We start from the raw sequence: 124,971 nt of genomic DNA, 5'->3' as shown, positions 1-124,971 counted from the left end.
TGATGAGTGAGAAATGAGAAGTCAGAAGTGAAATATAAAAAGTTATAAGTGAGAAGTAAGAAGTGAAAAATGAGATGTGAGAAATGAAATGTGCGAAGTGCGAGGTCAGAAATTCAGAGTGAGGAGTGTAAAGTGAGAAGTGAGTAGTGGGAAAAGGGAGATGAGACGCCAAATGTGTGAAGAGAGAAGTAAGAAGTAAGTAGTGAGAAGTGAAGTGAGAAATTAAGAGTGAGAAGTAAGTTATGAGAAGGGAGTAATAAGAAATGAGAAACAAGAAGTGAGAAACGATATTCTTTCTTTTTCCTCCTTTCTTTTTTTCTCTTCCTTTTTCTGTCTCCTTCTCCTGTCTTATATCTCTCCACTCACTTCTCACTACTTAACATCTCGCTTCTCACTCATAACTATCCTCTCTCCTTCTCACTCCTTGCTTCTGTTTTTCTCACTACTCACATCCTTTTTCTTACTTCGCAACTATCACAACTCACTTCTCACCACTTTCTTCTCACTTCTCATTTCTCACTTTCCACTACTCACATGTTACTGCACACATCTCACTACTCAATACTCACTTCCGTTTCTCAGTACTCACTTCTCACTACTCTGTACTCATTTAAAAAAATCTCATTTCTCACTTCTCAGTTCTGGCTGTTCAACATTCACTTCGAACATCTCTCTTCTCACTTCACTTAATAAGGAAACCAATTTTAACTGTTCGGTTTAACGGCATTCGGCCAAATATAAATGTGTTCCCTATCTCGATACCTCCCTAACTCGATGGTCCCTTCAATATCGAGTAAGGGAGAGTTCACTGTATCTATCAGCTAGTCAGTGTGCCGAATATATTTAATCTTTTATCGTTTATGAAGCTTTCATATAGTCATAAAATAGCTCTGTTTGAATTAGCAACAAAGCTTATCGGTTAAGAGCTCATGTATGTAATTGAGTTGCTTGTTAGCAACTTCCCAAATTACGGTGAGTAGCATTCACAATGAAAACGTTTTTGCTGTTGTTATAGCACTATCAATATAGCGTAATGGCGCTATAAATGAACTAACGAAGCTTTTAGCGAAGACGGCTAATAACAAGACACACAGCTCCCTCTCTTTTTCAGTCTACACTTTCGAAGCGCCCTCATCGGGTCACGGAAACACTACGATGAAGTGTTTGTGTGTGTGTTTGAATTTGTTTCGACAGCGCGAGGACTAGAGAGCTTGCTAACGGCTAATCATCTTTCTCTTTCCAGCAGGATAGGGGTGCTTCACATTATTTTCACTAATAATAGTGCTAGTTGTCGTCTGATTGTTTTTCAATTTCAAACAGGAAACGTTTCCCGATGAAAACAAATCCTATCCTGCTGGAAAGAGAAAGATGATTAGCCGTTAGCAAGCTCTCTAGTCCTCGCGCTGTCGAAACAAATTCAAACACAAACACAAACACTTCATCGTAGTGTTTCCGTGACCCGATGAGGGCGCTTCGAAAGTGTAGACTGAAAAAGAGAGGGAGCTGTGTGTCTTGTTATTAGCCGTCTTCGCTTTTAGGCAACTTCTGCATCTTTGAAGATTACACAACGTTTAAGTAAACCTTATACTGCTTCTTTTAATAGCTTATCAGTATGGAACGTCAAAACCGCTATGTTTACATTTGATTTTTGTTGCCGGAGCTGTGTATGAACTATTGATTTCTGTAATGCAGCTACAAAGATATTCACCTGCTCTTATAGCAACTGACAAAGCGCTGTCATTAAGAAAACAAGTCATTTAGAAGCGATATTTCTGTTGACGGCTACTGTTAAACGATTAGCAGCAGAGTAGCATCTATAGAGTAGAGTGGGGCAAGAGTACGCACTTAGTTTTAAATCGATCATGTGGCCCTTATGAAGCAAGCTTTTGCATAACAAATCAATGTCGATGATTCATATACTCTTCATATATGTTCCCCAGCGGAAAAAATATTAAAATTATTGAGATTAGTTTTAGTGGAACCCTTTTTGCAAGACAAGTGAAAAACGCACTCTTACCCCACCGGTGGGGTAAGAGTGCGCATCGGGTGGGGTAAGAGTACGCATTTATCCAATCATGTGCTTTAAGTATATATTAACACAAATAAGAGTAAATAACATCTAATTGATGTTTAATGAACATATATTAGGGAATGTTTAAAGATTACGTAACTCTTAAAGGGGGAGGGGGTCCTACAAATGTGCACTTTCATACGAAAAACCTTTGTTTTTTTATATACAGAAAACTGTTCAGGTAAAAATATATCATGTTTCGCGTGGCGTGAACAAAAGAATTTTCCCTAATGAAAGTCCACCAATCACGTAACGTAAAATTTGACTATATCATCACCCCTCTTCCCTATCTTACACTTTTTGTATGAATCCTCTAAAAATTATATGGATCGTCATACATCTCACAACTCCTCCCAGCAAAGTGTTGCGTAATTTATGAATGTTACTTTTGATTAAATGAAATTATCATTTAGATGAAACTGTGTTTTCGTACTATATTTAGGTGTACAGCCTAGGTGTACAGGTGTACAGTCCTAATACAATTTCATTATTTCGCTTCGGTACTTTGTTCGCTAAGTAGTTTCTAACACCAAATTATTAGTTGAAATCTCTAAAACTTGTGATTATTTTCGATTTCTGTCCCTTTTTTCTTAGTTGTGGATCTTTACGCTTTGAAAGTAGTCTTATTTCGGCCGGAGATACGGGTTTGACATCATAACTTGAAGATTCACATGCGTACTCTTGCCCCACCCGTTCCTGCGTACTTTTACCCCACAGTCCCAAAATTTATTCAAGTAATGATTTTGACTTCTTGGAAAACCAACCGAATTGGTGTTCTGCACTATAAAGTACTCTATACAATAGGTTATCGAAATGGTATAATGTTCACTTGATTGAACGTATATATGGCAATGAAATACTAGTTGCGAAAACACAATTATTTTTAGCAAAATGACCAAAAAATTATCTAACTCCATATCTTTATATATTCCATATATTATCGCTTACAATTACACATAATAATAGTTGGGCAGAATACCTGTCAAACTGATGCAGTGCTGCTAGTTTATCTTTTTTTATTGCTTAAAAAAATCGAAAACGTACTCTTACCCCACGCGCACTCTTGCCCCACTCTACTCTACAGATCGAGAAAATGTTGCTTAAAAACAATTTCAGCGATTGATGCATGCTGATAGATGTTTGAATAATGGTTGAAATAATGCTGAAAGCAGCATGTAGGCTTCTTTCTAACGTTTATACAGCATGAATCTGAAAATAGCGTTAGTAAAACAACCTTTAGGGTATGCGAAGAAGCACATCCATATTTTTTTTTTGTTATTTACATATGTCAAAGTGACGGTGATGACAGAGCAGCGGCCATTGAATCAGGAGATCAGGAGTTCGAATCCAGGTAGCAACAAAATTGATATTTGAGTTTTCACAAAAAAAAAACATTGAATAAACTCCGAGATTTACTCTCCTCTCAAATAATATTTAATCAAATTGAATTCAGTGGCTGTATAAAACTTATTTAACAGATTCAAAAAATCTGAATAAGCCCCATTGAAGCGAATTATATTACTATGTATTTGGGTAATAAGTAGTCGAGTTGAAGTTTAAGGGATTATTTGCGGAGGCTTTTCTTTTATTCAGCATTGGCTGCTTTTATTCAAATATTATACAGCCAAAGGCTAGAAGTTGAAGCTTTTACCACCAAAATTGTTAGTTGGGTCTTCCTCAACTTCTATCTATTCTGATTGAGCTTTTATGTTGCATAAAGAAGAAGAAGCAGAAAGATGATAATCGGAAAAATCTCCACGGGAAAGCATACGAAGAAGAAATTTTTAAAAGTCTTCTCAAAAATTCTAAAAGCAATTAATTAAAAACAGTAAGCAGTACTTGGTTAGACTTTTCTTCTACAATATAATAATCAACCAAGTCCTGAACGACGTATCTGCATTGCTAATCATCCCAGCAGGTCTATTGAGCCGACAGAATTTCATTCATTATGTGTACTAGCTACTACACTGCCCATGATTTCATAGTTGACGTAACAACCAATGCACTTGCGCACGTATTTCGAATAATTTAGGGACAAACATCGCACATCTAAAACGTTAGAACCCGTAAGCATTTAGATTAGGTATGGAACAAGCAAAGTATCGATGTTGCAGCAGTCGAATTACTTTAGTAAACGCATAGTAAATCAAACTCGCTGAAATTTCGAATGGTTGATACGTCAACTATGAAATTATGGGCAGTACAGACCATTAAAGTTCTCCAAAACACCCCGAAGTTCAAAAGATGCGATCTACCCGATCAACCAAGTCCTGAACGATGTATCCGTTTAGCGCTAAACATTACAGCAGGTTCATTGAGCCAATACGATTTCATTCATTATTTTCACAAGCTACAATATGGCCTCCATGATTCGATGTTCTACGACTCGATATCGACTCGTGGAAGCAAATGATCACGCAGAGAAATGTTTTTTAAACTCAATGATATTATGTATAAAAACAACACTAATAATTATTGTTCCCCGGCTAATAATTTTATTTGTTGAATTCAACAAAAAATCAGATTTGATTAGACGAAAAATATTGTTGTTTCTACAATGTTCCAAAACAGCAAACAAAATAAAAATTGTTGAATTTACAATATATTTTTTTGTTTGTACAAAAAATATTTTTAAACCAAAAAGAAATTTTTTTGCTTTCAATATTTTTTTTCTTAAATTAAACAAATATAAAAAATGTAATCAAAAATTTATTTTAAATGTTATAGGGAAAAAGATGGCTTTGGCAGGTTTTGTTCTATTATTGTCAGGGGGCTTTTTGTCGACCAAATTTTATGAAATTTGGCCACAATATTCTTTGATGTATTTTGATGTCGGCACGGCAAATGCTGGGTAAAGCGTACCATTGGTACTTCGCGTACCTGAAGGAATAAAATAGACCCCATCTCGCGGTCCTTAGCCTCTTACCCAGCAACTCCTATCTCTACCTCCTCGTGGTGCTAGCCGGGATACGAGCAACATTAGGGAAGAACGGATAATCAACCCGGTGGGAACTATGGTCGTATGCTGACAGGGAAGGAGTTTGCTCCTTCCGGAGGTGCAAATCTTATTGAGCGTCTGTTCTCCATGTCAGGATCGGCTCACAACAGCGTCTGTTCCCCATGTTAGGGGCGGCTGATCATCGTCCGAGTGCCAGCGAGGGACTCTAAGTGAAACTGTGCACCATGGTCCACCGGAAATAAGGAGGAATGGTCCTCCGGAAATTTAGGGGTTTGGTGTCAGGCCCTGCAAGCCAGCCTTTAAAAATCATAAGCAACGAACAATCAACAAGAGAGTACGGACCGGAACCATCGGCGAAGACCACTGCGACGAAAAGGGACTAGCGATTGGAAACTCGGTTCGTGGAACTGCAAATCTCTCAACTTCATCGGGAGCACACGCATACTCGCCGATGTGCTCAAGGACCGTGGATTCGGCATCGTAGCGCTGCAGGAGGTTTGTTGGAAGGGATCAATGGTGCGAACGTTTAGAGGTAATCATACCATCTACCAGAGCTGCGGCAACACACACGAGCTGGGAACAGCTTTCATAGTGATTGGCGATATGCAAAGGCGTGTGATCGGGTGGTGGCCGATCAATGACAGAATGTGCAGGTTAAGGATCAAAGGCCGGTTCTTCAACTTCAGCATAATCAACGTCCATAGCCCACACTCCGGAAGCACTGATGATGATAAGGACGCATTCTACGCGCAGCTGGAACGTGAGTACGACAGCTGCCCAAGCCACGACGTCAAAATCATCATAGGAGATTTGAACGCTCAGGTTGGCCAAGAGGAGGAGTTTAGACCGACTATTGGAAAGTTCAGCGCTCACCGGCTGACGAACGAAAACGGCCTACGACTAATTGATTTCGCCGCCTCCAAGAATATGGCCATTCGCAGCACCTACTTCCAACACAGCCTCCCGTATCGGTACACCTGGAGATCGCCACTGCAGACAGAATCACAAATCGACCACGTTCTGATTGATGGACGGCACTTCTCCGACATTATCGACGTCAGGACATATCGTGGCGCTAACATCGACTCTGACCACTATCTGGTGATGGTTAAACTGCGCTCAAAACTATCCGTCATCAACAATGTTCGGTACCGACGACCGCCGCGGTACGACCTAGAGCGACTGAAGCAACCTGATGTCGCCACTGCATACGCGCAGCATCTCGAGGCAGCGTTGCCGGAAGAGGGTGAGCTCGATGGGGCCCCTCTTGAGGACTGCTGGAATACAGTCAAAGCAGCCATTAACGACGCAGCGGAGAACAACGTCGGGTATATGGGTCAAAGTCGACGGAACGATTGGTTCGACGAAGAGTGCAGACAGATTCTGGAGGAGAAGGACGCAGCGCGGGCGGTCGCGCTGCAGCAAGGTACCCGGCAGAACGTGGAACGTTATAGACGGAAGCGGAGACAGCAGACCCGCCTTTTTCAGGAGAAGAAACGCCGCCTGGAAGAAGCGGAGTGCGAGGAGATGGAACAGCTGTGCCGTTCTCAAGATACACGCAAGTTCTATCAGAAGCTCAACGCATCCCGCAAAGGCTTCGTGCCGCGAGCCGAAATGTGCCGGGATAAGGATGGGAGCATCTTGACGGACGAACGTGTGGTGATCGAAAGGTGGAAGCAGCACTACGAGGAACATCTGAATGGCGCTGAGAGTACAGGCAATGAAAGTCAAGGCAGCGGAGGAGATGACTACGTCAGTTCAGCGGACGATGAAAGCCAACCAGCCCCCACCTTGAGGGAAGTTAAGGATGCCATCCAACAGCTAAAGACCAATAAAGCAGCTGGTAAGGATGGTATCGGAGCTGAGCTCATCAAGATGGGCCCGGAAAAGCTGGCCACTTGCCTGCACAAACTGATAGTCAGAATCTGGGAAAACGAACAGCTACCGGAGGAGTGGAAGGAAGGGGTTATATGCCCCATCTACAAGAAAGGCGACAAACTGGAGTGTGAGAACTTTCGAGCGATCACCATCCTTAATGCCGCCTACAAAGTGATATCCCAGATCATCTTCCGTCGTCTGTCACCATTTGTGAACGAGTTCGTGGGAAGTTATCAAGCCGGCTTCGTTGACGGCCGCTCGACAACGGACCAGATCTTTACTGTACGGCAAATCCTTCAAAAATGCCGTGAATACCAGGTCCCAACGCACCATCTGTTCGTTGATTTCAAGGCGGCATACGACAGTGTAGACCGCGTAGAGCTATGGAAAATTATGGACGAGAACAGCTTCCCTGGGAAGCTTACCAGACTGATCAAAGCAACGGTGGATGGTGTGCAAAACTGTGTGAAGATCTCGGGCGAACACTCCAGTTCGTTCGAATCGCGCCGGGGACTAAGACAAGGTGATGGACTTTCGTGCCTGTTGTTCAACATTGCGCTAGAAGGTGTCATGCGGAGAGCCGGGTGTAACAGCCGGGGTACGATTTTCAACAGATCCAGTCAATTTATTTGCTTCGCGGATGACATGGACATTGTCGGCCGAACATTTGCAAAGGTGGCCGAACTGTACACCCGCCTGAAACGTGAAGCAACAAAAGTTGGACTGGTGGTGAATGCGTTAAAGACAAAGTACATGCTTGTGGGTGGAACCGAGCGCGACAGGGTCCGCCTGGGAAGCAGTGTTACGATAGACGGGGATACCTTCGAGGTGGTCGAGGAATTCGTCTACCTCGGATCCTTGCTAACGGCTGACAACAACGTTAGTCGTGAAATACGAAGGCGCATCATCTGTGGAAGTCGGGCCTACTACGGGCTCCAGAAGAAACTGCGGTCGAAAAAGATTCGCCACCGCACCAAATGTATCATGTACAAGACGTTAATAAGACCGGTAGTCCTCTACGGACATGAAACATGGACAATGCTCGAGGAGGACTTGCAAGCACTCGGAGTATTCGAGAGACGGGTGCTTAGGACCATCTTTGGCGGTGTACAAGAAGACGGTGTGTGGCGGCGAATAATGAACCATGAGCTCGCCCAGCTCTACGGCGAACCCAGTATCCAGAAGGTAGCTAAAGCCGGAAGGGTACGATGGGCAGGGCATGTTGCAAGAATGCCGGACAGCAACCCTGCAAAGATGGTGTTCGCTTCCGATCCGGCAGGTACGAGACGACGTGGAGCGCAGCGAGCGAGATGGGCAGACCAGGTGCAGAACGACTTGGCGAGCGTGGGGCGTATTCGAGGATGGATAGATGCGGCCTCGAACCGTGTATTGTGGCGTCAAATTGTTGATTCAGTGTTATCTGTATAGATGTAGACTAAATAAATGAAATGAATGAATTCTTTGATGTGCAAAGAATGTTTAGGCCAAATTTGAGCATAAACAGTCATAAAAAAACCCCCTGACAATAATAGAACAAAACCTGCCAAAGCCGTCATTCCCCCTATAAAATTTCTTGTGATTATCAATTATTTTATTTTTGGTTAGGCTTCGTGTGGAAAATAATTATATTTGTATTATTTTCAAATATTTACTCCACAAACTAGTTTATAATATACTGTATTAATTTATACTGGATTGCAGTAGAAACCACAATGAAATTTTTTGAATTAAATATATTTCAGTTTTGATTTTAAAAATAAAATATTTGAGTTTAAAAAATATTTCAATAATTTTTTTTTTAGTTCAAATAGGTAAATTTTCTCTGCGTGATACCAAACTAAAAATATTTCCTCGGTTATTCTGATAATTCTTTCGAACAACTTTCCAAGGAACTTTTATTCCATATCTCGATGTATGCTAACAAACCATGATAACAAATTTATCAAACTTGTATACAAGTGCGAGAAAACAAAATCGGATAGGCAATCCCCACACAGAAGTGTTGATTTTCGCTCATTTTGTGTGGCGGACCGCACAGCTTGTTGAACAAAAACGCATGATCAGAACCAGCGCTCCCCACGTTTGGAGCTTTTTAAAAGAAATTTTTATGATGTATAGCCTCCCGAATCAGTTCTTTATCATGGCGACTTGCGGAAAAAAAAGTCTCTCACGGTATGCTACATATCGTATATGTATACAGAGACGATAAGTGAGAGACTTTGTAATTCTCTTTTGGATTCAAACCATTACCTTGAAGATCACGTATTCACGAAAATTGGGTTTGCATGATGCGTATATACCTATTGAACAGGATTGGGGGTATACCGACGATGAGGACATTGCAAAAGCCTTGATTGATCTTATAGATACCGTGGGCTGAACTCCAGAACATTTTGGAGTACCTTGAGTATCCCGTATTCAAAAATTGGATTTGCATCTTGCGTATATCCCTATTGGGCCGGATTGGTATGCCGACGATGAGGACATTGTCAAAGCCTCGATTTATCTGGTAGATTCTGTGGACTGCGCTCCAGAACGTTTTGAAGTACCCTGAGCAACTCGTATTCAATTAAAAAGAGTTTGCATGATGCGTATATAGGGCCATCCTTAGCCATGCGGTAAGACGCGCAGTTACAAAGCAAGACCATGCTGAGGGTGGCTGGGTTCGATTCCCGGTGCCGGTCTAGGTAATTTTCGGATTGGAAATTGTCTCGACTTCTCTGGGCATAAAAAGTATCATCGTGTTAGCCTCATGATATACGAATGCAAAAATGGTAACCTGGCTTGAATAATTTCTCGCCTTACTTTTCAAAAGGAACTAATCAACATATTTTTTCATGAGTTAATTTGAATACAGCAATCAATAGCTTTCATATTCGTCTGTTGATTGTAATATTCAAATTAAAACATGAAAAAAAAGTTACTTAGGTCTTTTGAAAAGTTAAGCGAGATTTTTGATTTGAAAAATGTGTTGGATGTAACCACTGTCTCTTCGATGGGACTCGAACTCACGACCCTCAGTACGCTAGACTGGTGCTAGACTGCTTAACCAATTAAGCTACGAAGGACCTCCGTCGGCCTTGAATGAGCCCTAGATTCCCGAGAACTGTGATACGGTCAAGGAATGTAAAATAACAACATCGCCAATGACAACGACATTATCCTCTCTTGTAAATGTTGGGACAAACTCAACTCGCAATAAGCGTTTGTCCCAAACTGCAACAGAATAGGACAATTATCGCCTGCCACGCATTTTGAGAAGTAGTCGGCTTCCGATGATGTTTTTGGTTAAATTAGTATCAGTTATCATAGATTAGACATAAACTTAACCATCTGTTGACATGATTTGCGTTTTACTTCTGAAATAAACAAGTTATCGCAGTTTGAAAAGTTTACAACAATTACCTCTCCATGTTTGTTGCAAATAAAATGGAACGCAACAATGTCTTTATCCTCTGCAGATGGGGACAAAGAGTTATCGCTATTCTCTTTTGTCGCTTGTTTTTCGCATTTTTCAGCGACAATTACATTCCTTGGTTACGGTTCATTTTATCTTACAATACTTGTACGTGACAAATGTTTGAGTGGATTTGTGAATGTTCCATTCCTGAATGTTCTGTGTTTTAGCCTGAAGATAGGCAATTGAAATTATAAACAGAGAAATAACGCAAAAAATGACATTTTGGAAACCCCCCCCCCCTTCCCTCTTTGTCACACTTTTTGTATGAAGTATTTGAAATTGTTGTATTTATCGTCACACTTCACCCAACCCCCTTCCCCCTAAGCGTTACGTTCCCGTGGACGTTCCCTTGGATGGACCAAATTATTATAAGGAAACCTATTTTATTTAAACCTATTTTTTATAAGGAAACCTATTTAAGGAAACCATATTTCGCAATGGGCAACACATTGGAAAAAATAATTAAGTTACAAGATAAATATTGTCGCTTCGGTTCCCTTTGTTCTGCTGTCTGAAACATGTGTGGTACCGAACTGTCAAATCGTATGTATTTTTCCTTCATTGACATTTAGCTGCACCCAAATATCCTCGCCCAGCAAAAGATGTTCCGTACAGCGACGAAAGCGACAATCATCTTGTAACTAAATATATCTTTTCATTGGACGTTTCTCTTGGGGCATCGAGAGAGATCGTCAGTCATTTTTATTTGTTGAATGTGTTTATTGTTTATTTTTTATGTTTGTAAAATAATTTTATGTAATAACTGCATGATCTGGCTAGGATCCGACGTATTACACGCGTCAATACCGAAGCCGAAGCTCCATCACTGCTAAACATAGGCGTACGGATTCAAACAACCATCCAAAGCATGAAATCCAAAGCATTAAAGCCCCAGGGGTCCATCACATATCAGCCGAGATTCTCAAAGCTGATTCCATGACATCCGCTTAACTACTGCATCGTTTATTTCGTAATATCTGGGTTGCCGCAACTTTCCCGTTCGACTGGATGCAAGTTATCTTAGTAAGGGTACCCAAAAAGGGTGACCTGACTGTATGCGATAACTGGCGAGGCATTATGTTGCTGTGTACTGTTCTCAAAGTTCTATGCAAAGTGATCCTAGCCCGGATTCAGGAGAAGATCGATGCGACTCTCCGGCGGCAGCAGGCTGGATTCCGTGCCGGAAGATCCTGTGTGGACCATATTGTCACGCTCCGTATCATTCTGGAGCAGGTCAACGAATTCCAAGAGTCTCTTTACTTGGTATTCATTGACTACGATAAAGCTTTCGACCGTCTCAATCACGAGAATATGTGGGGCGCCCTGAGACACAAGGGGGTTCCTGAGAAAATCATCGGCCTCATCGAGGCACAGTACGAGGCCTTCTCGTGTAGAGTGCTGCACAATGGGGTCTTGTCCGACCCTATCCGGGTCGTAACTGGTGTGAGGCAAGGATGTATTCTATCACCGTTACTGTTTCTCATCGTAATCGATGAGATTCTGGTAGATGCGATTGACCGTGAACCAAACCGCGGGCTGTTATGGCAGCCTATAACCATGGAGCACCTAAACGACTTGGAATTGGCTGATGACGTTGCACTCCTCGCGCAACGGCGCTCTGACATGCAGAGTAAGCTCAACGACCTTGCCGAGCGCTCCTCCTCGGCAGGTTTAGTCATCAACTTCAACAAAATCAAATCGTTGGGTGTAAACACGATGACTCCTTCCAGTTTCACAGTAGCCGGGCAACCAGTGGAGAATGTTGAAAGCTTGCAATATCTTGGTAGCTAAATGGCGTCAGACGGCGGTACCAAGATCGACATAGGCGCACGGATCTTTGCGAGGTGCTGCCTTTGCGAGTTTAAGAAATACCTGGAAAAACAGGCAGATAAGTGAACGCACCACAATACGAATTTTCAACCGTGAAATCTGTGCTGTTATACGCTAGCGAAACATTGTGTGTATCAGTGGAGAACACTCAACGGCTGCAGGTGTTCATCAACAGATGCATGCGGTATATAATTCGAGCCTGCTGGCCTCACAACTGGATCTCAAACAACGAGCTTCATCGTCGTTGTCACCAGAGATCGATAGCAACAGAAATTCGGGATCGAAAGTATGGCTGGGTCGGCCACACTCTACGTAGGGGCGAAAACGAAATCTGTAAACAAGCATTTGACTGGAACCCAGCGGGACATCGCAGCAGAGGCAGACCCAGAGGCTCTTGGCGGCGAAGCTCCATTAAAAAAAAAGTCGACTGAAATCTAACCTGGCAACATTTTTTAAACTGCGTCGTTGTTACGATGTCCCAATTTTCGATGCCATTGATGTTGACAGTCTGCGCAATGATCCTTTTCATTTACTTTCAGTGCTTCATTTACCGTATTCAACTCGTATAATCCACGAACTAGAATAGCAGAGGCCGCTACTTGCTTTCCCTTCATGATCTTGCAACCGCTAGCGTCGAAGGCAACAGTTGCTCCCTTTGCAACAAGCTTTCGAACCGATATCAGGCTTTCTTCTAGATCCGGGACAAACAGTGTTTCAGAAAGAGTGATGTTGTTCTTGTTACCTGCCGAGTCATAGCACATAACGCTACAGGTTCCTCTACCTTTCGCCTTCGTTGTCTTACCATCTGCCAAAATGATGTATTCAGAAGAGAATTCCACCAGGTCAGTGAAGTAGCTGCTATCTCCATACATATGCGAGGTTTCGCCTGAATCAACAATCCACTTCCCCGAAGACTTTCCGGAATCGAACATCATGAAAGCAAAATCAGTGCTCTCACGTACAGTTTTTGCTCTTGAAAAATTCTTCCGTCCTTTGCGATCATCTTTCGTTGTATCTGTTTCAGGACTGTTCATCATCTTGCGGCATTCCCGCTGCTTATGTCCAGGTATTTGGCAATAATAGCAAATTAAACTTCTCTTACTCGCGCCTGCCTTGAGAACAGTTTCGTCGCTGAAACTTCCTTGCTTCGTGACTTCTCGCTTAACTTTTCAAAAGGACCTAAGTAACATTTTTTTCATGAATTAATTTGAGTACTGCAATCAAAAGCTTTCATGTTTTTCTGTTGATTGCGCTATTCAAATTAATTCATGAAAAAAATGTTACTTAGGTCCTTTTGAAAAGTTAAGCGAGACTTCATCGATTAGTTTCATTTTGACCAGTTCCAAGGTAAGTTCCTTATCTGCACGTCCTTCGAGAGTTGTTGTTAATGTGTTGAATGACTACGGAAGACTGCTTAAAACTAACGCAACTTGTAATTCCTTGCAGAGTTTAGGTCCAGCTAGAGATAGTCGGGCAGCAGGGACTATGTCCAAGGGCTTGACGATCCCTCCCCAGGCCATCTGCGAGTTGTGAGGCTTGCCTAGGATGTGGTGGGGTTTGACAGTGGGCCCTGTTAAACCTCTATAAAAAGCTGCATGTATCCGCAAGTAGGCTCCACCAAAGCGACCGTGTGCCGCTCAAAGCGCACAAGCCCAAGTCCTGGTGTTAGGTGGGACGCTAAACAGCCCTGACACGACGGCCCTCCGACGAGACAGGAGGTTTGCGCAGGCCCAATAAGCCGCCTAGAAAACCAATCATTACGAACAATATAAGAGATAATGCGACTCGATATAATCGGCAAAGACCTAGGCGACGAATACAGGATCACGATTGGAAGCTTGGAACATGGAATTGCAAGTCGCTAGGTTTCGCAGGTTGCGACAGGGTGATCTACGATGAATTACATCCCCTCAACTTCGACGTCGTGGCGCTGCAGGAGATTTGCTGGACAGGACAGAAAGTGTGGAAAAGCGGGCATCGAGCGGCTACCTTCTACCAAAGCTGTGGCACCACCAACGAGCTGGGAACCGGCTTCATAGTGCTGGGTAAGATGCGCCAACGCGTGATTGGGTGGCAGCCAATCAACGCAAGGATGTGCAAGCTGAGGATTAAAGGCCGTTTCTTCAACTATAGCATCATCAACGTGCACTGCCCACACGAAGGGAGACCCGACGACGAGAAAGAAGCGTTCTACGCACAGCTGGAGCAGACATACGATGGATGCCCACTGCGGGACGTTAAAATCGTCATCGGTGACATGAACGCACAGGTAGGAAGGAGGAAATGTATAGACCGGTCATCGGACCGGATAGTCTGCACACCGTATCGAATGACAACGGCCAACGATGCATAAACTTCGCAGCCTCCCGCGGAATGGTAGTCCGAAGCACCTTCTTTCCCCGCAAAAATATCCACAAGGCCACATGGAGATCACCTAACCAAGAAACGGAAAACCAAATCGACCACGTTCTAATCGACGGTAAATTCTTCTCCGACATCACGAACGTCCGCACTTACCGCAGTGCGAATATTGAATCCGACCACTACCTCGTTGCAGTATGCCTGCGCTCAAAACTCTCGACGGTGTACAACACGCGTCGAAGTCGGACGCCGCGGCTTAACATTGGGCGGCTACAAGTCGGTAGACTAGCCCAAGAATACGCGCAGCAGCTGGAAGTGGCACTTCCAACGGAAGAGCAGCTAGGCGCAGCATCTCTTGAAGATGGCTGGAGAGATATTCGATCCGCCATTGGTAGCACCGCAACCGCTGCACTTGGCACGGTGCCCCCGGATCAGAGAAACGACTGGTATGACGGCGAATGTGAGCAGTTAGTGGAAGAGAAGAATGCAGCATGGGCGAGATTGCTGCAACACCGCACGAGGGCGAACAAGGCACGATATAAACAGGGGCGGAACAGACAAAACTCGATTTTCCGGAGGAAAAAGCGCCAGCAGGAAGATCGAGACCGTGAAGAAACGGAGCAACTGTGCCGCGCTAATAACACACGAAAGTTCTATGAGAAGTTAAACCGTTCACGTAAGGGCCACGTGCCACAGCCCGATATGTGTAAGGACATAAACGGGAACCTTCTTACGAACGAGCGTGAGGTGATCCAAAGGTGGCGGCAGCACTACGAAGAACACCTGAATGGCGATGTGGCAGACGAAGATGGCGGTATGGTGATGGACCTGGGAGAACGCGCGCAGGACATAATTCTACCGGCTCCGGATCTCCAGGAAATCCAGGAGGAGATTGGCCGGCTCAAGAACAACAAAGCCACGGGGGTTGACCAACTACCAGGAGAGCTATTTAAACACGGTGGTGAGGCACTGGCTAGAGCGCTGCACTGGGTCACTACCAAGATTTGGGAGGAGGAAGTTTTGCCGCAGGAGTGGATGGAAGGTGTCGTGTGTCCCATCTACAAAAAGGGCGATAAGCTGGATTGTAGCAACTACCGCGCAATCACATTGCTGAACGCCGCCTACAAGGTACTCTCCCAAATTTTATGCCGTCGACTAGCACCAACTGCAAGGGAGTTCGTGGGGCAGTACCAGGCGGGCTTTATGGGCGAACGCTCCACCACGGACCAGGTGTTTGCCATTCGCCAAGTACTGCAGAAATGCCGCGAATACAACGTGCCCACACATCATCTATTCATCGACTTCAAAGCCGCATATGATACAATCGATCGGGACCAGCTATGGCAGCTAATGCACGAACACGGTTTTCCGGATAAACTGACACGGTTGATCAAAGCGACGATGGATCGGGTGATGTGCGTAGTTCGAGTTTCAGGGGCATTCTCGAGTCCCTTCGAAACCCGCAGAGGGTTACGGCAAGGTGATGGTCTTTCGTGTTTGCTATTCAACATCGCTTTGGAAGGTGTAATACGAAGAGCAGGGATTAACACGAGTGGTACAATTTTCAATAAGTCCGTCCAGCTATTTGGTTTCGCCGACGACATAGATATTATGGCACGTAACTTTGAGAAGATGGAGGAAGCCTACATCAGACTGAAGAGGGAAGCTAAGCGGATCGGACTAGTCATCAACACGTCGAAGACGAAGTACATGATAGGAAGAGGTTCAAGAGAAGACAATGTGAGCCACCCACCGCGAGTTTGCATCGGTGGTGACGAAATCGAGGTGGTAGAAGAATTTGTGTACTTGGGCTCACTGGTGACTGCCGAAAATGACACCAGCAGAGAAATTCGGAGACGCATAGTGGCTGGAAATCGTACGTACTTTGGACTCCGCAAGACGCTCCGATCGAATAGAGTTCGCCGCCGTACCAAACTGACAATCTACAAAACGCTGATTAGACCGGTAGTCCTCTACGGACACGAGACCTGGACGATGCTCGTGGAGGACCAACGCGCACTTGGAGTTTTTGAAAGGAAAGTGCTGCGTACCATCTATGGTGGGGTGCAGATGGCGGACGGTACGTGGAGGAGGCGAATGAACCACGAATTGCATCAGCTGTTGGGAGAACCATCCATCGTTCACACCGCGAAAATCGGAAGACTGCGATGGGCCGGGCACGTAGCCAGAATGTCGGACAGTAACCCGGTGAAAATGGTTCTCGACAACGATCCGACGGGCACAAGAAGGCGAGGTGCACAGCGGGCAAGGTGGATCGATCAGGTGGAAGATGACTTGCGGACCCTCCGTAGACTGCGTGGTTGGATGGACCGAGCCGAATGGAGAAAACTCTTATATACCGCACAGGCCACTTCGGCCTTAGTCTGAATAAATAATAATAATAGAGATAGTCGTTCGAATGCTTCTTCCATTTCAGTGACATGCCGCTCCATATTGTCGCCTTCGGAGTACCGTTTCAATATGAGATTTCTCAGGTACGAAACTTTCGAAGTAAGGGTCGGGTGTAAGGGTGCATGTCGTTTGCTTATTGAGTCCGTGTTGGGTACTCTCCATCAGCAACCCGATCGTCGCATGCGCCCGTTGATCGCCTTGGTCCCAACTGGCTACATCTCCTTCCGCGGTACACTCTAAAAAAATAAATACCAAATAGAATAAATGTTACGCTAAACCTATATTCGCCTGGTTGACCCCACATTTGATTAAGTGGCAACTATCCAGTTTTCCGCGAGCGGTAATGGCCGCCAGCTTTCCAGCGGGTTAGTCTCTGATTTGACGTTTCTGGAGGTCAACTGCACCCACCGTTCGAGAACTTTGATCAATGTGGTACATAAGAAAGACTTAATCAGAACCTTCTTAAATTCCACATTGGTCAAGCGGTGGGTGCAGTTGACCTCCACAAATGTCAAATCAGAGACTAACCCGCAGGCAAGCTGGCGGCCATTACCGCTCGCGGAAAACTGGATACCAGCTTAGTATAACTTTGGTTTATTTGGCTTTAGATTAGGTTGGCTTTATAATGGATAGTTTATTTTTTCAGCGGATTATTTTGGTCGTAGGTGGATTCTGCTTTAGTGTTTATAACTTCTCATAGTTGATGATTAAAAAAAATAATGACAGTATATTTACTACAGAAAACGTTTTAATTTCTTGGAGAATTGTAATTATACAAATGCACTGCTGTTTTGTTATTGATGCCAAATGGTTGATGATTAACAATGTCGAACACAAAATCTGTCTTCATATGCTTTATATCGAAAACCTAAAATTTGTTCAGGATGTGTTTTTCTGCATCTCGAAGCCTGCATATATCTTCGGAAAGGAAGTCTTCTTTGATCAGGAATAGATATTGTCGCATACAACATGGAAGCGGCTATCATCGCTAACGGCACTGGTACTTGGCCTGTAGGCTTACCAGGATGCGTGTGACGTCGACGCACTTGAAGGTACTGCAGAAGTTTCACTCAGCTGATAGACATACTTAGCTTTTTGATGGTAAATTTTTCAAAGTTAAAGATCCTAAAATAAGGAGCGATTGAACAATTTATTTAGTTTCTACTTCATGTATCACAAACTTACATCTTCTAAATATTCCTCAATGATGTTCGAATCTTTAAGACCCCCACTTGATTTAAAGCAGCCAGCAGCCTTCTTAGCTGCCATTGCTGCCTTTTCTCTCAACTCAACTCAATGGCTGTTGAGTTCCTCGTCGAGCTATATCCAGAATTACGAGGTAGCGAGGACGTGTGTGGTCGGTCTCCTTCCCACTGAGGAGATGCTAGGTGATAGGTTTCGTTTCTCGATCGAACTTGCCAGACTCACAATGAGCTGCCCGGAATTTTTGTTCACTTGATCTAAAATTCGACAGATCTCCGAGCATCGTAAACTTTCTGTGCATTAGCACCAAAACTTTTCTTTCACTGACAGAGTGGAAAAAAATACAACCCAAAAATCGACTGCAAATTTTCCTAAAAGACTGCGAATATTTGGTGACAAGTGCTTGACTTAAAGAATGGTTGCTCAATTAATCAATAAAAATATATTATTGAAATATGCCGAGATGGTTTAAATTGAAAACGTCAATAGTATACTTCTGAATACTACACTGAGAGCAGCTTCGCAGTTGAAATTACTATATTGTAGGGTTAAATTAAAAACACAACGCCACTAGATTTGTGCAGACTATATGTTGCGTTTGTACCAAACTTAATAAGCGTTTACTTTTACCATGGCCTAAACGCAAAATAGAGCAGTCAAAATTATCACGTTTATGTTTGTTTTAACTACAATCCAGTAATAAAATTTACTATGCGGCGCTTTTAAAATAAAAATGAATTTGCTGTCAATTTACCTAATTGGGAATAGTATTTTGAAAATTCAATAAAAAATGGAGCTCATTTATTTTTTTTTGTTTATTTTTCTAAACATTTAGATTATTACATATATGTTGTACATAATTGATTTGATAGAAATCGAAATGAAAATTATGCGAAATGTTCCGGTTAAAAATAACAGGATAAACCCGATAAAATCATGCATTATCCATCCGCAACATCTTGACGGGAATGATCAACATCCAGCGAGAACTTTATCTGAGCCAGCATCGCGACAGAAATCAACACAGGATCTAAAAAAACCTGGTACTTGATGCTAGTAATGCTCGACAGCCACAGCTACAAGTAAAATCTTCTCTCTCAACGCCCGCGCCATCATAGATTTCAGAAATTTCGAAGAACGACCCAACTCAGCATCGGTTTCACGCAACTGAAAAAAAAGAACCAATATCACGGATTGTCCAACCCTTATTTATACCGAACTAACCCGTTCTCTCACTCGCTGAATGGTCTCCCGCTGTTCGCCCACATCCTGCTGTACCTAGCTTGCAATCTGTTCCGTCTCCAGCATCACCCGGTATCTATCTCTCAGGTAGTTACCCGTCCGCTCCAACCGTTTGCTATTGTCCAGCAGCCGACGCTTCTGATCCTGCTGAATACCAATCTCATCGTACTCGTCCACCGAATCATAGCCGGCCACTCCCTTCGGTCGATCCGTTTTTGCATTGGAAATTCCTGCTGCAGTCTCTTCCACTCCACCTGATTCAAGCGGGACGTGTATCCCGGTCGATTTGCATGTGGGACATCATGAATTCGGGAGTTTTATCGGGAACGGGGCACTCTGCATCGCCAAGCAATATGTAAGATTATAACATCTTCTGGCTGTAATAAAGGGTGTGATTTAGAAAAGTGTTTTTTTGTATCTTAGAATTACAATAGTCTATATATGAAAAATACTTACTTTAGATCCAGATTCTTCTGTTTATTACGGGTTTATCAACTTCATGGAAACAAACTCACTCAATTCTTGACAACAAATGTGTCGCTTCTCAATATGGCGGCTTTAATGTTGCGTTGTGAATATTTTCTTCACCATGGATAGTTATTGATTTAACTATGCGCATGGTTATATCACAGACAAACAGACATAACACTCGTAAAATTATCATCGTTCACTGATTTACTGGTCAATTTAAATAATCATTAGTTGGCCAATCGATCACTCGTGGCGCGCGCATCGGATTTGCTCGAGTTTGACGTTTGCTCACTAACGCCATCTGGTGCGTGATTTGCCCAACTTAGTGAAAACAACAGATGTCGTTAGTGTGTGGACGACGATGAATTTGATTAGTGAATGTTCAATGTGTTATGTCTGTTTGTCTGTGGTTATATCAAGCACAATGAAGTTATATCAATAATGTATATATTTTTTTCAACTTATTCTTAAAATAGTAATGAGAAAAATGATTTCACGGTAATAATTACTGCAACGTTTATTTCAGTGTAGAGTCGTTTAACCATCGTTTATTGCTCAAAAGTTTAAGTTTTAATCTAAATTTGTTTAACTTTATTTCTGAGTGTAGGTCTTCTACCAGTAACAAACTTCCATAAATCCTCGAAAATTAGAAGTAATTCCATGCTGAACTTCCAGGAATTATAGATTGTTCCATTGAGCTTTTGAATTCCTATAACTTCTCCATCTTGCGTGTGATGTGAAATTTTTTCGCCTTTGTTGACTCGTCACTAGGGCACCACTCATGGGCCCATAACCTCTCGATGTCATCATCATCAATAGACATAGCCCGCTGTCATCATTTAAACGCAGTATAAAAAAATATAGCCCAGGACATCCTGGCTACGATCTGGCGACAGGCTAAACAATAGGATGTCAGTAGCTTGGTAAAATCAGATGATTTCAAATCTCAGATTTCAAACATCTCGTGAAAAGGCCGATACTCGACCCCTGATTGTCTATCGCTTGACCCCTCGGTCTTTTGCTTTGCAACCGTTGCAACCTAATATTTATGTTGCAATGCGTGAAATATTTCTATTACAATCGTACGCAACATCTTTCGTTTAAAGAAACAACATTTTTATGTCATTCATGTGATAAGAAATTTTAAGTGATTCAGTCAAAATTAATAAATAGGTGGGTGCTGCTGTTTATTTTTTACTTGCGTATTAATATTCATTAATTTCATTGATGTTGTTAATTGTTAGATACCGATACTTCCCGTAACATTCGTGATATGTTCCGGATTCAAAATAGAGGCCATCGCGATTCTTGAGGATGCACTGCTACAACATTCCCACAATCGACCCGGACCTCCGTCACGAGGAAACCATCCTGCAGGCTATCAATGTGTTCGAATTCCTCAACGAGGTAATAGACGACGTTTTCGGGAAGGTTAATCGCAGAATCGATTCCAATCGAGAGCGCCTGCAGCGACTGGATGCACGCATAGAGAAAGTGAATGGACAAGTGGCCAAACTGAGGGAGACGAAGGAAGCTATTGTGATTTACTCACCGTGTCGTTATCCGGGGGCAGATTTAGATACTACAGTACTGCCGACGTTCAACAGTACAAATGGAATCAGTATGCGAGAAGGGGAAGCCGGGGACTTGCGAGAAAAGTGCTACGTACCAAGTCACTCTTATCAGGAGAAAATTCAGTTCTACCATGTTAAGAGCTCGGTGGAAAGGCATCGGATTTATTCCTTCGAGGAACCGAGTGGGGCACCAGGACAGAAGGAAGTTCAGTTTTTGGACTCAATTCTACTGTTCAATAGAAAGGAGTATGCCGTGGACTACAAAGGAGCAGAGGGAAAGGCTAGATCAGGGAAGAAAACTCCTGGGCGGATTAGGGAGGAACGGATTCTTTCGTCATCATCACCAATCATTCGTAATCGCTCGAAGAAAAAAGGGCAGGAAATTTTCTACACTCCTGTTTTGAACGAAGCTCCTAAAATTGATGTCCCTGTTGATCTACCGGATTTACCTGGAATTGTGAGCAATATTCAGTATGCAGGAAACAATACGCTGATTGCTCCATCACTGCAACTAGCCGCCATAGCCGACCAACTTCCAGAATTGGGCGAACTCTCTGCAATGGAAGCGAAAGAGATTGTTTCAGTTGCCGAGCACGTGCCACCACCTGTTCCTTCAATTCCATCTGTTCCGGTAAATTTCAGTTCTGCACCCGTTACTTCTGTGGTGAATCCCCCACCTCCGCCTCCGCCGCCTCCACCTCCTCCTCCGGCAGAAGTTTTAGTCAGCAAAAAAGCGGATGAAAGCGATGGCAAACCGGCGAAGAAGGAACCACCACCACCAGCCGGTAATGCTCATTTTAATCTTATGGAAGCTATACGTAAGGCAGGTGGTGTGCAAAAAGCTAATTTACGACACAGTGAAATTAAGGAAAAGAGAACAGATTCGGTAAGATATCAAATTGAATTAAAAACGAGTTAATTAGTTCTTAGATGCTTATTTGTTATTTCAGACAAGACCTTCCAAAGCAAACCCGCAGAACTTTATCGACGATCTTCACAGCAAACTGCAAATGAGACGAAAGGGGATTTCCGGCGCTCGAGAAAATCAAGAACCAGGAAACGTTATCGATCGCCTGTCGGCGCTCATTCCACCACCACCGCCTAAAATGGATGCAAGTGCAAGCGAGAGCAACGACGAGGATTGGGACTAAATCTCACAGATTACAAAAAAAACAACAGGATTTATAAATTTGTTAAACACATTTCTTTTTATCGTTATTTTTCATACACACATTTCGGAAAATGATAGAATTAAATACTATTTTTAGTAGTAAAAGTAAATGAGTCGATGAATGACTTCACACACTGTCCGTCCGAACATTCTGCTATCTTCTTAGATAGGCTTGATCTTGAAGTGCAAACCGATCAGCGAGAATACCAAACATTTCAGATCCTGTACCAAATAGTAGAAGCAACGGAGACCTTCCGGATCTTTTGACTGGTTGACGTCTACCAGTGAACCCGTCTTGGAGGTAGTAAAGGAAATATGCTCGTCGCCAATGACAATTTCCAGCTCCTGAAACGGATTTAAATTAGAAAACAGAATGCTATTTCACACGGAACTAATAATTTAATGTCCTTATCAGTATAGTTTTGTAATTATTAAAATACCACCCCATTTGACTGAAATATAAACAATCTACATAACCCTTCACAAACCTGTCTTCCGACGCGATCCGGCGGCGGCCACAGCGAGTCATCTTCCTGCATGATTTCCGAGTCCACTATGATACGCTTCAGCTCTTCCATCACCGACTGGTGCACATAGGCCTCCTTCCGGATCATGGTGTCGTTTTTGTAGTTGGAGTTGTTGGCGTACCGCAGTTTGCCGTCCGGACGAAACTCGAACTCGAGGAATTCGTGCCCGAATTTGCCCTTGTGACCGACGTAGTACCGCAGGTAGAAATCTTCGGTGCTGGATGCCATTACGGTACGTCCTGCAATGGTTATCTGTAGCAAATAGTGTTAAACCCGGAACAAACGACGGAGAAAGCGGTCCAATTTTTTTTTGGAAACACGGCGTTTGCTGATGATGCCGAACCGAGATGCAAAAACTTTCTAATGTCAAAGTTTGACACTTCGTGTGACAGATAGCGATGTTTTTTTTTATTGTTGCGCGACATTTTTACTCGGTGTGTTAAGGCTGGTAAGCACCTTATCGGAAAGCAACAATAAATAAATACATCGCCGTGAAACTCGCCGAATACTTTGGAGATTATTCATTGGGAACACATTGGCATCTCTTTCATTCCACCCTGGGATGGTGCGAATAGAATCGATTTGGTTGTCAAACTGAAGCCAAACTATTCTATTGTGCCGGAGCCAAACATTGAAGATTGTTGTTATGTTCGTTTCAGATCTTATATTGAGAAGTATTGTTAATATTTTAGAAAAAAATAAATATAAACTTAGTTTGATTTTTATATTCTTTGTAATAAATATTTTCATATTATATTTCTAGTGGAAAATTAGTAGGAATATTCAATTTTATTGGCATATCGGTCTCGATGCTGCTCGTATAGAGGAAGGGAGCAGCGTGTGTGTGAAAGCAGATGGGAAAGAAACGGAGTCCGAATGTTATCGCTAGGCAGCGACAAGTGTGAAAATGGTTTGAAAGGTGTTGAAGTATGCGAGGGCCATTTGAGAATAATTAAATTATCGAAGCGTCCGTCTTTGTCGTACATCCTTTCTGGGGATGGCTCGGGCAGTGAATGAAAGTCACTGTTACCGAGACTGGCAAAAACAAAAGCAACGAAACGCATATTTATTATTATTATTATTATTATTATAGAGTTTTGGCACTTTCTCAGCAAGCGTGCTGGGAATTTTCACCTACCCCGGGCAATCTGAATGCCTAAGGGGATTAGGCTCTGTGGATCTCATTCGCCGGTTGACTTAAAATCCTATAATAAACGTTTGCACCGGATGTATTAGTTATGGTGGTTCAGGAATCTTACGATCCTGCAAGTTCCGAGAACCACTGTCTTTTTGATGCGATGGAGGTTATGAGATAGTTCCAGCTCTCCTAAGGATCTCAGAAGATATTTCGGGACGATTCCGGTTGCTGAGATAACAACCGGAATTATACACACGTCCTCCAGGTGCCACATCTGCTTCAACTCCTCCGCCAAGTCGTGGTACTTCGTTATCTTGTTGGAGAATGTTGTTTGGACATTATGGTCTAGCGGTACAGTAATGTCGATGAGGGTTACCCGCTTCATCCTTTTGACGTAGACCACAATATCGGGCCGATTGGCACGAATGAGGACATCCGTTATGATCTCGCGATCCCAGTACAGCTTCACGAAACTATTTTCCAGAACCGGGACAGGCACATATTTGTAGTAGGCGACAAACTGGTTAACCAAGTTGTGCTTCAAAGCAAGCTGTTGGTGCACAATCTTGACGACCGAGATATGCTGAATCAGCTAAGGCTGAACACCCGGACACGATATGTTCGATCGTCTCTCCTACTGAATTGCACTTCCTGCAGCGGTCCTCCACGTTTTCGTGCAATATATAGTGCCGATAGTTCTTCGTCGCAATTACCCGGTCCTGGATGGCTACCATGAATCCTTCTGTTTCCGAGAAGAGTTCACCCCGCACCAGCCACGTATTCGACGCCGCTTTGTCGATATATTCCAGCTCCAGTTGATGGGGGTGCGTCCCATGCAACTCCTTCTGCTTCCACGATGCGATCATCTCGTCGACAGATTTGATGTCGCAATTCAGCTGATAGTCCTCCTGCGCCAGATGCAGGGCACTGAATCCGTGGTCAGCTTCACACACAGCGCGATAGATTTCGTGGCGGTTCTGGCTTTCCACGAAGTATCTTCGCAACTGTTGGATCTGGGAAACATATAGTGTTTGTAAATCGGTGACGCCTCTTCCTCCTACTGTACGTGGCAGGGTGACTCTCTCAATGGACGATTTTGGATGGCGCATGCGATGCTTAGTGAACGCCACTCGTACTGCTCGTTCTAACGCCTCCAAGTCAGTCTTGGTCCACTTCACCACCCCGAAACTGTATGTCAACAAGGGCACAGCAAACGTGTTTATCGCCTTCTCCTTGTTGCCGGCCGACAAGAGGCTCTTCAAAATACCGTTGACACGATGCAAGAACTTTTCCTGCAGCTCTTTCTTGATCGTCGTATGGCGAATTCCTTCCAGTTGCAGGAAACCTAGGAACTTGTACGTTTCGCCTTCAACCATGTTTCGAATCTCCTCCTGTTCGTTGTCGCGGAAACTGTCGGCATCCACCAGGTGACCCCGGTGTAGATGAATGGATCGACATTTATGGATACCAAACTCCATCCGGATGTCGTTGCTGAATAAGGTTACAGGCCGCAGAAATTGGTGCAGCTTCTCCACAGATTCCGCAAACAGCTTCAAGTCGTCCATAAAGAAGGTGTGGGTAATGTTTGTACTCCTTTCCCCACTCTTCAAATGATAGCCATAGTTGTGTTGGTTGAGTGCTCTGCTAAGAGGGTTCATGGCAAGGCAAAACCATAGAGGACTAAAGGTATCGCCTTGGAATATGCCCCTCTTGATGCTGAGAGTCCTGGACCGTAACACCTTTTCTCCATCGGTAATGTGTAGGGATGTGCTCCACATCCCCATAGCGTGCTGCATTAGCCTGATGACGTTATCGTCTATCTTATACAACTGCAGTACCTTAAGAAGGTACGAGTGAGGTACTGAGTCGTATGCCTTTTTATAGTCGATATACGTCATGCTCAGGTTTCCTTGCTTGTGGGTGGCCTGCACAACAACGACTGCATCAATGATGACCTGATCCTTGCAGCCTCGTGTGTTGCGTTGACAACCTTTTTGTTCCTCGGTCATCAGGTTGTTGACGTCGCAATGGTTCTGCACCCTCCTCGCTACTACCGATGACAGCACTTTGTACAGACTCGAAAGGCACGTTATTGGTCTGTACTTGGCTGGGTTCAAAGTGTTCTGATCCTTCGGCAGGAGATAAGTGACACCCTTAGTGATGAATTCCGGTAGCTGCCCGGGGTTATTTAGTACCGTGTTGAAGCATTCCGCCATCCGCCCGTGGACCGTTTTGAGTTTTTATACCAGAAATTATGCACAAAATCGGGTCCTGGTGCAGCCCAATTCCTGGTATACCGGGTAGCCTCACGTATGTCTTGGGCGGTCACGTTGATAGCGGTCATGTCTCCAATTCCACCACAATATTGCTCTTCTTCTTCCATCCACACCCCATCGCCGTTGTGTATGACGGGGTTATTATAATTATTATAGAGTTTTGGCACTTCCTCAGCAAGCGTGCTGGGAATTTTCACCTACCTCGGGCAATCTGAATGCCAAAGGGGATTAGGCTCTGTGGATCTCATTCGCCGGTTGACTTAAAATCCTATAATAAACGTTTGCACCGGATGTATTAGTTATGGTGGTTCAGGAATCTTCTTACGATGCTGCAAGTTCCAAGAACCACTGTCTTTTGGATGCTATGGAGGTTATGAGATAGTTCCAGCTCTCCTAAGGATCTCAGAAGAGATTTCGGGACGATTCAGGTTGCTGAGATATCAACCGGAATTATACGCAAGTCCTCCAGGTGCCACATCTGCTTCAACTCCTCCGCCAAGTCATGGTACTTCGTTATCTTGTTGGAGAATGTTGTTTGGACATTATGGTCTAGCGGTACAGCAATGTCGATGAGGGTTACCCGCTTCATCCTTTTGTCGTAGACCACAATATCGGGCCGATTGGCACGAATGAGGACATCCGTTATGATCTCGCGATCCCAGTACAGCTTCACGAAACTATTTTCCAGAACCGGGACAGGCACATATTTGTAGTAGGCGACAAACTGGTTAACCAAGTTGTGCTTTAAAGCAAGCTGTTGATGCACAATCTTGGCTACTTCGTTATGACGACCGAGATAGGCTGAATCAGCTAAGGCTGAACACCCGGACACGATAAGTTCGATCGTCTTTCATACTGAATTGCACTTTCTGCAGCGGTCCTCCACGTTTTCGTGCAATATATAATGCCGATAGTTCTTTGTCGCAATTACCCGGTCCATTATTATTATTCCCGCATTTTATTATTATTTATTATTCCCGTTATTATTATTATTATTATTATTTTGAGTTGTTTGAACTCCATTTTGGGTAGATGAGTTTAACCGTGAATATGTCATTAGTACAGTCGGGATTCGCTGGTTGGAATTTTAGTACTTAGGTCACTTTTTAGTTGGGCCTCCGCTGGTTGGGTCATGACCAAATTAAAAAGCAACCGTACGTCAAAATATAATGTTAAAGGCTGCCTTACACCTCGGGAAAATTTTCCGCCGGATTTTGATACCCGTGCATTTTAAATGGGGCCGGGATTTTGATTTTCCGTGCCCAAATCCCGAAAACATCGCATATGCAATAATGCATGGGGAAAAAATCCGCGGACCAATTCCCGAGGTGTAAGGTGGCCTTAAAGGTAGCCTCACACCTCGGGAATTTGGTCCGCGGAATTTTTCCCCATGCAATTTTGCATATGCGATGTTTTCGGGATTTGGACACGGAAAATCAAAATCCCGGCCCCCTTTAAAATGCACAGGGACAAAAATCCGGCGGAAAATTTTCCCGAGGTGTAAGGTGGCCTTAGAGCAAGATTACCGGTGGTGAGTTTAGGCCGTTTGGCAGCGCAGTATCATTACTTGACACTTTACCGGTCGCTTCTAAACGCGCTGCTATAACAGTAGCGCGACTGACAGGTGACCAAATTTGGTAGCGCGATGAGAGCGCTGCTATTTTATGAACTGTCAACTGTCAAACGTCACCGATACGGAATACAGCAACCAAATTGAGAGCCGAAAATAGTGACCGATACGGAAACGAGTGACGAAACTGAAATGAAAGCGCTGCGCGGGTGATTAAAATGCTCGCGACCGATAATGATGCTCTTAACAAGGAAAACGGGATTGCGCGTCACTGGACATCATTTGTGATGTTCAAGTCGAAATACACGTGTTTAAATGTCTGTAAGTTGACCCAACTAAAAAACCGAATTTGGTGAAGGTCGTGGCCCAACCAGCGAATCGCGACTGTAGTGCGCATCATGCACGCATGAATGCACTATCATGCGCACTAATATAAAAAAAGAACAAATATTTAGATCCGAAAGCTTGCGCTTCGCGGGACGGCATCATTCAAACACTTTCGTCGGGAACCTTCCTCCAAGTGATTATATTTTAACAGAGGAAAAAACTGAATGCCCGTAAGTTTTCCATTCATTGATTCGCGGAGTTTTGTTTGAAATTTTATTTAATTTCCTTAATTTCACACGGATAAAAATAAAAAAGCTAATTTAATTACATTCTAATCTAAAAGCATATTCGGTCCATCCACTCATTGCAATGCTTATTTCGACAATAAGTTGTGAATGATTTTTTTAAAATTTAATCATTTGGAAGGAATATATTAAGTTTAATTTAACGAAGGTTAAATGCGATATATTCAGCCTAAATGTTAGTTTTTCAAAACAAATTGGAAAAAGTTTGACATTTGAGTTTTTAAAAAGAATAATTTCGGGATTAATATTGATTTTTTCAGAACTTTCATCTTTATTTATAAATTTCCGGATCGAAGTGGAGATCGCCTTCCTGGCGAAACGGTTTTCGCTGGTGCATTGTCCAAAACCTGAGCTACGCATGGTAAACGGACGAAGTTAATTGAAGAGATTATTAGTTTTTAGGGAAGAATTTGTAGAAGAAAAATATTACCTTTGCTCCCATTTGCGTGGCGTAATAGAAGCATGTCCCAGCGTTTGTGTCCTTCTTAAGCGGGTGGCCTTCGCTTGTTGTAACATATGGTTGTTTTCTACAATTACATCTCGATAAAACGCTTAGACGGAACCTTTTTAATCAGCTTGAACCAGTGTCCACAATAACAACGCTTAGTGCAGCCACATCCCTGAATGTAGGTCTGATCCTTCTCACAGACACTTTCTTACTGTCGGGATAGACGGGACTCGAAAGCCGAAGGAATCATGTTGGGGCCCTCCTTGGTTCCCGGGTCAGTCGTTCCCGGGTAGTCGTCAAACAGAAAAACGCAGAACTTTTTTTTCTGTTGTTGATACCTCGATCTCTAAACGGATTATGTTGAAAACTAATAGGAATAAATTGCTTTAAAAAACCTTTACAATCGTGCGGTGCTAAGTCTTTGAAACTAATAAATATGGTTTCCAAGTTCGATGTTTAATATTGGTAGCCGAAAAATCAAATTGAGAAATAAATTTCAGATAAGCAAAGCAATGCATACAATATAGCTTAACTTATAATTAAATAAAATGATTAAGGGTCTGTCTCATTTGGAGAATTAAACTGAAATTAAACTTAAAAGTGACATTTCAATAATTATCAAATAACCCTGCTGCCCTAAGGGTCTGTCTCATTTGGAGAATTAAACTTAAAAGTGACAGTTCGAAAATTAGTAAATAACCCGGTCATAAGAATGGCTGGTGCTACCCAGGAATTCCAATAAGACATCGATGCAAAATGATTCGATATCTGTCAAAAGTAATCTTGCTCTGCGAGCAGGGTTATTTGATAATTATTGAAATGTCACTTTTAAGTTTAATTCCAGTTTAATTCTCCAAATGAGACAGACCATAAAAGTTAAAAAAGCTCAAAAAGGTTTGAATAATAAGCTAATACGCTTTTTCAATTTTATCTGTGCACATGTTTCATATATTGTTCAATGCAACAAGTAAAAAACATTGCCGCTTGTCAAAACGCCCCAATAAATTAACGGCATTCGATAGTTGGGATGAGGCCGTGCCCCAATTAGCGAACGAACTGAGTGCATGAACTGGACCAAAGAATTTCCCTGATATTAGTCCAAATATAGGCAAATATTAGGCCAAAATAAAAAAAACACCATTTTCGGTTTTTGGTTTAATTATTTTCAAATTATACATGGGTTCTTAGTGAAAATCTGGGTGCTGCGGATAGAGCTGCTTTTCTGCGTTCAAGCGAGTAGAGGGATATTTTGAAATCACTCCCATAAACAAAATTATTTTGCAGTTACTTGGCTGTCAAACATTTCCCGCTCTTCGAATTTCTCTTTCCACGCTGCATGAGGGCGCACAAATGCACTAGACTCTACATGACTTAACGATTATTTACACAGAGAAAAAAATAATTGTGTTTCTGAAAATATCATACTGTTATTTTGAAAATATAGCAATTTTTGTTAATTTAAATAATGAAACACTTAATGTGAAAGAAAAACTTTCAGTTTAAGGAATGATTTCTGAATAAAAAAATGTAATTTCAACAGTTGAAATTTTTCTTTTGAGAGATTGAAAGATTTCAAACGAGCTTGCTGATTTCTAAAAATTTGGCAGCGCTGTCTATAAAAATATCTGGCAACTGACCTCACTTGAGGATTAACTGTCATTAAATATTTTTTGTATTGCTGACGGCGAAAAAATAGAGCTACTGAAAAAACGGAGAAAACTGAGGAAATTGAAGCACATTAAAGGTAAGAATGGAATTTAATGTACCTAACTAGAATCCGAAGTCAATTTCGTGTTATAAATTTGCAGATGCTTATCGAAACTAATCACAGAGCTCGGATTATAACTAATCGGATGCACGGGGAATTAATCTATTGCTTGCCACCAACAAAATCGTTCGGCAGCAGGTAGCAAACTATATTTGTTAATAATAGTCAGAATAATAATCATCCGTCTCATCCTCACCAGGCCACATCAGAATTAAGTCACCCCTCTGCCGACGTACATTCATCTCGTATTGAATGACCTTTGAGGATCGATAGCTGTCGGACGAACTCGTCTACGCTGGCCCTGGTACTCTGTATAGACCATTAACCCTCCGTGTTACAGCTTCCTCTATGTACCGCATAGTACACGGCGAATCTATTTCCATTTACAGCAAACTTGTGGAAGTTTCGGCTAATGCCAGAGCACCATCAATCGAAGTAATAAACGCTTTCGACCGAGGCGAACCTGTATCGTCTACAATATGCGTGAAAAATGACCAACAATTTTAGATAATGCAAATCCAAACCACGAAAGTAAATAAATAAAATTAAAACAGAATAGTTAACTTGAAATATATGTAATGTTTTATTTTGACATACTCCACTTAAGTTGAAAGTGCACACATTTTGTTATTTTGAATGGTACACTAGGTAATTCAAATGTGAAATACACATTTAGCTTTGAGAGAATAATGTTACTTTGAAAAGTCACCACTTGTAAAAGTTCCTACTGAAGTGACATTTTTGCAATTGTAGATTTAACAGTCTTATACTTTCTACTGAAAATCACTAACTGGTTTTCTTAATTTTACCAACGTTTCTCTTAATTTTACCAACGATTTTTTTTTGTGTGTACATACATTCATGCTGAAATCAGCTGCTGAACCTCAAAAAATTTCGTAACGAGTGCTTTTTAGTAGTTGCATTCCTACTAATTTTCCACTCGAAATATAACGTGAGAATATTTGTTACAAAGAATACAAAACTCAAACAAAGTTTATTTTTATTTTTTCTCCAAATAATAACAATACTTCTCAATATTAAATCAGAAACGAACATAACCACAATCTTCAATGTTTGGCTCCGGCACAATAGAAATTTTTGGCTTCAGTTTGACAACCAAATCGATTCTATCCGCACCACCCAGGTGAAAATTAAAGAAAATTAAAGATCGATTGAGCGAGTAAAAATTTGTGATCCGATCAACAATTCGGCGAGCTCTGAGGAATAACTCCCCATCATCAAAACATCAAAAATATCAAACTTTGACCGATCGGGCCAATAACATCGCATTGGTCGATCACCGTTATTGTCCAGTCTAGCATATCATCGCACGTCATTGAAGGTCGCCATTTTAATAAAAAATCGTGCAACTAGAACCCGTCGTTCGCTACGGTTTCGTGCGTAAATTCCCGTAATATTGTACAATTTCCTTCGGATCCCGGTCGAGATTGCGCGGTCAAGTATTCGCGCATCCGTCGCTGTAAGTGAAGATTGTTCTCGGGGACCGCGTTGAGAATAAAATCGTAACGAGTAGAAACAAGGTTCAGAAGGAAGTTCAGTAGCAGCGCTTTGCACACCAGTTCAAATAAGACGGAAAAGCTTCTTCAGATTTCCGTCCAATTCGGAAGCAACAAGTGGATTTCAGGTGCTAGACGCGATTGGAAAAGTGGTGGGAAGTGTAGAAATTTGGTTGATGCAGATTCACAGATTTGAGAAGTGCGCGAAAAATCAGTTTTTGGTTCACAGTGAGCCCGGAATGCGCAAAATAGTGCCATTATTTTGAAAAGTGCTACTGGTTTTGACACTTACAAAGCGAACACCAACACTGGCGCGAGGATCACCACCACACGGCAGCACGCGAGCGAAACCTGTTTTGTGTTGATGCTGTCTCGACGACGGGGCTACGTGCTGGTTTCGTCCTCGATATTGACTCTTTTGCTGGCGCAGCATAAAGGTGTAGAAGCAGCCGGGAGTAGCAGAAGCATAGGTGCCCGCGCGGCCGTACGCAGACACGCACAGCGACCCGCGTGTGCACATTACTGAGCCGACGTCGCGGCGCGGAGCAGCGCTCTTCTTTCATCTTTACTCGATCGCTGCGGATTTTGGATTGGATTATGATCAACATCGTCGTGGTCGCCTAATTGAGTCTTCACTTTGATCATCTCTATACGGAGCCATCCTGCATTCAACGGTTTACGGTGGGATTAAGACGAATACGGATTGCGTTGTTGAATGAAATTTATTTTGACGGTAAGTATTTCGTTTTTTGCCTTTCATTTAAGTTTTTGTTTTATGAAACTAGTCGGTTTTTATGAATGAACGCAGTAGTTACCCTTAACTTCTTCCATAATACTTTTCAAATCAATGTTTTTTTTTTCGGAACCATTCGGGCAGCACAACGGGTGCAGAATCTGAGCCCGATTAATTGCTTCCTCGTTTTCTGCATCGTGTTTAAAGTTGGTATTAGTACAGGGCGGACTCGATTATCCGGAAGCTCGAATAACTGGATGCTTATCCGGAGAAAATGGCTCGATTATTCGGGGAAAATGGTTAGATTGTCCGGAGTCTAATTTTCACCCAGCTTAGGTACAAAGAAAAAAGTATTAGACAACAATACAAAATCAGGGCAAACGCAGCCATAAGGTATCCAATATGTGCCAGATTAATATTTAAAAGAGGTCAAAAAACGTATCTGTCAAAGGCACAAAAAAGTAGAGGAATTAAATGGAATAGTACAAACTCGTCTTATGACGAGTGAATACATTCCACTAAAAGCTTAAAATCTAGTCAACATTTGAAAAGGGCGTAACAGCCAAAATTTATTCCTTCTGATTCTTCGTCAACATATATAGCTATACTGCCGTTCTACGCATAATTGTCCCATGTACTTAGGAAATCCCAGCAAACATGGGACAAATATGCGTATGACGGCAGTATATACATAGACGAAGAATCAGAAGGAATAAATTTTGGCTGTTACGCCCGTTTCAAATGTTGGTCTAGAAATAATTTTCGTATCAGATTAATCCACCTAATGGTGATAGTGCCTTTTTTGTTATTCTAAGGGCCTATTTCTTCACCTTCGCTTAAGGTGAATCGCGTTGGAGTCCAATTAAAATTCTACATAGCGCTTTGAAGGGCACATAACTCGAAAAGTAAACGACAGACATAAACGGAAAGTAGTTTTTCACCTTTGCTCACTTGCAGCATACACGAAAAATGGTTTCCAGATGTGCTAACCGCCTAAATATTCACATTTGTGCGAGCAAAAACGCGAGGTGAGGGATAGCACGGCCATTGTGGCTGCCATTTTTGGACGCCGCCGTAACTCACCTTAACTCTTAAGCGGTGCTTACCCATACGTTTAAACCTGGTTTAAAGCTTAAGCGAAGGTAAAGAAATTGGCCATAAGGCAACCAAAGGGGGCCCTCCTTAGCCGTGCGGTAAAACGCGCGACTGCAAAGCAAGACCATGCTGAGGGTGGCTGGGCTCGATTCCCGCTCCGGTTTAGGTAATTTTCGGATTGGGCATAAAAGTATCATGTGGTATCATCGTGTTAGCCTCATGATATACGAATGCAAAAATGGTAACTTGACTTAGAAACCTCGCAGTTAATAACTGTGGAAGTGCTTAATGAACACTAAGCTGCGAGGCGGCTCTGTTTCAGTGGGGGATGAAATGCCAATAAGAAAAAGAAGGTAACCAAAATCAACCACATTTATAAAAATGACCAATTCAAAAGTTTCATTTCAAAGCACCGATATTTTAGAAGCATTTGTAAGTACATTCTGAGTACGGCATTGATATTGTGACTCATACCACCAGATGGTCCTCTGGAATATTTATATAAAAAAATTCCCAACGGTGGGCCTTGTATGCATTACAATTGGTAACTTACAACACCAGCTTCATAATCCTAGTAGGACTCAGAATGTAGGACAATATCCCGGCAATAATGGTTCTCGATAGCAATCCGACGGGAACAAGAAGACGAAGTGCACATTGGACAAGGGAGATCGATCAGTGGAAGACGATTTGTTTTTTTTGCCTTAAATTTTTGAATAAAGGGGAAGAAATCCCTTTGAGTGAATTCTTATTAATTCTTTCTCACTTGCCTTACAAAACCTCTTTATCTAAAAAAACCTGTGAAAGTGTGTTTGTAAATACCAGCCGATGATTGATACAACGACTCAAACTGATAGCGTATAACTATTGCATTGCGTCCAAGTGTAGTAACGCTCGGCTTGGTCCCGCACACTCCAAGGATTCCGATGAGAATCCTTTAGTGATTCCGGCGGGAGTCTCCAGACATTGAACGGGAATTCTTCAAGCATACCGAAGGGAACCTCCAGGAATTATGAAGGCAATCCACCATGGATTCCGGCAGAAATGTTCCAGGTATTCCGAAGGGAATGTTCCAAGCATTCCAAATCTTCCCGGAATATCGACGGGAATCCTCCAGGGATTCCGGCAGAAATGTTTCAGGGATTCCAAAGAGAATCTTCTAGAGATTCCGAATAAAATTCACCAGGAATTCCGACGGAAATGTTCCAGGGATTTCGTAGGAAATGTTCCAGGGATGTAGAAACAAGTCGTCGAAGGATTCTTAAGCAATCTTCAAATTAATTCTCCGGGGATTCCGTGAAGAATCCTCCAGTGATTCCGAAGGGGATCCTCCAGGGATTTCGAAGCAAATCGTCGAATAATTCGGAAGCAATTCATCGAGGGACTTCGAAGTAAATCGTCAGAGGGATTCCGAAGCAAATCATTGAGGGTCGGTCGACGGTCGTAAAATCTGTTTCATATTTCATTTACTTTTGCACGTTTTTAGTGCCATGCATACTCCCTAAAGTCTATATGACTACATCGTTTTATAGTTCTTGTAGGCCACTCCAAAACAAACTATAAAACCTGGCGAATTGGACTCAAACTCAATCGACTCAACTGTGATGAATTGAGATGGTGTCTGTATTGTTACAACAGTCACAAAAATCGCGGTTCCTTCAAATATTGTCGCGAAAATCGCGGATTCATATTTGCACTCCCTCGAAAATCGCGTTCATCGAATTTTTATTGGATATATTTAAAGTGTTGATGTTTTTCGACGTAGGGCTCACGTCTCTCTTTACTATACCGGGTGTCGTTTCAAAATATGTATCCAAATCGACCGCGTTACGCTGTCTTGAAAGATTTAAAACGTTAATAGCGTTCGTCACATTGGGACTGATACCAGTTAAGTTTCAATTATGGTTCTGGCAGCGCGCGTTAATGAACTTTGCTTTGGTTATTGCTATATTTTGGATGCGAGGGCTGGCAGTCGAGACATTCTACTCTCTTAGTAAGGGCGGGTGACACCGACCTGAAACGGCGAGTGGGCTAATGGCTAGGCTGTCTTCCGTCCGTTAAATCCGTGGCGGGCCTGTCACCCAGTTTTTCCAACTGGGATGAAGTAGGCTCAGATGATAATTCCTGACTAGCGCTTATCTGGCTCTGAAAGCGCAAGTGTCATCCCTCGCATGGCCTCTCTACTACCAAGCTTAGATAACCATAGGATCACAAAGCCGACTACTTCAGTGGGATTCGACGACAGCTGCAAGGGGGACCCAATTGCTGCGAAGTCTTATTACTACAAAAAAAAAACAAATGAAGCGCCCGACAATAAGGGCCATGAGAAGCGATAAAGAACTCGCTGACATGGGTGAGGATGTCAACTGCAAACCCAAACGGATGGAGCACTTCGAGCGGCTATTATAGCCGGCTATTATAGCCTATAATAGGTGATGGTAATGATCAGCTGTGTCATGTTATGACGGCCTGTATGGCAAAGGATATGTGGGATGCTTTGAAAAGCTATCACGAAAGGGACTCGCTGACGAACAAGATTTTCATACTGCGTTAGCTATTCTCGCTGCAGTTGGAGGAAGAAGGAGATATGGCACTAAGTGCTCCAGTGAATGTGCCCGAACTTTTTTTTTTACAGTTGACTGGTAAAAAAATGAATCTAAAACAGCTGCTGGGAAAATTAATGTTTCAGATTCATGTTCAAACTGACAGCCCAGGTTGGTACTCGAATTCTGATGGCTTTTCCGCAAACGTAAACTTGTTGTGTAGGGGTTATCACGCCTCTCTAGAGAGTATGAGTTTGAGGGTTCGAGTCCCTCCAAGACACGTGGATTTTTTTACGCAAATTTCATATCAATTTGTCCATTTCGAAACATGTGCTGTGCATATGCACAGCCAAGATTTTTAACAAAAAAAAAAATACTATTGAGTATTTGTTAATAATTTTATGGTCTCATTGGATTTGCTTTAACCCTTTCAGGCCCAAACTTTTCTAAGAGCGGTATTAATCAGTAAATTTGATAGATACAGGTCGGACTCGATTATCCGGAGTATTTTTTTTTTTCACTCCGGATAATCGAATCATCGATAATCGTAGTATATGGACAGCTCCTAAGAGGAATAAGAGGAAGATTTTTTCTGGTAGCTGGCAGGAGTCGCCGTGATCACAATAGTTTGGTTTTGCTGATTTTGAAATTAAACCTAAACTCTGTTTACCTAAATGGAACGTGCATAAATTACATAAGTGTGACAATCCATACCCAATTTTAAAATGATTGATATAAAAAGTGTGACGGGTGGGATGGAGGAAGGGGGTTTGCGTTACGAAATTGATGGATATTCTGCAAGATAAATTCCTTTAGATAACCTCCAATTGTAAACGTAGACGTATCACAACGTCTCTGCCCCTTTTTTTGTTATGATCGAAGAAGCCTTATGCTTCTCGTCTATCGTCGTTATTTATCAATTGAGAGCGAATTCTGCAATCCTTGTTATGGAACCAAACACATCGTTCTTTGGTTGCGAGGTTACCGCTTCTGTCGAATGAGCAACTGCTTCATCAGTTTTGGAACCACATTGGATTGATATAAATAGGAAATTTGAAAAAATGTCACAAATGCAACAGCTTTATTGACAATCGATCCAGCAATTGCATGGAACAATGGTAAACTTCTTGAAGCAACATGCACTAGAGAAAACATTAATTGATTCATGGAATTAAGATTAATTACATAGAACACCCCTACTTTAGTCCATCCCATTTCAGCTACGTTCATGTTTCTTAAAATAAGAGATAATGCGACTCGATATAATCGGCAAAGACCTAGGCGACGAATAAAGGTAAAGGGCGATAAGCTGGTTTGTAGCAACTACCGCGCAATCACATTGCTGAACGCCGCCTACAAGGTACTCTCCCAAATTGTATGCCGTCGACTAGCACCAATTGCAAGGGAGTTCGTGGGGCAGTACCAGGCGGGTTTTATGGGCGAACGCTCAACCACGGACCAGGTGTTCGCCATTCGCCAAGTACTGCAGGAGTGCCGCGAATACAACGTGCCCACACATCATCTATTCATCGACTTCAAAGCCGCATATGATACAATCGATCGGGACCAGCTATGGCAGCTAATGCACGAAAACGGATTTCCGGATAAACTGACACGGTTGATCAAAGCGACGATGGATCGGGTGATGTGCGTAGTTCGAGTTTCAGGGGCATTCTCGAGTCCATTCGAAACCCGCAGAGGGTTACGGCAAGGTGATGGTCTTTCGTGTCTGCTATTCAACATCGCTTTGGAAGGGGTAATACGAAGAGCAGGGATTAACACGAGTGGAACAATTTTCAATAAGTCCGTCCAGCTATTTGGCTTCGCCGACGACATAGATATTATGGCACGTAACTTTGAGAAGATGGAGGAAGCCTACATCAGACTGAGGAGGGAAGCCAAGCGGATCGGACTAGTCATCAACACGTCGAAGACGAAGTACATGATAGGAAGAGGTTCAAGAGAAGACAATGTGAGCCACCCACCGCGAGTTGGCATCGGTGGTGATGAAATCGAGGTGGTAGAAGAATTTGTGTACTTGGGCTCACTGGTGACTGCCGAAAATGATACCAGCAGAGAAATTCGGAGGCGTATAGTGGCTGGAAATCGTGCATACTTTGGACTCCGCAAGACGCTTCGATCGAATAGAGTTCGCCGCCGTACCAAACTGACCATCTACAAAACGCTCATTAGACCGGTAGTCCTCTACGGACACGAGACCTGGACGATGCTCGTGGAGGACCAACGCGCACTCGGAGTATTCGAAAGGAAAGTGCTGCGTACCATCTATGGTGGGGTGCAGATGGCGGACGGTACATGGAGGAGGAGAATGAACCACGAGTTGCATCAGCTGTTGGGAGAACCATCCATCGTTCACACCGCGAAAATCGGACGACTGCGGTGGGCCGGGCACGTAGCCAGAATGTCGGACAATAACCCGGTGAAAATGGTTCTTGACAACGATCCGACGGGCACAAGAAGGCGAGGTGCGCAGCGGGCAAGGTGGATCGATCAGGTGGAAGATGACTTGCGGACCCTCCGTAGACTGCGTGGCTGGCGACGTGTTGCCATGGACCGAGCCGAATGGAGAAGACTCTTACATACCGCACAGGCCCCTTCGGCCTTAGTCTGAACTCTGAATAAATAAATAAATAAAATGTTTCTTCAAATAATCATATTTTGTATGAATATAACTGTTATATATTCATTTGAATTCATGAATTTGATATACAAGCCTATAGTCAAATTTCAATATACAAATCAATCATTTTTTCAACCCTCCTTCAACAACCTAGATACGTCCCATATTATTATTATCCCATAAAAAATCATATTGTATATTATAACATTGAAATAAAAAATATACAGGGTCCGGCTATTGAAGTGCATCATTACAATAAACAGATAAATTGTGTACTACCCTTGGTAGAGGCATCCATCAATTCAGCTGTTCTTGGTCGACGGTACAGCAGCAGTGCCTTTCTCTGCTTTGTTCTCTCCGAGGCAGCCAAGTTGGTTGCGACGAGACGGACGCAATGAGAAAACAGAACTGTGCAATAAAAATCCTATTCGACTAAATGCTGATGTCATATTAAAAAATTGGAGACAGTACTCGTCGATAGAAAATCCTTCCGCACGCGATGGCATATGAGCAAATCAAACCACCTTTTTTTTGCCAGTGGAGATATATCAGCTTCCACACTGATATTCTTCCCTCCCCCTTCATACGGGAGCTTGGCAGAAGGAAGGTCGTGTGATATGTGCCATCACAAATATTGCCCTCCGCTCGCATTCAAAATCGACTTATATAAAACATTCTTCATGCCTGCCGTATCCTAAAGGAACTATCAAATCTCTACTTTCGCCTATAATGCTATCATGAACATGTACGTCTAAGTTTGAAAGATGATATTAGCATTTCCATATCATTGTCAGATAAATTGATCAAAACAAAAGTATTTCATTTAAATTTTATTCGATTTCACAAGAAAACATATCACTTTTTGAAAGTTTACGAATAAAGTTCATCTTTTTTGTCCCTGAGCTGAACCACGTGTCGCAGACGATTGAGGAACGTATCGCACGAATCCCGCAGCTGCTCTAGCATTATTTTACCAGAGATCACCAGATGTCGCCAAAAACATGATGTTTTAGAGCAGCCACGGCCTCCATCATACTCCTGACAGTGAAATTCATAGAGTTTATGTCCGTCCAACTCGCTGGCCGCTCTTAGCTCGAAATGACCCCTGAAAACCTCTTAGTTGGGTTTTCTTCTCTTTTTGAGCCGGCGTCTAATCTTGTCATAAGACCCAACCCCTGGTATCAAAATAACGACGTGCCCACGGTTCGACGATGTTTTGTAGAACTGATTCCCACTACGTATTTTGTATTATATTACTGTTACTCACTTATGTAGCAGTTCAATTGCCGGACCAAGTAAATAAAAAAAAAGAAGAATAAAAAATACTCCGTATAATCGAGATGTATTCATAACATATTCCTGAAGATCAAGAGACATGGTCAGACGGTTGTGGGTTATCCTGGTCACCCAAATCGTCGTTGATCTACAACCACAGCAGTAGATAACCGTAAGCGTTTATATATAACACGACTATGGCGCTGTCACTGTTAAAGCTGTTAAAGATCTGAAAAACAATAAGGCTGCGGGGAAGGACCAGCTCCCGGCGGAACTTCTCAAACATGGCAGTGAGCAGCTTTATGAAGTTCTGCACCATATTATGTCGATAATATGGGAAGACGTGGAAATGCCTGCTAGCTGGTTGGACGGCCTCATTTGCCCTCTCTTTAAGAAAAGGCACATACTGGAGTGCGCCAATTACCGAGGAATAACCCTCCTTAATTCGGTATACAAAATTATGTCCCGTATTCTGTTCAAAAGATTGAGACCGATTGAAGAGTCCTTCGTCGGTGAATACCAGGTAGGTTTTCGTGAGTGCCGATCAACGACGGATCAAATGTTTGCCCTGAAACAAATCCTTGATAAATTCCGGGAGTACAACTTGCAGACACATCATCAGTTTATTGATTTCAAGGCGAGGTGAAAAGGCGTATTGCAACTGCAAATAGGGCTTATTACGGACTTCGTAATCAGCTTAAGTCCCGTAGTCTGCAAACGAAAACAATACTCGCGCTGTATACTATTCTGATTCGTCCGGTGGCATTATAGGGCCATGAAACATGGAGTTCATAGCCCTTACTCTTCTCAATTAATAATTATTCTATTTACAATTTATATAATATTCTGGACTGGACAGATGTCGAGAAGTTTCCCGTCTATCAGCATGGAAACTTGCTCATAAAAAATTTCATAAATTTGTGTGGACCATTGACATTTGACTTACCCCCTCCCTAACTAAATGTATTGGATTTCTCGAAAAAAAAAACCTTTTAAAATGAATTTCTTAAATTAATGATTTCGTGTGTGTTACTTCTACGTGAAGTTAAACGATTTACAATGATATGGAAATGCTAATATCATCTTCCAAACTTGGACGTACATGTTCATGATAGCATTAGAGGCGAAAGTATAGAATTGATAGTTCCGTTAGGATACGGCAGGCATGAAGAATGTTTTTATAGAAGTCGATTTGAAAGCGAGCGGAGGGCAATATTTGTGATGGCACATATCACACGACCTTCCTTCTGCCAAGCTCCCGTATGAAGGGGGAGGGAAGAATATCAGTGTGGAAGCTGATATATCTCCACTGGGAAAAGGAAGGACTTGCTCATATGCCATCGCGTGCGGAAGGATTTGCTATCGACGAGTACTGTCTCCAAATTTCTAATATGACATCAGCATTTAGTCGAATAGGATTTTTATTGAACAGTTCTGTTTTCTCATTGCGTCCGTCTCGTCGCAACCAACTTGGCTGCCTCGAAGAGAACAAAGCAGAGAAAGGCACTGCTGCTGTACCGTCGACCAATAACAGCTGAATTGATGGATGCCCCCACCAAGGGTAGTACACTAAATTAATGATTTCGTGTGTGTTACTTCTACGTGAAGTTAAACGATTTACAATGAAATGGAAATGCTAATATCATCTTCCCAACTTGGACGTACATGTACGAACATGTACGTCCAAGTTTGGAAGATGATATTAGCATTTCCACCCCTACAAAATAATGCGTGTATGATGCATGACAAAAATCAGAAGTGTTATGTACAAGACACAACCGCCCAACGTAAACTACATACGTAAGGCAGTTTTGTTCATTGAGGATTGTAGTGCCATCATGCATGAATATTTTTAGAAAATTCATTTGATTACTTATGGCACTGGTTTCGAACAAAACTAGCGTATCTTAAGATATGAAAAGTGTTGGATACGACAATTGTTTAAAAAATTTACTATGAAAACCCAAATTTAGTCCTCAGTGGTAATGATGCCTTTCTTGGATCCGAGTTGCCTACATTTGGGTTTTGAAGCATTTGATGAAATATTTCAATAGAAGAAGCCCTAGGGAAGCATTCTCTTTTCCGTTTGCAACATTTATTATTCAGAAACATTCCAATCATAGGCATATCTTGTTTTTCGTGCATCATTAGAAATCATAAAATGTCAATCATGTACCAAAACCCAATAAATTTGGTTGTGGTGCGCGCGAGTAGTAAACGTTGCGGACAGGAAAAGATAGTGTGTGTGTTGTTACATTCTAACTCCTACTGTCAGACAGTGTTGGTAAAATCTCAAAATTTCAAATCTCATTGGCGATTCCAACCATGCGTGAGTCAAATCCCATCAGAATTATGACCGAGAGATTTGCTCATGATTTGAATCGCAATTTGCATCATTGCATGATATTTACGTGTTCTTCATTGTTGAATGCATTGAATTAACTATTTTTCGTCTAAAACAATGGCTAATAATTATATATAATCAAAACATACGTCTCGATTGCGTTTTGACGCTTTTTAGAACGAAATCATTTTTCGGTGAGTGGGCGAAGCGATGCGATTCTGGCCGAGTAACTCAAGCGAGATGCTTCCCCTACAGAATCGCAGGCGAGTTAGCTCGTGCATGAAACCTCGATGTTTCAGATTTGAGTATGATTCTACCAACACTGAGTGTCATTATGGATAAAATATTCGTGCAAATATTTTATTAATATCATTGCAAGACTTTTGAATCAGGGAGCAAGAAGGTGATAGCTCTATTGTATCTCATATAGCCTGTTTCAAGAACGTATGCGTTCCAAAGCTTTTGTCGTGTACAATAAGTACCGCATTATTGCACCCACGTATTATAAAAATATCTTAAGTGCATTCACACTTCCTGAATCAAAGTTAAATCCTTCTGATTCAGGCGCGCATTTAATTGGACAAAATATTATTAGGCCGATATAAATATTTTTTTAAATATGTCTCACCCACATTGTTATTTTGCTCAAAAATAACAACTTGAGGGGCAACAAAAAAAATTTCCGGTAAATTTTGAGAACTTTCAAAACATTCTTTAACAAATCCGAGGAGTTTTTTTTTATTTTTTTTTTCATTTTAATATTTATTTTTTACTAGCAGACCCGTCGAACTTTGGTTCGCCTAAAATTGATTTATTCTCTGATTAATTCTCGAGTTATGCAGAAATTTTTGGTTCATTTGTATGGGAGCCCCCCTTTCCAGGAGGGGGAGGCGTTGCAAACCACCACAGAAACATGTCTTCTCTTCCAAAACCTCCACACGCCAGATTTGTTTCCATTTGCTTGATCTCGAGTTATGATGAAATTGGTGTTTCATTTGTATATGAGCCAGGTTTCAAAGAGGAGAGGGGTCTCTAACCATCTTAAGAACCTTCCCCGGCCCCAAAAACCTCTGCATTCAAATTTTCATGCCGCTCGATTCAGTAGAAGAGAAATAATATTACCTCCTCCCCCTTGACTTTGCGGAGACCATAATTTTTAATAAATATTTGTAACGGCCTTATTAGTTTTCATTTTGCAAAAAAATGCATTTTCCAAAGTCGTTTTTTAATATAAATTGATTGCACTACTAGCAAGGGCATTGGCATTGATAACAATTGATCGTCTCATGCCTGCACAAACATGCCCCTATCTGGATCACTTTTTATGCACTACATTACGCATTTTTGTTAAATTTTGTTTCGACCGCGGTCACTGGTCCGGCTCCATTGTTCTACTTTTTGTGCGAAACACCGCACAAAAAGGAGAGTCCAAAAGCCAACCGCACTGAACGGCGACGGCCGAAACGAGACTCTTGCGGACAAGAAAAGAGGGTGCTGCCAAAATGATCCGATACCCTATTTTAACATTCATAACCCAAAGTTTCAATATAATTTTCAAATTGGTAGAGAATTTCCGAATCGATTGATATATAAATCTCAAAAATCCATCGGAAGATAAAGGCGCTATTAAAGTTCAAAATCTTACATGATTTCGTGACGGTCTCGAATTTGGAAATTTTCATTTGTCACCCTGTATCCGAGTCTTCCCCTTAGACGTAGTTTACGTCAAAACGTTCTCGGCTGAAAGTTCCGTGTTGACTGTTGATACAACATGTGGTGTCGGTGGGTCGGTTTTGTATCATAGAGAAAAATATAACGCGTCCCCATCGCAGCATTTGGTTGCCTCACATCACATGCCGCCTATAAAAAAACATGCATATTTTCCGTTTATGTATCTAATAGTCAAATTTGCATGAAACATCTTTCAAATGTACATAATTCAAATACATGCTTGGATTAGAAAGACAAGAAATCTATCTAGAGTTTAAATGTTGGGGATAAAATTGCAACATGTGCAGTGCACAGGTTGCACATGCGGACGCGACGCCTCTGGTATGCGGAAGAACGTCAAGCGAAGATAATATTTAGTAGAGAACCCGGAAGAGGCCGCAGGCTTCATGGCAGGCCGCGTACTCGATGGATTTTGCAGTTGATGAGGACCTGAGGGCGCTCAATGTTCAGGGCGACTGGAAACGATTGGCCCAGGATCGAGTCCAGTGGAGAAGGATACTCCATTCGGCGTAGGTTCATCGAAGAGCTGTAGCCCATCAAGTATCAAGTAGCGCGGTCACAGCGCAAACATGCTTCATATTGACTGTATAATAACTTTATATTTGCCGAAAAAGCGAAATATAGGGCTAATGGTTACTTGGGTTACCCGTCACTCAAAGCTCCAATATACACCCAGGTTTTTTTTACACGGTTTGGTTTTGGTTGTTTAAGACCTTCAGGGTCAATGAAGCAATGAGTTAACCCCACCAAAAAATTCACAAAAAATCAAAGAAAATTCAGGGGGTATTTGAAAAGCTGTAAAAGTTCAGGTTAACCGAGAAATTAATGAATTCCAACCGCGTAAAAAAAAAACCTGGGTGTATTTAACTGTAATAATCACATGCATATAGCAACTTCGAGAAAATATTGTTTAGCAACTGTAGATTTGTAGTCCCGAATAGAAGTATTGTTTGGATGAGCCAGAATATCCCAAACTATCTTACGATGTCTGTAGATTTCCAGGAAAAGCAATGTATATAGAAAATGTATCTAAAGTTTGAGTAGTGAAGAAACACTGCTACAACTGTTGATTGCTCCTTAAGGATAGTTTGTATTGGATGACCCAGAACATCTAAACTATCTGGCGATGAATGTTATACTTCCAGGAGATGCAATGGGTGTGGTTGATCACGTATCAAAATGATGTGTAAAGAAAAACCCAGATTAATCCACTTAGCAGTGATGATGCCTTTCTCGTGCGTTATAAAATATATTGAAAAAATCACATTAGAAGGGTCAAAAAAGCTCTTTAGGAGAATAGATCACATTTTTTCGATCATTTTGTATGTTTTTGCCTTAGTTAAAATGCATTGCCACCATTTTTGGAAAAAAAAAATTTCGGTTTTGATTTTTTTTCCAAGGGGGGACCCTTGGGAAAAAACAATGATTTTTCAATAATTCCAAAATGCAATGTCCGATCGAGCCAATTTTCAATAGCAAACAATGGGACCGCATTCCCTGTCGAATGCAACTTGTTGCGAGTAAATCGGATAATGCTAAGTTCCAAAAAGTGTGTCTACAAAATTTGTACACATACACACATACACACACACACACATACATACATACACACATACAGACATTACCTCAGTTCGTCGAGCTGAGTCGATCGGTATATAAAACTATGGGTCTCCGGGCCTTCTATCAAAAGTTCTTTTTTGAAGCAATTTTATAGCCTTTCGGTACAACTTTGTTGTACGAGAAAGGCAAAAAAAATAATGACAACTGTTGATCGCAACTTAAGAACTCAAAGACAGTTTGGATTACTCAGAACAACCTAGCGTTAGTTTAAATCTTCCAATAGATGTGATGAACAGGTTCGTACATATTTCGAGATATTATGTGACAAGAAACGCTACTTTGAAAGTTTATGATCGTAGGTTCTGTGCTAAAAGACAGTTTAGATGACCTAGATAATTCGAAAACTGTCTTCCGGTGTCTGATGATGATGATGGTTGAATACATATAGAAAATTTATGTGACGGAAAAAGCTTTTTAGTATCAATAGATATGAAGTCCCGAACTCAAGATTAGTTTCGGTGGTCAACAGTATATCCAAACAATCAGCAGGTAGGGGAAGGTGGTCGGTTGCCGGCACTGGTCGGTTGTCGGCACCCCGTCGTTATTTTTGACACAAAACAGATGTGGTCATTTTGACATTTGCCATACGTGTGCTATGTAAGCACGATCTTGTTGTGCTCATTTCCGAAGCACATAGAAGCCTTTGTTTTGTTTTGACGTAAACTACGTCTAAGGGGAAGATTCGGATACAGGGTGTAAAATGAAAATTTTAAGTTGGGGACCGTCACAAAATCATGTAAGATTTATAACATTAATAGGTCTTTTATCTTTCAATGTATTTTAATTATCTATATATCAATCGATTCGCAAACTCTCCACCAATTTGCCAGTACTATTGAAACTTTTGAGTATCAACGCTAAACTATTGAAAATTTTAGTTCTTTCATGAATCATGCATTCGCTTTGCAGCGCGTTCCTATCCTTGGTAATTGCCTACTTTTAGGGTATTATCAATTGTTAGACAGTGGGGTCCCTACTCCCTCACAGAGTGGGAGATGCTGCTAAAGCTGGGTAGTAGTGTCGGTGGGATAGTTCCTTCTTTTCTATATAGAGCGGAATAATTGGTTCAGTGTACTATATTTGGTTTTACGTAGTTTACGTCGAGCGGTCGTGTCTTGTATACAACCCCAACATTTTTTTGTCAAGTGAAAACCCACTCCAAACTCCAAACCCACTCCGTAGTGAAACGATCGAAATGGTGAGCGCATTACGTATTTACAAGTACATTTACTCTATTTTGTGATTCAATATTGAATGCCACCGCGGTCGAAATTTAACTATTATTTTCACTTTTCAAAAGGGTTACTTATTTCGGTTGTCGGCGCCCAGGTGATATTATCAAGGGAAATCATCAGTTTATTGCCTAATTTCAGGCTATAAGCCAAGTTGTTAGCACAACTTGAATGCCATACATTTTATTGCTATTGACACAATAAATCTTGATCTTTTCAGACATAACGCCCCCACTCCATAGTTTTTCATTTTGAGTGGGTTTTCTAGGGTGCCGACAACCAACCACCTTTTTAGAAATGCCGGCATAAAATCAACGCTTAAAAAAATTGTTAGTAAAAATTTTCCACTAGAATCTAGTGATTAGATGAAATAAAACAAATCACTCCACCAGTTATTAGCTTATACCCATTGGCGTAAATAAGGGGGGGGCTAGGGGGGGCTTAGCCCTCCCTAGAAAAAAATTAGCCCCCCCCTAGGATTTGATAAGTTAGTTAGCAGTGATATCAGTTTTCAACATATAGCATAATGAATTACCGAAAAAGTTTGAAGACTATAGAGTTATCTCTCATATTCACTCTATCATACTTAATGAAATGAGTGGAAGAAAAATTAGATTGTTTCTGAATTCTGAGAAAGATTCCCATCCGCATCCGGGAAGGATTCTCATCAGAATCCGAGAGGAATTCTCACTTCAATCTCTAAAGAATTCTTTTCGGATTCATCGAAGTATTCCAATCGTAATCCAGAAGAATTGCTACTGGATTCTTTCCAGTATTGTTAAGCAATACCCTTGGGAATCTGTGAAAAATATCCTTTAAAATCCATGAAGAATTTGCTTTAGAATCTCTCGTTGATTGGCTCCGGAATATCTCCAGATTCGTTTTAAGATTGGTTTAGGAATTCCTTGACAAATCAGAATCCTTCGGCGATTTGCTTCGTAATCCTTTGAAGATTTGATTCGGAGTCTCTCGACGTTTTGCAAATGATCTGCGTTGGGATCTCTAGAAGATAAGGAATCCGGCTGACGATTAGCTTCGGAATCTCGCGAAGAATTGCTTCAGAATCATTCGACGTTTCGTTTCAGAATACATCGACGGTTTGCTTCAGAATTTCTCATATATTTTGTTCAGAGTCCCTTAACGAAATTTTTTTGGAACCATTCGACGATTTGTTTTGAAATCCTTTGATGATTTGCATAGGAATCCCTCAACGATTTGCTCCAACATCCTTGGAGGATTCCTTTCGGGATCGCTGGAGGATGAAGGATGAAGGATTAATTCGGAGTCGCTCGACGATTTGCTTCGAAGTCCTTCGACGGATTGCTTCGGAATCCTTCGACGATATGCGTCTTCATCCCTGGAACATTGTTCAAGAAATACCTGGAACCATCATATTGGAATTCCTGGAGGGTTTTCGACGAAATCTCTGGAATATTCCCCTTCAAATTCCTGAAATAAAAAATATAAAGGGGCTATAGCCCCCCCTAGGCATCGGAGGTAGTTACGCCAATGCTTATACCTATATATGCTTAGATTGGTATGGGAAATTTACATTGGAAACTAGTCGACCCGGCAGACGTTGTCCTGCATAGTAGGCGAAAATGCGCGTTGTGAACTGCCCATGCGAAATTTCCATACGAATCTTTATTTTAGTTTTTCACGATTTACTCAACCTAACTCGTGATTTTAGCATAAGGAAATATCATATAAACCCGTCGGAAACGATAACGAACATATCTGCTGAAGAAATGAAGAAAATCCATCCAGCCGTTTTTGAGTTATGCGGATACGAACACAGACCATTTCATTTTTATTATATAGAAAGATATAGAAAGTAAGTAATGGACCAGAAACAAAAGGGTGCCGACAACCGACCACCTTCCCCTATATACAAGGACTATAACTTCCAGGAGATGTAATGGAAATAATTTATCACGTATCAAAGCTTTGAGAAGCAAAAAACGCTACAACCACAACTGTTAATCATAAGTCCCGGAACTTAAGAAAAGCTTGGACAATCAAAAATATTTAAAAACTATCTTACAGTTTCTTTTGGTCTTAAAGGAGCTGTAATGCACATTGTTGGATACATAATGAAACTTTGAACAACGGAAGAAGCTTTCAAAGCAGCTGTAGTCCTGAAAAGTTTAGTAGATGAAGAATGATGTAGAATGTATTAAAAATATCTTACGATGTATAATGACCCTCCATGAGCCTACCATTGAAGGCCGAGTCATTACAAAGTATTCAATCTTCTAACCAAGAGAACTTGGAATACTCAAAAATGTTTAATGTCCCTGCTGACCCATCAAGAAAAATTGTTTACAGGCTCAATTAAAACACTATATATGAACATATAAATATGAAGCTCACACCGAATTTGTAAACAAAAAGTTCTATTCTTTCTTCCTTCCTTCCAGTGTATTGTTTTCTGGTCTGAGGCCCACCCCTTCTCCTCTTCCTATAACATTTTAAAGGGGGATCTCAATAAACATTTTTAAAACTTTGCGCCTGACGCCGACGCGTGTGCGTGCGCGAACGCGTCAAAGTACTCGTGAAGCAGAATATCAGCAATATATCAGCAGAATATCAGAAAATCTTTTGTCTTGGACGCGTTCGTGTACGCACACGCGTCAGTATGTTATCGGCCTTAGACTTTCAACCAGTTTTACTAGCTTTTACTCGAGTTTACTCAAATTTGTCAGACACACACAAATTTGCTGCAGCAACCAGCCCGACAATCAAACTAGAGCTTCCCAGAATGGCAAAGCTGAGTTGAGGAAATCTGAGCTTGTTGTCATAATACCCTACGTTTCTTTACAATTTGCACAACAAGCTAAATAGTCGCGTTGTCACGAAGCATGCATATTGTTAAATCATTCACTTGTGCTTTTAGACCCCAGTCATATGAGTAAACTGCAAATCTACATTCATTCAAAAAAGAAATCGACCTTCCAAACCTCTACATTCCACAGCAGAACCTAATCAGCGTCGTTCCCAAGCATAGCGCTCTGATTTGCGCCCGGCCGTTTTCCGCGTACTTCCTCCATCTGCACCGCCAATCACTGTCCCATTCACCGGGCACACACTCAATAATTTATGCTTCATCCCAATCATATATCAAACTAACATAATCACAGGTAAACCGCGGCAATATTGTACCACACGCAACGGCCCCGGCCGACGCAAACCAAGACGATGATCATCATAGGTAGGGTAAAGGAATAACACAATCGCTGCTGGTTGTATTCGAATCCTTCTCTTTTGATCTTCATCTTCGCGCGATGAAGCGACTAGAGGAACGCGGCGATCGTCGCGTTGTTCTTCGCACTCAGCGCCGCATGTGCCTCAAGTGCCCCCAACCCAATGTCAGACAGGGCTCATGCTCATCTTCCTATCTCGTCTCTATGCTCGCTTGCGTGCGGCATTCTTACCGGAAGCTATCAAAATTCTTTCCCTTTCTTGTTCACTTGTGCGCCTTTTCGAGAGGTTTTTCGTGAACAGGAATGAGCTTACCCGAGCCCGCCGGGCAAGTCTCATTCGACTGGCACATATTTTCTCTAACAAATCAAATCTGGATGGTAGGCACGAAATTTAGTTTTCAATGTTTCAAATGGAATGGCATTTCTCAATAAATCTATTAAAGTTAAGTTATGGTTATTTTTTTTTCGCTCTCTTGTTTTAATTATCACCAATGAAAGGGTTCAAATCGCTATGAATTACATAATTTCGGTCGTGCTAAAACAGAACGAATTAAGAAGTGTCGATTTTTTTACGCGAATTGATCAATGGATACATTTGACATTATTCTCTCCCTGGTCGAACCGGCTAACATACTCATAGAATTAGCGTATTTATTGGCTGAACTAGAGATTTGTAGTTTATTCGTTATGGCATTCGATAATATCGTTTTATCTTGTTTTACCAAAGATGTACCGGAAGGCTATTATTTCACTCCAAAATCGAACTTTGTTTAGTAGGCTCGAAGACCCATGGTGTTATATACCAATCAACTTATCTTTTCGAGCTGAACAAATGTCTGACTGTCCGTGTGTGTGTACACAAAAACCGAAAAACATGAGCCAACTTTTCGACGTATAATTACGTCCTTAGGTAAGATGGGAGTCATTCCAAAGTTTCAAATTTGGTACCGTCACGAAAAGAGGTCAGGAAGTAAGATCCCATAACTCAGCCGTTTTTAAACGGTTTCTGAAGATTTTAGTATGAATCGATCAGTAAACTCTCTAAGATTTTATACAACTCTTGCAAAAGATTAATTCAATGCTTTTAACTATTGAAAAATTCAATTTCGTCAGGCTGTGTTGAAATTTTACTGGTAAATCAAATTGCCTATCGTCCTATTCGTAATTCTACGTTCAATTTACGGGCGTGGCTTTGTACAACCTTCTACTTTTTATATAGTAATTCTTATCCGACTTTATCGCAACAATTTGCATTCGTTGCGCGGCATACCATAGTTGATAACTATTGAAAATTACGGGTAACGCTACAATAGATCTAATAATTGGTCGCAGTGGCACACCCGAACAGGAAAAAAACTATTGAAAACAATCACGATCGGTCATTGCATTCAAAAGTTTTGAAGAAAATGATGGTGTGTGAACCCTATTAGTTGGTTGTTTCGCTATATGTACAGCGTTTTCAAGAACCGTAAGGTAGGTAGGCACGCTAAGGCGAAACTAAACGATTGAATCGAGGAAGGCATCGTCACCGCTAGGTGGATTAATCTAGGTTTGTTCGATTAATGAATAGGGTTCGGTAATGAATAGGAAAGTGTCTCCGGTTGTGAGCCTAGTTGTGATTTTTGCTTATAATTTGCTCAATATTATGCAGTTATATATGCAGATGCACCAAGCTGAAGACCTTAGGTAGCTGTTCTCCGAAGTAACTACAGTCGGCTCTCCACATCTCGATATTGAAGGGCCCATCGAGATTTGAAGAAGTATTTAAAAATTGTACTAGATCGAAAAACGACAACAAACTAAATGTCATTTCTTATTTCTGATGTTTTTGTCATTGCCCAAAGATGGTCTAGTACCTAAGAACAGGGAGAATGAATCTCAACTAAATAATATCCCATTTTCAAATCATTTATCATTACATAATCATTTTCCCTAAATCTTTGGAGAATGATCCATAAAAAACTATATTTTCATCCATAAAACTTCAAATTTGCGCAATTTTTATCGTGATGATCCAAAATTTCAGTAATATGATCCATAATTTTTGTGATACTTACTTGATACTTGATGGGCTCCACTGGACTCGATCCTGGGCCAATCGCTTCCAGTCGCCCTGAACATTGAGCGCCCTCAGGTCCTCTTCGACTGCAAAAAGCCATCGTGTACGCGGCCTTCCACGAAGCCTGCGGCCTCTTCCGGGTTTTCTACTAAATATTATCTTCGCTTGACGTTCTTCCGGCATACGGACAACGTGCCCAGCCCACCGTAGTCTGCCGTGTTGTATAAGCTTAATAATATCCAGACTTTTATACACCTGGTACAATTCGTGATTCATGCGACGCCGCCAGGTACCGTTTTACTGTTTACCGCCGAGTATTGTCCGCAGCACTTTACGCTCAAACACTCCGAGAGCTCTCCGATCAGCCTCCTAACGTCCATGTCTCATGGCCGTATAAAGCCACCGGAAGAATCAGAGTAGTATACAGCGCGAGTTTTGTTTTCGTTTGCAGACTACGGAACTTAAGCTGGTTACGAAGTCCGTAATAAGCCCTATTTGCAGCTGCAATACGCCTTTTCACCTCGCGGGTAATATCATTATCGCACGTCACTAATGTTCCAAGATACACAAAATCTTCTACCACTTCAAATTTTTCACCATCTAGCACCATTTCACTACCACCACCACTAATGAACCCACGTTGATTGCCAGCGACCATGTACTTCGTTTTGCTGGTATTGATCGTGAGTCCAATCCTCGCTGTCTCCCTCTTAAAAGGCACAAAAGCCTCTTCCACGGCACGGCGATCAATTCCGATAATATCGATATCGTCCGCAAATCCCAGGAGCATATGCGATTTTGTGATAATGGTACCGCTTCTTTGCACACCAGCTCTCCTAATCACTCCCTCGAACGTTATATTGAACAGTAGATTCGAGAATGCATCACCCTGCTTTAATCCATCTAAGCTAAGGTAACAAATGACGTCGATATTTCATCCGCAACCCTTACACTTGATTTCGATCCGTCCAACGTTATACGAATCACCCGTATCAGTTGCGTCGAAAAACCATGTTCAAGCATAATTTGCCATAATTTATTGCGTTTCACTGAATCGTACGCCGCATTGAAATCAATAAACTGATGGTGTGTCTGCAAATTGTACTCCCGGAATTTATCAAGGATTTGTCTCAGGTTAAACATTTGATCCGTCGTTGATAGGCCCTCACGAAAACCTGCCTGGTATTCGCCGACTCTTCAAGCGGTCTCAATCTGTTGAACAGAATACGGGACTTAATTTTGTACGCCGAATTAAGGAGGGTTATTCCTCGATAATTGGCGCACTCCAGTCTGCGCCATTTCTTAAGGAGATGGTAAATGAGGCCGTCCAACCAGGTAGCAGGCAATTCCTCGTCTTCCCATATGTGCAGGACTTCATTAAGCTGCTCACTGCCATGTTTGAGAAGTTCAACCGGGAGCTGGTCCTTCCCCGCAGCCTTATTGTTTTTCAGCTCTTCGATAGCTTTTTGAACCTCATCTAGTGTAGGTGACACCACAGCTTGTCCATCGTCGCTAATATTTATTCTGTTCACCGATGTACCGTCACTTACACTATTTAACAAAGTCTCGAAGTGTTGCTTCCACCTGGCACCCACGAAGTGTTGCTTCCACCTGCTCTTGCTTCCTTGTACCGGACTCTATTCGATCGAGTACCCGACACCAACATCCGGCTTTTGGCAACGTTCTTCTCGTCTGTCATTCATACACCACATCGAACCAACCCGTCATGGGTCGCCTTTGTGCAGTGCCTACTACTTCTCGCGCTGTTGTCCTCATTGCTCCATGGATGGACTCCCATAGATCGTTGATGTGCCGATGGCCTAGATCCGGAGAACGTGAATTCAGAGCCGTGGAGCCCACAACCAACACTCTCTGTGTTGTGTTGGTTGTGGGGTCCACGGCTCTGAATTCACGTTCTCCGGATCTAGGCCATCGGACTTCTTAAATAGCGGTCACGTTCACTCTAGCCTTCTGCCGTTCACGAGCCAGAGGCCTCACTTGTCCAGGTTCATTTAGGGTCCTGACATTCCAGGTACCGAGTTTCCAATCATAGTCCTTATTTCGTTGCTGGGTCGGTTGCCAAAAATAACGTTCTCTTTTTCTTCTATCTTCATTTTTGTGGTATTTGAGAGGCTTCAGTAAGCTACCTTACCGGGGTCGCGTTACCTGGTTGGGCTGCCACCTTAGGTATTGCTGACGCGATACAGCATTTCGTCAGCCGCTGGGTACCAGACAGACGCTGTTTGAGCCGCACCTCCTGGTGAACAGACGCTCGAGGCATACCTTTTCACTTTAGCTGATGTCAGAAGGACAACAGTGCCCAGTAGACGGGACCAAAAACAAAAGGTTGTCAAATTCTACGGGGCACCCCTCAGGATTGTGCCTTTGGGTGAAAAAATCAATCTCTGAAAATCTCAGCTCAATCGCTTGTTGCATAAGCTGGCGCATTTAATTTGAAGTTTGTATGGTGGTTTCAGCCAAAATGCATAGGAAAATACACCTTCGTCACTCTTTCGTTCAGGAAATTGGTTCGGTATGCCCGATTGAGCTCAGAATTGCAACAAAGACCGTTGATATGTTAAAGATCAATTCCACGGAACTTTTCCATAGTTTATATTAGGGGTTACGTTATGCACTTTGGAATTGATTGATTGCCATGAAAAACATACGCATGCCATCAAAGGTGCCTGCGATGTGTGGTTTCGCGCGCGCTCAAACATATGCAGAGAAACGCGCGCCACACTGCCGTTGGACGCATAAATGTCACATGTTACATTTTAGCATTTTTGAGGTTTTAATGTCTAACGTCATAATTTGATACGTGTTTTTGAAATATTTTGTCAAAACATAGGTTTTATTCTAGAAAACTCGAAAAAAATCTGAAGTCAATTTGTCACATTCGAACAAATGGACGCATACTTGTCACACCGGGATAAATGGACGCATATTTGTCACACTAAAAAAAAAGAGATATAACAATCACATAAAAAGACACATAGCACTGCGTGATGTGTCCTGAGGTCCGTTCATAAAATATACCATGCTTTTAAGGTCATCTACAATCCACGTAAATAATTTAGAATGGTGGCTGGTAAGTATGCAAGGTCTTTCCCTACTTTCAGAATTTATATGGACGGTTGTCCATGAAAGAAGAGGGGAGGTATTATATTGTCCAGAACCTAACGTGAATAAGAGAATGAAACTGTGACATAATTAAAATATTCAAGGACCATAAAAATGTGATAAAGAGGAACCCTTTAGCAAACCCGATTTTTTTTTTGTAAAACTCAATTATTGTGACATGTTATGGCGATAAAATTTATTCAAAGTATGAAACAAGAACAAAAATTAATCAGGACCTTCTTGCTTCGTCGGACGATCAATGAAAAACGATTTTTCCTCTTCGGTAACAACAGGTTGAACCACTTTCATTAAAGAAGTTTTCTTTTCTGCTTCAATTACTTGAGGAGCATTTTGCCAACGTACATTTGTATCAAATCAAAAGAGGATGAATCCCTTACAACCAACATTAATTCCTTCTTGGAAAACAACTAGCAGTATTTAAGGTCTTTACTGTTGATATCGTATCCAAGTTCATAACGACTTTTTTTCAAACACCACTTTTCGCATGGAATCCACGTACGGGCGTGGCTTGCAGTGGTTTATCGCATACTCCAAAACGGTGAGCATTGAAGAAGTCAGTTGCTTGCATATCAAGTACGTCAACATTGTTCTTTGCATTGCCAACCACAGACTTAAAGTTTTTATAACTGACGTCACGTTCATGGCGCATTTTAGAATCAAACGCCGCATGGAAAAGTCAGCGGCTTTAAACGTATGTCCCGATTCAAAGCTCTCTAACAATATGCGCTCGACTTGAATTTCATTACTGTTTATGAGTAGGGTAATGTGATGGAATAAATTTCAGTTCTTATTTTGCGAACAACAATTATCCGACCAAAAGATAATTGTCTTCAGGACAGCGTACTTCATATTAACTTTGAAGAAACAGAGTTTAGCTCTAAGGATTTCGTTGGCTGTGCGACTGACTCGGACCAAATGCACGCAGACAATGGGAATGCTCGTATGTAGGGACAAACAGGCTCAAAGCTTTCATTAAAGACCAGCAGCCTTTACGAGAAAATAATGCTCTTGAAGCAATCCAACCGTGGAAGCCATATGACCTAGAAAATAAGTTCTTAACTTACAAATAATTGAGAAATTTTTGCAAATCCACAGAAAAAAACTGCTTCACCTGGTAGCACTTTGTCAAAATCATCTCGATAAGGCTCGATGCCCACGTAGCGTCATTTCAACGCAGAGTGCACGTGGCGTCAAAAAGACGCAGGTGTGCACTGGGAAAAAGCGGTAACGCAGCGTCACCACGCCGATGCACACCAGCGTTAGTTTAACGCTGCGTGCACGTGGCGTTGAAAAACCGCTACGTGGGCATCGGCCCTAAGACAATCGTGATTCCTTTGGACGTTAAAGATGTAGTGCATGTCCTTTTCCCGGGCAAGGAAACTACGCCACTGCCGCTAAAAACCGGTTATGGAACGTTTGCCGGCTTCGCAAACAGAAAACGATCACCTATTTCTTTTTTAAATCAAACCCGAGGAAGTCCTCTTCCGATTCCCACTACTGGATTGTCTGTACTGGATATTCCATTCCCGGTTCCACTTCTAACGACAGCAAAAATCACACCAAAGAAATACAATCGTCGCTTGAGAAATGTAAAAACAAATTAACAACAACTATGTCACAGTTCACGGTGTGACAAATATGCGTACGTTTTCCGCCTGACCAGTGAATTTCGCGGCATAAGTGTCACATTCGTGATTTGATAGAAAAAACGTGGAAAAAATAGTTGTTTTTGGCAATGTTTCAGTCCGGCCCAACGAATATGAATATTCTTTTATAGTTTATTGCGTTAAAGTCAATAAAAAAGCGAAATTTTGCGATAATAGGATGAATGCATTTTGAAACTTCAAATGCGTTTTTCTCATTTTTCTCGTTTGTAACATGTGACATTCATGCGTCCGACGGCAGCACAGCACATATCTAAGCCACCTTTGATAACATGTGCACTTTTTTCATGACAATCAATGAATTCCAAAGTGCACAGCCCAACTTCTAATAAATCATCCGAAACTTTATGAAAAAGCCATTTAATCATCTTACAATGTTCTGTGGAATTGATCTTTAACATATCAACTGCCTTTGTTGCAATTCTGAGCTCAATCGGGCATACCGAACCTGAACGAAAGAGTGACGGAGGTGTATTTTCCTATGCATTTTGGCTGAAACCACCATACAAACTTCAAATTAAATGCGCCAGCTTATGCAACAAGCGATTGAGCTACAATTTTCAGATTGACTTTTTTACCCAAAGGCACAATCCTGGGGGGTGCCCCGTAGAATTCGACAACTTTTTTTTCTCCCCATACAAGACTGGGCCACTCTAGTGCCCAGGCTGAACTTCCAGCTTCGTACACAACCCTTAGCTGGTGGTCTTTTGTCATCGGTCGATCCGTGGAAGCGTGAGATAGGAACTTGTGGGGACCAGAGCTATGTTGGGCGATCCTTCCTTGATGTCAACCCACCATTTTGCAATTCTATGGTTATTAACTGCAATGTTCCAAAGCCAATCTCTTATTTTTGCGTGCATGTATCTTGAGACTAAAACGATGAAGCCCAAGGAAGTTAAGAAAAACTTTCTAACCCAGACCGGGAATCGAAACCCAGCCCGCTTCACCATAGTGAAGCGAAACACTTTCGCGAACTATTGATGCAACATCGACTGTAACATTTATATTTAACTTTACGGCTACTTTAAACGAGTTTATTCGTTGCCCAACGTTTCAACACGGGGATTGTGTCTTCCTCGAGGGGTTATTAATTGTATCGTTTCACGTCAAACGTTTGGTCTGAATTGTTTCATCTAGTTACATGATTACACAACACTACAAATAGTCATATCACAGTAGTGGCAAATCACGCTATTTAAATTTTAACGAATTGAATGATAGAATGATTGATTTCATAAAAGCTATGTGAGGAATTTTCATTAAAAAACAGGCGGTGCCTCAAGTTATGCAAAGGTCTGAAGGGGTACCATTCATGAAAAAGGTTGAGAACCGCTGATTTACAAGGTTTGAAAGTCATCCAAGAACTCTTTGAAGAATAGAAGAATAGACCTACGGATCAACCAGTGTAACGATGCTGAACTTCTCACTTGTGACTTCTATCGAAATATCCCTATTGTGGGTAATAGAAGCACAATTGGTACTTTATAATTATTTTCGAGCTTTGTTGTAGGTCATCCAAAAATTGCTTGGAGTATAGACCTACGGATCAACCAGTAGCCAACCAGTAGTTTGCAGAACTCGCTGGAACACAGCAGGGATGTTACGACTACGCGGATTTGGCGTGGATTTACATCACAATTGTTAGGCTCCGCACGGATTCGGCGCAGATTTAGTTTTAGGTGAAAATTTAATAAATAAAATGCTAGATCTGAGGACGTTTATTTGAAAATTACGTTTACGTCTCTCTAGTCGTTAGTAAATGTTGTTGAGAACTAAATTTACGTTTGAAGTCTATTACTCACATTATTTTTCGAATATTTGCAAGTCCTTACTGATCTGCCGTTGGACGCATAAATGTCACATGTTACATTTTAACATTTTTGAGGTTTTGATGTCTAGCGTCATAATTTGATACGTGTTTTTGAAATATTTTGTCAAAACATAGGTTTTATTCTAGAAAACTCGAAAAAATTCTGAAGTCAATTTGTCACATTCGAACAAATGGACGCATACTTGTCACACCGGGATAAATGGACGCATATTTGTCACACTAAAAAAAGAGATATAACAATCACATAAAAAGACACATAGCACTGCGTGATGTGTCCTGAGGTCCGTCCATAAAATATACCATGCTTTTAGGGTCATCTACAATCCACGTAAATAATTTAGAATGGTGGCTGGTAAGTATGCAAGGTCTTTCCCTACTTTCAGAATTCATATGGACGGTTGTCCATGAAAGAAGAGAGGAGGTATTATATTGTCCAGAACCTCTCCAAATATAACGTGAATAAGAGAATGAAACTGTGGCATAATTAAAATATTCAAGGACCATAAAAATGTGATAAAGAGGAACCCTTTAGCAAACCCGTTTTTTTTTTGTAAAACTCAATTATTGTTATGGCGACAAAATTTATTCAAAGTATGAAACAAGAACAAAAATTAATCAGGACCTTCTTGCTTCGTCGGACGATCAATGAAAAACGATTTTTCCTCTTCGGTAACAACAGGTTGAACCACTTTCATTGAAGAAGTTTTCTTTTCTTCTTCAATTCCTTGAGGCACATTTTGCCAACATACATTTGTATCAAATCAAAAGAGGATGAATCCATTACAACCAACATTAATTCCTTCTTGGAAAACAACTAGCAGTATTTAAGGTCTTTACTGTTGATATTGTTTGCGTATCCAAGTTCATAACGACTTTTTTTCAAACACCACTTTTCGCATGGAATCCACGTACGGGCGTGGCTTGCAGTGGTTTATCGCATACTCCAAAACGGTGAGCCTTGAAGAAGTCAGTTGCTTGCATATCAAGTACGTTAACATTGTTCTTTGCATTGCCAACCACAGACTTGAAGTTTTCATAACTGACGACACGTTCATGGCGCATTTTGGAATCAAACGCCGCATGGAAAAATTCAGCGGCCTTTAACGTATGTCCCGATTCAAAGTTCTCCAACAATATGAGCTCGACTTGAATTTCATCACTGTGTAGGGTAATGTGATGGAATAAATTCCGGTTCTTATTTTGCGAACAACAATTATCCGACCAAAAGATAATTGTCTTCAGGACAGCGTACTTCATATTAACTTGTCGTTGGCTGCACCTTTTACGAGAAAATAATGCTCTTGAAGCAATCCAACCGTGGAAGCCATATGACCTAGAAAATAAGTTCTTAACTTACAAATAATTGAGAACTTTTTTCAAATCCACAGAAAAAAAACTGCTTCACCTGGTGGCACTTTGTCAAAATCATCTCGATAAGACAATCGTGATTCCTTTGGACGTTGAAGATGTAGTGCATGTCCTTGTCCCGGGCAAGGAAACTACGCCACTGCCTCTAAAAACCGGGTGTTCAACCTCTTGGACCGGTAATGGAACGTTTGCCGGCTCCGCAAACAGAAAACGATCACCTGTTTCTTTTTTTAAATCGAACCCGAGGAAGTCCTCTTCCGATTCCGCGCCACTGGATTGTCTGTATTGGATATTCCATTCCCGGTTCCACTTCTACCGACAGCAAAAAATCACACCAAAGAAATACAATCGTCGCTCGCGAAATGTAAAAACAAATTAACAACAACTATCTCTCAGTTTCAGTTCACGGTGTGACAAATATGCGTACATTTTTCGCGTGACCAGTGAATTTCGCGGCATAAGTGTCACATCCGGGGTTTGATAGAAAAAACGTGGAAAAAATAGTTGTTTTTGGCAATTTTTCAGTCCGGCCCAACGAATATGAATATTCTTTTATAGTTTATTGCGTTAAAGTCAATAAAAAGGCGAAATTTTGCGATAATAGGATGAATGCATTTTGAAACTTCAAATGCGTTTTTCTCATTTTTCTCGTTTGTAACATGTGACATTTATGCGTCCGACGGCAGTGATTGGCGCATACATTATTTTCTTGAGCATTCTGTAAACAAATATTTTACACTTTTTGTAGGGCGCTGTTGTCAATTTTATTTGACACATAAAAAATATGTCTATTGAAGGACATGAACTCTTATTTTTTATATCGTCAATTTTGTCGTAATTACGAGATATTTGTCAGTTTCTGATTGATTATTCTTTATACAATGAACTACATAGCATGATATATCATATCATTTTTAGGAAGTTTTTTCGTCAGGAATTCTCCCATATTTAGTGTTATTTTATAATGCTTTTATAGCATTCATCCAAAACGAATAAGGGTTTATACAACAATTGGACACACAAACATAATTTCAGGTATTTTTTTTGCGATATTATCGGACAACTCCGATGGTATTTTCACAGGAATACCAACAAAAAAAAAATGACGAAGAAACCTCTTGAGGAATTGTACAGCCTAAAGAGGATTTCTGCAGCATTTAAGCACCGAAAAATTATAAAGCAATTTTTGAAGAAATTTCTGCGAAAATTCTTGGAGCGGTGACCACAGGAATTACTGTTGAAAAAATCCGATGGTATGTCGCCTTGAATTTATGAAAAAAAAAATCCAGGAAGGTTGTCCGCAAGAATTCACCAAAGATTAATGTCTGCAGAAGTTTTCAGATGAATTCATGGAGGAATTGCCGAATGTATTCCTGTTAGATTTTTTTGCTGAGATTCCCAGAGAAATTTCCGCAAGAATTCACGTTGTGATTTCCTCAGAAATTCCTGTAGCGATGATCACAGGAATTTCTGTAAAAATTCTCAAAACTTGTTCCTTGATTTTAATGAATACCCTTAGGAACGAGTGTGGCAACCCCTTCTCCTCGTTCGAGACTTTATCAAGTTCTTCTTCATTATTTTTTCTTTCACCCACGACTGGGTCATTGCCGCCTCGCAGCTTAGTGTTCATTAAGCACTTCCACAGTTATTACCTGCGAGGTTTCTAAGCCAAGTTAGCATTTTTGCATTTGTATGTATATTAGAGTGGGGCGTCATGGTCATTTTTTCAAATCAATGGTTTTTCGAAGCCATTCTGGGTCTTGAACAACTATGCAGAATTTGGGACCGATTGGTTGCTTCCTCGCTTTCCGCATCGCGTTTGAAATTAGTATGGAAATTAGTATGGGAGAACGTATATTTTTGCATTTCTACTACTAGAGGTTTCAGTTCATCGTAAACCAAGTGGCACATTGTGTTAAAGTATAACCCAAAGGATGCCGAAAAACTTTGATGATGAAGGCACGTTGCTGGAACGTCCACGAAAAAAGTTATAAAGCTTCGAACATTGAGTGTTCAAACCATATGCAAAAAATCGTTTATTCTGCCAGCACTGGCGTACTACGTAGACCAATAATTTAACTGAGTGTTATTTCAAAATAATTGATCTTATAGGGCTTCAGAGCTAATGGGAGCTATCCGGAATTATTCCACAAAGAAAAAAATCCGACAAGAAGGAAGATGGGTTTTGCCCTTCGATAACCATAGGTTGTCCGGTAGTGCTGGCAGAAACATTGATTTCTTGCATATGGTTTGAACAATCAATTTTCGAAACTTAATAACATTTTTTGTAGACCTTCCAGCTACATACTTTCTTTGGCAAAGTCTTTCGGCATCTTCCAGACTATATGCTAACGTATTGAGTACGCGATTGATGATAAATTGAAGCCGCTAAAAGCAAAAATGTAAAAAAGTACGCTTTCCCATACTAATCTTCATGTACATTTAATACGCGATGCGGCATGCGAGGTCGCAACCAATCGAGCCCATATTTTGCACAGTTGATTGGGGTCCCAAAACGATTCAGGAAAACTTTGATCTCACTTGATCGGACGAAGTTTGCGTTTTTCCATGCAACTGCGCCCCACTCTAGATACATGTATGTCAACGTAAGCTCAGACAGAGCTGCAAATTGCATTTCCTTCGTGTAGCATTCCGAAATCCGAACGAGTTGTTCTCTTGTCAAGTTTACAAACTCAATAGGAGTAAGTTGAGTTTAATTTCAGGGCTTCAGTATAGTTACATCCATTCTAGACCAACATTTGAAAAGGGCGTAACAGCCAAAATTTATTCCTTCTGATTCTTTGTCTACATATATAGCTATATATGTAGACGAGGAATCAGAAGGAATAAATTTTGGCTGTTACGCCCTTTTCAAATGTTGGTCTAGCATTGATAACGAATGATAGTATTTTGATTCGCCAGTTGTTGTTTACTTTATTCCAGCGCTTCGATGTCGTTCTCCAGATTTAACACATTTCGCCTCCATGATGCAATGTCGCATTTCGTGGCCGAACTGTTCGTGTTTGAAACATTGAACGGCGTTCGTGGTAGTCTGGCGAGAATAATGTCGCCATCCAACAACCACGGTCAACAGTGATTTTTGTTTCCGCAACTCTTGAAGCGGAATGGAACCTTCAGCGAATGACAGAAGAAGATGACATTTAAACGGTGTTCTTCTCTTTTCAAATATGTTTGAATGTCACCTAAATCAAAAAGCCTCAAAAAGTAAACCAAAAAGTACAAATTTTATCCGTATTTCATCGCTTGATTCATGAGTGTAGAATTGATTATTGGCGGTTTTTAACGCTTCTATCACAGTAAGAAAGTGTTCCTTGTTGATCATATTTGGATCTTACAACATATTTTCATCCTCAAGGGGAGTTGAACATTTGCAGCATTTGTAGCATCATCAGCAGCAACAGCAGCGGTATTCTGTGTGTTTTGATCCATGGAGATTGGAAGACCAAATTCGTTTTGTGTAGGGACATTCCTCACGGTGTTGTTATCATTTATTGCCATCTCGACGATTGATTGTTCGCACTGCGATGAATGCATTCCGCTTTTCCGCTTCTTCCTTGGTTGAATGAAATTCTATTGCATATGTCCATGTGGTGTCAATAAGCTGTTGTTAACCATAGTTTTGAAATCAATGATGATGAAGATGACGATAGTCGGATTTTACTTTTGTCGTAATTTTTCCGGATCATGGTGGACGACGGTCCAGATTGCACTTTCGCGATATGACTCTGCTTTGGTTTACCCAGAATGAATCTAGGCGGTTAACTTAAAAAAATACGATAACGACGAGTGACTGAAAACGAGGCCTACCACTTGACGGTTTGACTTGTATATAAATGGGAGATTGGGTGATAAACCAGCCAACTACTGAAAATCTCGATAATAAAGATAAAAAAAAACTTTTATATCGAATATCTATGCTAAGAGTGAAATCAGTAGTGATTCAGTTTGGTTGCAAATTTTCGAATACTATTCTAGTTTGAATATGAGCCAAAATAGATCAAACTCACAGGCTTCCCCAGCAGTGTTCTATTCATGTTTGATTGTTTTTCCATTAAATGAAATGATCATGTTGCTGCTGAGGAAGGCGCGGTAAATGCAAAGTGGATTGATCCGTACATAAAATGACGCATTCATGCACCAAAACAATTGAAAAATATTTGAATCTCGTGATTCATTCGTGATTCAAATCTGCAGAAAATAGAACTGAGCGGTATAACAGTTTTAAGCTTTTGAATCTCGACTGTTATAAAAAATGAATCTTTAGTCACTGCTGGGAAAGTGCATGATTCAGATTCATATTCAAACTGACAACCCCGAAGGATTTGAATCATTGCTGATTTTGCTCTAAGCATTCCATGATTTGCTAATAATATTTTTATCTCCTTATTTTCAGGTTTCCACAATGCACCTGGGCACTACAGCAGAACTACTTCACCGACACGCAAGGCACGTGTTAACGTGCGACTGAAAAAAACAGCTTCTGTAACGTTCATCAATCCCGGGAAAGTGCAGTCGCATTCCGCATCCCAACCCGCATTCCATGGTTCTACAGAACGAGAAGGAACTGAAAAAGGGTCTTGGGCCCTCCCTAGGCCCTGGACCACCCCCAGCAGCCGTCGTGACCGATAGTGGGACCACGCCGTCTCCCACCATCGCTGTCACCGATGTGTCCATAATGTCCCCGCCTTCCACACCACACTTATCGTCGTCCTCCACCTCATCATCATCGTCATTATCATCGTCAATTCGAAACAACAATGGACAACCCGTCATCAAACGACAGCGAATTGAAAAGGCGTCCGATGTTGTGGACAGCAGTAACAGCACATCCTCAACCGCTGCGGCTGTTGCAGCCCTTGTCAACTGTGCGGCCAGTTCCAGTGGGAACTCGTCGAACGGATCGTCACTAGGGGCATCTGCCTGTTCCAGTTCAACGTCCTTGTCTTCTTCGCCTCCTACTGCATCTTCTTCATCCTCAGTGTTGTCCGGTTCGTCTTCGAAAATTCTGGACGTCAGCAATGGCAGCACCAGTAGTAGCAGTAGCGGTATTGGGGCGGAAGATATGCTGCTCAAACAGGTTCACGATTACCAGGCGCTGTTCCAGGGCGCCATTGCTAAGCAGTGTTTGTGTGGATTGGAAACCGAGGTGCTGCTGATGTCTTTGCAATCGTACTATGTGTGTTCCGGGAGTAGCTCCCAGGGAATACAGCGGCAGCTGCTACCGATGATTGAGTGGCCGTTTGAGTACCTGCTGAAATTCCTGTCCAACGTGCAGCTGCTGTTCGATACGTACTTGAAGCAGAACATCAAGGGCAACATCTGTTCCGGAGTGATGGATTTGTGTAACTATCTGGTAAGGAGCGAACATCTTCATCCGGACGGGGAGTTTGTGGGAATGAACATCGATGAGATTATAGGATTATGTAATTATAATAACAAGTTTATCAATTACCTATCGGGACGGATACTCTCGTCGTTTCTGATCATAGTCAAAGACGACTTGTATGATCGGTGGTTAGAGAAAATAGTGGCGAATCTGTTTGATTTCAACCAGCTGGATATATTGGCGGTAAAGAAAGTCAACTTTAGTTTGGATGTCATTCAGAGGATAGTGGAGTGGAAAGATGAAACGGAACATCCTTTAGATGATTATATTCAAGGACAGGAGGCCAGTAGTAGTGACGCTGGTCCATCTAGTGCCATGGGATATGATCATCATCAGCCTCATTACCACCAAGTGCCTGCCCCACCGCCTTTGGAGAACAATTACTTTGCAACGCATTACGGCTCCCAGCAATACGGTAGCGATACTGGAGCGAGTAGTATCTTCAGTCCTTCAACATCATCTTCGTCATCAGTTCATCCTGTACCAGTGCATCACAGTAGTTCTTTAAGTCATCCATCAGCCGCCCACCATCCGTCGCTGTCGTCTTCCGGTGGTCTGCTATGCCATATCATCAACCTAACGGACTCGGAAAGTTTCGATACGACAAGTATCAAATGCGAAACGGTCAACAAACTGGGCAAAAAGTGGCCTGCCCTGGTTGAAGTCGTCAGCCGAATGATAAAAGCCCTGTCCGGTTCACAGTCTCAGAATCCGCAAAGCCTAACGGCAATCGCTACCGAAACCTGCATCTTAACGTTCCTCCGGCTGTGGGAGAGCATTATCAGTGTAAAAGCAAACCTCTCCGTGGTAGAAACGCAGCCCTTTCATGCACAGTTGGATCACTTCCAGTTGCTGTTGCTATCCACTAAGAACTCAGTCATCTACAAGCAGATGTTGACACTGTTCAACGAAGCCCTTTGCTACGGAAGTACGCTGGCTTTGCAGGATTTCATTCCTGATGAGGTGGGCAGTTTGGCGCACAATGTAGTTCGGTGTGTTAAGGATCATAGGATACTGGATAAGATGCCCAAATCCACCTACACTAGTCCGCTTGGGTTCATCGGGTACAAAGGAAGCATGATTCGATATCATGATAATCGATTATCTCCCGTGACGGACCAAAATGGCCGAGTGCCTTCAGGGGATGAGCTGGCGGGTGGTAGTAGCGGTACTAGCGACAGTGCAAGTGCCAGCAATAGCGTGGTCACGTGCGGATATGATCGTACTTTGATGCAAAAAATGGCCCTGCTGGTGCTGAAAGCTGTTGCAGTCATAGTCAAGGAAATTCGCTGCGATTCGAGCGATTCCAGCGTTGACAGCAGCGATTTCGATATGCAGGAAATCCAAATGATTGAACGTAGCATCCGGGATGTGGTCAGAAAGCTGGAAACTTTCTTGAAAAATCGGCTAGAGTTCCATCCAGACAACCACTTTAGCAAGGTGCTGATACATCTGTTCGACGATCAGGATGATTACCTGGTGGAGGCAATGGTGTGCACGCTGGACGTCACTTCTGGAATTTCATTCCGGAACAATGCCTTCCCGGAGCTGATCGCCATCCTGAATCCGGTGTACACCTTCATCGAGTTTTCCAACCTCGGCCCGAACATTACCCATCTGTTTCTGGATCTGCTCATCAGCACGGAGACGTGCTTCCTACTGTACCTGTTGCGCTTCCTGAAGTACATCCGCCAGAATTGGTCCATGTTCATGCAGAGCTGCCTGACGTACTCGCAGCACAACAACTACAGCAACGCGAGCACGCTGCTGCAAAGTGTCCGCAATACGAACATCGTTATCAACCCGAACAGCAACAACGTGATCCTGGACAGCGTGATGACGGTGCTGATCAGTTTGCGGTTGCAGATCAGCCGACAGGTGGCGGACGCCATCTTCCCGTACAATATTGGGCCGATTCTGCGGTTGATCGAGAACTGCGAGAGCTTGTACGAGGGCAATGAGTTGAGCTGAGGTGAGTACCGAAACGGAAGGAATGAGTGGTCAGAGAACGAAACGAAAGTTTCCTAGCGCAGGATAGAATGTTAAGTTAAGCAGAGGGTATTTATGAATAAGCTGGTTTTTGACAAGTGAATAAAACATTATTTGTAAGTTGGAGCCTATTTAATATGCATAAATTTGATTTAAAAACATGTCTATTTCGAGTCTTATGAATTTATCGCTATAATAGAAGAACGTCAAAGAAAAGGCCTTCGGTTCAATATTTGAGAAAATTTGGAAATGATGATTGGTGCATATTCTATAGGTTGGAAGAGTACGAGAATAATTGTTCGGTGTTTTGAAATCTTTTTCTAGGAATCGTGAGAATGAAAATTGTTGGTCAAATTTTATGGAAGTTGGGAAAAATCCGGTTTGTTCTTTGCAAGGTTCGCTGCTCTTAAAGTTGGGAACGGGTGTAACTGCATGACTCCATTGATCGTCCCGATTTTGCTGTTCCACCAAGTTTTTATTCTTTTGTTTATAGTTTTTATAGTTTTGTTGGAATTCAATGTGTGTGTAGCCAACGGCATGCTAGGACTCCTTCTGCTTTTTGATATTTTTGATGTGCTTTCTATTTGTCATGTTGAGCATTGCGGTATCGGTGTTTGATTCAAACGAGGTCTCTCTAATCGTGAGCCCACGTGGACGCTGCCCAAAACACTTTAAATTTGCCTCTCACAGGGGCCTAAACAATTACCTTGTACGATTTAGGGTGTGAAACTGGATTGAAAACTACATGAAACCAATTATATGTCCTCGATGATGCTTCCAATGATTTGCGGCGGCTCACGTTAAGCCGCCATTTCCAAAGGGTGATTATGACGACGGTCATTCATCGAGGACGATATCACATTGTGGGTCACATTTCTAATTGTTGTCGCTGCGACTTTTCAATAATTGTGAAGTGGATTTTCTTTACTTGTCCATTAGACTCGGAACAAGATGCATATTTCAGTTCTATATGTAAGTTGTCTAGATAGTTTTTAAGATCAATGGAAATTAGTTTCTTACCGATGGCTTCGGGTTTTTAAAAAAAGGGACTGCTCGTCACGACAGTTGGTTTAAGACTAACTTTGTTGCAACAGAAAATGAATATCGATCACACGATCGGTTCTACCTGGCAAGTACTCTTTGGACCTACATACTATTTCTGCTAGCCTAAGCACTCAACGTTGGCGATTCGGTGCACTGACTGGTGTGTTGTCCGGGTCGCGTTTCCTTTGTGGTGAAGGGGGCTACCCCGTTTGACATAAAGTCATTTGGCATAAAGCCGTTTGGCATAAAGTCGTTTGGCATAATGGTCGTTTGGCATAACGCAATGAAAATGATCTTATTTTCAATGATCATATTCTTTACGCAACTTAAAGCTGGACTTCAACATAGACTTCTTGATATTGATAATAAAAAAGGCGCATGCTTTCAAAGGAAGGCATCATCAACTTTTTTGGATTATCCTGAGCAATCGGGTATATTAAAAGAAGGAATGATCTCACCTTTTGCATTGCACCAAACAAACGCGTGCTTCAAAAGAAGGCATCTTAAACTCTTTTGCATTATCCCGAGTAATCGCGTAATTTAAAAGAAGGAGTAATCTCTCATTTTTTTTTGTTCCGAACAAACGTGTGCTTTAAAAGAAGGCATCATCAACTCTTTTTCATCATCTCGAGCAATCGCGTAATATAAAAAGGAATTATCTATCCTTTCGCATTGCACCAAGAAAACGCGTGCTTCAAAAGAAAGCATCATCAACACTTTCGCATTATCCCGAGTAATCCCGTAATTTAAAAGAAGGAATGATCTTCTTTTTTACATTGCTCCGAACAAACGCGTGCTTTAAAAGAAGGCATCATCTGCTCTTTTTATTATCGCGAGATATTGCGTAATTTAAAAGAAGGAGTATCCTCCTCTTTCGCATTGCACCGAGCAAACGCGTGATTTGAAAGAAAGGCCACAATAATTTAAAAGAAAGGTGTTTCGTCTATCTCGAGCAATTTTTGATTTAAAAAATGATGCGAACAAAAATTCAATAAAATAGAATTACTTTTACTAACACTTTTTGGGGAATAATACGTTCTAAGGAATGGTCTCCTCGAAATTAGTAAATATATTCTGGGAAAAAGATTCAAATGGTACGGTTTTCGATAGACAGTTTTCTGGGAAATTGTAATGAACCTAAATCGTTGATAAAAATATCAATTATTAAAGTGTAGCCATCTAAACTGAAAGAACAGACTATGTGCAAATGAAGGGAAAATCATATTGTAATTATAACTTACATAAATGCCAACAACAACTTTTCTGAAAAAAATTGTCATTTTTCTGAGTATATATTGTTTTTAATCAATTATGCCAAACGACCATTATGCCAAACGGCTATTATGCCAAACGACTATTATGCCAAATTAATTTATGCCAAACGACTTTATGCCAAACGGCTTTATGCCAAACGGCGTACCCCCGTGGAGGACCGTGCTTTGGTGCTAACTGCTCCCCCTCTGAATGTCGAACCTCCTGGTTCGAAAGTTATGTCCTTAGCTAGGGTGGTTGATAAACTGGATTGGCGGAATGCCCCTGTATGGACTTCTCTGGTTTAACTGGGATGATTTCGTAGTTGATTTGGTCTGTAGCTGATCGGGATCTAAGCCTTAAAAGAGTGTAAACGACAAAAAACCAAATTCATAGCGGTTGTAAATGAGAATCCTCCAATTATTTTCCAGCGGTGGGTGGCTGTTACGAGCTTCAAGTTCTCCAGATGTTCCAAGATTCTGTGGTGTAATCTCTTCAATGAATGAATATCTGTTCGTGGTACGATGTGTTGTTTGGTGACATTCAAGCCAGTCGATAGTGAGAAAATGGGATGGTCGACTGTTTCCATGACTTGATTTGTGAATGACGTGTGAGGGTGGCACTACTGAATCTTAAATTCAATAGGCCTAACTTCCAATTTTTTACTGCGGGAGTGGTAATCAAGAAATAACCTTTCCGAATGAATTCTAGTATCAGACTAAGTTAGTAATATATTTCTTCCCGTTTGCAAAGTTTTGCTATTCATTTCATTTTCTTCTTCTGTGGTACCATGTGCACCAATTTGTATGGGGTCTTCGTTGGTGCCGGGCGCAATCTTCCTTCGTTGGTGCCGGATGCACCGATTCTGCTGAGGGCGTCGGGTGACATCCACTCAGACCTCTAAGTTGCGTCGTTTCGCTGCTGCTTCCAGGGATTTTAGGCGATTGGCGTTGCGCCGCCACTTTCAGATGATTATTACGATGATGATGACGACGACGACGAAGGCGCCGTCCATGGAGTATGACTGTTATCGTGATTCGTATGGTGCATATCAATAGCACATTTACTGCTGATACGGCGTCTACTGGAGGTTTATGGGAACCTCGTCGATATTGGTTTTCTGTTGACTTTGGTGTTTTTGGGTGGGCATCGTTCCCATGAGGTCTTTCTGGAGACTGCGTGTGTTCAATATTCCAACATTGTTGCGATTTCAAGGTAGGGTTACCTCAACTTCTTCCAGTAGTTATTCTGAGGTCCATCAACATAATCTAAGTTAGGGATTTCTTTGACACGAACAAGTTTTTAAAAACTAAACTTTAAAATACTTTATTACCGCGCACTTCACTTATCGACTACTTACTATGAAATCTATACCAAGAAAGAGAGCGAGCCACGTTGCTGGTTCGCTTTTATCAACTAATTATGCATACCTTGCGCATTTAGCGCGCCCTAGCACCTGATTGCAGTGCAGCGGCGTGATGAGTGCCACGTTGCGTGAAACTGCGCCTACTCCCCTAGCAGGATTTCCTAACGGCTCCCGTCTGCTGGAAAGTCGTCCTCGTGTAACAAATAGAACACTGTGTGCTCGTATAGGAGAGTGATAACTCAAAAAACCAACGATCACGTTGAAGGTTGAACTGTAATTGATTTGTTCATAACTTGTCGAATATAAGTTTATCTACTGGAGCCATCTGAGCTTGGATCGATATTTGAATTAAGAGAGTGAGAGAATGAGTATAGCATGTTTTAATTGGGAGTGCCTAATGGAGAAGGTGCTAACAAGAGCTTGTCTGTAGTCATTGGACTCCTTTACATCAAATGAGAAGGTGCTAACAAGAGCTTGTCTGTAGTCATTGGACTCCTTTACATCAAATGCTTGTGCAATCAATTTGATTTCATAGGAAAATATTCTATGGGAAACTTAGTTCAAAAGAAAAGTGATGACATGAGAAATGCACATGTCACACGTTCATTGCGTGTGCTACCCGAACGGTTGGCCTAAAGGGTGGAATGGAATGAGCTTTCATGTGGTCTCCAATTGTTGCGCGGATAATTTTGATTACTAGGAATATAACGACCTCTGCCACGATATCCTCCTCGGTTACCACGATATTTCGAACGATAGTGATTGTTACCATGATTGGTAAAGTTTTCTCTCCCGTTACGTCTGGCAACAAATATGGCATTGCTAGAAGAAGGTTCATTTTCATGAACTTTCTGTATGGCATCGTTTAACTTAGTGAACGTACCAGATTTAAGGATAATTTTAGTATCGTTATGTTTGGCACCTAAGATCAATGCATCTATTCCACTTTTGGTGGCCATTTCTGCCGCAACATCGTTTGGAATTCTGTTACGAATGTAAACAGATTTAAGTTCTTGGGTGAGTTTTTCGACTTCGGAGCAGAAGTCTTCCACAGAAGACTGCCTAACATTCTTAAGTTTGGCCAATATATTATCGGCTGTTGTTTTTGACGAGCAATTTGCCTTTAGAGCATCTATCAGTTCATCCAATGTTGCATTTTCAGGAACTGCCTGTCTTGCAGCCCCCGATAACCTTGTCTTAATAAATCTAACAGCAGTATTCTTAGCCATAGGGGTCGTACACTTATTACGTAAGCAATTCTTCTGGGTTTTCGACCCCCCCCCCCTTGTAAGATTTTTTTCATACAAAAGATTGTTTATTTATATGGAGCGTAAGATACTGACCAACCCCCCCCTTCCCCCATATGTGCTTACGTAATATGTGTACGGCCCCCATAGTTTTGACGGCCGGAGTTGCCTCCGCATTTGCACTGTCGACCAAGTCGATGAATAATGCAAGTCGAGTCAAGTACGAGACACTGAAGACGACCACACAGTTGTGGTCGAAATACGTATCTGCAAAGATAACGAAAATTAACTGGTGGAATTAAATGGATAGTACTTAATTCGTCTAAGACGGTTGAATACATTCCACTAAAAGAGCTAATATATTTTTCTGAAATTATCATCGTTAATTTAACGCCAACTTCGATAACGATAACACTTTTACGACAATGCTTCGTTGACGATAAAATGAGCGTTGAATTAACGTTATCGTTATCGAGTAGGTATTCGTTGATTTATCGATAATTATCGAGTTAACTGTAACATGTACTACAGTTTGAAGTGCAAATATTCACTAGTTGGATTTGCAATATCTATTTTAAAAATATTGTATCGCCTTACAATATTCGAGAACGCCTTTAAATCTTGGAATTAAATTGGTATTCAAGGAGGTCACCGAATTGACCAAAACATTATTTCGTTCAATCATTAAAGTTCTTACAGAGTCGCAGTTCTCCATAGTAGAGAATCTGAGAGCATTTTTAATGTCTACCTATACTTATGTTTAATCTTTCATTATTAACAAAACTTCTGTTTTGAAGATCCGGAGCACCCAGTTATATGAATATTTTATGACTCACAGTTTAGACTAAACTCCTTAGTCTAACCAAATCATCGGTGACGAGGTAAGTCCACCAATATGTTGAGAGAATGTTCACTCGGTACTGGTGCTGTCTGGAATGCAGCACTACAGATCGCTGCATTAAATAAATTTCTAGTACTTGGATCCCAATATATTGCCGATGACATCTATGCTGCATAGTAAAAAAAACGCTAACCACTAACAGAGCACCTCACTACTCATCGTTTCGTAGAGCAGCATGCATAAATCAATAATTTAAGAGTGCCCCGCTTCAATCAAAATTAACTCTGATCAACCAGCTGCAAACAATTGGTTCCATTCTCGGCTTCTGTCAAAATTTTACACCGACTTTATTCGCGTAATCTAGTAACCACATTATCGCAAAATTATCGAGTTAACTTACGTTAAATTATCGAACTACCTACGATAATAATTTAGTTGATTCATCGTTATCGTAGCAACCGATAACGTTGATCACGATCAACTTTATCGGCGATAACGATAAATTAACGATTAACAACCCTGGTTGAGATGATCTATCTGGTTTCTGTGTTCTAGATGCATCTCTTGCAGATGCTGTAACGGGATATTGTTTATCAGTATAGTTGGACTGACCTTAATTCCTGTGGAAGGGATGAATGGTTGAATTTCCATGTCGGAGTTAGCATACTCCTCGTCGTCCAGCTTCACAGTACAATTGGAGTATTGTATGAGGAATGACCCGTTGAGTAATCGTTCGGATGAACAATTTGATGAAAGGGTAGTGTTGGATCCTGTAACCATGATGTTGCCTTCTGTGATTTTACGAATAGTTTTAGCTTCGTAAATTCGTTCCATATGACATTTGGCTGTGTGTTGTCCTGAAACTAATTGGTGAATGCCCTCCGTAGGCGGTTCCAAGTTGCTGGAGGAACATATAGAGAGCTCTTTCATCTTTGGACACGGGTTTTTTGACATAAATGCGTTCTGTCCTTCAATATCAAATTTTGCCGTTAGACGAATTCGTAAATTATTGGCAATTCAATCAAACCAATTTTGTATTGCACATCCTTGATTTTTGGTATTTTGAGTATATACATGAACATCTCGTTGTTATATACTGCGTATGCGCTAGCATTGTTCAACATATCGTCGACCGAGTTCAATCGAAAACCGTTATCGTTGAGGGTATGGCGAATAACCGAAAGCTCTTCAGGGTGGATGATGCGGCTGCTTGGGATGCTTCGTCCGGCTAATGTTATAGATTCTTCAATTATCTCTAAATAGTATAATAATTCATCAATCTCAAATATGAAATATAAAGAGTCTAAACTATCGAATGTTACTTTTTCCAAATTCTGCTCGTTATCTAATAGTGAATTGAAAGTTTTTGTCAAGTTTCTCATACGTTTCTCAAACAAGTGATTTATCTGAATTTGTTTATTCACCCATATTCTTGTTTACGTACGAACGCGCTTTCGAACGAAAGTTGAAGCGCATTCTCGTTTACGCCAGCAAAATCAAATGGAGAAACGGTTCGAACGAATCGCATTCGTTCGAAAGTATCTTTCGTATGTAAATAAGAATAAGGGTGATTATTTTCATCTACCAAGGAGTTTAGAGAAGAGTTTATGACCTTAAGATCGTCGGCGTCTGGACTTCCTGAAATGTATTTCCACGCTCTACCTAATGATTCCCATCGTTTGATTCGCTGTGGCCTAATTCTATTAAACAACAGATTAATTCTGCCTATTTTTCTCCTGATAGATAACTCAAAAAAGGTCTGATTAAGCTTTCCGGTTTGGGCTACATTATTGTACACATCTATTGTCGATTCAATGGGTGTAGGGTTTATCGGATGCATTATTCTGAAAAAGCTGTTACTGATCCTAGCTTCTCCTAAGGGAATCATTATGATTGGATTCTGTTTTACATCGTGTAGTCTTAAATCCGTTAGAGTCGTCTGCTTCAGTATACCAAGCCATAATCTGTAAGGAAGTCGGAAAGCCAGTTTTAATCAGTTTGTTACTTCTTTGTATCTTTTTTATGAATTTTGATTCCTGTTGCGTCCGTAATTGTTTTTTCGTTTTGTTATTTGATATCTACTAGTCTATATCGGTTGCTAAAAGGAGAGGCTTTTCCCTTCGTCTTAACTAAAACCGTATCATCTCCAATATCCTCATAGTCTTTGACATGTATTTTAATTTTGGAATTATGTTTGTTAGCCTCAAATACAATATTGTCTCTTGCTGTCATAATAGAACGTTGTTTTGTTAGGTTAATGTCCTGTAAGTCTAATGACGTCGAGTTTCCAAATACTATTTGTCTCGGTGCTAAATTCGTCGTGGCATGTTTTGTGTGTGTAAAGGGCAGTCGTCATGGACAGTCCTTGGTAAAGTGAAAGCTGGTCGAATTTCCTGCGGTTGGCCATATAAATTTTTAAAAGTGTATTATGGAACCTCTCGATGGTGCTATTACTGTTGCTACTACTAGCGTAGTGAACGGCAACACCATGGGTTTCTAGAAATTCCTTAAAATTTTGACTGCGGAAATAAGTGGCTTGATCGCAAGTTAATTGTTTCGGTAGGCCAAACATTTTGAATTACTTGATGAACGTTTCGATGATTTCTTCTGAAGTTTCGTTAATGATTTTGTAAATTTGCGCAAATTTGAATAAGGAGTCTATAATTGTTAGAAACTTTTCGTTTTCTTTCACGTAGACGTCCATGAATAGACTTTCTAAAGGTCTTTCATAGATTCTACGTGTGATTGGAATTTTAAAGGGATGACGCTCATATTTAGCGTATTTACAACCCCAGCAATTTCCTAACAATTGAAGACATGTTTGGGAAGTAGACTGATTGACGAATCTCTTCATATGTGAGTTTCCAACTTCTATGATTAAAGTTGTGACTCTTACGAACAAATTCGTCTTGGTCTTTTTTAGAAATTAGATCTGGTGGCTTAAGATTGCAGAATTGTACTCGTATTAACTTGAAATGTTTATCTAGAATTTTAGAGCACAATTTTGCAATATTAGGTGGGGCAAAGATTCCATTTGTTATTTTTGGAGATAAATGAGCTTTAAGAATATTCAATAGTTGTTCTTCGGTATATTCCTCCTGGTGGAATACGTGTCTACTATAACCTGAAAAGATAAAATAATAAATGTGAGGGGACTTTCTTCTATTATTGGTAATATGAATGATGAGCTGATTTCTAAATTTATTTATGATTTCCGGCCCGTATATAGGATCATTTTCATGTACTTCGTTTTCTAAAATGGTTTGTAAATTAATTTCAGATTCATCCACGCGAGGTATTCGAGATAATCCATCGGCTACCACGTTTTGTTTCCCTTTCTTGTAAACCAATTGGAAATCGAATTGCTCCAGATATAACCGTTGACGAGTTACTCGTCCTGTTGCATCTGTTAATTTAATTTCCTTCGTCAATGGCTCATGGTCCGTGTAAATAGTAAAACTTCTACCATACAAATATAATCGAAATTTCTTTGCAGCGAAATAGATGGCTAAAAGTTCTTTCGCAGTTGCGGAATACTTTTCCTCTGCTTTTGTCAGTGTTCGCGAAAGGTACGCAATCGGTCTTTCGTGTCCATCTACCATTTGCGTCAGCACTGCGCCGATAGCATAGTTTGATGCGTCGGTAGTTAGTATGAATAGGTTCGTTAAAGTCTGGATAACTCAAGAGTAGTGTTGTACTCATGATATCCTTTAACTTAGCGAAGGCAGATTCATATTCAGGATTGGTAGTAATTGATTTATTCTTGCCACGAAGTTGGCTAGTCATTGGTTTTGCAATTTTTGCAAATCCTGGTACAAATCTTCTGTAGTAGGAGATTGTTCCGAGAAACGACTTTAGTTCTTTTGATGTTTTCGGTAGAGGCCAATTTTTAATTGCCTCAACTTTCTTGTGGTTCGGGTTCACCCCGTCTGTAGAGACGACGTGTCCAAGGAATTCTACTTCCTTACGAAGAAATTCAGACTTATCGCACTGTACCTTAAGGTTAACATTTTTAAGGGTTTGTAAGATTTTCTGAATGTCCTTCATATACTCATCTAAAGAAGTTGAAAAGATAATGATGTCGTCCATATAGACGAAACATCTTATCCCCAGATGTTTCCGTAGAACAGCATCCATTAAACGTTGGAATGTCGCGGGCGCATTCTTCAACCCGAACGGCATTCTCAAAAACTCGTATTTTCCATTGTCGACATTGAATGCCGTCTTTGGAATATCGTTCGGCTCCACCTCTACCTGTTGGCTAAATCGAGTAAAGAAGAGTATTGTGCTTTTCCGAGGCGATCCAAAATCTCGCTGATCTCGGGTATAGGATATCTATCTGCTGGCGTTAATTTATTCAGTTTCCTATAATCTACAACTACACGATATTTCTTTATACCTGAATTATCCGTTTTCTTTGGGACCACCAAGATCGGGGAAGTCCATGGAGAAGAGGATTCTCTTATGATTCCAGTCTCCAACATTTTCTGAATTTGCTCATTTACTTTCTCCCGTAGATGGTATGGGTACTTGTAAGTTCGTTGGTGAATGGGGCTACTTTCACCGGTTTCTATTTTGTGTTTTACTTGATGGGTGAAGTCCAATTTCTGTCCATCATGGAAGAAAACACTCTTGAAGGGCCGAAGAGTTTTGGCTAATCATTTAACCTCTTCTTTATTCAAATGTTCTGCAGGGAAGTTAAGCTGCGGAAAAGTTTCATGCTGGTTGAGAAAGAAACGTTCATTCTCAAAAGGTTTTAACCTCTACAGTTTGGCTTGCCTAGTAGTAAACAAGTGTACAGTGGCACGATTATTTCTAGCCGCATAAAGGCCAGGTCGTAATGTGACACCTGTCGTCAAATTAATTTCTTCCTCAATGAGAAATGCCCCGTCTGCAGTAGTCGGTATCTCTATGAGTGTTTCCGTTTGTTCCTGCTTAGGGGAGCTAGTCGAGGGGCCGTTGCTTTTGTTGGGAAATTTTTTGAATTGAGATTTCGCGGGTCTAGATCTAATTTCCGCGTTCTGGTTTATACACACTGACTTGTATGCATCTTCTAATGTTTTAGGCTTGGATAATCTAATGATAGCGGATAAAGGTTCTCCGATATTATCGAGATATCTAGTAACGGTTAAAATATCTATGATTTCCTTTCCTGTGATGGGATTGGAATTCAAGTTAGATTTTAGTCTTGTGTTAATCTCCTTACATTCGTTGAAAAATTTCAGGTGACTTTTATCACTTTTCTTAATGTTAAACAGTGTCGACACATTTGTCGCAAAGTCAAATCGATCACCGTATTGTTCTAACAGGATCTGTTTGATACCACCAATGGTATCAGGATCGCCATTTGCGCATACAATCGCGCGAGCGTCTCCTCTAATTTTATTTTTAATCGCTCTAATATACATAGAGCTTAGTGAATCGGGCTGGCCGTTGGCTCCCTTTATCTTGAACATTTCATATAACTCGTCTACTTCCCGTAGCCAGCTTGAAAATTCTTTCTTGCTACCGGAAAACTCCGATAGGTTCTTGATGGGATCGGGGATAGTAAATTTACTACTGTTTCCCGACGTCATCAATGCCTTAAGCTGATCAATTTCAGCCTTCAGCGCCTCAATCTCTGACTGCCTGGTCTCTGGCATTGTTTAGTTGATTATTTTATGAAAGATAATAAAAATGAGTTACTTACGTAAATGATATCCACATCCGAGGGGTTTGATGATCACGTTGTTGCAGGTTCGCGTGCGACTGGATTTTTACCACTTTTTAAACACCTCACGATCCCACTTCTGATACCACTTATTGGAATCGTGATATAGATTCACTTTTTAAAAAAGACTTAGTAACTCTAAAACACTTTTATTAATAATACTAACACAATACAGCACCACCGGTGGTTGTCCAAAGCTGCCAAAGGAAAGAGAACGCGTCACGCGTTCTCGGGTTATTTATAATGGATAAACTGCTGATCTAGCAGTTTGGGTCGTCCACGTTGTCTGACTGCAATTTGTGCACCTGAGTGGCACGAGGTTCCGATGTTTCCAAAACGTATCGATTTTAATATGATTTGAAAATGAGCAATGGAAAATTCCACTACACTGTGCCAATGAAGGATTTCTTCCGATGAAATAGGTTAAACTATGTTGAATATAATAGGTTGAATAGGCTGAACGAGACTTTCCTTCACGCGCAACGGGATATTAGCAAAAGACTTGTGCCGAAGCGGACCAACTCTAATAGATTTCACTCGGGATTCTCGATTCTTGCTAGTTGCCTTGCTCTGAAAGCCTATGCGATGGAATCAAGAAGAGAGTTTTATCTACGCGAGACTGAACTACCATGTGGAAATACTTTCCTTCCTAATCTTCCCGCTATTATACTTTGCTCAGAAAGTCTATGCTGCAGAAGAGTGGAAGTCAATCTTTCCTAAATGGATGCCAGGCCACTTTGCCACGTTGATGGGCTTCGTTTAAATTTGTGGGTCGCGACGCTCGAGTAAGCGTAGAATATGGTTCGTTGATTCCATCTATGAATGCATTTTGAATCATGCATTCAAAACTGGAGGTCAAGGTCTTTGCACATTTTTTCATTTCTTGATCTAGCATGATTTTTGCCGAGATATCTGAAAGAAGTTCACGGCATTCGTTGAAAAATTCTTCAATCGATTTTGTGTTCTGCTGAAGATAGAGAATTTTTGTGACCAGTGTGCCTAAATCTCTTTTGTCACCAAAATATTCCTCTAGCATTTTCTTAATTTCAGGCCATCCGACAGTTGAGTTGTGTTTGCCGAAATAAGTTTTTAAAAAACTAACACTAAATTTACTCACTACTTAATTTGGAATTCACATTTCAAAGTAAAAGTCGGGGAGTTTCGAAATTGTAAACGTATCGCGACGAGTTGTAGAACAAGACTAAAGTTGATTTATTATTCAAAGGAAGAGGAATGTCCCTAGCTAAGTGAAATATGATTACACTATCCGGTCCGGTCACATGTTGCTGATGCGACTGTTGGCTACTTGGAGTCAGGTGGACAATCGGTTATGGAATTCTGATAACTGTGGTTCTGCTCACTTGGCTTTGTTGTTAATGTTGATGATATTTGCTGTTGCTGGGCGTTCATGATACTGTCTATGACGGCTGATAGGTCGGGGATAGGATGAATTGGTTCCGGTAACTCATATAAGTTTGGGTTTCTGTCACCCGGACTAGGTTAAAAAAAAAAAACAACTTACTACTTAAACGGTCAACACAAAACTGATCGATTTATTCATTCCCGAATATCATACCTATCGCCCTGCCTAATAACTGCTGATCTAGAATTAAAATGGAATGTGGTCGTAGTGTTGCAAGTGCATTGGCCACAAGCTGCTGATGTAGGAATGGTCACGCTCGCATCCGTCCTACTTGGTATTGTTGCCGGGTGGAGAACTGCTGATGCTCGTAGTTTGTTGCTGTGGTCCCCATTCGTTGGACTGACTTTGGTTTCACACGGCTTTGATTTGGTATCAGACTCCATGAATGTTCCTTGGTGAAGATTTATTTGCTTTCTTCTCTTGAAAATCCAAAGGAGGCCTGTAAAGATACTTAATAGGAAACAAATTGTCGACATACTTAAAGATGTGTATGTCTAAATTGTATGCTGTTTGGTTAATGTTGTGATGCCTGTTTCTGATGTGGATTTCATCAATATCATCCAGGATCTCTAGGGTCTGTTCGTTGATGTGTAAACCATCTAAAGGCATGACGTATGTTAGTTCGGTGTTGTAGGCTTCGATATTGTTGTACTGGGTGCCATTTATTATCACTGAACAATTGTGGAATTCAATTAGGTATGTTCCAGATAAGTTCCGCTTTGTCAATCCGCAGTTTGAATCGACCTCCAAATTTCGAATGTCTGTGATTACTATATGGTTATCAGTAATTCTTTTAACCGCTTTAGGTTGAAAATGATCTGTAAAGGTACAGTTTGCAGAAAATCCTTTGAGTAAATTCGAATAGCAAGCGTCTCCAGTGAAGTCTATCAGGTCGTTGATGTTACAAAGTTTCGTCTTGTCGATGCGTCTGCATTCCTCCTCGATGAAGTATGTTTTGTTGCCATTTCTTTATAAAACAGTTACCAGTTTCGATAGTGAGGAGACCAGGATTTGGTTTTAGATTAAGGATTCTGGATATTTGTGGATAGGATGAATGGATGATGCAGATGGGCAGGAAGAGTGATGAAATTATCCAATTAGGTATCATCTAAAACGAGAATAAGAAAAAAAATGTGTTAAAATCGTAGCACTATTTTCGAATACGACTTTGTGCAACTTCCGTCTGGTGGTGTCCTTATACGTTTGTTTTCTATTGAATTGAACCTGTATTTTCTGAAATCTATCTTTGGTTTTAGATTTCCCAGATTCATCGTTCTTTTGAGATGGATCATGTTCATAAGGGTTGTTTCAAAAATTACGTAACGCTAAATTTGATGATTTTGGACCCCCTCCCTCCCCCACGTAATACTTTTGGTATGGAAGGTTTATTTTTTTGTATGGATCGTAACGCTCGGCCTGACCCCCTCCCTCCCCCTACAGCGTTACGTAATTTGTGAAAGGTCCCTAATAACATGTCTCATCATAATAAGGTTCACCATCACTTTAGTAATAATCGTCATAGTTGGCGGCTTGTTCTTCCATATGGAAGTTCGGCCTATATGGGGAGAAACTTCATCTCTCTTGTCGTGATAATCTGTAATCAAATTATTTTTGATGTCATCCCATTCCAACTCCGTACCATAGTTCTACAACTGTATCGGCATCACCGATTATTTTTGCGCGGATAACTTGCATCCACACGTCAAACATCGGAGAGTTTCTTGCCCGTTCCAGGATAGGCATTACCCTATCCACGGCTTTAAGAAACTGATTTAATTTGATGGGATTTCCATCAAATGGGGTCAAATCTCTTAGGGTATTAGGCGTCTGGAGGCTTTTAATCACATCCTCTGCTGACGACGTTGCTCTTGAATTGTTATTAGCTGACACGTTTAGTCTTCTTAGTTGCTCTGAGATGCGGGCCATCGAAATCATTGTGGTCTATGTTGCCAGTTATTTGTTTGATTCCTGTTCCAAGCAGATTGAATAATCCTCTTCTTTCTCTCAACTTCGGGCGTAGATCATTCAAAGTGCTCTGAACAGTTTCAAATTTTGTTTCTAGGATTTCGACTATATCTGTGAAATTGGAAAAAATTCGTAGTCCTTGAATATTCTTGAACAGTTTTGTAAAGATAGGTTCATAGTTGTTCAATTCAATTATAAGGAAAAGTTTATGATTGCCTTTCTTTATAAGACAGTTACCAGTTTCGATAGTGAGGAGACCAGGATTTTGTTTTAGATTAAGGATTCTGGATGTTTGTGGATAGGATGAATGGATGATGCAGATGAGCAGGAAGAGTGATGAAATTATTCAATTAGTTATCATCTAAAACGAGAATAAGAAAAAAAACCCAGATTAATCCACCTAGCGGTGATGGTGCCTTTCTCGTTTGTTCAAAAGGTTTGGAAAAATCTAAAATAACTCCAATATGTGGATTGGTCTTATTTTACATATTTGTTTATATGCATAAAAAAAAATTCTCGCCAAACGCAATTTCTTGCAAACAAATCGGATTAGCATAAGAGCAAAAATGGCATTTTTTTGTAGTTTTAAAATTAGTATTTTCGCCATAACTTTTGACCCAATTGTACGATCCGTCCAAGTTTCTATAGGTAACAATGGGACAAGATTCTGCGTCGAATGCAATCTGTTGCGAGCGACCTGAGAAGCACACATATTGCACATCAATCACAGTAACTTATATATGACCGGATTCAGTCACTATATGGTTGCTGCAACCAGATTTGTTGAACTTGTGTTGCTTGGGGAATAGATGAAGTCTAAGTCACAATAAATAGTAATTTGACCAGAACATCTAAGCCCATAGTCCGATCTGGACAATTTTCAATAAGAAAATATGAGACATTCTGCGTCGAATGAAATTTAATGCGAGCAAATCGGTTGAGGAAGAGTGCCTGAAAAATAAGTGACATTTTTTTTAGCGATTTTTCCATAAAAAAATGGTATAATTTTCGATCCCATAGTCCGATATGGCCAATTTTCAATAGGAAACAACGGGACAGGATTCTACGTCGAATGCAACTTGTTGTGAGCAAATCGGTTGAGGATAAGTGCCCGAAAAATGAGTAACATTTTTTCGTATGATTTTGTATTTGGGCCATAACTCTCGATCCCATAGTCCGATCTGGCCAATTTCAAATAGGAAACAATGGGACGGGATTCTGCGTCGAATGCAACTTGTTGCGAGCAAATCGGTTGAGGATAAGTGCCCGAAAAATGAGTAACATTTTTTACACGATTTTTTCGTATGATTTTGTATTTTGGTCATAACTCTCGATCCCATAGTCCAATCTGGCCAATTTCAAATAGGAAACAATGAGACAGGATTCTGCGTCGTATGCAACTTGTTGCGAGCAAATCGGTTGAGGATAAGTGCCCGAAAAATGAGTAACATTTTTTACACGATTTTTTCGTATGATTTTGTATTTTAACCATAACTTTCGATCCCATAGTCCGATATGGCCAATTTCAAATAAGAAGCAATGGGACAGGATTCTGCGTCGAATGTAACTTGTTGCGAGCAAATCGGTTGAGGATAAGTGCCCGAAAAATGAGTGACATTTTTTACACGATTTTTTCGTATGATTTTGTATTTTGGCCCTAACTTTCGACTTCATAGTCCGATCTGGCCAATTTCAAATAGGAAACAATGGGACAGGATTCTGCGTCGAATGCATTTTATTGCGAGCAAATCGGTTGAGGATAAGTGCCCGAAAAATGAGTGACATTTTTTACACGATTTTTTCGTATGATTTTGTATTTTGGCCATAACTCTCGATCCCATAGTCCGATCTGGCCAATTTCAAATAGGACACAATGGGACAGGATTCTGCGTCGAATGCAACTTGTTGCGAGCAAATCGGTTGAGGATAAGTGCCCGAAAATTGAGTGACATTTTTTACGCGATTTTTTCGTATGATTTTGTATTTTGGCCATAACTTTCGATCCCATAGTCCGATATGGCCAATTTCAAATAGGAAACAATGGGACAGGATTCTGCGTCGAATGCAACTTGTTGCGAGCAAATCGGTTGAGGATAAGTGCCCGAAAAATGAGTGACATTTTTTACGCGATTTTTTCGTATGATTTTGTATTTTGGCCATAACTTTCGATCCCATAGTCCGATATGGCCAATTTCAAATAGGAAACAATGGGACAGGATTCTGCGCCGAATGCAACTTGTTGCGAGCAAATCGGTTGAGGATAAGTGCCCGAAAAATGAGTGACATTTTTTACGCGATTTTTTCGTATGAATTTGTATTTTGGCCATAACTCTCGATCCCATAGTCCGATCTGGCCAATTTCAAATAGGAAACAATGGGACAGGATTCTGCGTCGAATGCAACTTGTTGCGAGCAAATCGGTTGAGGATAAGTGCCCGAAAAATGAGTGACATTTTTTGGGTAGTTTTGCGCACACACACACACACACACACATACACACACACACATACACACACACACACACACACACACACACACACACACACACACACACACACAGACATTACCTCCATTCGTCGAACTGAGTCGATTGGTATATAACACTATGGGTCTCCGGGCCTTCTATAAAAAGTTTGTTTTTGGAGCGATCATATAGCCTTTACCGTATACTTAGTATATGAGAAAGGCAAAAATGTGTTCAAATCGTAGCACTATTTTCGAATACGACTTTGTGCAACTTCCGTCTGGTGGTGTCCTTATACGTTTGTTTTCTATTGAATTGAACCTGTATTTTCTGAAATCTACAGGGGTTAGACAAAAAGGTTGAGATAGGCAAAAATTTGTCAAAGTTCAAATCAGTATAACTTTGCGTAGAATGATCCGATTTTGATCAAACTGGGAGCATCGGACGCGGAAACTCTTCTTGTTTACTGGCCCTATGGGAAACCTCTGATTGGTCCTTGGCCACCGGTGGTGTTCCGGATTTTCCGAGGGTATGTTAAAAATGCATTTTTTCTGCTGCTTGTCATTTCATATGACGTTTACTGTCATCATGTTTTATGTTTTCCCCAGAAACTAGAACTAATATGCTGACCAATGCTGGCTGCAGATCGAAAATCCTTTAGGTATACGCAGAGATATGGCCATTTCCGTGAAAACGATACGGGATTGGTCATACACCCTGAACAAATGTCACTTTCGCAGAACTTCCGGAACCTGTTACAAATTGGCCAAAGAGTCTTACAGTCCTCAAAATATATCTAATAAAGATCCCATATTCATCGTCTTGGGAAAACATGAATTTTGACACCCATATATGCATGGTTCCAGATGGTGCCAAAACCGGCCCCTCCTAGAAGGCCCATGGAACCTGCTATATGGGTGGCAGTGGACACTATTATTCTGGAAATGTTTCTGTATGACGACAGATGCTTATATTTGCATTATTCGGATCTGATATCATTTCATCATGTTCCCGGTACCGTTTTTACGGAAATGGCCATATCTCTGCGTAGTTTAGATGGATTCTCGATCTACAGCCACCATTGGCCAGCATATTAGTTCTAGTTTTTGGAGAAAGCATAAAACATGATGAAAGTTAACGTCACATAAAATGAAGAGTGTCCGCTTCTGATTGTCCTGGTTTTTATCAAAATCGGATTATTATACGCAAAGTTATGCAGATTTGAATTTCGACTTACTTTTACCTATCTCAACCTTTTTGTCTAACCCCTGTATCTTTAGTTTTAGATTTCACTCCTTGTACTCTGTTATAAACAACTTGGCCTGGTTGCAACGTTGGGGCATCTTCTCTTTTCCTGTTGTGTTGTTCATTTTGCCGGTTCTGAGTACTCATTAGTTATAGCTAGGACAGTTTCGTCGTAGACTTTGTTCCGAAGTTCGATGATCTTGTCCATGTCTAGTGGTCTTTCTTCTCCCTGTTTTAATCCAAAAAATACTTCTCGAGGTTTCAGATTAGTTGCTGTGTGAATACTGTTGTTATATAAAGTACAGGCTGTTAGGAATATCTCTTTATTGGATAATTTATCATATTTATGTTTATTAGAATTGGAGACTTCTGTAATTGTTGAGTGAAACCTTTCAACAATTCCATTAACCTGGCTATGATTTGAGAGGGTAAAATATTGTTCAATGTTAAGGTCGAAGAGTAGTCCTCTTATCTAAACGGATTTTATTGCGGGTTCGTTATCCGAAACTATCATTTTCGGAGTTCCATACACAGTGAAATAAGGTAACATCGCCTTTCTGATGTGGGCAATACTTCTAGATTTTATCGGAATTAGAACTCCAAATCTGGAAAGCTTGTCAACTACAGAAAGGAATAAATTCGGTTGTGCAATGTAAATGTCTATGTGCACGGCCTTCGCTCATATTTCGCTTCGTTACAATGTTCACTAAGGATTATGTATTGTCTAATTTTTTGTTTCATGTTTGGAAAGAAAAACCGCCTTTTTATTTCTTCGGTGTTCTCTCGAATGCCTCTATGAGCACATTCGTGAGTGTCTTCGATTATAACATTTTGATCTTCTGCTGTTTGTAGATATACTAACAATTTCTGTGAAATGAAAATTTTGAATGTTTTACATCTACTAAAATAGTTTTTATAAACTATTTGAATAGATTGGCATTGGATTACATTCTCAGGACAAATAATACAATTAGACCGTCTAGGATCCATGTTATCTTGAAAAATTCGTATAAGTAATGGGACCCCGAATGTTACTTTCGTTATGGTTCTTCGGTGCATACGAGGAAATATTTCCTCATATGTCTCGGATTCATTAGGACCAATTTTCAGAACGATTTGGTTATGAAAGAAATTTATCGGTTTCTCAGTGCATTTTATGAATTCGGAGTCGTCTGTATCAGCTGAGTGAACTGATGCGTCATCCGAATCTGACTCGTCTTCATTAATGTTTAATTCTGGAGGTATCCTTGAAAGGGCATCAGCGACAACATTTTGTTTGCCGGGGCGATGTTTAATTTCAAAGTCATACTCAAGTAATTGAAGTCGCCACTTGACTAGCCTTGTATTTGGTGTTTTCAAATTTAGTGCATAGGTCAGTGGTTGATGATTTGTGAATAAGGTGAATCGTTTGCCATAGAGGTAAAGTCTGAAATATTGTGCTGCCCATACAATGGCCAGCAACTCTTTTTCAATCGCCGAATATCGCTCTTCGGTTTTTGTCAATGTACGAGATGCATAAGCAACAGGCCTATCTTTAGGCCTTGTGAAAGTACGGCCCCTAAGGCATAATTGCTGGTATCCGTAGTCAATATAGATGGTTGCTCTGTCAGAATGTTTTCAAAACTGAAGGTGTGTGTTCTACCTTCTCACTCTTCCTCAGCTGAGCAGCGAGGGGGGTTTGGTGATTTTCGCAAAATCACGAACGAATCTGCGGTAGTATCCTAATATACCGAGAAAACTTTTCAGCTCTTTCTGGGTTTTTGGGATAGGCCAATTCTGAATAGCTTCAATTTTGTCAGGATTTGGCTTAACACTATCACTTGTAACAATATGGCCTAGAAAAGCGACTTCTTTTATTTTTAGAAATTCACTTTTATCTAGTTGAATTTTTTAAATAACCTTTTCTAACGCAGTAAAAATTTTCGAACGAATGCAGTTCGTTCGAATCGTTTCCCCATTTGATTTTGCTGGCGTAAACGAAAATGCACATCAGCTTTCGTTCGAAAGCGCGTTCGTACGTAAACAAGAATAAGGGTGATTGACATTTCCCAAGTTTATCCAATATTTCAGTTATGCTTGGGAGTGGGTATTTGTCGCCTGTAGTCTTCTCGTTAAGTTTCCTATAGTCGACAACAACACGCCACTTTTGCTGTCCCGCGGCATCCAGTTTCTTTGGTACAATCCAGATTGGAGAACACCAGGGAGATGTACTTGGACGAATAATGCCTTGAGATAGGATTTTGGATATTTGTTTGCGTACCTCTTCTTTGTGACAGCAGGGGTACCTAAAGCTTTTAGAAAAAACGGGAAGTTCATTCTTAGTTTCGATTCTGTGTTTAATTACATTAGTAAAGCTGAGGTCATCGCCTTCTAAATAGAAAACACTGGGGAATTTCGAAATTAAGCTAAACAGTTTCTGTTTTTCCTCTTAGTTTAAATGATTCATTCGAAGTTGATCTCGTAGTCTAGGATCAATGGTGTTTTCGAAAACATAACCTGGTTCATATTTTGTCGATTTTTTTTTCGATTTCAAAATTATTCAGTTCAGAAAAAAAAACGATTAGAACTAATTTTAACAGGTACTTCACCAATTTTTTTACAAGTACTATTGCCGAATTATTTTTAGAAGTATAAAGGCCAGGAAGAACCATCACTTCTTCCGTTAAAATTCGTATGGTTTGTTTTGTTATACTGTTAGTGCTGGAGGAAATAAATGGAAGGTAGTTTGAGTTCCTTTTTTGTTTGTTTGCCCCCAAAAAAAATTTAAATCGATGTTCTCTTCTTCCTTTTCAGATTCTGACAATTCTTCATCATCCGCTATCTCTCTGTTATAAATCTGGCGTTCAATTGGTGTTAATCGGCTTCTCATCGAACCTACTTCCATTGGTGTTGCCGCCTTTTCGTCATCTCTGTTTTCCGGTTTGGTGTAATAGTTTTTTATGAACTTGATGTTGTATTGTTTCGCCTTGTTTTGTTTTGTGCTTGCATATCCTCGGGTGTGGCTGCTTGGGCATACCCGAAATAAGGTTCTTTGAGGCCTGCTAAGAATGCTGCCAATGCATCCTCGTCGATGAAAGCGTTAATCGCGTCCCAATTCCGTTTGTATTTGTCGTTTTGTTTTGCTAGCGTTTTTATGCTTTGCACTATCTCTTTGCATCGGTTATAGTGCTTGTGCACTGATGTGTTTTCTCCCATTTTTGTTTGCCATAACTGGCTTTTGTAATATGTCAATTCTTGCCTGTCACCTAGAGCATTTGTTAGTGTGTCCCTCACCTCCTCGAAACTTTGAGGGTTACCAGCAAGACAAATGATATCTTTTGCCTTACCTTCTATTTTGTTAATAACCGCGGTTACGAAAATTTCGTATTGATCCTGGCTGACCAGGTTTCTAAACCTAGTCAGTGCATTCTCAGCTGTGGTTAACCACGCTGAAAGTTGTTTCCTGTTACCGTCAAACTTGGGGATCGACTTTATCGGGTCCGGTATTTTGAAAAGAGACTCAACGTTAAATGATGAGTTAGCACCTCGTTGCACTTGCACATTATTTTGTGCTGCCGCGGTGGCGTTCGCTTGCCCTTGCGACAGAGCGTCAATGAGCTGTTGTTGTTGGTTTCTCATCCCTAGTAACATTTTGGTTTTATGGTGGTTTTATAACACTCTTGAAGAGTAAATCAGGGTCTTGAAGAGCGTTATAAAACTTAAAATGTTTCATGGGATGGCTTCCAGCACTTGCGAGAGGTTGCTAATCTGAGCGAACAGCTGATCTGCGTCCATATCGGTTTTTTCGCTGTCACTCAGGAATAAATTATGTAGATTTGGGGCGTTATCTACAGGAACGTGCGAAAATTCTGCACTACTTTCACTCGACGCTTCCGATTCAGAGCTGCTATTAGTGATGTTAATTTGCACTGAGTTTAACAGGCGTCTTGTTCGTTTAATGGCGTTTAATGACCTTTTAATTTTTGGCATCTAAAAATAGCCTAAATGTCGATCATTTAAATTTAAAAACGGGGAAATGAAAATCGTCTATCTGGTTTCTGTTTGAAGCACACTAAGAGTGTTGAATCGCTTCTGGAAGCACACAAAAATTGTGTTGATTCGCTTCCCTACCTTAAATTTTTCACTAATTAAATTCGATCACACGCTCTTCGTCGCGTCTATCTGGTATAGTGTACTACGGTTTGCGTTGATTCGCGAAAGAAGTTTGGTGAGATTATAAGGGACGTAAGTGGTTTCGATCACTTCACTACAATTACCCGCACTTCGTCGCGTCTATCTGGTAGTGCGCGGACGATTTACGTTAATTCACAAATGCAGAAAGTAAAAGAAAATTACTTACGGTTTTGCTGTCGTGGTGTCACGTAGATCGGTTGACGCTGCTGGTGCTCCAGGTGGAATTCACAGGGGGATCCTTGACTCCCTGACGACGGAGGTGTCTGCTTGTCTCAGATGCGTTGATAACTTAATCTTCGCGGGATCACTTTGATTACGTTGGTTATTCGTTATTTTTCCACTGTTTTCGCGAATATTCTCACTCAACCGACTCCGGACGGCTGCGCCTGAGTCTACCGACTCAGGTTTTTGAAAAAAATAATTTATTTACCGATAACTCTTAAGGATATGCACTCACTGTTACTATCTAGAATGAACTCTACTTGAAACAAAGACTGGCAAATAGCTTACACAACCTCACTTGGTCAGTACCGTTGCTGATGAAGAATGTGTATAGCCGCCAGACATTCTAAATACTCACGCTCCTCTAATGTGGATGTGTACAATACACATGTGGAAGTATTGGCTTGAGAAATGGATTGCGAGTGATTTGACTATGCGTCCAATTTGGGAATCTCGAGCTCGTTCAGTAGCCGCTAGGTTGCGAAGGCCGACGGAGGTCCTTCGTAGCTTAGTTGGTTAAAGCACCAGTCTAGCGTACTGTTGGGTCATGGGTTCGAGTCCCATCGAAGGGAAAGTGGTTACCTCCAATACATTTTCCTAATCAATATCTTCCACATAACGTACATATTCACATATGAGTTTTCATAACATTGTAAATTAACGTCCAAGTCGGGTGGTTTAATCCCCGGAAATAGGCAATTACCTTTGATTGAACTGAAAGACTAACTGTTCGATTGAAGATCGAACCCTATTTAATGCCTAAACTTGTCCACTCTGCATTATTTGTCCGGCGTGGCCTGGTTTCTCGGGTAATGCTGACGGTGGCTGGGTGGCAACGGTGGCGTGATCGATGTCGTTGATGGTGGCGTGGTTACAGTGCGTACTTTGGACCTTCATACTCAGCATAAATGTGGCGTTCTATTGTGTAACTATTATAGGGATTATATAAATTACAGGTTTGGGCTTTCGGGAGCCGTTTTTAAAAAACTAAAACTGAGAACTACACGGGTTGAAAGTTAGACTAAGAATGATTGAACTTTTATTAGCTGTTTATTACAGAGGCCTCGCTCGCTAAAAATCCCTAGCTATGCTATATTTAATGTAAACTGACTCGTGCCATGCTGTCGTCGTTGTTTTTGCCACGGGTTGCTGATTTGGCTCGATGGACGCCTATCAGATATCGTGAAGTGTGCTTCCTAGAATCTGCTGACTGGGCTCGTTTCGTCTTGTTTTCTGCAGTTGAATTGCATTTAATGCGGCTGCTACTTGTTGTTGTTGCTGTAATTCCTGCAATCGCTGTCCTATGGTACTTGTTCTGTCGTCGTTTTGGGCGAAAGGGGATTCGATTGTAACTACTCCCCCCCTGATTGAGGAACGTCCCGTTCCTTGAGATTGAAGTTTGCAAAATGATTTGATGATCATGAAGATCGCTATTAAACTGATGAGCGAAATAAATTCTTTGGTGTGTTGCAATTTTTCGTCTTTACGCAACTACAGGATTAAAGGTTTCGCTATTTTAGCAAAATCTTTAATAAACTTTCTGTAATAGCCCATGACACCTAAGAATCCTCTTAGTTCTTTCTCAGTTTTTGGCAAGGGCCATTCTTGGATTGCTCTAATTTTTTCGGGATTAGGCTTGACTCCTTCGGGAGTAATCACATGACCTAGAAAGGCTACTTCTTTCTGTAGAAACTCGCACTTATCAAGCTGGATCTTGAAATTGTGCTTGCGAAGAGTTTCCATGATTTTCTTTAGATTAATAAGATGTTCTTGAAGGCTGGTAGAATAGATGATAATATCATCCATGTATCCAGACATGACACGCCGATATGTTCCCCAAGGACGTTATCCATCACTCTCTGGAACGTAGCGGGGGCGATCTTGAGGCCGAAAGGCATCCGTACAAACTCGTAGTGACCACCTTCAACACTAAACGCAGTTTTAGGGATGTCCTTTTTATGTACCTCAATTTGATGAAACCCTGATGCAAGATCAAGGGTAGAAAAATACTGGCATCTCCCCAATTTGTCGAGTATGTCTGTGATATTCGGAATGGGGTATCGATCATCGGATGCTTTTTGGTTCAATTTCCGATAGTCGATGACGAGTCGCAATTTTCTTGTACCAGAAGCCCATCGAAATAATCGTGGAATCTTAATACGAAAATTTTTAACCTTAGTAAATCTTTTGAAAAGTTGGAGAAAGGGTTAGCATACGTGTAGTGATTAATGCAGTGCACACCGCTCAGATTTTTGATTTTTTAATATGGACCGGATTCAATACTGGATGGCGGTACCAGTTCTGGAGACACGTAATTTTTATTCACTCCGGTGTCGATTAGAAACCTCAGAGGTCTGCCGACACTCCTGGGTATTTCTAGATAAGGGAGGAAATTATTTTCTATTCTGGAGTCGGCTGTTCCGAATCCAAATAAAAATTTAGGTCCTCATGTTCTTCAATCTGTTGATAGGTTTGTTGTTGCTGTGGTTCCCCGGTATATGGATCCTCAGCATACGAATAACAGGGTGAAGCTTCATCAGAAGATTCGTGCACATTTACTTGTGTTGGATTCTGGTATGGTTTAAAATTGCTCTGACCTGAAGGGTGTCTATTTTGTTGCAAAGGATATTTATTTTGACCGGATGGGTCAGGTTTTATGTTGGAAGCCTCAAACTGTTGCGGTCTATGTGGAGGGTAATTGTTAGATGCAAATTGTGTTTTAAATCCAGATTGGTTGAATTGTGGACGATTATTGAAATTACTAAAGCTATATGGATTTTGGGTCTGCGTCTTAAAAGGAGATTGATTGGGTTGCAATCTGACCAATCGAGTTTGGTTGTTTACTTGATTTGAATCCTGAAATTTAAACTTTTCCCGTCTCTTCTGGCAAGCAGTAAATTGTTCTAGGGCACCTTCGTAAGCTTCATGGAGGGTTTTTGGTTTATAAATCCTAGTAAGAGACGTTAAATGAGCTGGCAAACCATCGATTAGCACAATTTTTCGTTTCAGCATTGGCGAGAACATTTGCGTTAATATCCGCTAAATGCTTCTTACACTGTTGATAGTATGTACTCAAATCTTGCGAACCTTGTTTTTGACCCGATATTTCAGCGATAACCGTGGCTAAATCTCGCTTATCTCCAAGTTCATCCCTTAAGGTTTGCATAATATCTTTCCAATCTAGGTTTACTTGGTTCCTTATGAGAACATCGATTGATAATTTTGTCTCTTGAAGATCCATGAAGATAATATAGAAGGTTCCCCAGTATACAATTTAATAGGGTCCGGTACACTGAACCTATCGCACCTTATGATATTTTGTGGAGTCATAGGGCCAGATTGGGCTTGTGACGTCCGTAAATTTGCAATTTCGATTCGCTGTTCTTCAAGTTGAGCGGCGAGATTCTCGACTAACTGGTCAAGTGTTTCCGTCATTTTTCTTGTAAGCATTCACTTCACTATACACTAAATACTGATTTCTAGTTCTCACTACCCAAACACACACACTCTTTGTATAATTAGTTAATTAAATTAAAGGACTCACCTCAACTCCGCTCGTATTCCACGAGAGATGATTTCTCGGATGAGTCACAGGTTCTGGATGCGCTTTTTGGTTGGCTTTCCCCTCGTTCAGCGTCAAATGGATGAGGTCCGCAGCGGATGAACTTTGAAGTTTTCCCTGTTGGATTCTGTTCCGTGCTGCAACTTAGGAATCACACAACACTTTTTATCACTGCACAACACTTAGCGCATCCTACCGACTGCGCCAATTACAGGTTTGGGCTTTCGGGAGCCGCTTAAAAAAAACTAAAACTGAGAACTACACGGGTTGAAAGTTAGACTAAGAATGATTGAATTTTTATTAGCTGTTTGTTACAGAGGCCTCGCTCGCTAAAAATCCCTAGCTATGCTATATCGAATGTAAACTGACTCGCGCCGTGCTGTCGTCGTTGTTGTTGCCACGGGTTGCTGATTTGGCTCGATGAACGTCTATCAGATATCGTGAGGTGTGCTTCCTAGAATCTGCTGACTGGGCTCGTTTCGTCTTGTTTTCTGCAGTTGAATTGCATTTCATGCGGCTGCTACTTGTTGTTGTTGTTGCTGTAATTCCTGCAATCGCTGTCCTATGGTACTTGTTCTGTCGTCGTTTTGGGCGAAAGGGGATTCGATTGTAACTTATTTATTATATAATTATAGCAGTCGTTTACCGAATGTCAAAAAAATATAATTTTTTTACTCAATAAAAATCACTTAAGTTAAATTACACGTTATTACTCTTCACTTCAAACTAGAGCTAACTGATCCCTGCTTCCAGTGGTCATACTTATACTTTATTCCTGTCGATTAAGCATTTCACCTATTCTGCTGATGATGCGCTGATCGATGAACCTCGTTCGATTCCGCTCGCCGTTGTTGCTATCCGAAGCGGTCGCGTGGTGTGTTGAGCTGCCACGCGGCATGTGAGTTTGCAACGTTGCAGTTTTACCTGGCCTGGTGTACCATGATTCCACCGGGGGGTGAAGAAAGGGCGTCCTCGTCCTTATTTTCTATGTCTGGGATGCTCGATTGTTGTTGCTTCCTCGGTTTTGGATGCTGAATTTTTATAGTTATTTTCCTTTTTCAAAGACATACGTAGGCAATTATTATTGTAATGATGATTGTTAAGCTAGACAGCCCTCCTAGCATGTTGAAAATCCAAGTTTGATGTTTGTATTGCTTAAGGTTGGTTACTAATTCTGGAGATGTCGTGATGTACAATTAAGGTGCGGTTGATTATTAGATTGGCGAAGGCCTCTTGTGGTTCCTGGCCAGTTCCTGGCCAGAACCGGTACAGTTACCCTATTAATATTCATTTTACCAATAAGGAGTGCAAGTTTGTCCGTGTTTTGTGTTAGACGCAGTACGGCCGCGCGGTTATAGTGAAATAATCAGTTCAGTGCAGATTTGTTGATGTCGGCCGGTCATCGAAAGTTTGTTCTGCTTTGTGCGGTAAGCAGAACGATCGGCCGTAATCGAAATTTTGTTCTGCGTCGTGCGTGTGAGTGAATAAATTAGAAAGTGAAAGCTTAAATCGAGTCCAGACATGTTTTCTTCAGTAAGCAGAACGATCGGTCGGTCATCAAAGTTTTGTTCTGCTTTGTGCGGCCTTTCATAAATTTTTTTATTGTTTTTTATTTGTTTTTATCGATCAAACTACACGCTATACACGGCATACCGTTTACCAAAACGAACCCTGCCACACTCCCTACCCCATATATCCAACATCCCAGTGATTTCTCGTGGAAGTGCAGATGACTCGTCGACTTCTATCAAAGCGAGAATCACGTCAACAATTTCCTACCTATTCCCTAATTGACCTGCATTCGGACACGGCCGGCGCTGGTATTGCTTATTTTTGGGTCACCAGTTCTTACACATTGAAGATGATGTTAGTCCCAAACTTCATCTGTTGGTTCTTTGTGTAATTACAGCTGACCTGGCAATAACGAAGTAGCAACCGTGGGCGGTCAATCATGCTCATGCTCATGCTCTTCTGTCTAGTTTTTTCCTAATGTTTGGTCTTACGTAGACTGTTTGGTTATCATTGAACATAGGAGGATATACGATCTGGATCTCTTTCTTCGGGGCTAGCAATGTTATTCTGATTAAATAGAATTTCGTTTGTAAACCCGGTCGAACTGTGAACAGATGTGTTATACAAAGCAATAGCTAAAAGTACAATTGCAGTAGTGCTCATACTGGGGAATTTATGTTTGTTTGTATTTACTATTTCAATAATTGTAGAATGAGTCCGTTCGACTTGTCCATTGCTTTCCGAAGAAGACGCGTAGTTTAACGAAGTGCATATGTTGCTTAGATAGTTCCGTAATTGGATAGATCGAACCGTTGTTTCGTGGTCTGTAACTATTTTTCTTGGGATACCAAAGGAACTAAAATATTGGGCTAGCGCATTTTTCACATCTACTAGGTTTTTGGTTTCTATGTGTATCATTTGTGCATTTTTGCTGAAGGCATCGACTAAAGATAAAAAACTGTTCCTGTCAATCGCAAAAATGTCCATATGAATTCTTTCTAGCGGTTTACAAGTAATAGGTCTTGAAGAAATCTTAATGTTATACGGCTTTCGCTCGTACTTATGAGAATTACAAATTTGGCACGTGTTAATGAATGTTTTAATTTTAGAGTGCATTTTTGGAAAGAAATAGCTTCGTTTTATTTGATTTTCAACTTCTGATATGCCACGATCTTTCGTGCTCTTTAGCTATTATGGAGTTTTGTAAGTTTTCTAGAGTTACATCTGCAACTTGGAATTGAGTGAAGACGAAATGAGAAGAGTCATTGAAATGTTTCCTATAAACTTCTTGAATTGAATTAATTATGGATTCTGGTGCTTTTATTGCGCTCTGTTTGCTATTTTGGAATCGTTTCATTGAGGATTGAATCCTCGTCAAACTGTTTTCGACAGTTAATCGCTCTATGAAAATTTGGAAAGGGGGTCTCGGTAATGGTGGTTTATATTCTTGAAATTTTAAAAATGATCTGATTCCGAAAATAGTTTATTGGTTTTTCGGTGAAATGGATGTAATAGTCATCGGACGTGTTAGCAGGATGTACCGTTTGGGAGTCAGAGGAATAGTCTACTGGGTCGTTAGCGTCAATGTCTGTTGGTAGGTTGTCACTGTCTATCGGGTCTTCCGCTTCTGAATCGGTTGGATTTTCTGAAATAGAAGAGTTTTCATTAAGGTTGATATTTATAAAATGCTGGTTGCTGGCTGTTCCGCTGGTCATTCTTGGTTTCCTTGCACGGCGTTTATTAACTTTTTCTGAAATGGAGAGATTAATATTAGTATCGGCTTCTTGGGCATTTTCTATTTTCCTGCTGAGTGCATCAGCAACTACATTAGTTTTTCCCTGGCGATATTGGACCTCATAGTAAGTTTTCTAATTCAAGTCTCCATCGCAGTATCTTTACGTTTTTTATGGAATTTTTTATGAAGGTTAGCGGTTTGTGATCTGTAATTAAGGTGAATTTGTTGCCGTGGCTAGGGCTTCTTTTTCAGTAGTGGAATAGTTCACCTCAGTCTTGTTTAATGTTCTACTTCCAAAGGCTATCGGTCTTTCAACGTTGTTTTGTATTTGGGATAACACTGCGCCTAATGCGTAGTTACTGGCGTCGGTCGTTAAAATAAATGGGAGTTTGTAGTCAGGGTAGGTAAGAATTTGATCTGAAGTCATAATTTGTTTTAGTTTTTCGAAACCGTTTTTATAGTCTTCGGCGTTGATGTCTATCTGTTCGTCTTTTTTCAAGTTTTTTGTCAGTGGTTTAGCTAATTTTGCATAGTCTTTGATGAAACGTCTATAATATCCGGTGAGTCCTAAAAACTGTTTTATTTCTTTCTGCGTGGTGGGAAGTTTCCAATCCAGGATTTTTGAAATTTTACTGGGATCTGGTTTTACGCCTTCAGGTGTTATTACGTGCCCCAGAAACTCGGTTTCTTTTCTCAGGAATTCACACTTATCAAGTTGAATTTTGAGATTAAATTCCGCTAGTCTTTTGAGTACTTTCCTAACATTCTCTAAGTGGTTCGCCGATTAAATCGTGAAGAATGTTATTCATGGCACGTTGAAACGTTGCCGGTGCATTTTTTAGGCCAAAGCGCATTCTGGTGAATACAAAATGACCCTGGTCTGTGGAAAAGGCAGTTTTTGATTTATGTAAAGGATCCATTTCGATCTGGTGAAATACAGATTTTAGATCTAGTGTTGTAAAATACTCTGATTTTCGCAGTCTGTCTAGGATGTCCTCGATCCTTGGAATGAGGAATTTGTCGTCAATAGTCTTTTCATTGAGATTCCGATAATCAATGACGACTCTGACTTTCCGTTTTCCGGACGCATCTATTTTTTTTGGGTACGACCCATATTGGGGAGGAGTATGGGCTCGTTGAGTGGCAAATTATTCCGTTTTCTAACATGTCGTTTATTTGGTCTTCAACGTCTTTCTTGTAGTGATATGGGTATTTGTACGATTTTGTGTATGTTGGTCTATCGTCTTTGGTGGGTATTTGGTGTTTTACCGCCGTTGTCGCCGTGAGTTTTTCGTCGCTTTTAAGAAGTACTCCCTGGTTATTCATGATGGTCTTTATTAATTCCTCTTTTTCTAGTTCTGATAAGTGTTCCATTCTTATTAGTTGTTTTATGGTTGCTTCATCTAGCATAGAAGCTGTGCCAATAGGGAAAGGGGTGATGGTTTCGAAATTATTGACAATAATTTCCAAAGTTCCCCCCAAGCGTGGTAGACTTTGATTTGTGATTAAGATTTTATTGTTTTTAGAACTGTACAGACCTGGTTCTATGATTGCCGATTTACTGAGTTTTTGAAAAGTTGGAACTAGCCAGTCCCCATTAGATTTTGTGTTAATTTCCATCTGAAAGGCGTTCAATTTTTTTGCGGGGAAATATTTTTTGAAAGATAGGATAACATTAGCGATTTCTATGGTCTCCTTGTTGTAATCTATTTTAGCTTTGTTCTCTGCCAAAAATTGTGAGCCAATAATCCCGTCGAAGAAGTCATGGAATCTGTGTTCATAGTATGTTTGGGTTGGAATGTTTTTGTCAATGAGATTGGCTTTCCCTTTACTACTAATAGTGTAACTCCCAGAGATATTTCTTATTTGTGTATTTTTCTTTTGCTTGCAATTTGTAAGAATACCTGGCCGGATAATGTTCTTGTTTGCCCCTGTATCTATCAGTAGTTTTATGGTCTGGTTGGTTTTATGGTTATGGCTGGTTAGGAATGGTAAATAGTTTAGGTTCTGTTGTCGCCCTGTTGAACCCAACAAAAATTTACGTCGATATTTTCGTCCTCGCTTTCAGAATGTGATGATTTCTCATCTTCCGAGAGTTCATTATTATGAATTTGTTGATCCTAATTCCATTGGTTATGGGTCATTTACGGTGTCTGATTTTTCATTTTTATTCTTATAATCCTGTTGGTATTGTGGTTTCCTGAATGTACTTTGATTCTTGTTTTCGTAACTTCTGTTTTCCTTCGATTCTCGGTTTTGATAATAGGTATTTCGGTTGTTTGAAATTTTCCATTTGGGAAGCTGTCTCTTCCTTGCTCTTAAACTTGCATACAAAGGCGTATGCTGCCTCCATATCTTCAGGCCCTGCCGCCTGAGCGTAGCCAAAGTATGGCTCTTTCAAGCCAGCGAGAAAAGCTGCTAATGCATCCTCCTCAATAAATGCATTTATTGCATCCCAATTATCCCTGTATTTGGGTTTTTGCTTAGCTAAGGATTTAATATTTTGCACTACCTCTTTACATCGATTGTAATACTTGTGCACGGTCATGTTTTCTTTCATCTTATTTTGCCATAACTGGCTTTTGTAGTACGTGAGCTCCTGACGGTCGCCCAGTGCGCTAGTTAAAATAACTTTATTGTCATCAAATTTCTGAGGATTGCCGGCCAAGCAGATTATGTCTTTGGCCTTGCCCTCAATTTTGTTAATCACAGCGGTCGTATAAATATTGAATTGACAATCTGTGACGAGCGTTTTAAAAACATTTAGCGTGTTTTCTGCTGTAGATAACCACGCTGACAATTGTTTGCGATTTCCGTCAAAACGTGGAATAGCTTTAATAGGATCGGGAATTTTGAATAAATTTTCAATATTGCCCATCGCAACGTTTTGTTGTGCTGGTGAAGCACCGTTACTGCCACTCTGGTTTGTCTGTAACAAGGCGTTGAGTGTGTCTTGTTGTTTCTTTTGCGTTTCCGCTAGGTTGTGCATCATTTGAACCAAGTTATTAATGTCCATGGTGACTTGCTCCATGTTTTCCTCTGGTGCGTTCGTATTGTCGATGAACAATGAACTTAACAGAGGGATTTCAGTGTGCAGAGGGATGTGTGAATATTCCTCAGAGCAGTCGGATAAAACTTCCTCCTCTGTTTCTGAGTTTTGCCCTGACAGAAGTAATAGTTCCCTAGTCCTCTTAAGGGCGGACTTATTTTTAGGAAATTTAGGCATTCAGCCTCTACTAAACGATTAAAAAAAAATTGTGTTTCTGCGTTGTTGGTGATATCGTGGATTTGGATCATTTGCGCAAGAAGAAGTGGTAATGAAAGGATGATGAGTGTGGATTTTAGAAATGTAGATGAAATATGCCGTGTATTGTCCATTGTGTCCTCCTAAAATTAAAACAGTATTAGTTTCGTTTCACGTTTTCTTTATGTATCTCCCGTCCAGAGGCATCAATAATTACTCTTCCTTTATCTTCTGATGCTCTGATCGGTAGATATTTTCTCTTTGTTTTACGTTTGATACCTTGTATTCTTTTGAATATGTTTTTATTTTCTTCGATATGAGGATGTTCTTCTCGATGTTTATTATGGTAATCTAAATTTTTGTTCTGTGTTTTTTTCATTTGCCAAAATTACTTCGTCGTAGAATTTGTTTTTCTCTTCTAGCATCAAATCAATGTTAAGAGGCCTTTCGTGTCCGTCTTTTAACCCAAAAAATATCTCTCGCGGTTTAAAACCTGTGGCTGTGTGAATCGTATTGTTGTACAAAGTACAAGCAATAAGGAAGATTTCTTTGTTAGTAAGATCAGCGTATTGAGATTTAATGCATCGGAAGATTTCAGCCAACGTGGAGTGGAATCTTTCGACTAATCCATTGCTCTCACTATGGTTTGCGGGTACGAAATTTAGAACATTTAGGTTATTCGTAAATCTCTAATTTCAGCGGACTTTAAAGCGGATTCGTTATCGCATACAATAAGGCCTGGTGTTCCGTAGATAGAAAATAGTATGTCTTTTCTCATATCGGTTATGGTTCTTGATTTAATTGGGATCAATATTCCAAATCTTGAGAACTTGTCTATTACTGATAAAAATCTAAGGGATTCGGAAATGAGCACGTCAATATGTATGATTTCGAATGGTTTTTTTAGAATTAGGGGTACATCCTAGACGAATTTTATATGGATGTCTGTCATATATGACATGAAGTATAAAATTCAGCAATTTATTAAAATATGTGAAGTATGTAATGTCAACAAGTATTAATTTAAATTAAAATTTCAAGACAAAGGATACAGTTTGTCCTTCTCAAATCCATATGATCTTTGAATATTCGTATGATAGTGGGGACGCCAAATACCAACTTAGTTATTGTTCGGCGAAAAACTCTGGGAAATATCTGCTCGTATGTATCAGGTTCATCAGGACCTACTTTAAGGATTATTTGGTTATGGAAATAATTGAGGAGTAGCTCTGTGCATTTAATGAACTCGGAGTCATCTGTGTCTGCTGAGTGTGCGCTCATGTCGTCAGATGAGACTTCTTCATTAATATTTAGTTCGTTGCGAATACGTGATAAACTTTCGGCTACGGTGTTTTGTTTCCCGGGTCGGTATTTTATCTCATATTCGAACTCGATGAGTGAAAGACGCCAATGAACTAATCTATTATTGGTGTCCTTCAAATTCAAACCATAAGTTAGGGGCTTGTGGTCAGTGTATAAAACAAATTTACGTCCATAAAGGTATGGCCGAAAATATTTACATGCCCACACTACCGCTAACAATTCTTTTTCAATTGCGGAATATTTTTCCTCCGACTTATTCAATGTTTTAGAATTGGGACGATTTTTTTGGGACGATCCATACAGGAGACGTCCAAGGGCTTATCGAATGTTGAATTATCGTTAACTGCGGTGCCTCTAGCCCTTTCTAAGGTTGGCATCAACCTATCAACGGCCTTAATAAAAGTGTTCAGTTTCACTGGATCTCCCGTAAAACATGGCATGTCCCTAATATTCTGTGGACTCTGCATTTGTTTCAAAATTGAATCAATGTCGTTATTCGGTACAACAGAAATCGGCTGTTGCTGCAGTTGGACGATTTCTCGATCCCTTTCATTAATTTGTCTTTGCTCATCAGCGAATTGATTTTGCCTAATAAGCAACTGTCTTCTCTGCTCTTCAATTTGAGCGGCGGCGTTAGCCAACTGCTTTTGCAGAGCTTCATTCTCCGCTGCAATTAAATCACGCCTGTTATCCAAATGTGCCATCCTGTACTAATCGCTATTCACTTCGATAACACTTTTTAACACTGTTAGATTTCGATTATTATTTGTTAACACTATGAATTAACAATTTTAAACTTAGAATTAACTTAAACGCTATTACTTACTTATGCCAATAAGAAGAAGTTATTACTTACGATTTATTGGCTCGCTCCGATATGCGCTATTCGCTAAACGTTGGTGGGTGGAAATCTGCTACGATGTTCGCTCGGTTTTTTAAAAAAGATTGCTTCCGACTGCGCCACTCGACTGTTCGTATCGAGAATAAAAACTATATTGCTTCAGTCTCTTACTTACTAGATACAAAGAGCCCTGACTTGGTCCCTAAATGTGCTGACCTAGCGCCTAGCAGCAATGGTCCGGATATCGCGTGGTCCGCCGCGATCGATGTTGCTGAACTGGTGGTTTTGATAACTGCTGATTTAGCAGTTCCGATGTTCGCATGCGTCGTTAATTGTGAGCGTGGTGTTGCTACGTTGATTGAATTGGGTGATGAGTCGAGTATATAAATTATTACTTTTACCTTTCAAAAAGGGTTTTTAAAAAAAAGACAAGGGAATTTCAACGAAAGAACTAACTACCTCGAACGATCGGAACGGAATGATTTATTGTTGCTAAATTGAAATGAATCAAAGTCCCTACAGCATACAAAATGCTGACCTAGCTCCTAGCAAGTGTCAGTTGGCCTGAATTCCATCGGTGCTCGGTCGTCTTCGTCGTCGTTGCCACATGTTGCGCTATCAGCAGATTCGGCTGTGTAACTTGTTGCTAAGTGCCGGGCTTCTGGAAGTTGGGATGCAATCCGCATCTTGTGGTCAATAACTATATATATGCTCTGTTAGGCCAGAGTGTCATAAAAAATACATTTATTTCCTTTAGATACTTTAGATAATTAATTACAATAGATTCCACTTTGAATTCACACTTAAGACTGAAGACTCGATTGCACTGCACTTATTCTTATTGACCAAATTATAGACTATTTCCGCTGAATGGCCAATCTTCGGTAGGTGATTCGATGCTGATGAAACCTTTGTCCGCGTGGTTGCCGATATCCTGCGCGTCATCGATTTATCGGCTTGCTGGGTTTCTTCACTTGTTGCTAAAAGGTTCTGCTGGTGTTGCGAATGGGTGGTCGATTCGAATGTGGTTCCATCGGTCGACTGTGGTGTAACGCCTCCTCGCTCAGACTGTCGTTCGTCCTCGAACGATTTGTCAAAAACGACTTGGTAGCGGACCGAATCTAAAGGATCTGTCTGGTGTTTCTCCCTGTCGTTTTGTTGTAGGTTCAGTTGCTTCTTCGATCTTGTTTTTCTGTTGATAATATAGACGGTAAAAGAGCAAAAAATGGTTAACGTGAAGAGGATTCCTCCTCCAATGGTTGTTGTCCTCTTAGATCGGTGCAAGTCCAACTTTATCTGCTGAAGGTTGTTAAAGTGTTCTAGCTTGATGTGGGTTATCTCGTTCTGCTCCTCTGAGAAGTTTAGTTGAATCAATTTCCTTCCATAAATTGGTATGAGATATTCTTCGCGGTTAATTAGGTGTTTCTGTCCGTTGAACGTCAAGTTCATCACTTTTATCGTGCAGTTGTCTGTTTCGATGATAGTCGGGCTGTTGACTAATCTCGAGCTGTTACAAATCAAGAAATCAATACTTTTGATTTGTGTCCAAAAGTATGACTCCTTCTTTTATTTCTTCGATTCTGATAGGTTGCCTGACGGGTATAAAAAACGTTTTGGTATACGGTGATTCAGAAGGTTATTGATACATTCGTCTTCAATGAGAAATGTTGCTTCGCAGATATCGCAATTTGGGGATGAAATGAATATGTCATTGTGAAGGATATCTAAAGGTTTCTTGGGTGTGTAGGAATATTTTATCTTGTAAGGGTTTCGTTCGTATTTGTTTTCCAGACAATTGCTACAAAGATTAACAAATGCAGTTACCTTGCTCTTCTTCTTGGGGAAGAAATACGCGCGGCTTATGGTTTTGTAGTTGTCTTCAATTCAGCGGTGAGCCCTCTAGTGCGTGTTTTCTAGTTTTTTATTTTCCTCCGATCTCACATCAGTAATTAATCGTGATCTGCACTCACGATGGGAGGTTTCTGGTCCGTCTTCGGCACGCTGCTCCGGTGTCCAGTGATGGATGATGTGACAAGTCCTCAATGTCCGCTTGAAGATGCTCTCCTCCAGGATTCGATGTTCTTTCGTTCCTATTGGATCACGCACAAAATCACTATCACTTTCAACTAGCAACTTAACCGAATCCTACCGACTGCGCCAGTTAGCCATCTTTATTTGTCTCCTAATTCGATTTTTGTGTATTTTTATTCCGAATGAATCTTCATAAGTGAGATCATTATGTTCTTGCACTCGTGAGGTCTTAGAATGTTATACGTTCTGTAACTTTGATGTATACGTCTTTACCGTTTTCCAACTGTTCTGGTAATGATTTTCTTTTATTTTCTTCGTCTACTTATCTTTTCCTTTTTTCCATCATTACCAAAATAGCTGATTGTGTCTTTTTGTAATTTTGAAAAATATCGTCAGCGTTAGTCTGGTTTTGGTGATTGAAGATAACTTGTCTTGGTTTGTACCCTGTAGCTGAATGGACTGTATTGTTATAGATGTCAACTAAGATATTCATTCTGTCATGTAGTTCCAAATCTTTGTGTCTATGATCCAATGTCCGAAAAAGTTCTATTACGTGGAGTGAAAACGCTCCACTATTCCGTTCGAGTTACTGCAACTCGCATGGTGAATATCTATATTTAAGTCTTGTAAGAAGGCAATGATATCGATAGAAGTGAAACCAGGTTAGAAACCAGAATAGAACTGCTACCAGGGCCACTCAGGGGGTTTAAATTGGTAATGAAATCTGATCGGCGTGGATCCGATTTTGGCAATTTGATTAATGCATACGGCTTCGAATGCTTCTTCTAGTGATTGCCTTATGATGGAAACCAGGGGTTCTCTAATGTTGTCAAGATGTTTTGCAACGCCTAAAATATCATTCAACAATTTGTTTCTCTAAAATTGGGTTGGATGAAAGGTTTGCTTTCAATCTGGTATTCATCTTCTTACATACATTCTTTATCAAATTTAAGATGGGCTTTGTCTTTTCGACTGATGTTGAATAATGCTGACATATTAATCGGAAAACCTCGGTGGTCTCCATTTTTCTCAAGGAGGACCTATGTGATAGCACTGATGGTATCTGGATCCCCATTTGCGCATACTTTACTATCGCGCCGGTATCTTCTTTAATTTTATTTTTTTTTTTTGCTCTGAGATACGTTGAACTAATTCAGTCAGCTTGACCGTCAGCCCGATTGATTTTGAACATATCTCGTACACCTCATCTACCATTGTGAGTCTGTTCCAAAATAAGATCAATAGTTCGAAGATCGATTAGTAGTTTTTCGGAGAGAAAGAATTTGAATGCTTTAGCTCTGCTGAAATGATTTTTATACGTCATTTGAATTGCATTCATTAGAATTAGTTGACGGGTTTTTCTGTACATTTGATAAGATCAGAATTATCGGTATCAGCGGAGGTGTACAGTATTTGGATCCGATTCAGCTCCTGTGTCCCCATAATCATTATTAAACACGTTATTGAAAATAATGTCATTTTCACGAAAATTGAAGCATTATATCTGTTTCTCCCCTTATCTATCTCGATCTTTGTTACTGTATTTTTTTTTTGAATACCTCGTTCAGCCGAAGAAAGTTTGTTTTTCTTTTTTAGAGAGGTTTTCAGCCCTACGCTGGCTCACCTCTTCAAGAAAGCTAAATGATGTCTGCCAGCTCTGATTATAAGATTCTGATTCTAACTCTAATTTTTAACTCTAAGATTGATAAAAACTCAAAGGTGCAGCCCAATCGGGTTGTACGCAAATGTGACATAGGACTACGTAGCTATACGAAATGGAGGGTATTTTTCATCATAATTTGTGTAATTTATTAACAATGCGCAAACTGCTCGAAGGTCAACCGAATCAAGAAGCTGAAAGCAGTTGGATGAACCAACCGTGGAAAAGGGATTAACACGACTCATCGGCCGCATCGCCACTGAAGCCATTCGTCTATCTTTCAGTGGATATCATCAGAATCCTAGAAGACATTATGCCCAAAAGTGTCTAGAAAAAAGGAAAACTAAGCAGAATTGAAGGTGGCGCGAAACCAAACACAAATATATTAATTTGCAACGTTCGACTTCCGCCCGCGATGGACGCGTACATGCATCGTTTTCTATAGCACTGGTGGCAAAGTGAGCGGGACTTCACGAATAAATTACAAACAGTCCTTTTCAGGACTTAAACTATTTATCCAAGAAAAGGTTTTGACCGTTGGGAAAATATTTTACCCAGACAAACAGACTGTTCGGCTTAAGTTTTCGAATTTATCCGTTTAAACGTAAACGACAATGTCGATTTTGAAAAGATTTATTGTTTTTAATAATGCGCCATTTGAAAAACTAAGTCAGCTAAACGACATTGTTCACTAAGGTGGCGTCTTCATCCATTTGGCCGTCGTCGACGGAAAGTGAAATTTTGTGGCAAGATTCTTTGGTTTTGTTGCGTTGCGTTAGTCATTGGAAATGATATCGATAGATTATCCGAGATGCAAGAAAGTTCATCAAAGTCTGTTACGGTTTATTTTAACTTACCTGTAAGTGACAAATGTCTGAATGGAATTGTGTATGTTCCATTCCTGCATGTTCTGTGTTTGGGCCTAAAGATAGGCAATTAAAATTATAAATAGAGAGATTCCCAGACACAGACTTTATATTACTGGTGTTACATGGCACAAAATTATCGAGGTGCCCAAATAGGATCTGAATCCTACTACAAATAGAGATATGAATACAACTACTTGGCTGTTGTAGACAAAATGCAAAACGCAATGGAAACACATTTGCGGGATTTGACTGATGGACCAAAAACTTATAAGGAAACCTCGTCACATCTCGCAATGGGCTATACTATACTATCGAGGAGCTCACAATTTGCTCGAGTGCCGAAGACGCGGAGGCGACCTCTCCTATGGTTGATTACCAGCCTGAGCCGCTAGGGCTGCAGTTCCGATACTCTTTAGGAACTCACCGATAGTCCCGGGGTGCGGATTTGGGATGAGTGACCAGGCAACCTGGGCCTGGTGCATAACCTTCCGTGGAACTTGATTCTCAAGTTCGCAAAGGTACGTCCACCAGCTATGGGGGTAGTTGTCGGTCGGCTCCTCGACGGCGACCAGATCGGCAGAGGCAATGGACAGAAGATCGCCGTCTGGGTCGAGGGCGCCGACTCATTGGGCGCCTGGGGCAGCTGCTCGACCTGCTGCCATACGACTTGTTGGTCCTCGGTAGAACTGAGGTTGTAGGAGGTTGCGAGAGCCTCGAACGTAATGGAGCATAGATGCGTTGGCCAAGATGTCATTCACATTCACTTCTCCTACCATTCTCGCGTTGATTGATCGGATCCGAGCATTGGCACAACCTATAGCGTGGACAAAAAGATGGAAATTGGGACAAAAAGATGGAAAGATGGAAATCATTCGCGATATCGGATGACCAGATCCACTGCGCGAGTATTGGGAGTTCGATCCCAAAGATTCTTGTTATGAAGCGAACAAAGCCGAGAGCTGCGCAGTCTCGATACCGCGTGGATACGGTAAAGAACCGAACCTTACTCAGTGGATGGTCCGGGAATCGCGCAAGGAACATATCGAGCGCTGAGGCCAACCGCATGTAGTTCACATTTTGTTCCCAAGCGGCGTGAACAACAGCAAAGGACAGGTACGTGTCCCCTAATCTTTGACCACATAACTCCTCAGCGACGGTCTTGTATCTTATCCCTAGCTGATCGAGATATTCCCTTCTCAGACCGCTCTGCAGTCGAATCGGGCTCAAGACAAGCGCTAAAGTACGCAGCCACTGATCCTCTGCCGAAGGAGTAGACACGATGACTGGTCCGGCTGGTCCCGCTCGATGAGTGAGAAGCTTTTGAGGAGTAACGAGTGTCGAGGCTTGTCCGATCTGTATTCCATGGGATACCCAGTCCACATCAAGTTCTGCTGAGAATTTCGGGAGAATTTTCCACAGAAACCGACAGGCAACCTTCACATCGATCCCACAGTTCGAGCAGAATATAAATCCCGATTCGAGTTTTCAAAGCGTTTTCTCCTCGGCAACTCGAACGTACTGACAACATAACGCAATTCTTGTTGATGAACAATCAGCATTTGGTATGGAAAAAAGGCTCAAAAATAATGAAAATGGAAGCATTGTATCTGTTTTTCCTCCTTTTCTATCTCGATCATTATTTTTGTATTATTTTGTATACCTCATTCAGCCCAAGAAAGTTAAATGATTCCTGCCAGCTCTGAATCTGATTCTAACTCTATTTCTAACTCTGATTCGTAACTCTAAGATTGTTAAAAAGCTGCATTTTCTGATGATATCACCACTGCAGTTTCTACGCTACTTGTGCAATATTTTAAGACTTGCAATTTGTTTAGCGGTTTACCTTTGGATTCTAGAGTTCGAGCAGAATATACATTCCGATTCATGGAGTTTTCGAATCGTTTTCTCCACGGCAACTCGAACGTACTGACAACATAATGCAATTCTTGTTGATGAACAATCAGCTTTTCATTTCGATATTTTTGTATTTTTTTTATTATCTCATTTATCCCAAGAAAGTTAAATGATGTCTGCCAGCTCTGATTATAACTCTGATTCTGGTTCTAACTCTATTTATAACTCTATTTTTCAACTCTAAGATCGATAAAAAGCTGTTGCTGATTTTTCTGACGATATCATCGCTGCAGTTTCTACGCTACTTGTGCAATATTTTAAGACTTGCAATTTGTTTAACGGTTTACCTTTGGATTTCAGAGTTTGAGCAGAATATACATCCCGATTTATGGAGTTTTTAAATCGTTTTCTACACGGCAACTCGAACATACTGACAACATAATGCAATTCTTGTTAATGAACAATCAGCATTTGGTATGGGAAAAAATGATAAAAAAAAATCGAAAATTGATACATTACATCTGTTTCTCCTTCTTTTCTATCTTGTAGCCTGGCCTGGCGAGGCTACCTAACTAGGGGGCGTTTGAATGATTTTAAAAACAAATGGTTTATGCGCCACCTCCAGGGAGGACCACTTGTCGTTCTCAGTGCCCGGCAAACTCAAACCTCAGGGCGAGTTCTGTTTAAATCTATCGCGTATCCTAGCAGATGCCGAATGCTATCCAGGTACTCCAGACTCCACTTACTAACCAACTCAAAAAGTATTCGAAAACCAAACTTCCTACCGATTACGAGTGCACTTAGTCGACCAGTTTCATCACCGGAAAAGTTCTTCCCAACACAAACCCTGACACGCTTCAGGACAAAAATGGAGGACTGATATTCCCAAGCAGTCCGACTTGGAGTAACAACTATTCAACAAAACTACATCAAAAGAAACGAACGAAACGTGAAAAACCTCTTACGACCAGTGCACTTAATTACGGGACTTCCTCGGCTGAATTATAACAATTACATTTAGAGAAACGAGAAAACTTTAGCATCACATTTATTAACAAATTATTTCTATTCGGGTACCCACTTCTCTCTACATACTTCTCTATTTGATTTCTCCTCCCTTATGCTCTACTATCTAAAACTAACTGTGCGGATTTCTTCTCACTACTAACGGCCTTTTTAAACGGTATCTACCCCAAAGCTTCACACAAACCAAAACATTTGTCGGGCTTACTTACAGTTTGATTTCTGCTTGCCTTCTCTTCTTTACCGGCTCTCTTTCAATCCGCTTCTCCTCTTCGTCGCGTCGCGCCTGCGACGCCGGTTCACCAAGTGAACACAGACTTCACGGCTAGACGGCTAGATTATGCTACCGTAAAGGATACCGTCGTCGGTACGATGAATTTCCGGCGGGAAATCGCTCTTCCGGAGTGCGATAGAACGGCGCAACTCCCTTCTGACTCCGGCCGGCAGTCAGGAACCCTTTGAAGCTGGCACGTGGGGTCAGGAGCGTGGCAAAGACGTAATGGGCGCGGTGTGGCGAGCGGGAGGCGGTTTGTGCGGAACAAAACTGCGAATAAAAAGCCGTCGATCGGCTACACAATTGTGTGAGCTTGATATGGGGGGAAAGCGATCAAAACCTATCTCATACCTTTTTTTATTTTCTATCACGCACAGTACCGCACAGTTGGCTAACTTTTTATTGCCTTTACTACAACACTGCCTATCGGGAGGGAAAATTCGGATAATTAGTACACTGATGCACAAGACACTATTCACGTTTTTTTCTACCTCGACAAACACACCGCGGAACTAATTAAATAAAATCTTCACACTCCTGCCTCTTCCACGGGTCAGAACAAAGTGGACGAGACAGAACTTGAGTTTCCTCAGATAGGTCGCGATCTTAGTCTAGGCATTCGTACCGGAAATCGAATACCGATCTTTTCAGAGATCGGTTCCCGATTACCCTTTGAATTAGTCAGTAGTTTCATCCTTTTCCCTCTCAAATATTTGGCATCTAGCTAGCTCGGTTCAATTCTTACTCCGATTTCTTTTTCATAACAATGTAACGACAAGTGGTCCTGATAGGAGATCTTACTCAATCCCAACGGTTCCAAGCGCATGTTTCGCGAGATCATAACTCAGCGCGCCAAGTGAGTGAACGAGAAATTCTGGCGGTGAACTTTCTTGCAGGAAATGACTTGGGTTCATTTATTGCATGTGAGGTTGTGATATTATACTACTGTTCGTTTCCTACTTTTGATTATTTTCTTATAGAAATATATAAACGCAGAACATCAAACATAATTCGGAATACCGCTACGCTACATAACACGGAGCTTGTTTTACGAAAATTTGGTTGTAGGAGTACAACCAAATTTTCGTAAGGGCAAACTTTACATTGCAACAAAATCTACAAAAATGAACTCCTCACGCATTGTAAATAAAAACTCTCAATCATCATGTATATGAATAAACTCTAATAAATATACACATCGATTAATAAATAATTAGAAAAATAGCTGAATAAATAAATAAATAAATATATAAATATTCCATTGTAAATAATTGAATAAATAAATAAATAAATAAATAGTACACATAAATCATGTAAATAAATATTCCAAAAAAAAAATTAACAATTATAAATAAATAAATAAATAAATAAATAAATAAATAAATAAATAAATAAATAAATAAATATACTAAATGAATAAATAACTAAATAAGTGAAAAATATACAAAATGAAAATAAATAAGTAAATAAATATACGCATAAATAAATGCACAAATAAATCTAACAAATATTTACAATGCTCGAGAACTCACAATTTACATTTATAGTACGTTTCTTTGGTTCCTTGTGGTTATCCATGGACAAATTCAGCTTAGATTCCATTAAACTTTCATCGCATGATATCAAATTATCCTAATTTGATTCATGCTAACTCCACGCATCAATAAGACATAACTGGCTCATTCATGAATGTGGTAACCCCATTCCTAACGATGGTCATTACTACCGCATTATGAATTTACCTCACTGTTTGGTCTCAGATCGAACATCAAGGCTGCTCCTTGATACAAATCTCTCCTTGATCCAAACTTAATCTTGCAACTAAACATCCTATGACTGAGCATCGTTTTCAATACCAATCATGTTGGCTAGGAAAAGAGCCCAATCATAGCATAACTGATCCGACATAGGAACTATGTTGAATCAAAACATCACTTCGCACATGTTTCTCACATCAAGCATTGCTCAATAAAACGAAACATGCTAGAATGAATCTAATACTCAAGCTCATGAACTCACTGAAAATGTTCATAGATGACTCACAGTGAACCATGAAACGTCAAAACAAAGTGAGCCGTCACAGAAAGTTTTAGTGTATTTTTGTGCTGCAATATTTTTGATATTCTTATCGGTATTACGGTATATTCGAGGTGAAATTATTCCTAATCAAAGGTACCATTGTGGAAATTGTGGAAGGTATGTGCTAAATAGTGTATTTTGTTACCTTCCGACAGGTAAACATGAGACCAAAACAACGAGGAACTGCTTCTACGGAAATATTTTCTGTTTACGATGGACTGTCTGAAGACGGCCAAAACGACCTTTTTATGAAGAATCTCCGATGGATAAGGATACGTATTATTAGCATGACTACGATAGAACATACCGAACAGGTAAGTTGAGTTCCGATGATACACCGAGTATCGAACATTTCTTAATTTATGATTTCCCTTTTTAGGTTCAATCAGAGGCACACCTTGCATGTGATTTGGTTCTAGCGATGCATAAGCGGGCAATCGCTAATCTTGAACCAGGAGCTGACCGAACGAACGACTATTTTGCATGCCGAATCGATTTTGATAGTAAGACAAATGACTTCCTACATCACAACAAACATAGAAATAAATAGTAAATAATATAATAAATAATGCATCTAACAAATTGTAAATAAATCATCTAATAAATAGGGACAAAATATCTATGAACAACAAGAATAAATAAATATGAATATATAAATAAATACTCTATAAAATAAACTATAATATATACAATATGTACAATAAAGCTTGTAGTATTAAGAACTAAACTAGCTTTAAGACTCGATGTGCACTACTTGCTAACATCAATTCCAAGAAAGAAAATACCCTTTATTGGTCATCATAATTTGATAAATAGTTAAACGTCGCGTTTAGTCAGTTTACGACCTAGAAGACCTTTCCAATAAGACAAATTTACTTTGTTCCTTAGTACGTTCATTTTGTATACAAGTTGGTTGTTCTGATAGCTCGATTAACTTAATTTTGTCCTCGTCAATCCATCGCTGGATGACGGTATTTTATGCGATCAGCGTCTGAGCATCCCCGCTTGCACTTCCCTTCACGGTACTCCTCTTCAACGCTTTCCAGCTCGGAGTTTCTGTTATATTAGGTCATCGTCCTGACGATATCGTCGAGAACTCGCTCTTTCCTTCTAGTCGAGGGGATAGGCATTCACAGAACAACCCGCATGTGGACAGAATTACTGATCTAAGGTGATCAAAAGATAACCATTGACCAACTCATTTGTGAAGTTTCTTCTTGGGCTCAAACTGACGTCCTTGCACCAAGGATGCCCCCAGTAAATAATGTTGTTGTGGGGGCTGCACCAGACTGTAAGGTCTGATGCTAAACTTCACAAACGGCGGCATAGTGTTTGCTGCAACCAGAGCATAAGCATCATGGCGCAATTGTTACTACTCAACAAAAGTGAGAGTTACATAGCTTGATCAACAAGAAGAAATTATCTCTACTGGACAAATTTCTTCAGAAACTTGCAATTAAATATGCCTAATCTCTTTCCATTGAGGTCTTCAAGGTCGTAGCAGTGGCTACCCACTACTCTCCTAACCACAGCTTGGACATATTTTGGTGCTAATTTCGAGCAAAACTTCTGCCCTTTGTCTGATTGCTCCATATTTTTCTTAAGGACCTTTTCACCTGCTACGTATGTTGGACAATTGGAATTGGAGCGTAAATTATAATAGGAGGCATGCTTTTCGTAAGCCTTCTTCAGATTATTTCTAACTTCTTCGAGTAATGTTTCTTTGGCTTTATTCTCTAGAGGATCATTTGTGGCTGAGTCGACGTCACGTAGTTTCCTGTATTCCCGCCCATCTGAAACCATGTTTCGCCCAAACAGTACGAAATATGGCGTGTAGCGTGTTGCCTCATGAACCGAATTCCTAACTGCATTAGCAATCTGCTGAATGTTATTTGACCACTCCGTGTGCTCTTTTTTAATTGAAGCTCGGATGGCAGTAGTGATCACACGATTCACTCGTTCAGTGTCATTTATCTGCGGATGATAGTTGGGCGTCCGCCAATGACTCACGTGGTATTTCTCAACCAATGATTGGAACTGTCTCGAAGTAAATTGAGTCCCATTATCTGAGAGGACTACTTCTGGTACTCCAAACAGGAGGAAAAGGGAGTTTTCAACGAATTGAACCAGTGACTCTGCTGTTGCTTGCCGAAAAGGCTGCACAATTACAAATTTCGTGAACAAATCAGTGACCACCAATAAACACGTGTTCCTATTTCGTCCTGATGTAGGAAGCGGACCTACATAATCCATAGCTAGGAACTGCCAGGGATATTGGACAACCTTTTTCTGGTCTGCCATTGGTGGGGTTGTGTTTTTATTTGTTGCTTTACTCGTTTGACATAGTAGACAACATCGACAGTACTGCTCGATCTCTGTCCCCATTGATGGCCAAAAGTAGCGCTCTTTTATCGCTTCATGCGTTTCAAAGCACCCAAATGGGCCGGGTCGTGTACTTTTCTAATAATTTCGGTCCTTTTTGACTTCGGCGGATAGAGCTTCCATTGAAATCGATTATCTTCTAACTTCCTGCCATCTTTAACAAATTTGTAAATACAGTTGTCGATAATTCTGAAGTCCGGAAACTTAGTCTGATCGTGTTTTAGTTTCTCAAGAAGCTCCTGATAATCAGGGTCAGCTGAGACTGTGGTGATAGCTTCGATTGACCTAGAGAGACAATCGGCTAGCACGTTATTCTTACCCTTTCGATATTCTAGTTCAATGTCATACGATTGCATTTTTAAGGCCCATCGTAGTAACTTTGAATTACCCGATTCCACTCCTATGGTAAAAAGCCACAATAAGCTTCTTGCATCGGTGACGACTTTAAAGCGACTGCCCTCAACATAATGCCGAAAGTGCTCTATTGCTAAGAGGACACCCAAGCACTCTTTCTCCACACTTGCGTACTTCTTTTGTGTACTGCTAAGTTTCTTGCTGAAGTATGCTATGACTTTCGGCTGATTGTCTTGGTGCTGGATAAGAGCAGCTCCGACGGCGTTGTCTGATGCATCTGACTCTATGACAAATGGACAACAGAAGTCTGGGTTACTTAGGATAGGAGCGGACACTAATGCTGCTTTGAGGTCACTAAAAGCTTTCTCCGCCGCTTCAGACCAAATAAATTTGTTTCTTGTCTTCTTAAGGAGATCTGAGATTGGTGCTACGATCGCGCTATAATTGCGTATAAACCGCTGATAAAATCCCGCCAACCCTAATAATCTACGAATGTCTTTGACGTTCTTTGGACGAGCATAGTCCAGGATTGGGGAAATCCTGGAGTTGTCGATAGACACCCCGTCTTCAGTCAACAGATACCCTAAATATGAGACCTGTTTACGGCAGAATCTGCTTTTATCGAGGGATATGGTCAGATTCGCTGCTGCTAGACGCTCGGCAACTATCTTTAATAGTCTCACGTGGTCTTCAAAGGTGGTTGTGGCTATGACAATATCATCTAGATATACAAACACGTTAGGCTCTAGATCAAAACCAATTACCCTATCCATTAATCGGCACATTGTGAAAGGTGCATTGGTAAGCCCGAATGGGCAGACCTTGAATCGAAACAAACCTTGTGGGGTCCGAAAGGCTGTATAGTCTCTAGATTCCTCTTTCAGAGGAATCCGAAAATATCGTCCTTAAGGTCCACCACTGAGAAGAACTTCGCACTTCCTAAACGATGGAAGATCTCTCCCATGTTTCGCATAGGGTACGAATCTTTTTTCGTCCATGCGTTAACTCCTCGGGAATCCAAGCAAACTCGTAGTTTACCATTCGCTTTGCGAACTGGCACTAGAGCGCTGGCCCATTCGCTGGTACACTCTTCAATAGCGTCCATCTTTCGATATCTTTCAAGCTCTGCTTCCATTTCCGCTTGAACTGTCGGAGAGCACCTGTACAATGGCTGTCGCTTAGGTTTTGCTCCCTCTTTTAAAATAATTTCATGTTGAATTAACGTTGTTCTACCTAAACGATGTTCAGAAGTGCAAGGAAATGTTTCAATAGCCTCGACCAACTTCTTTCGTGCTTCATCTGATAGTACATGCTCTGTTTCGATTGTGTCTGGTGTAGTCTTCGAAGCTTCAGGTAATTCCAAAGCTGGAATATCCAGTGTTTCATCAGGTTCAAATTTCTTTATAATCGGCAGTGTTTCAATAGGGAATAGTGAGAACTCTATTGTTTCCACTGACCGAGGCTCTACGGTTATCGTAGCAACTTGCTCAAATCCTTTTTTTCCTTTCATCATTGGTTTAATGCCAAAAATATCCCAAAAGTTGTAACCCAAAATTAACTTCCTGGCAATTTGAGGGACAACTAACGTCGGAATAACTTTCGTAATTCCTTTGAAAACGATAGGCAGGTTAACATAACCAAGGCATTCATGTGCTGTTTTATCGGCGGTAACTATTCGGAAAGGACTTTGGTGCATTTTTAAGCCATGTTTTTGCGCAATGTCTGCAATATTTGTTACACTGACACTCGCTCCAGAATCAAGCAATGCGTCATATTCGTTATTGAAAATGTGTACCGTAACATGTGGACAATTTCCAACACGTACTTTCACCTCGCAAATTTGAAGGAAAGGATCTTGAAAAGGTTTGAGAGTGGGAACGCTTTTTTCATTTGGAGTGGTCTGGTCCCCAACGTCGCACTCCAACTTTAGTTTCCCGATCCCTGTTGACCACGAATATGGTTTGGGCATGAAACTGTTGTTTTTCCTGGGTTTCCGCATGAATAACAAAAAATTCTTTTTGGTTCCTTGCAATACCTCCAAAGGTGACCATTCTTGTTGCAATTCCAACAGAGTGGTACATTTCTATCCTCGATATTTTCCCGAGAGGGTCTAACCATTTGATCAGCTGAGGTCCTGCCTGAGCTGCGTTTACCTTTATCAAATTTATTATTGATTTCGTTGACTTCCTCTGTCTCCGAACAGGAAGAGTATGATCGGTCTGATTCTGCAGTTACCTCGATGTTGTGGACAGTATTATTTGGTCTTATTTGGCCTTCTCGCTGTCGAAAGGACGGGTCATTTGCGTCTATTCGATAGGCGTAGTACTCCAGCATAGACAAGTCCCTAACGGTAATGCAGGCTAACTTGGATCTGTAATGGGGACGCATGTTATCCCAAATGATCTCAAATAGCCTGCCTTGCTCTAGCGGAGTTGAGAGCAGTTTATTGAGGCGCTCGATTTCCATTTTGAAAGCTAGGAATGTTTCATTGCGTTGTTGTTTCCGTTCGTATATTTTCTGGCGATTGCCCTGATCTTTGTTTGGATTTCCATACATGTATCTAATGCGTTCCTCAAAGTCATTCCAATTAATGAACTCGTCGGAGTAGCATAAATACCAATCATAGGCTTCTCCTCTTAGAACCGTATGAATGCGTTGGAGTAAAACGTCTTCTTCAATGCGATCCATACATGCAAGTCTACGCACTTTATGCAGAAAGTCTTCTAACGATCGTTGGCGCGAATCGCCGTTGAACGTCAGATGCCATTTCTCCATACGCCTATCAGCATTTATGATTTCAAATTCATTTATTGGACGCCTTGATCTGAATTGTAATTGGTCAACCTCATCTTCTTCGCACAAGTATTCTAAATCGCTTTGGCCATAATTGTCTCTGTTGATGTTTCGTCTACCTTCTCTAAGATGCCCAGGTCTCGAATTTGCAACCCTATCATTTGGACGAACCTGATTGAGATCCTCGTCATAGGAGTTCTTCCTGTTATGCGCGAAAGGTTCGTGCCTTGGCCTTTGCATATTAATATTATCCGGTAATCTGTAGTTTACCCTATTTCCATTTTGGCTACTTTGCCTCCATTCCCTCTCTTCTGAAAATGCTGTGCCTGGACTATTCCTCCATATTTTCTCAGTTCTACTATCATTTCCCCAGTTTTGAAAATCATTCTTAACCGTTCCTAAACTTTTGTTGTCCTTTTCCACCTGGTTTGGTTTTCCAAGTGCATTTTGAACAATGGCACGCATTTCCGAGAGTTGTTTTTCCAGCAAATTGACCTGTTTCCTAAGTGCTTCATTTTCTTTTTCTATTGGGCTTTGTACTACGCTCGATACTATGTGGGACTTGGGAAATGCACCTGCGTGATCAGATTGAACCTTAGTTTTGATTTACTGCCTTCACCTTTCCTCTCGTTGCCTAATAAATTATTATTTAAATTGTCTTCGTTTTCACTACTCTTTGTGTGTTCTTTCTCACCTCCTACTGCTCCAATGTCCATTTCCAAATCTGATGTGCTTTTACTACCTGGATCCTTAGATACAAATTTGTTCAACACCGAATTAATTTCCTTACTCAACTCATTTCGCAATTCAATAGAACGAGAATCTTCGGCAATACATCGTTCAACTCGCATCAAATAATGTTTCAACCTCGAAATGCTTCTATCGTCTTGACCTTTTTCTAATCGTTTGTTAAGTACGTCCAATTTACCAGTAATATAATCGTATTCTTGATCCATCGTATAACGGGAAGTGTACATTTTATTTTCTCGCACATCTTCGAAAAATAAGTTACGCAGTAGACGTTGCTTCACGCTCAAATCGTCTTTGGTCTCATCTTTTTTACCTCGAATTATTAATTCGTAGTCGACTTCCTCATTAGTCAAATGATCTGCCCGAGGAAATTTGTTGGCCATTTCGATCGCCGAAATTTGAATTATTTATCTATCAAAAAAATCACAAAAATACACTAAATATCCACACAGTCACGATGGTTTATAAATATAGAAAAGCGGTTTTAACTCCTTTTTTTAAACAAACTGTAACGAACAATACTCACACTAAACCCAATAATTATAAATATCACAATCAACAAAAATATTCAATTACGAAAATTAGAAACCTGCAGTTGGGCGCCAATTTGTAGCCTGGCCTGGCGAGGCTACCTAACTAGGGGGCGTTTGAATGATTTTAAAAACAAATGGTTTATGCGCCACCTCCAGGGAGGACCACTTGTCGTTCTCAGTGCCCGGCAAACTCAAACCTCAGGGCGAGTTCTGTTTAAATCTATCGCGTATCCTAGCAGATGCCGAATGCTATCCAGGTACTCCAGACTCCACTTACTAACCAACTCAAAAAGTATTCGAAAACCAAACTTCCTACCGATTACGAGTGCACTTAGTCGACCAGTTTCATCACCGGAAAAGTTCTTCCCAACACAAACCCTGACACGCTTCAGGACAAAAATGGAGGACTGATATTCCCAAGCAGTCCGACTTGGAGTAACAACTATTCAACAAAACTACATCAAAAGAAACGAACGAAACGTGAAAAACCTCTTACGACCAGTGCACTTAATTACGGGACTTCCTCGGCTGAATTATAACAATTACATTTAGAGAAACGAGAAAACTTTAGCATCACATTTATTAACCTTCTTCGGATATTAGAAAAAACTTACGAATAAGATGTTGGGGTCATATTGACCCAGAAATGTAAATGCTTATAAAACAGTCAAATTTTAACCGAATTACAAAGTTTATATACCGTTCGAAAGATAAACTCATCAATTTTGTGGCTATGTGGTGATATGCTGGTTCTGGAGACAATGGCCACCGGGAAACGACTTCCACGGGGACCTTGTCGGTCATATAAGGGGAGCATTAAAATCGCTCCATATATGCCTTTCGATCGCTAATTCTTCATAGATTCTCTTAAAACGGTAATGTATGGTCCATGAGAGGGCTTCCGATGAAAGTGGCCACTCCTGGTACATGCAAGGTGCCCCCGGGGAACCCGCAGGAGGGGACATTTCCGTTTTAGCACCAAAATATGCCGTGCGGCGGCTCTTTTGTCATGATTTTCCATCAAACAGATGGTTATGCGCTTGAAATCGATAAGTGACCACATTGGCCACTCCTGGTACATGCAAGATGCCCCCGGGGAACCCGCAGGGAGGGACATTTCCGTTTTAGCACCAAAATATGCCGTGCGGCGGCCCTGTCGTCATGAGTTTCCACAAAATAGATGATAATGCGCTCGAAATCGCTAAGTGACCACATTGGCCACTCTTGGAGCCTATGAGGTGCCCCCGGGGAACCCGTAAAAGGGGACATTTCCGTTTTACCACCAAAATATGTCGTGCGACAGCCCTTTCGTCATGATTTTCTACAAAATAGATAATTATGTGCTCGAAATCGATAATTGACCACATTGGCCACTCTTGGAACCTATGAGGTGCCCTTGGGTAACCCGTAGAAAGGAATATTTCCGTTTAAACTCCAAAATATGCCGTGCGGTGGCTCATTCGTCATGATTTTCCACAAAATAGATGATAATGCGCTCGAAATCGCTAAGTGACCACATTGGCCACTCTTGGAGCCTATGAGGTGCCCTCGGGGAACCCGTAAAAGGGGACATTTCCGTTTTAACACCAAAATATGCCGTGTGGCGGCTCTTTTATCATTTCCACCAAACAGATGGTCATGCGCTTGAAATCGATAAATGATCACATTGGCCACTCCTTGTATATGCAAGGTACCCCCGGGGAACCCGTAGGAGAGGACAATTCCGTTCTGGCACCAAAATGTGCGGTGCTGCGGCTCTTTCGTCATGATTTTCCACAAAATAGATGATTATGCGCTCGAAATCGATAAGTGACCACATTGGCCACTCTTGGAGCCTATGAGGTGCCCTCGGGGAACCCGTAGAAAGGGACATTTCCGTTTGACACCGAAATATGTGGTGCGGCGGCTCTTTCGTCATGATTTTCCACAAAATAGATGATTATGCGCTTGAAATCGATAAGTGACCACATTGGCAACGCCTGGAACCTATGAGGGGCCCCCAGGGAACCCGTAGAATGGGACATTTCCGTTTTAACACCGAAATATGCCGTGCGGCAGCTCTTTCGTCATGATTTTCCACAAAATAGATAATTATGCGCTTGAAATCGATAAATGACCACATTGGCCGCTCTTGGAGTCTACCAGGGGCCCCCAGGGAACCCGTAGAATGGGATATTTCCGTTTTAACACCGAAATATGCCGAGCAGCGACTCTTTCGGTGTATTTTCCCACCAAAGAGATGGTTATTTGCTCGAAATAAATAAGTGACCACATTGGCCACTCTTGAACCTATGAGGTGCCCTTGGGGAACCCGTAGAAAGGGACATTTCCGTTTGACACTGAAATATGTCGTGCGGCGGCTCTTTCGTCATGATTTTCCACAAAATAGATGATTATGCGTTTGAAATCGATAAGTGACCACATTGGCAACGCCTGGAACCTATGAGGGGCGCCCAGGGAACCCGTAGAATGGGACATTTCCGTTTTAACACCGAAATATGCCGTGCGGCGACTCTTGCGGTGTGTTTTCTCATCAAAGAGATGGTTATTCAGCTCAAAAACGATAAGTGACCACATTGCCTACTCTTGGAGCCTATGAGGTGCCCTCGGGGCATCCGTAAAAGAGGACATGTCCGTTTTAACACCAACATATGTCGTGCGGCAGCTCTTTCGTCATGGTTTTCCACAAAATAGATTATTATGAAAGTGAAACCCGTAGATGGTGATATTTCCGTTTTTATACCGAAATGAATAAGTGACCACATTTTCCATTTTGGAACCTATGAAGTACCGTCGTGGAGCTCATAGGAGAGGACACTTCCGTGCTTACTCTTACTTAGGACTGATGCCCACATGGCGTGTTTTCAAGCTGCGTGCACGCCGCGTCCACGCAAGGTACCCGGCATCAAATGTAGTCGTGCACACGTTTACGTGCAAGCAGCGTGAAAATACTTTACGTGGACATCGGCCCTTAAAGACATGCCGTGCAGCGGCTCTTTCACTATAATTTTCCATTTAAATAGTTGGTTATGCTCTTGAAATATAATATCAACCTGGGGGAACCCCAGACCCAGTTTCGGTAATTGTGGAGTGCCGTGAAGAATCCATTGAAAGTGTCTGTGCACACAAAACCTCACCAACTTTTTAGGAACTTTTCCTCAACCGAATTACTCGCAGTAAATAGCATTCGACGAAAATTTTACCCTATTGTTTCCTATTGAAAATTGGCCAGATCGGGCTCTGAAGTTATGGCCAAAATACTAATTTCAGCAGCTGCATGGGAAAATCACTTTTCTGGCACTTATGCTCAAAATTTTAGAATGCAAATAAACAAATATGAAAAATAAGAACTATCTACCTATTACTGCTATATTAGACTTTTCTTATATATTTCTCAACCCTTTTGAACGAGCGATAAAGGCACCATCACCACTAGGTAGTTTAATCTTGTTTTTTTTTTCTATCAAATAGGTCATTCATTCTGAACTTAATATCTACAACCTACAAGGTACCCGCAGGAGTCTCGCAGAAGGAGAGATTTTTTTATATCAAAATGTTGCGTTTTCATATCATTGTCCACGGTGATCGGTGAAAACCTCAAACTTCTATGAGTCGATATTGAAGGGACCATCGACTAATGGTAATATCTAGATGCGGAATAGAAAATCCTTATAGAGCTGTTCGAAGGAATCATCACAGTAGCCCAGAAACTATTTTTTTAATTTGACTCAGTACTCAATTTCAAATGAAGAACAATTTCAAGCACATAACCAACTTTTTGAAGACTTGTGGAAGATACAGCTGCCGTAAGCGGCCAGTACATTTGATATAACCATGAAAATGTCCTCTCCTACGGGTTCGCAGGGCATCTCAAAGATTCCAAGAGTAGACAATATCACTAATCAACTCAAAGCACATGACCAATGGTAAAAAATAACAAAGAGCCACCGCACGGCATATTTTGATGTTAAAATGGAAATGTACTCTTCTACGGGCTCCCGGGGGCACCTCATAGGTTCTAAGGGTGGACAATATGTCAATAATCGATTTTGAGGGCTCCTATTTGGACGAAAATCACGACGAAAGAGCCGCCGCATGACATATGTTGGTGTAAAAATGTAAATGTCATCTTCTACGTGTTCTCCGAGGAAGCCTCATAGGTTTCAAATGTAGCCAATGTGGTCACTTATCGATTTAGAGCGCACGTCCATCTGTTTGATGAGAGAACACTAAAAGAGCCGCCACACGGCTTATATTGGTGTGAAAATGCAAATGTCCCCTTCTACGGGTTCCCTGGGGGCCCCTCATAGATTCCAGGCGTTTCCAATGTGGTCACTTATCGATTTCAAGGGCATAATCATCTATTTTGTGGAAAATCATGACGAAAGAGCCGCCGCACGGTATATTTTGGTGCTAAAACGGAAATGTCCCCTCCTGCGGGTTCCCCGGGGGCACCTTGCATATACCAGGAGTGGCCAATGTGGTATTTTATCGATTTCAAGCGCATTATCATCTATTTTGTGGAAAATCATGACGACAGAGCCGCCGCACGGTGTATTTTGGTGCTAAAACGGAAATGTCCCCTCCTGCGGATTCTCCGGGGGCACCTTGCATGTACCAGGAGTGGCCAATGTGGTCACTTATCGATTTCAACCGCATAACCATCTGTTTCGTGGAAAATCATGACAAAAGAGCCGCCGCACGGCATATTTTGGTGCTAAAACGGAAATGTCCCCTCCTGCGAGTTCCCCGGGGGCACCTTGCATGTACCAGGAGTGGCCACTTTCGTCGGAAGCCCTCTCATGGACCATATA

At 41.0% G+C, this 124,971-nt stretch overlaps 4 protein-coding genes, 1 long non-coding RNA gene and 1 pseudogene across 5 annotated transcripts; 3 read left to right on the top strand and 3 right to left on the bottom strand.

The window, feature by feature from the left end:
• Positions 1-19,032: 19,032 nt before the first annotated feature.
• On the bottom strand, positions 19,033-19,712 carry LOC134221157 (vesicle transport through interaction with t-SNAREs homolog 1A-like; annotated as a pseudogene).
• Positions 19,713-20,962: 1,250 nt separating this feature from the next.
• Positions 20,963-22,742, top strand: LOC134225573 (WASH complex subunit 1). Its single transcript, XM_062705756.1, has 3 exons — positions 20,963-21,060; positions 21,132-22,347; positions 22,412-22,742. Exons 2-3 carry the CDS (start codon positions 21,202-21,204, stop codon positions 22,610-22,612), a joined length of 1,347 nt encoding a protein of 448 aa, XP_062561740.1. The 5' UTR covers positions 20,963-21,060; positions 21,132-21,201; the 3' UTR covers positions 22,613-22,742.
• LOC134225574 (protein mago nashi) lies at positions 22,643-23,533 on the bottom strand. Its single transcript, XM_062705757.1, has 2 exons — positions 23,121-23,533; positions 22,643-22,977 (listed from the first exon to the last, which is right to left on the bottom strand). Exons 1-2 carry the CDS (start codon positions 23,385-23,387, stop codon positions 22,795-22,797), a joined length of 450 nt encoding a protein of 149 aa, XP_062561741.1. The 5' UTR covers positions 23,388-23,533; the 3' UTR covers positions 22,643-22,794.
• Positions 23,534-30,878: 7,345 nt separating this feature from the next.
• LOC134221156 (uncharacterized) lies at positions 30,879-31,563 on the top strand. The gene is made up of 3 exons (XR_009982232.1): positions 30,879-30,967; positions 31,032-31,129; positions 31,191-31,563. It is a non-coding gene; the product is annotated as an uncharacterized LOC134221156 (long non-coding RNA).
• Positions 31,564-32,341: 778 nt separating this feature from the next.
• On the top strand, positions 32,342-68,548 carry LOC134225571 (protein lines). The gene is made up of 2 exons (XM_062705755.1): positions 32,342-33,241; positions 65,406-68,548. Exon 2 carries the CDS (start codon positions 65,553-65,555, stop codon positions 68,367-68,369), a length of 2,817 nt encoding a protein of 938 aa, XP_062561739.1. The 5' UTR covers positions 32,342-33,241; positions 65,406-65,552; the 3' UTR covers positions 68,370-68,548.
• A 12,600-nt stretch (positions 68,549-81,148) lies between these two features.
• On the bottom strand, positions 81,149-82,540 carry LOC134222713 (uncharacterized). The gene is given in 4 exon segments (XM_062701878.1): positions 81,149-81,341; positions 81,423-81,791; positions 81,793-82,236; positions 82,494-82,540. Coding segments are annotated over 4 exon segments (1,053 nt in total).
• Between the last annotated feature and the right edge of the window lie 42,431 nt (positions 82,541-124,971).

Source organism: Armigeres subalbatus, chromosome 3, assembly GCF_024139115.2.
Source record: "Armigeres subalbatus isolate Guangzhou_Male chromosome 3, GZ_Asu_2, whole genome shotgun sequence".
Taxonomy (NCBI): Eukaryota; Metazoa; Arthropoda; class Insecta; order Diptera; family Culicidae; genus Armigeres; species Armigeres subalbatus.
The sequence above is the reverse complement of the archived record's forward strand: the minus strand, read 5'-3'. Positions and strand labels throughout refer to the sequence as shown.

Bases quoted from the DNA above. Each gene is read 5' to 3' on its own strand.
- LOC134225573 (XM_062705756.1), top strand. From the start codon at position 21,202: ATGCACTGCTACAACATTCCCACAATCGACCCGGACCTCCGTCACGAG. The intron at 22,348-22,411 runs GTAAGATATCAA...TTGTTATTTCAG, and splicing joins AGGAAAAGAGAACAGATTCG to ACAAGACCTTCCAAAGCAAA.
- LOC134225574 (XM_062705757.1), bottom strand. From the start codon at position 23,387: ATGGCATCCAGCACCGAAGATTTCTACCTGCGGTACTACGTCGGTCAC. The intron at 22,978-23,120 runs GTTTGTGAAGGG...AATCCGTTTCAG, and splicing joins CGGATCGCGTCGGAAGACAG to GAGCTGGAAATTGTCATTGG.
- LOC134225571 (XM_062705755.1), top strand. From the start codon at position 65,553: ATGGTTCTACAGAACGAGAAGGAACTGAAAAAGGGTCTTGGGCCCTCC.